Below are 144,179 nucleotides of genomic sequence, written 5' to 3'. Positions count from 1 at the left end.
TTTTTTTTATTATGTGTTGCAAGAATCAAAACTGATGTGTTTATTTTGAAAAAAAGAATAAAATTCAGGCGGCACGGTGGTGTAGTGGTTAGCTCTGTCGCCTCACAGCAAGAAGGTCCGGGTTCGAGCCCCGTGGCCAGCGAGGGCCTTTCTGTGTGGAGTTTGCATGTTCTCCCCGTGTCCGCGTGGGTTTCCTCCGGGTGCCCCGGTTTCCCCCACAGTCCAAAGACATGCAGGTTAGGTTAACTGGTGACTCTAAATTGACCGTAGGTGTGAATGTGAGTGTGAATGGTTGTCTGTGTCTATGTGTCAGCCCTGTGATGACCTGGCGACTTGTCCAGGGTGTACCCCGCCTTTCGCCCGTAGTCAGCTGGGATAGGCTCCAGCTTGCCTGCGACCCTGTAGAAGGATAAAGCGGCTAGAGATAATGAGATGAGATGAGAATAAAATTCATGAGGCAAAACATCAAATAATGTGCTGGTGTATTGTTTTGAATGCAATACAGGTAAAAGATTATTTATAAATCATTGTTTTTAGTTTGAATTTTAATTTCAATATACCGTCCCAACTTTTCTGATTTGGTATTGTATTTGTTCAGTCTAACAGTACTCTGTCTTGACTTTCTAAATTTGTCCAGGTGTTAAGTGGGGAGGGAACTTGAAATCCTGAACTCAAGGTCTAGAAAATAACTTATCAAGCTAATTTCATTAAGGTACTCAAACTTGAATTTCATTTTAAATCAATTAACAGAGCCATTTTAAACTGATGCAATTACTAACATTATTATGTCAACACAACTCATCAAAATAATGTTTGCAACTTAAAAATTTCTACATAAATCGATAAAATATCATTTTTTCTATCTTGCAACTGTGCATGTAAGTAAGTGTTGATAACTGGTGCTCTGAATTACTTTTTAGAGTGATAGGACTTGCGTGACCTTTGAAGCCTGGTGGTCAACTGCCTTTTAGTGGCCTTTCCAATCCAGAAAATTGGCTTTCATACGTTATTCATATGAACTTGTATCAATATTAACACCTTTCTTATTACTGTATTAAGTGTTGACTTGTTATTATGTCATTCATGTCAAAGCATATTATTAATTGGTTATGTATAGCTACGATTACTAATAGGAGGGGTATTTAATTATAAGACTGTTGAATGTAAGTCCTATGAGTAGAAAGAGTTCAAACTATCCTGAAATGGATTGTGGACTCTAACCCAAGGATCATAATATCAGTAGATGATCTATTTCAGTTCCACATAAGTGACGAGTCATGGAATCCACGGACACATGTCGGCCGAAACGAATCCGAGAACATCGCAAAAGAAGCATTAATTAATTAATTAATTAATTAATTAATTAATTAATTAATTAATGCTTCTTTTGCGATGTTCTCGGATTCGTTTCGGCCGACATGTGTCCGTGGATTCCATGACTCGTCACATAATATTAGTGTAATGTGAACTGAAATCTCAGTGTTGCTTTGACTGAACTTCGAAAGTGAAAGGAGAACTGAAGGCAAATTTTTTTATTATCAAAATTCTATTTATCTCATTTTATCAATGCATTTTTGATAGCTATTTCATCACTGCTATAGCAAGTTATGAGTGTTTGAAATATGCCATGTAATATATCAGTCCATGTGTCAAAGCAATGGCCGTAAACGAGATTCGTTGAGACCTGTGCGAGACATCATAGGATGGAAGTAAAACGTACAGCGGAAATCAAAGTGACCAACATCTGCCAACGTTGTCAAAAGACGCCCGCGCCCTCTTTCGAACACTGATGTAATCAAGCCGGAAGTTTTGTTTGTTTTGATAGCAATCAGGAAAGTTTGAAAAAAGTATGCAGTAATTGTCATTTAAACTCGTTTTTGTGCAATATTTCATTTGGAAAACAGTTTTCAAAATGGCGGCACTGACACCTGGCTGACACTTCACGTTTCGAAGTCTCGCACAAGTCTCGTGATGATCGCACGGATAAGCGACGCCTGCCGTGGACCAAACGAACTAAACATGGCTAAAAACCAAATAGGCCGATAAGTATAATATTTAACTGCAACTAGTTGCCAATACAAGTCACGATATAAGGTTACTAAAACCCAAAACATAATTGAATAACATGTTAATTAAGAAATAAAGCAAGTTTAAAACTGACTTCAGTTCTCTTTTAATGATTTAGCAAGGTGACCAAGGGTAAAAAGATGCTTGTGTCATAAGGGTGCTTGACACGAGTAGTTTATCAGTTATCAGTAGCTTTCTCTCCGTTAGAACAACAAGAGATGGCTGCGCTGATCTTCGAGGAAGAGTGTACTGTTTCATGACACTCAAGTGTAGACCTGAGCTGACAGGAGTTTATGATCTGCAAAGCTGTCAAAATCATGGAACAAGCCCCCACAAGCCTCCAGTGAAAGCAGAACACGTTGCCCCAAGGCTGTCCTGCCGACGCTCGCATAACTTTACGCATGCTCTCATACACACCGCTTAAATGTCAATCTTATGCAAATAAAGGTCAACCAGTAGTTTGTCTCAGTTCAACACCAAATATTACATTTACGTAGTCAACTGTCAGAACTGTTTCTTGTCTTCCCACACAACATCCTTATCATGATTTACAAACCTCACTCTGCCCTCAGCTCTAATCAGCGGCGCAGAAGCTGTTCAGAAATCGTTCCACTGGCTGGAGGATATGCGGCCCTGCATCTATCCATCACGTCCCATAGAAGTGAATGAGTCTTTGCTGGTAGTCAGAAGACACTCTTTCAGAAGATGATTAACATCAATAAATCTCTTTATACACCTGCTTCATCTCCTGCACCTGGCTGCGACATGCACTGCACCAGATAAGCAGGAAGAGAAACTGAATTGTGCACCATAACCATAAGAATGTGAATGGGGGATTTAACACCATATACCATGATTCATTCATGGGTTTGAGAGAAATGGAATAACTGACTGTTTTGTTGCATGACCTGCATAAAACTACTGCAGCATTGCTCTTTAGGATGTATAATGAGTTCCTGTTGAGCAGAGCAGCTTTCACTTGATAAATCCAGTGGACTACTGTTGACATAATGGGTGCAAATTTGGAGCCAAAGTCAGGGAGTGGTAGGGGATGAAGGTGTCATGATGGGCGTGTGCTAATGCCAACAAGACAAGGACAGGCAGCAGGTGCTCTGTTGACACAATAAACACTCACAAGGACAGTGCCAAACTCCAAATAATACCCAAGTTCCAAGAAGTGCTGTAGCCAGGTCTGGGTACAGAAGAGGAAGTGTATTTACAAACGCACAACATCAACTGCATGATTCAAGTGCTTTGCCTGCATCCTCCGTTCGTTTCCATCTTACACAACCAGCCTGGTACGTTAAGCAGGTCAAAAGAGCAATGGAAAAAAAGAGAAGGAAAATATGAAGAAATATGAAGCAGATATTTTTAAAAAAAGTGACAGCTTGGGGTTGTGAAAGGATATCATGCTTTGTATTCCAAGCTGGTTATCTTTTGATTTACAACACCTTTATCACTGGGGTTTGTCACACATGAGCAACCATGTGAAAGTTTATTATTTACGCTATGACAGAGAGGACAGTTCGAGCATCTGCACAGAGGATTAAAAAAAGGATAGGAGAAAGGCACAATGAAAAGCAGATGGACACATTTATTTTCGAATTTAGTTTTCATCCAAATCGACTTATATAAGACTTAAAGCATGTTAAACTGAAGGTAAAGACACTTGCTCAAAGGTGCAAAAGTTACTCCTTGGCAGTTCTGGGGCATGAACCCACAATCTTCAGCTTAGAGACCACTTCCATTTAAAGGAGAATTGAAGGCAATTTTTTTTAATTATCAAAATTCTATTTAGCTCATTTTATTAAATATAGGAATGCATTTCTCATCTCATCTCATTATCTCTAGCCACTTTATCCTGTTCTACAGGGTCGCAGGCAAGCTGGAGCCTATCCCAGCTGACTACGGGTGAAAGGTGGGGTACACCCTGGACAAGTCGCCAGGTCATCACAGGGCTGACACATAGACACAGACAACCATTCACACTCACATTCACACCTACGGTCAATTTAGAGTCACCAGTTAACCTAACCTGTATGTCTTTGGACTGTGGGGGAAACCGGAGCACCCGGAGGAAACCCACGCGGACACAGGGAGAACATGCAAACTCCACACAGAAAGGCCCTCGCCGGCCACGGGGCTCGAACCCGGACCTTCTTGCTGTGAGGCGACAGCGCTAACCACTACACCACCGTGCCGCCCAGGAATGCATTTTTGAGAGCTATTTTGTAACTGCTATAGCAAATTATGAGTGTTTGAAATATGCTCTGTAATATATCAGTCCATATGTCAAAGCAATGGCCATAAACGAGATTCGTTGCGACCTGTGTGAGACATTGTAGGACAGAAGTAAAACATACAGCAGAAATCAAAGTGACTGACATCTGCCAACGTTGTCAAAAGACGCGCACGCCCTCTTTCGAATGCTGACGTAATCAAGCCGGAAGTTTTGTTTGTTTCGATAGCAATCAGGAAAGTTTGAAAAAAGTAGGCAGTAATCGTCATTTAAACTCGTTTATGTGCAATATTTCATTTGGAAAACAGTTCATTTGGCGGAATAAATGTATGTAAATAATTTTCAAAATGGCGGCACTGACACCTGGCTGACACTTCACGTTTCAAAGTCTCGCACAAGTCTCGTGAAGATCGCACGGATAAGTGACGCCTGCCATGGACCATCTCATCTCATCTCATTATCTCTAGCCGCTTTATCCTGTTCTACAGGGTCACAGGCAAGCTGGAGCCTATCTCAGCTGACTACGGGCGAAAGGCGGGGTACACCCTGGACAAGTCGCCAGGTCATCACAGGGCTGACACATAGACACAGACAACCATTCACACTCACATTCACACCTACGGTCAATTTAGAGTCACCAGTTAACCTAACCTGCATGTCTTTGGACTGTGGGGGAAACCGGAGCACCTGGAGGAAACCCACGCGGACACGGGGAGAATATGCAAACTCCGCACAGAAAGGCCCTCGCCAGCCACGGGGCTCGAACCCAGGACCTTCTTGCTGTGAGGTGACAGCGCTAACCACTACATCACCATGCCGCCCTCCTGTGGACCAAACAAAGTAAATTCAACATGGCTAAAATCCGAATAGGTCAATAAGTATAATATTTAACTGCAATTAGTTACCAATACGAGTCACGATATAAGGTTACTAAAACCGAAAACGTAATTGAATAACATGTTAATTAAGAAATAAAGCAAGTTTAAAAATGACTTCAGTTCTCCTTTAATGCTGAGCTGCAGAAAAGTGGACTAAACTCTACCGTAGCTGTTAATGAAATGAAATATCTATTCTTCCAGTGTGGCGGCACGATGGTGTCAGGGGCGCAGATACGTTTTTTGAACTGGGGGGGACAAAGCTGCCAGCAAACCAACCCCAACCCCACCCCCACGTAGCCTACGTATGTGTGTGTAAAGTGTAAACCAGTGCATCCTGACTTTCTAACTATGCCTGTGTGTTGCGTGAGCGGCAGTCAGTCAACAACTCTTCGCAAAGTTTCCTTATGAAACAATATGCTCGCTGAAATTATGGCAGGGAACGCCAGATTAAACATTAAAACTGCCTTCTGAGCACTGTATCTACAGGCTACCACTGAAAGAAGGAGGCTACCAGAAAGGCATCTCTACTCCGTACGATTTTACTTTCACTACGACATTACTTTGAACAGACTATCAAAAAATTGCAAGGTGATATGATAAAGTAAGGCACAGTTTACTTACAGTCATTGTTTTTTGAAAAAACAATGCAATCGTTTTCTGCCTTTTTGGTTTGGCACCCTTCATCATGCCGTGTTGGGGTCCTGAACTAGGAGCTGTCCCCGATATGCCTGTCAAACTTGTTGTGGGTAACCATAGCAACCAAGCTCGAGCTCGCAACCTGTGCAGTCTGCGCAGCTCAACCAACCGAATATCAGTCTTTGTTTTGTTTTATGTAAGTTGTTGCAACTATGTATACACTGCTGTGCACCTCAATAAACCGAATGGTAATTAGTCTTTTGATTTTTCCGTGAGGTTTGCCTTATGCAAAGAAAGACAGCATAGATGTTTTTTCCTCCCTATAAGTGGGGGGGACCGAACGAGGTGAATTTAAATCTGGGTGGGACGAATCCCCCCCGTCCCCCCCTCTATCTGCGCCCGTGAATGGTGTAGTAGTTAGCACTGTCGCCTCACAGCAAGAAGGTTCTGGGTTCAAGCCCAGTGGCTGATGGGGGCCTTTCTGTGTGGAGTTTTCATGCTCTCCTCATGTCTGCGTGGGTTTCCCCCACAGTCCAAAGACATGCAGGTTAGGTTAATTGGTGGCTTTAAATTGACCGTAGGTGTGAATGTGAGCGTGAATGGTTGTCTGTGTCTATGTGTCAGCCCTGTGATGACCTGGCGACTTGTCCAGGGTGTACCCCGCCTCTCGCCCGTAGTCTGCTGGGATAGGCTCCAGCTTGCCTGCGACCCTGCACAGGATAAGTGATTACAGATAATGGATGGATAGATGTTCTACCATTGTTGTGTGTTTTTCACAGGGCTAAACTAACTGCAAAAAAATAAGTTTGAGAATACATCCGCTGGAGGATCCCTTTAAAGTCTCTCACTTGTGTGTTTTACTGACTCCCTGAGAGCTCATTAAAATGTATGTGAATGTTTCATCACCGCCTGAGTCATTTAGTTTGTTAGTTAAAGTAACTTTGCTTATTTCATGTTGTAGATAATGTTATTTGATTACTGTAGCCTCATCAATCCAGACAAGTTCAATATCCAGTACAATCCATTATTAAAAAAAAAAAACATGCCGAATAATTATTTCTTCCCTCTTTGGAAGTCTGTTTCATTTCAGTGGAAGTATTTTTACAATAATATTATTGAGAATAATTCACAAGATGTATACATTTCAAAATCATTTGTAAGTTTTGAGTCTTGTTTATAATTGAGCAGGTGAAGTCTAAAATTTAATCACGCGGTACTTTGTGTGATGTCAGAATACTTACAAAATACAAACATTAGCTCCTGCTGCATATAGGAACATACAAGTACGAATGCAGAATGTATTTTTGTAAACTTGTATAAGTGTTAAAAGTTTCACTGATGCGTTAAAACACCAATGATTACATTTAAAGGGATCCTCCAGCAGATTTATTTTCAAACTTATTCTAAGTAAAAGTAGTCATAGGTTTCAAAAATCAAACTTTCATTTTCAGAGACCAAATATTGTTCGAAAAAATGAATTTTCTTTAAAATGCCAGATGGGCTTCCTGCAGTGGTGACGTATGTGATGACGTCAGGAAGTGGTCGCTTGGAACAACTCAGCTGTTTATATTGTAGTTTTGTAGTGTAGCTTTAATGAACCTCCAAGGTATAGCCAAAATAAGTTATCGTAAACAAGTTTTAAACATACACTACAGTGACTAAAGCTACAAGAGAGATATCCTTAAGGATACCACTTCAGTGACAGGAGACATGTCAGACGCACGCTGGCCGTGCTGTAAAAATTGTGCTTGCAGACGCTCATCTGAGTTTCCAAATGTGTCATTGCTTAACTCTAGAATATTTTCTATCGTGAATACTATCATTAAAAACCTTATAATCTCTGCTTTCCAAAGAAATGTATCTTGTTAAGATCTGTTCAGTACTTTGGGAGTAATGGCAGGTTGAAGTTGATACAACAGAGTTCACTCTCTGCTCGTGGGATGCCGGGAAACTGCCGGTGCTTTTCTTTTTGAGTCATGGGAAAGCGATCAGTCTCTCTCTCTCTCTCTCTCCTGATCAGTTTCCAACTGGATTACTCGTAAATATCAATCAGATAACTTTTATATGGATGTTCTCTCATTCTCACTGTTTCTGATGAAGGATTCAGCAAAATTTCCATCCATTAGTTTTGATGTTATGATTCACAGGAGACTTTGAAGTGAGTTTTCGTAGCTTTACCTACTTATTTTCTCAAATCAAACTGATTCGTGTAAATAAATAACTATTTTAGAATATAACTGGAGTTGTTTTGACAAAAAATATTGAAATCTTAGTGGTCAGAATGATATTTTAAAAAACCTGAAGTCAGAAACGCAAGTGTCAATTTCAATTCAATTAATGTGAATTGTTTACTGGATGTGGATCACACAGTTTTTTTTCGAGGTTACAGTTGAAAGCTGTGACTATTAATCGAAATAATAATTTTAATTTTTTTTGCAGTCCGGTTTCCATCAAATCCTGCGCTCTGATTGGCTGGTGAGCGGGTCTGTATCCTACAATACGGACCCCGGTTACGTACCTCTGGCGACTCGCTCGTTCACAACAACAACAAACATAGCAGCATTTTTTGTCAACGTTTATCTTTTTTTTATAAGATTTATTTATAAGATTATCAAAAATCTTAAATTTTTGCCAGCATTTCTCAGGAGAATAGCATTAATTTTACAGCATGGACAGCGATAATGACAGTCTTCACAGTGAAAGCGAGTTTTACTACCCTGAGGAAGAAGAAATAAAAAGAAAACATTTCAGGAGAAAGCTAAAAACCTCTAACTGTTGCTAACGCCAAGCAAAAACATGGCTGATTCCTGAATAACTCAATTTTGTATAAACAGGGGACTACATAGGCAGCAAAATGTAGTTTTTTTTCCTGCCATGGAAGTGCACTTGTATACCGAGGAGGAAGCAATTTGCATTACAGCCGTGAATGAGGATTCAAAATGGTGGCTCGGCTCGGTTGTCCCTTTCGGGCGCTCTCATTTTCTGTTAGAATTTGGTAAAGGAAAAAATATTATTTACCAGCTTAAGGTCGGTCCGTATGGTGAAATACCGTGACCTCGGCCTTGAATACTGACCTCGGCCCAGAGAGTACTTTCAAGACCTCAGTCACGGTATTTCACGATACGGACCTCCCAGCTGGTAAATAACATATATATGAGTGATTCCACGCTTATGGGTACTGAAATGGGGACATGAACTTATTTTTAAAAATTCACCTAAAACCATTTATTTTTTTTACCATCAGGTCACAAAACATGTAATCTTTAATGAATGATATGTTAAAAGATAACTTTAATTTTCTGAGATGTAATAAAAACATATTTATATGCCAAAGTCAGAACGTAACAGAAGTGTTGTGGACATATATATTCTCAATTTTAACAATGTAGAATTACTTTTTGAAACATAGGAAGGTGATGTTTTAGCAAATATAATTAATAAACATGTGTAGTAGAATAAACATACACATTCTTTCAATAAGATGAACATGGTATATAGCTAGATTGTAATTAATTTGTAACAGACGCGAGATGGACAATCGTAACAGAAGTAATGTAACAGACATCATTTTGGAACTCACAGGCTTGACTTTGGCATATAAATATGTTTTTATTACATCTCAGAAAATTAAAGTTATCTTTTAACATATCATTCATTAAAGATTACATGTTTTGTGACCTGATGGTAAAAAAAGAAATGGTTTTAGGTGAATAAGTTCATGTCCCCATTTCAGTACCCATAAGCGTGGAATCACTCATATATTCTTTAAAATAAACACTAGTAGGCCCTACTTTTGAGAAATACAAAGGCCTACAGAGCACAAAGAGGGTATTAGAAATAATCTTTTATTGCTTTTTTATTGAGTATACCTATTTAACATTTCTACCTAATTAGCATAATTAATACTAATTAAATATTAATTTGCGTAATTGTTTTTTTACTAATTTTTCAAACTTTGCATTCAGTACCCAACCATCTATTTTCCTGCCAATTTCCATGTAAATATCTTGAAAAATAAAAAAGCTATTAAGAAAAAAAATCATTTGATCTCATTGGTTAATGAGGCCCATTTTGGACCATGTGATCCTCATACAGAATATTACAGCAGCTTTCAAAAAATTAAGCCTTTTTTTCAGTCTTTGATTTGTAATAGCTCAAGAACGGATAAATATATTTTAATTCTGTAAAAAGTACTGTATATTGTTCTGCATTCAATTATGAATTCAGTGAGAGTATTTTCAAGCAATGTGGATTGAATTTGAATTTTCACCTGCCTAGTGACAGCAATAGTAAGGTTTAATATCTTTTTTTAGAGTGAATTTTTTTTTTTTTTTTTTTTTTTGGGGGGGGGGGGGGGGGGGGGAATGACAGGACAAAAAATAAAATAAAATAAAATAAAATCACCTCTTGTGATCTAGAAACCTTTCTGTGCCCGCATTCAACAGTGATGACGCGTAACAGTGTGTTCACCAAAATACCATCAAAGATGTTTAGTAAACTGCTGAAGCTATGGGTGTCATCGTGAGCATTGGGCAAAACTAACCTCAGGTTGTTTAACTCAGAAGTGTGTGTAATATTGAGAGTAAACAGTGCAGCACAAGCCTATCCACGTGCCTGATACATCCTTTTAACTTGGATTGTTATCTCCATTCCTCATAAAAGTGCCCTCTGTGTCCTTGATGGTCTACAGGTTCCAGTGTCCAGTGTGAAAAGCATATACGGTAAATCCATAAAGTTTAGTTTCATAAAAGAAACTGACACTCAGTTGAGGCTCCATTAACTTTGTTAATTGTGTATTATGACTAGAGGGAACTGCTTCTTGATCCAGGATTCCACATGCAATCATCTCAATCTACTAAATATTGAAAGTAATGAAAGTCAATAAGCAACATATTCCTCAGCTGTAATCCACTGTGATCTTAGAGAACAATTTAAAACAAGAGCCAAAGTCACTCATGTGGCTGCGATCCAGTGTCAGCCGTGTCATCTCCTGGGCATATTTGTATAATTCCATATAAAAAAAATACTCAAAAGAGAAAATCCTCATGATGAGCAGTGCTGCTCCCAGGATTTGACGTGTCTGACAGACTGAAAACTCCTGAACTCTTGTGCTTTTATACATGATTTGGGTAAAATAAATGCTAAAACACAACAAACATCATGAGACCGAGCCCATTAATGACTATTTAAGCCCAAGCTATTTAAGATGTCAACAGAGAAAAACAAAGCAGCAGGGTTGAGTGAAATGAAAGTGAATCGAAGTGGGGTCTGTTTATCAGTTTCAACAGCTAACACGCAGTGTGTTTCTGCACTAAACACAGTGATTCTGTACCGATCACACTCACTGAGGCCATGATTGTGTGTGCAAGAGGACATCAGAGCAGAAGACAGTGCAAGAGTGGATCATTTACGAGCTCAAATTTCTTACTTTTAAACAATCTTAAAAGTGCATGAACAAAAATGAACAAAAGAGAGAAAGTGCAGTGATGGCTGAGGAGTTTTTGCAAACTGACATCATGCTGCCATCATGTGGACTAAAGAACCAACAGGTCAATACACTTCATTGAAGGGTGTTCGTTTCACACTGAGCAAAAGCTGTGACCATTCAAACACACTAACACACATGCTTATTACAACGCCGATTCCAAAAAAGTTGGGACAAAGTACAAATTGTAAATAAAAATGGAATGCAATATGGGACAGGAGCAATAAGAGGCTGGAAAAGTTAAAGGTACAAAAAAGGAACAGCTGGAGGACCAAATTGCAACTCATTAGGTCAATTGGCAATCGGTCATTAACATGACTGGGTATAAAAAGAGCATCTTGGAGTGGCAGCGGCTCTCAGAAGTAAAGATGGGAAGAGGATCACCAATCCCCCTAATTCTGCGCCGACAAATAGTGGAGCAATATCAGAAAGGAGTTCGACAGTGTAAAATTGCAAAGAGTTTGAACATATCATCATCTACAGTGCATAATATCATCAAAAGATTCAGAGAATCTGGAAGAATCTCTGTGTGTAAGGGTCAAGGCCGGAAAACCATACTGGGTGCCCGTGATCTTCGGGCCCTTAGACGGCACTGCATCACATACAGGCATGCTTCTCTATTGGAAATCAAAAAATGGGCTCAGGAATATTTCCAGAGAACATTATCTGTGAACACAATTCACCGTGCCATCCGCCGTTGCCAGCTAAAACTCTATAGTTCAAAGAAGAAGCCGTATCTAAACATGATCCAGAAGCGCAGACGTCTTCTCTGGGCCAAGGCTCATTTAAAATGGACTGTGGCAAAGTGGAAAACTGTTCTGTGGTCAGACGAATCAAAATTTGAAGTTCTTTATGGAAATCAGGGACGCCGTGTCATTCGGACTAAAGAGGAGAAGGACGACCCAAGTTGTTATCAGCGCTCAGTTCAGAAGCCTGCATCTCTGATGGTATGGGGTTGCATTAGCGCGTGTGGCATGGGCAGCTTACACATCTGGAAAGACACCAACAATGCTGAAAGGTATATCCATAGAAAACATTTGGCGCATCATAAAACGGAAGATACGACAAAAAAGACCTAAGACAGTTGAGCAACTAGAATCCTACATTAGACAAGAATGGGTTAACATTCCTATCCCTAAACTTGAGCAACTTGTCTCCTCAGTCCCCAGACGTTTACAGACTGTTGTAAAGAGAAAAGGGGATGTCTCACAGTGCTAAACATGGCCTTGTCCCAACTTTTTTGAGATGTGTTGTTGTCGTGAAATTTAAAATCACCTAATTTTTCTCTTTAAATGATACATTTTCTCAGTTTAAACATTTGATATGTCATCTATGTTCTATTCTGAATAAAATATGGAATTTTGAAACTTCCACATCATTGCATTCCATTTTTATTTACAATTTGTACTTTGTCCCAACTTTTTTGGAATCGGGGTTGTATACCAAATAATTTCACTATAATAAAATTGTAGGGTGGCATGTTTGTGCAGGGAGAAGCACTGTCGCCTCACAGCTGGTTCTGGTTTCAAATCTGCACTCAAAGAGTAGGGAGGACTGAGAATCGAGCAGCTGTGGTTTGTTTACACCCGATACTAAAACTTGTAGCGTCCTAGCAACTATCACAAAGGCACGTACAAAGAGCCCAGAAATTCCTACTTACCCAGGCAAAAACGATGCAGGATTTATCTTGTAGTGTCCAGATCCCCAGATCTTTAACTCAGCCATATATCAAAAGTCATACGCCTTCATGCTCTTCCAGCTTTTCATCTGTTTGTCCGTGTAGAACGATGTCTGCAGCACCAGGTAGTTTGAAATGTCGGGGAACTCAACGGATAGATAGTTTTCCAAATCATCAGAAAAATCCTTCTTTGATAACATGTAAGGATCTATCCTATTGCAAAGACCAACTTTCTGAAGGGGTCTTGACCACGCATTGGCCTCTAAACTGCAAAAATAGTTGGAGACGGTTTCAATAGCTCTCTGCATAACGGCAGCCAAACTGGTTTGCCTGACCACCAGAAGTAAACTGGCAAGCAAAAGTCACGTACCACAAAGAAACATACAGCCATCCACACTCACATTTATACCTATGGGCAGTTTAGAGTAGCTAGTTGACCTAATCCACGTCTTTGGATTGTGGGAAGAAACCAGAGCACTCAGAGGAAACCCAACACAGACACGACAAGAACACAAACTCCACACAGTAAGACCCCAGTTGACTGGCAGGTTCAAACCTTCCTGCCGTGAAGCCATAGTGCTAACCACTGCACCACCATGCCACCTGGACACCTGATCATTACACTCATATGTGTGTTATGAACATCGCATTCCAGATTTAGTCTCCCTTTGCTGTTATAATAACGTCTGATCTTCTCGGATGGCTTTCCACGAGATTTTGGAGCACAGCTGTGGGGACTACAAGAGCATTGGTGAACTTGAGCACTGTCAGGTGAGAAGGTCTGGGGTGCAGTCAGTGTTCTAGTTCATCCCAAAAGTGTTTAGTAGTGTTGAGGTCAGATCTCTGTGCAGGCCACTGGAGTTCTTCTACTCCAATCTTGGCAAACCATGTCTTCATGGAGCTTGTTTTGTGAAGGAAAATTGTAATGCTACAGCATACAAAAACATTCTAGACAATTGTGTGCTTCATACTTTGTGGCAACAATTTGGGGAACACATGGATGTGATAGCCAGGCATCCACCTACTTTTGGCCATAAAGTGTAAAAAATATACACTCACCGGCCACTTTAATAGGAACTTGTTCTTGATTCTAAGATTCCTGTTCTTGGCTGCAGGAGTGGAACCCAATATGGTCTTCTGCTGTTGCATGCTGAGATCCTTTTCTGCTCACCATGGTTGTAAAGAGTTGCTATGAGTTACTGTATCCTTCTTGGCAGCTCGAACCAATCTATGCTGAGTTTCACAAAAGCATCATAGCACAAAGATCATCATTAAATGGTTGAGCAGCACAATTAACACTCTCTCCTAGTTAAGATGCTCTTAGCATTAAGAAGCTTTTGGAAACCCCACCACTAGCCATTTTCCTCTGTGCTCTCTTATCAACAAGGCATTGATAAGAGAATTAATGGAATTAATGGGCTAGAAGGGCTAAGTCTTCCCTCTCTTTCAAGGAAAAAAATCTAATAAAAAATGGTTCAGGCTTTGCTACTATTTCCCATTAACATACAGCATAAAGTGGACTTTAGTGGAACCAATATCTGTAATGGGGCAGCACGGTGGTGTAGTGGTTAGCGCTGTCGCCTCACAGCAAGAAGGTCCGGGTTCGAGCCCCGTGGCCGGCGAGGGCCTTTCTGTGTGGAGTTTGCATGTTCTCCCCGTGTCCGCGTGGGTTTCCTCCGGGTGCTCCGGTTTCCCCCACAGTCCAAAAACATGCAGGTTAGGTTAACTGGTGACTCTAAATTGACCGTAGGTGTGAATGTGAGTGTGAATGGTTGTCTGTGTCTATGTGTCAGCCCTGTGATGACCTGGCGACTTGTCCAGGGTGTACCCCGCCTTTCGCCCGTAGTCAGCTGGGATAGGCTCCAGCTTGCCTGCGACCCTGTAGAAGGATAAAGCGGCTAGAGATAATGTGATGTGTGTGTGAAAAAATGGTTCAGGCTTTGCTACTATTTCCCATTAACATACAGTGGTGCTTGAAAGTTTGTGAACCCTATACAGTTTTCTATACTTCTGCATAAATATGACCTAAAACATCATCAGATTTTCACACAAGTCCTAAAAGTAGATAAAGAGAACCCAGTTAAACAAATGAGACAAAAATATTATACTTGGTCATTTATTTATTGAGGAAAATTATCCAATGTTACATATCTGTGAGTGGCAAAAGTATGTGAACCTTTGCTTTCAGTATCTGGTGTGAGCCCCTTGTGCAGCAATAACTGCACCTAAACGTTTCCAGTAACTGTTGATCAGTCCTGCACACTGGCTTGGAGGAATTTTAGCCCATTCCTCCATACAGAACAGCTTCAGCTCTGGGATGTTGGTGGGTTTCCTCACATGAACTGCTCGCTTCAGGTCCTTCCACATTTTGATTGGATTAAGGTCAGGACTTTGACTTGGCCATTCCAAAACATTAACTTTATTCTTCTTTAACCATTCTTTGGTGGAATGACTTGTGTGCTTAGGGTCATTGTCTTGCTGCATGGCCCACCTTCTCTTGAGATTCAGTTCGTGGACAGATGTCCTGACATTTTGCTTGAGAATTCGCTGGTAAAATTCAGAATTCATTGTTCCATCAATGATGACAAGCCGTCCTGGCCCAGATGCAGCAAAACAGGCCCAAACCATGATACTACCACCACCATGTTTCGCAGATGGGATAAGGTTTTTATGCTGGAATGCAGTGTTTTCCTTTCTCCAAACATAAGACTTCTCATTTAAACCAAACAGTTCTATTTTGGTCTCATCCGTACACAAAACATTTTTCCAATAGCCTTCTGGCTTGTCCACGTGATCTTTAGCAAACTGCAGACGAGTAGCGATGTTCTTTTTGGAGAGCAGTGGCTTTCTCCTTGCAACCCTGCCATGCACACCATTGTTGTTCAGTGTTCTCCTGATGGTAGACTCATGAACATTAACATTAGCCAATGTGAGAGAGGCCTTCAGTTGCTTAGAAGTTACCCTGGGGTCCTTTGTGACCTCGCCAACTATTACACGCCTTGCTCTTGGAGTGATCTTTGTTGGTCGACCATTCCTGGGGAGGGTAACAACAGTCTTGAATTTCCTCCCTTTGTACACAATCTGTCTGACTGTGGATTGGTGGAGTCCAAACACTTTAGAGATGGTTTTGTAACCTTTTCCAGCCTGATGAGCATCAACAATGCTTTTTCTGAGGTCCTCAGTTCATGTGAGAAAACCCACCAACATCTCAGAGTTGAAGCTGTTCTGTACAGAGGAATGGGCTAAAATTCCTCCAAGCCAGTGTGCAGGACTGATCAATAGTTACTGGAAATGTTTAGTTGCAGTTATTGCTGCACAAGGGGCTCACACCAGATACTGAAAGCAAAGGTTCACATACTTTTGCCACTCACAGATATGTAATATTGGATCATTTTCCTCAATAAATAAATGACCAAGTGTAATATTTTTGTCTCAATTGTTTAACTGGGTTCTCTATGTCTACTTTTAGGACTTGTGTGAAAATCTGATGATGTTTTAGGTCATATTTATGCAGAAATATAGAAAATTCTAAAGGGTTCACAAACTTTCAAGCACCACTGTACAGCATAAAGTGGACTTTAGTGGAACCAATATCTGTAATGGGGCAGCACGGTGGTGTAGTGGTTAGCGCTGTCGCCTCACAGCAAGAAGGTCCGGGTTCGAGCCCCGTGGCCGGCGAGGGCCTTTCTGTGCGGAGTTTGCATGTTCTCCCCGTGTCCGCGTGGGTTTCCTCCGGGTGCTCCGGTTTCCCCCACAGTCCAAAGACATGCAGGTTAGGTTAACTGGTGACTCTAAATTGAGCGTAGGTGTGAATGTGAGTGTGAATGGTTGTCTGTGTCTATGTGTCAGCCCTGTGATGACCTGGCGACTTGTCCAGGGTGTACCCTGCCTTTCGCCCGTAGTCAGCTGGGATAGGCTCCAGCTTGCCTGCGACCCTGTAGAACAGGATAAAGCGGCTAGAGAATGAATGATGAATATCTGTAATGGTTCTAAGTACAGTATATATAGACACACACACACACACGCTGGCCACATTAATAAGAACTTGTTCTTGATTCTAAAATTCCTGTTCTTGGCTGCAGAAGTGGAACCCAATGTGGTCTTCTGCTGTTGCATGCCGATGCTGTTGCTCACTCGGTGGGTTTTGTTTTTTACACCATTCTGTGTAAACCCTAGAGACTGTTGTGTGTGAAAACCCCAGGAGATCAGCAGTTTCTGAAATACTCAAACCAGTCCATCTGGCTCAAACCAACACCCGTACCACAGTGAAAGTCACATTTTGAGATCACAAGTTCTCCCATTCTGATGTTTGAAGTGAATATTAACTGAAGCTCTTGATTTCTATCTGCATGATTTTATGCATTGTGCTGCCGTCAAGGGATCGGCTGATTAGAGAACTGCATCAAACAGCAGGTGGATGGGTGGTCCTAATAAAGTCGCCAGTGAGTGTATGATGGTAAGAAACAGTTTTAAGAAGAACTTGTGCAGGCTTTCCTGTGCTAAGAAACAACATGCCTTTATCTCGCATCTCTCCTCTTTTCATGCTCAATGAACATAATCGTAGGTGTTTCCACTGCGTTATACATTTTGGGATTTGGAATGAATCACTGAACCACACTGAAGGCTCATCTCATCTCATTATCTGTAGCCGCTTTATCCTGTTCTACAGGGTCGCAGGCAAGCTGGAGCCTATCCCAGCTGACTACGGGCGAAAGGCGGGGTACACCCTGGACAAGTCGCCAGGTCATCACAGGGCTGACACATAGACACAGACAACCATTCACACTCACATTCACACCTACGGTCAATTTAGAGTCACCAGTTAACCTAACCTGCGTGTCTTTGGACTGTGGGGGAAACCGGAGCACCCGGAGGAAACCCACGCGGACACGGGGAGAACATGCAAACTCCACACAGAAAGGCCCTCGCCAGCCACGGGGCTCGAACCCGGACCTTCTTGCTGTGAGGCAAGAAGGTCCGTCCCACACTGAAGGCTACCACCTGATATTTCTGGATCAGATGCAGGTGTCACTTGTATCAAACACAGCAGATAGATGTAGATTTAAACCAGACTTGTCTCATGTACAGTAAATGTCTAATGTCCTGAGTAGTATGTAGTTACAGCAGTGTATTATAGCATGCTTTGCAAATTTGTGTTGGCTGAATACAAAACAGCAGGACATGGGTTTGACACAGTTGGTGTGGGAAATGTTTATATCATGCTCCGACATCGAGAGAAGCTGGTTGAGTGGAGGTCACATGATTTCCAGCCACAATGTGGTGGTTAACGACTGCAATACTACCAAGAGTCTCTGCCGCGCAGAAAATAATCGACTCTTCTGTTGTCAAGAAGGATAATGTTCAAATCCATGGCATTTCACTGAGATAGCTACAGTGGTGCTTGAAAGTTTTTGAACCCTTTCACAAGAGGGTCTGACTTCTGTCTTTTAAATACCATATTGAGTGTCTTACAAAGAAACTCAGGGTTAAACTGGGTTTCTACTATAGAAACAAAAGTTGTTTATCGTTTAGTGCGAGAAAAAGACTGATACAGGCAACTTTTTTATTGATACTTGACTACGGTGACATACATGCATGCAAATCTCTCCTCTCTGAAAATGCTGGATTCAGTGCATCATGCAGCATTAAGGTTTGTAATGGATTCGGGTTTTCGAACTCATCACTGCAGCCTACACTTGTGTTCAAAATAATAGCAGTCCAACACGACTAACCAGATCAATCACTGTTTTTGGTGGAAATTATATTACTACATGGCAAATAATTTACCAGTAGGCGTAGTAGAGTCATAGAAAACCAACAGACCCAACATTCATGATATGCATGCTCCTGAGTCTGTGTAATCGAATAATTAAGTGAAAGGGACGTGTTCAAAATAATAGCAGTGTGGAGTTTAATTAGTGAGATCATTCATTCTGTGAAAAAACAGATGTCAGTCAGGTGGCCCTAATTTAAGGATGAAGCCAGCACATGTTGTACATCCATTTCTCTCTGAAAACATGAGAAACATGGGTCGTTCCAGACATTGTTCAGAACGATGATTAAAACGTTGATTGGAGAGGTAAAACGTATACTGTAAAGAAGTGCAGAAAATGATGGGCTGCTCGGCTAAAATGATCTCCAGTGCTTTAAAATGGACAGCAAAGCCAGAGAGACGTGGAAGAAAACAGAAGACTACCATTCTAATGGATCGAAGAATAGCCAGAATGGCAAAGACTCAGCCAATGATCAGCTCCAGGGTGATCAAAGACGGTCTGAAGTTACCTGTGAGTACTGTGACAATTAGAAGATGCCTGTGTGAAGCTAATCTATCGGCAAGAAGCTCCCACAAAGTTCCACTGTTAAAAAAAAGACGTGCTGAAGAGGATACAATTTGCCAAAGAACACATCGACTGGCCTAAAGAGAAATGGAAAAACATTTTGTGGACTGATGAAAGTAAAATTGTTCTTTTTGGGTCCAAGAGCCGCAGACAGCTTTTCAGACGACCCCCAAACACTGAATTCAAGCCACAGTACACTCTGAAGACAGTGAAGCATGGTGGTGCAAGCATCATGATATGGGAATGTTTCTCTTACTGTGGTGTTGGGCCCATTTATCGCATACCAGGGATCATGGATCAGTTTGCATATATCAAAATACTTGAGGAGGTCATGTTGCCTTATGCTGAAGAGGAAATGCCCTTGAAATGGGTGTTTCAACAAGACAACGACCCCAAACACACCAGTAAGCGAGCAGCATCAGGGTTCAAGACCAACAAAATGAAAGTTATGGAGTGGCCATCCCAATCCCCGGACCTTAATCCGATAGAAAACTTGTGGGGTGACATCAAAAATGCTGTTTCTGAGGCAAAACCAAGAAATGCAGAGGAATTGTGAAATGTTGTCAAATCATCCTGGGCTAATACCTGTTCACAGGTGCCAGAAGATCTCAGAAACCGTGGTTATACAACTAAATATTAGTTTAGTGATTCACAGGAACACTAAATCCTTAAGATTTTTTCAGTTTATACAGTAAATATTTGGAGTTTGTAATGAAAAATGCAGACACTGCTATTTTTTTGAACAGCCCAATGTTCATTTTTCTTCATTTTCTGTAAAGTAATTAAAATATTGATCAATTTTTCTTCATGTTTTGATGTAGAATATAATGTGCAGTGTTCCCAATGCATGGAAATAAAAACTATTATAAGGATTTTGAGCTTTACTCATGTTTTTAAACACACTGATATTATTTTGAACACAACTGTATATGAGAGTGTTGGTTGGCCTTCTCTGCACAATCGTAGATGGGAACACTGGTACAGTTTTCTTTACAAGGCCATCATGTGTGACTTGCCTCCTTATTTATGTTCTCTTTTGACTCTTAAAGTCACCACTAAAAGCTGTAGTCTCCGGCTCGATAGATTGATAAAGTACACCATTCCTCGTACGCGGACTGTCTTTGGTGAAAGTGCCTTTAAAGCATTCGCACCCTCGTACTGGTATAAATTACGGAGTCATCTTAAATTGGATTACCTCCCAAGTATGGAAGATTTTAAAGCTAGGATCAAGGACTATTTGACTACTGAATGCACATGTCCTCTTACTGAACGCAGCTGGTGATTATAATGTAATGAAGTGATTTGCCAATTTGTTTTGTTGTTTTTTTCAATTGTGTACTTTATGTGGACCTACTGTGCTGCTCTCTTGGCCAGGATCCCCTTCCAAAAGAGATTCTGAATCTCAATGGGATTATTCCTGGTTAAATAAAGGTAAAGAAGAAGAAGAGCACATGGCCCAGTGATGGGTTGGTTTTGTTTTTTTGAAGACACTGTCTCATGGTCATTAAAGGCAGAGGACACAAACTTAATTGTGTGTGAAAGTTCATAGTAAAAGTATTTGTTATAGCAGGGTTGCGGCATACAACCCCGATTCCAAAAAAGTTGGGACAAAGTACAAATTGTAAATAAAAACGGAATGCGATGATGTGGAAGTTTCAAAATTCCATATTTTATTCAGAATAGAACATAAATGACATATCAAATGTTTAAACTGAGAAAATGTATCATTTAAAGAGAAAAATTAGGTGATTTTAAATTTCATGACAACAACACATCTCAAAAAAGTTGGGACAAGGCCATGTTTACCACTGTGAGACATCCCCTTTTCTCTTTACAACAGTCTGTAAACGTCTGGGGACTGAGGAGACAAGTTGCTCAAGTTTAGGGAGAGGAATGTTAACCCATTCTTGTCTAATGTAGGATTCTAGGACCTAAGAAGAACCGTCTTAGGTCTTTTTTGTCGTATCTTCCGTTTTATGATGCGCCAAATGTTTTCTATGGGTGAAAGATCTGGACTGCAGGCTGGCCAGTTCAGTACCCGGACCCTTCTTCTACGCAGCCATGATGCTGTAATTGATGCAGTATGTGGTTTGGCATTGTCATGTTGGAAAATGCAAGGTCTTCCCTGAAAGAGACGTCGTCTGGATGGGAGCATATGTTGCTCTAGAACCTGGATATACCTTTCAGCATTGACGGTGTCTTTCCAGATGTGTAAGCTGCCCATACCACACGCACTAATGCAACCCCATACCATCAGAGATGCAGGCTTCTGAACTGAGTGCTGATAACAACTTGGGTCGTCCTTCTCCTCTTTAGTCCGAATGACACGGCGTCCCTGATTTCCATAAAGAACTTCACATTTTGATTCGTCTGACCACAGAACAGTTTTCCACTTTGCCACAGTCCATTTTAAATGAGCCTTGGCCCAGAGAAGACGTCTGCACTTCTGGATCATGTTTAGATACGGCTTCTTCTTTGAACTATAGAGTTTTAGCTGGCAACGGCGGATGGCACGGTGAATTGTGTTCACAGATAATGTTCTCTGGAAATATTCCTGAGCCCATTTTGTGATTTCCAATACAGAAGCATGCCTGTATGTGATGCAGTGCCGTCTAAGGGCCCGAAGATCACGGGCACCCAGTATGGTTTTCCGGCCTTGACCCTTACGCACAGAGATTCTTCCAGATTCTCTGAATCTTTTGATGATATTATGCATTGTAGATGATATGTTCAAACTCTTTGCAATTTTACACTGTCGAACTCCTTTCTGATATTGCTCCACTATTTGTCGGTGCAGAATTAGGGGGATTGGTGATCCTCTTCCCATCTTTACTTCTGAGAGCCGCTGCCACTCCAAGATGCTCTTTTTATACCCAGTCATGTTAATGACCTATTTCCAATTGACCTAATGAGTTGCAATTTGGTCCTCCAGCTGTTCCTTTTTTGTACCTTTAACTTTTCCAGCCTCTTATTGCCCCTGTCCCAACTTTTTTGAGATGTGTTGCTGTCATGAAATTTCAAATGAGCCAATATTTGGCATGAAATTTCAAAATGTCTCACTTTTGACATTTGATATGTTGTCTATGTTCTATTGTGAATACAATATCAGTTTTTGAGATTTGTAAATTATTGCATTCCGTTTTTGTTTACAATTTGTACTTTGTCCCAACTTTTTTGGAATCAGGGTTGTAATTAAAAGGTTAAAACACAAAAACGGAAGCAACATGAAACATAAAAGTTAATACTTTTAATAGTTAATAGCTTTTCTTTGAGATTTTAACAAATAATGAATGAACTCTTTTTGCAAATGGATATAGCAGTGCCGTCACAATCAGTTGTAATATCCTTACACAGATGAGGTGCTGTGTTAAAAGAAGCTCCGTTACATGTAGTGATATGAAATGGGCCTGAACTTAGAATGATCTGCAACACTTCTGTGGCATTACCGTGGGCCATTTTTGCCCCAGCGTTTAAGTTTATTCATGCACATTAGGAAAAATACACAGGTAAAAGACATCAGGCTCAACAGTCATGACATCTGATCCAAATACTAATATAATCTTACAACTAAAAAGCAACAACACAAAATAAAATGAACGTTCTCTTAATACGAGAGCAGAACAGAAATACAGTCAATGTTTCAACCAAAAATATAAAATTAACCGGCTTCTACTTCTACTGTTTATATCAGAATTCCTGATGTTGCAGTCCAAAATCAACAACCATTGATAGTCCATGAAGCACCGAGGAAGTGAATTAGATGGTCCAACTTCTACACAACCCACAAACTCAATAAGGACTTCACTTCTAAGCCACGTATTGCGAGTAGGTTCACACACCACATGCACAACGGTGCCGAAAGCACTCATAAAGGCTTGGGCAGGGCAGAAACTTCTTCCAGACACTCATCATAAGCATTCTTGTATTCTTCGTGTGGTTTTATCATGATCACGCAAGTGGGCCTTTTCGAACCAGCTGAGGATCCCAGGTCCTGGATAGAAATTAAACATACAGAGATGTTAAGACCTGCTGCAAAGCACAATGTATGAAAAGAGAGAAATGTTAAACACAAACGTTATCCAAAACGCAAATGCAACATTCCATCACTCACCACCTTCGATGGAATGTAAGCGTAGGGCAGATTTTTGTCCTCGCACATGACTGGTAAGTGGCAGTACACGTCAATTGGAAGTGTATCTCCGGCAAGTACCACAATCCTGAAAAAGGCAAGAATACTTAGTGATGAAATTAATATTAGATCATCGACTGCGGACCAGACGCAGCCACAGCAAAGTACTTCAACTCAAACAAGTAAAAATGATAAACGTACAGAAATAAATAAAAATAAATATATGGTAGTGAGTGGTGTCTGCTTTAGTACTTTAAAGTTTGTTTATATTTTAGTCAACAGAGCAAGGCTGCAAATAATTTCTAGCAATTAATCGATCCATTTTTTTTTATTAGCCAATTAATCTAAATCATACAGTGGTGCTTGAAAGTTTGTGAACCCTTTAGAATTTTCTATATTTCTGCATAAATATGACCTAAAACAACATCAGGTTTTCACACAAGTCCTAAAAGTAGATAAAGAGAACCCAGTTAAACAAATGAGACAAAAATATTATACTTGGTCATTTATTTATTGAGGAAAATGATCCAATATTACATATCTGTGAGTGGCAAAAGTATGTGAACCTCTAGGATTAGCACTTGATTTGAAGGTGAAATTAGAGTCAGGTGTTTTCAATCAATAGGATGACAATCAGGTGTGAGTGGGCACCCTGTTTTATTTAAAGAACAGGGATCTATCAAAGTCTGATCTTCACAACACACGTTTGTGGAAGTGCATCATGGCATGAACAAAGGAGATTTCTGAGGACCTCAGAAAAAGCGTCTTTGATGCTCATCAGGCTGGAAAAGGTTACAAACCCATCTCGAAAGAGTTTGGACTCCACCAATCCACAGTCAGACAGATTGTGTACAAATGGAGGAAATTCAAGACCATTGTTACCCTCCCCAGGAGTGGTCGACCAACAAAGATCACTCCAAGAGCAAGGGATGTAATAGTTGGCAAGGTCACAAAGGACCTCAGGGTAAACTTCTAAGCAACTGAAGGCCTCTCTCACATTGGCTAATGTTAATGTTCATGAGTCCACCATCAGAAGAACACTGAACAGCAACGGTGTGCATGGCAGGGTTGCAAGGAGAAAGCCACTACTCTCCAAAAAGAACATTATTGCTCATCTCCAGTTTGCTAAAGATCACGTGGGCAAGCTAGAAGGCTTTTGGAAAAATGTTCTGTGGACAGATGAGACCAAAATAGAACTTTTTGGTTTAAATGAGAAGTGTTATGTTTGGCGAAAGGAAAACACTGCATTCCAGCATAAGAACCTTATCCCATCTGTGAAACATGGTGGTGGTAGTATCATGGTTTGGTCGTTCTACCAAAGAATGGTTAAAGAAGAATAAAGTTAATGCTTTGGAATGGCCAAGTCAAAGTCCTGACCTTAATCCAACCGAAATGTTGTGGAAGGACCTGAAGCAAGCAGTTCATGTGAGGAAACCCACCAACATCCCAGAGTTGAAGCTGTTCTGTATGGAGGAATGGGCTAAAATTCCTCCAAGCCAGTGTGCAGGACTGATCAACAGTTACCGGAAATGTTTAGTTGCAGTTATTGCTGCACAAGGGGGTCACAGCAGATACTGAAAGCAAAGGTTCACATACTTTTGCCACTCATGGATATAATATTGGATCATTTTTCTCAATAAATAAATGACCAAGTATAATATTTTTGTCTTATTTGTTTAACTGGGTTCTCTTTATCTACTTTTAGGACTTGTATGAAAATCTGATGTTGTTTTAAAGTCATTTATGCAGAAATATAGAAAATTCTAAAGGGTTCACAAACTTTCAAGCACCACTGTAACTTCCATTTAAATATCTTTCTATTTTGAATGAAAGTACTGTATACATCCCAAAGCAAAACCTAGTTAATGCTAAAAAAGAAGGCAATTCTGCATTTAACCAGTAAAATCTAAGTGTAATAATTAAAGTAGAATTAAATTAAATGACCACAAGATCGAATCTGAGCCCGCATCTGATGCTTACAAACATAAGTTATATGAGACATTACTGCTGTAGGTGTGTCCCTGTAAAATAGTCCAGGATTATATTACACGCGCGCGCATATGCACTGGACCTAGTTGGTGTTATTCAGAAAAACGACGGTGATTGTGGAACAGCCCTCACATGCCCCTTTCCCACCAAAGCAGTTCCAGGGCTGGTTCGGGGCCAGTGCTTAGTTTGGAACCGGGTTTTCTGTTTCCACTGACAAAGAACTGGCTCTGGGGCCAGAAAAACCGGTTCCAGGCTAGCACCAACTCTCTGCTGGGCCTGAGGAAAGAACTGCTTATGTCAGCGGGGGGGGCGGAGTTGTTAAGACCAACAACAATAACAAGACCGCGAAAGATCGCCAATTTTAAGCGACGAGAAGCAGCAGCTGTACAAACGCGAAGTCATCCATTATTATTATTGTTGTTGCCGTTGCTGCTTCTTCCATGTTGTTTTTGCTTTGATAGTGAAATGTAACTGAATTGTCTTGGCCAGGCCTAAGGGTCCCCTCTGCATCTCATCATTGCTGAGGAGTGTGCTCCCATCACCCAATCAAGCATCCAGCCAGAGCAGGTCATGATATATTTTTTACCATATTAACATGCCATTGTGTGTTATGCCTGATGTAAAGACTCTCGTCTCTGCGAGCCTACCACACAGATTTAATACTTGTCATTTTTAGGGCATACCTAACAATGTGTTTTCTTTCTCTCTCTCTCCCCCCCCATCCGTCCCTCTGAGTTACATGTTGATCCTGGGATTGAGATGCTGGCCTCTTCTGCCCCTCGGACCTGCTTGATCCATCCTGGTGCCCTGTGTCTGGTCGGAGTTTTATCGCCCCACTCCTGTGAAGGACGGCCCCATGAGGACAGTTGAGGGTTATACCTGTTAAAACTGTTAATATTATAGTCAGGCTGTCTGTTGTTGCCCAAATGAGGATGGGTTCCCTTTTGAGTCTGGTTCCTCTCGAGGTTTCTTCCTCATGTCGTCTGAGGGAGTTTTTCCTTGCCACCGTCGCCACAGGCTTGCTCATTGGGGATAGATTAGGGATAAAATTAGCTCATGTTTTAAGTCGTTCAAATTCTGTAAAGCTGCTTTGCGACAATGTTTATTGTTAAAAGCGCTCTACAAATAAACTTGATTTGATATTCGCGCCAAGGTTTATGTAAACGTAGCGCCGTAACTTCCGTATACAGTGACGTAACTGACGTATACAGTGACGTAATGACGTATACAGCGACGTAATGGCGTGGCTCCGCTTAGCACCGCGAGCGATGGAAAAGCAAACTGGTTCTCAGCTGGCTCGCAAGTTGAACGAGTTGTGAACCAGCACCAGCACTGGCCCCGAACCAGCCCTGGAACTGATTTGGTGGAAAAGGGGTAACAGTGGAACTCCTGTGGGTTTGTAGGTGAAAAATATTAAGGAATTAAAAATGTTAAGATGCGCGTTCGCCAGAATGTGTTTAATATTTGGAACATCTGAATTATCTTCATAAAATAAACCTGTGCTGCAGTCACATGGTGCTCCCCCCCCCCCCCCCCCCCCAGAAATCCTGGGTTGCAAAAGTTTGTGCACCCCACTACAAAAACATTTATCCTTACCCCTTTTCTCCTTTATTGATGAACTTTTGTACTTCTTTGACTCCTCGGCGAATCTGTTTGTGCTTGGCCGCTGCAGAATAACAGAAATGACATTTAAAAAAAAAGACTTTATATAATAACTATCTTGCATTTTATTAAACAGGAAGATTGGCAGCTACAATTATCGACAGTCTATAATTATCGACACCTTTTCAGATTTACCAATTTTTTTATTTACAAAGGTGAGTTTCAGTTACAACAGTTATTACTGGTTAATTCATCAACCGGAAGACCCGCCTCGCCCTTTGATCTTGTCGTCTGATGACAGCTCGTTACCTGAGATGGAATTTTTTTTCAGCACGATCAGCAATCTGAGGAAAACCCGGACGTTATCATCGCAGGTAAGCATGGTGGAAAGATCATGGACATGTTTGGACTGATCAAATTGACCGATATTTCATGATCTCCTTGTTGAAACCTACTTTGTTTCTTACTCTTTCATTTGACGGTCGCCATTTTGTATCTAAACGCACGTTTGAGAAGTCATGTGAGGTGTCGATAATAGTGATCACTTTCACCGGTGTCCACCATTATCGACACCCTGTGGAATTAAGTGACATTTATAAACGTTAGGCTATGGATCGAGCTTTGTGCAACATTGTTGAAGTACAACCCCGATTCCAAAAAAGTTGGGACAAAGTACAAATTGTAAATAAAAACGGAATGCAATGATGCAGAAGTTTCAAAATTCCATATTTTATTCAGAATAGAACATAGATGACATATCAAATGTTTAAACTGAGAAAATGTATCATTTAAAGAGAAAAATTAGGTGATTTTAAATTTCATGACAACAACACATCTCAAAAAAGTTGGGACAAGGCCATGTTTACCACTGGGAGACATCCCCTTTTCTCTTTACAACAGTCTGTAAACGTCTGGGGACTGAGGAGACAAGTTGCTCAAGTTTAGGGATAGGAATGTTAACCCATTCTTGTCTAATGTAGGATTCTAGTTGCTCAACTGTCTTAGGTCTTTTTTGTCGTATCTTCCGTTTTATGATGCGCCAAATGTTTTCTATGGGTGAAAGATCTGGACTGCAGGCTGGCCAGTTCAGTACCTGGACCCTTCTTCTACGCAGCCATGATGCTGTAATTGATGCAGTATGTGGTTTGGCATTGTCATGTTGGAAAATGCAAGGTCTTCCCTGAAAGAGACGTCGTCTGGATGGGAGCATATGTTGCTCTAGAACCTGGATATACCTTTCAGCATTGATGGTGTCTTGCAAGATGTGTAAGCTGCCCATGCCACATGCACTAATGCAACCCCATACCATCAGAGATGCAGGCTTCTGAACTGAGCACTGATAACAACTTGGGTCGTCCTTCTCCTCTTTAGTCCGAATGACACAGCGTTCCTGATTTCCATAAAGAACTTCAAATTTTGATTCGTCTGACCACAGAACAGTTTTCCACTTTGCCACAGTCCATTTTAAATGAGCCTTGGCCCAGAGAAGACGTCTGCGCTTCTGGATCATGTGTAGATACGGCTTCTTCTTTGAACTATAGAGTTTTAGCTGGCAACGGCGGATGGCACGGTGAATTGTGTTCACAAATAATGTTCTCTGGAAATATTCCTGAGCCCATTTTGTGATTTCCAATACACATGCCTGTATCTGATGCAGTGCCGTCTAAGGGCCCGAAGATCACGGGCACCCAGTATGGTTTTCCGGCCTTGACCCTTACGCACAGAGATTCTTCCAGATTCTCTGAATCTTTTGATGATATTATGCACTGTAGATGATGATATGTTCAAACTCTTTGCAATTTTACACTGTCGAACTCCTTTCTGATATTGCTCCACTATTTGTCGGTGCAGAATTAGGGGGATTGGTGATCCTCTTCCCATCTTTACTTCTGAGAGCCGCTGCCACTCCAAGATGCTCTTTTTATACCCAGTCATGTTAATGACCTATTGCCAATTGACCTAATGAGTTGCAATTTGGTCCTCCAACTGTTCCTTTTTTGTACCTTTAACTTTTCCAGCCTCTTATTGCCCCTGTCCCAACTTTTTTGAGATGTGTTGCTGTCATGAAATTTCAAATGAGCCAATATTTGGCATGAAATTTCAAAATGTCTCACTTTCGACATTTGATATGTTGTCTATGTTCTATTGTGAATACAATATCAGTTTTTGAGATTTGTAAATTATTGCATTCCGTTTTTATTTATAATTTGTACTTTGTCCCAACTTTTCTGGAATCAGGGTTGTTGATGAAGTATTTAAAAAAAATAAAGTGCTGTGATTTATATTTTTTTCTGATTCATAACAATGTTTATAGAGTATCTGGAATCTGGTTGCAATAAATAGAATTAGACCAGAATTAAATTCCTAGCATATAAAAAAAATTAAATGCTTGAAATATGCAGATTTTTCTATTCCATTCAGAAAACATAGATTTTTTGCAGTTTGTTGTAAATATCTACCACATATTACAATATCAGGAGACATTTTATATTTCAGTTCGAGGAATGACATGCGACCTTTGACCTGGATTTTCATGCGGTTACAATATCAATTGCCTGTTGACATTTATTGGTAAACTACAAAACTAGACATTAATACAAAACAATGAATGATTAACAGAATGTGATCTATGAAAATACATAGAAAATGGAATAAAAAGATTTTCTGACACCGGTTCAACATTATCAGTTCATTTGTTTACAAATATTAGAATTACTTCATATTTTACAGAAGCACCAACATTAATAAATTTGTATAAAAATATATTTTGTACTAAATATAAAAGTCTATGTAAAACAAATTTTAAACAAAAACTAAGTTTTGTTAATTTAATACCACATCCCGATTATTTTTAAATAAATAAATCATGTGGATGTCGATAATTGTGGACAAAGGTGTTGATAATTGTGGAACAGTGTCACATGATCTGATACGCCAAGTAATCAGGAATCAACTCATTTTTTCCAGTGGAAGTTTGAGTAATTATTCAAACACAATTTACATATTGAATGTCTTTTCTACTTCTGTAATGGCCAAAAGATCATTAAAGCATATACGCAGAACCATAGCCTCACTTTCGTTTATAAATGCCCTGAGACCTCAAAAATGGCACAGGAATAGTTTTAAGCACTAACAATAAATCCAATAAAGTAATTTCTCATCTCATTATCTCTAGCCGCTTTATCCTGTTCTACAGGGTTGCAGGCAAGCTGAAGCCCATCCCAGCTGACTATGGGCGAAAGGCGGGGTACACCCTGGACAAGTCGCCAGGTCATCACAGCGCTGATACATAGACACAGACAACCATTCACACTCACATTCACACCTACGGTCAATTTAGAGCCATCAGTTAACCCAACCTGCATGTCTTTGGACTGTGGGGGAAACCGGGGCACCCGGAGGAAACCCACGCGGACACGGGGAGAACATGCAAACTCCGCACAGAAAGGCCCTTGCTGGCCACGGGGCTCGAACCCAGGACCTTCTTGCTGTGAGGCAACAGCGCTAACCACTACACCACTATGCCGCCATAAAGTAATTTTTACGATTAAAATGATTCATACAGGTAGCAGTCTGAGTGAATAACCTTGACATCCGTAACGTCACAACAGGAAGTCTATCGGTCTCATCGCCATTTCCGTTATACTAAAACACAGAGCTGACTGCAACTCCGATCCTCCATTTTGAGCTAATTTATCACCATGCCACATAGATGTGTTGCTGGCGGGTGCAGCAACAGGACAGAAGGTGGATTTACGTTGCATTCATGGCCCAAGAATGTTCAAACTGCAAAGATTTGGACGCGTTTTGCGAGTTGTTCATGGGCACATTGGGCGCCTACGAAGTGGTCTTTCCTCTGCTCTGCACATTTTACTGAAGACTCGTCCGAGACCTCTGATCTGTTGAGCAGCGTTGGCTATAAGCCCGTATTGAAAGAGGGTGCAGTACCAACAATTAAAGGAAAAGAAAACTACAAGAAAAGGAAAGCAAGTTCAGTTGCACCAGTTCTCCCAGAGTGTGAGCTGAGGGTTGTTGCTAAAACCCGGGATGGAGCGGGACGGGACATATTATCGCTCGGGCAGTGACCTCCCTACGGTTGTTGCTAAAACCGGTGACATCCCGTCCCAGGTTTTAGTAATTGCCTGAGCAGAGCAGTAATGGCGGAGTACTCAGTATGGAGAAAATGGAGAATGAGTGGACCAGCCATCTGATTTCTCCGCTGGATATGCTTGCCTCAGCAGCAATATCTCGCCCGTACGTGGAAGAAGCGAATGAACTGAAAGTCAGATTGTTTCAAAACAATCAGCCACAAGGTCGGCCTTCAAGAATCAAGAACAGACGGGTAAGATGCGATCTGGATACAAAACAACACTCGTTGTTTACCTACATTTAGATTAATACATGTAACTTGTATTGTGTATTTACGTTACCGGTATACGATTATTTAATTTGCTTCAGAATGTGATTGTCTCAGTTCATCTGATTATTTAATTAGCCTTTTATCAGTGAAAATGCATGAATGTACATGTATGCTGCATAAGTTATAACACCCATCCTGTTTTAATGAGAGTCAACCCACAATCAGTGAAGTCAAATCAGTCTTAGTTGAGCAAGTCGGTAACGGTATTTCTTACTTTCACCATAAATTTTTATTTATATGACTTTGGTCTATAGCTGTCAAAGGGCTGGCCTTAAAACCGGTTATCGAAGTGACGTCATGCAATCAGGGCTGGCTGGCTCAGCTCGAATGCCAACTTTGCGGTCGATTTTAACTCTCAAAAATATATATTTTTTATTCCTATTTATGCAGCATACAATAGTCAAGGATGGAGATACTATCCACTCAGAAATTTATTTAAAAATAAAGGCTCTGTGTATGTCCTGTGTCGATAATTGTCGCCACCTCTATACCTTGCATTTTATTTAGCAGGTAATAAACTCACACATGATTTTTCACATCGAGGAAACGATTCCGGTTAATGTTCCTCACTTTGTTTAGTTAAATTTTACCTTTTTTGACGCACTTGTACAGTTTCTTGCTTAACTTGCGTGAAGCCAGAGGATTAGCGATGGGGTTGATATTAACCAGTAATTCCTGGTAGGATTTCTCCGTCCCTCCGGTTTCCTCCTCAGAAACACTCTTCTCTTTCTTTATCTTAGTCATATTTACAACCGAAAAAGACAGAAACTTCAATACTTCTCCCACCAACAACTCTGCTGTTTCTCTGTACAACACACACGTGCGACACCAGCCGGCAAACTTCCGGCTCTTGCTCGCAACTTCCGGTGAGCACACTGCCCCTAGCGGCCCGGAGTTGTCTTACTCAGTTTACCTCAAGCTAGTTTATTAACTATTCAGAAAACTTACATCATACAATATGATTTTCAGTATGGCTCTGGAAAATTAAAAAAAAATTATATTGCACAATTTTATTTATATATAAATAAAATTAAAAATTGCACTTAAAGAAGATACACAGAACCTTTATTTCTGAATATATTTCTGAGTGGATAGTATCTCCATCCTTGACTCTTGTATGCTGCATAAATGGGAATAATATATATCTCATTCTCATTATCTCTAGCCGCTTTATCCTTCTACAGGGTCGCAGGCAAGCTGGAGCCTATCCCAGCTGACTACGGGCGAAAGGCGGGGTACACCCTGGACAAGTCGCCAGGTCATCACAGGGCTGACACATAGACACAGACAACCATTCACACTCACATTCACACCTACGGTCAATTTAGAGTCACCAGTTAACCTAACCTGCATGTCTTTGGACTGTGGGGGAAACCGGAGCACCCGGAGGAAACCCACGCGGACACGGGGAGAACATGCAAACTCCACACAGAAAGGCCCTCGCCGGCCACGGGGCTCGAACCCAGGACCTTCTTGCTGTGAGGCGACAGCGCTAACCACTACACCACCGTGCCGCCATATATATATATTTGAGAGTTAAAATCGACTGCAAAGTTGGCATTCGAGCTGAGCCAGCCAGCCCTGAGTGCGTGACGTCACAGCAGGAACCGGTTTTAAAGTGCATATTCTGAACCAATTTCGGGCTTTTTTTAGCCTAGTAAACTAGACCCACCCGCCTAGCGGCCAAAAATATTTTTGCCTAGCAAATGGGTCTAGCCTCGCACCATATCAACAAAAACACCCCGGGCATCAAATCATGCCCGCCAATCACAACGCAAGGTTTTTGTTTGGATTCTTTGGGCAGGCTTTTGCAGGAGTGACGACAAAGCTGCGCAACGCTGGAGAAAGCACAGCAGGAAAGATGGCTACGGCTAGTGAACAGCGCGCGTTTGACTCCGCTTTGGAATCAGTTTTAGAAGAATTAGACTTGGAGTTTTCGTTGAAACATGAGCAGGAAGAGGCTCTCCGCTCATTCCTTTTCGAGAAGGACGTTTTCGCTGTTTTGCCGACCGGCTATGGCAAAAGTCTGATCTACCAGCTGGCTCCGCTGGTAGCCAAAAGGATGGGGCTAGTTTGTGCAGTACGAAGAATTAATAAACAGCTTTGAAACATTACTTTTTGATTGTTTCTTATTTTCCTGTTATTTTAAATTTAAGGGAAATTATTTCACCAAACACCACTAAATAAAAACTCTCAAAAACAGTTTAAGCAAACCCTTGAAAAACACTTGGGAAAAAAAATGAGTGTATGTGGTACAGACTCCAAACTTGTGGTCATTATCTCCAAACTTCTTAATATCTAGAACCTGTTTATTAATTAATACGCATTTTGAAAAATTATTTATTTCAAGGTCTCCCCCATTGCTTTCTGTCGCTCTGACTACGTCACAGTTACTGTTGCGCTGATTGGTCAGAGCGTTGGCCTATACGCACAGAGACAGTTTGAAAGACAGCAGTTTGTTCCTCCTTCCCCCGTCGGAAATGTCTACGGATCGAGGCCAGACTAAATATTCACATTTAGTCTGGCTTGCCAGGCTAGGCTTTTTTATATGAAAGTATGTCCCTTTACACACTCATCCAGAAGGGTAATTTTGCACAAGGCCATCTGTCTACAGCAGAAAAAATAAAATAACAAAACGCATCTGGAAAAATCCCAAGGGAGTCTGGAGCCAGATTCGCGACGTCACCTGCGGAAGCGCCAACAGGCTGCGAGAGCTTTGCACGGTTTCAGTGCACAGCCTGTGTACACCAAGCGCTCCCATTTCTCTCTCATTGTCCGGGCTTTTGGGAAACAATGAGTACTAATCCCATCAAGATTGGTGTTGCTACGCCCTCCTATGATAGATCTGTTAACCTTTTTAATAATTACGTGATAACATTGAAGAAATTTGCAGAAAACCACCAGGTCGTTTTCTCATAAACAAACCAGCGCTGACGTAGGATTCAGAGGGAGGCGTCCCGCATACGACGTCACGAAAATCAGTGTTTGCCAGGAAATCCAAATGCCAGGTTTTTCAGAGGCGGACCAATTCGCCTCAAATGGCTTGATTTCAACAGAATTTTTCTGGTATTGCGCAAGGTAAAAAAATTGCAGAGAATGCAGAATGTTACAGATATTTGACTAAAGTTTAATATAAAATAGAATTACATTGATCTTGCTCAGAGGCAATTCTAGAGTCTGTTGTGGCCCCAAGCAAAAATTTCCAGGGGGCCCTTCTGACCAGTGTTCATCACCAATATGTTATAAATAATCTGACACCAACGAAAAATGTATGAAACCAAAGTTTTTTAAATTCCAAATGTGAAAATACAATGGTAAAGTACAATAAAAAACAAAATAAATAAGCCCTCAGGCCCCAACTCTTGGGGGGGCCCCAAGCAGTTGCTGCCTTGCCTGTTCACAAGCTGCACGTCTGATCTTGCTCCTGAATTTACCCATGATGTGCACTTTAAGGCCGAGGCCTTTGACAGTTATAGACCAAAGTCATATAAATAAAAATTTATGGTGAAAGTAAGAAATACCGTTACCAGCTTGCTCAACTAAGACTGATTTGACTTCACTGATTGTGGGTTGGCTCTCATTAAAACAGGATAGGTGTTATAACTTATGCAGCATACATGTACATGCATGCATTTTCACTGATAAAAGGCTAATTAAATAATCTGATGAACTGAGAATCATATTCTGAAGCAAATTAAATAATCTTATATCGGTAACTTAAACACACAATACAAGTTACATGTATTAATCTAAATGCAGGTAAACCATGTGGTGGTGGTGTTTTTTTTTATCCAAATGAGAGTCAGAGTTTACCCGTCTGTGTTGTTGTTTGTTGAAGGCTGATCTTGTGGCCAATTGTTTCAAAACAATCTGACTTTCAGTTCTCCATTCATTCACTTCTTCCACGTAAGGGCGAGATGGCAGCAATATCCAGTTTAGAAATCAGACGGTCAGTCCATTCATTCACTATTTTCTCCATACTGAGTACTCCGCCATTACTGCTCGGCTCAGGCAATTACTGTAAAACCCAGGACAGAACGGGATGTCACTGGTTTTAGCAACAACCACCGGGAGGTCCCATCCCGTTCCTGGGTTTTAGCAACAACCCTCAGCTCACGCTCTGGGAAAACTGGTGCAACTGAACTTACTTTCCTTTAATTGTTGGTACTGCACCCTCTTTCAATATGGGCTTATAGCCAACGCTCCTCAACAGATCAGAGGTCTCATACGAGTCTTCAGTAAAATGTGCAGAGCAGAGGAAAGACCACTTCATAGGTGCCCAATGTGCCCGTGAACTTCTCGCAAAACGTGTCCAAATCTTTGCAGTTTGAACATTCTTGGGCCATGAATGCAACGCAAATCCACCTTCTGTCATGTTGCTGCACCTGCCAGCAACACATCTACATGGCATGGTGATAAATTAGCTCAGAATGGAAGATCGGAATTGCAGTCAGCTCTGCGTTTTAGTATAGCAGAAATGGCGATGAGACCAACAGACTTCCTGCTGTGACGTCACAAATCACTCAGACCGCTACCTATATAAATCACTAATTGTAGAAAAATTGCTATATTAGATTTATTGTGGCGGCACGGTGGTGTAGTGGTTAGCGCTGTCGCCTCACAACAAGAAGGTCCTGGGTTCGAGCCCCGGGGCCGGCAAGGGCCTTTCTGTGTGGAGTTTGCATGTTCTCCCCGTGTCCGCGTGGGTTTCCTCCGGGTGCTCCGGTTTCCCCCACAGTCCAAAGACATGCAGGTTAGGTTAACTGGTGACTCTAAATTGACCGTAGGTGTGAATGTGAATGGTTGTCTGTGTCTCTGTGTCAGCCCTGTGATGACCTGGCGACTTGTCCAGGGTGTACCCCGCCTTTCGCCCGTAGTCAGCTGGGATAGGCTCCAGCTTGCCTGTGACCCTGTAGAAGGATAAAGCGGCTAGAGATAATGAGATGAGATTTATTGTTAGTGCTTAAAACTATTCCTGTGCCATTCTCGAGGTCTCAAGGTATTTATAAACGAAAGTGAGGCCATGGTTCTGCGTATATGCTTTAAACAGTTAGTAAGCCATTCTAATAAATATAATAAAAAAACATGTCTGAAGGTTCTCAGTCATCCAGGTCAGAGTAAAACCATAGGTGCTGAAGAAGGCAACTGGACTTGCTCGAAATTCCTGAAGACGTTTCACCACTCATCCGAAAGGCTTCTTCAGTTCTGTCTGACTAGTGGAGAGTTCCAGGTATTTATCGTCTAGTCTAGTGGACCAAAAGCAACACTAAGGAGTGTCATTGCCATCATCCTGTAAGTGTAGGTCACTGGGGGCCAGGCATGAACGGCGTTAGCAGCCTAGAGTGTCATTAGGGTGATCTGTGGGTGTCTCTCTGGCATCATGTGAGTCACTAGTTAGACACAACCGAAGAACCTTTTTGGATGAGAGGTGAAACATCTTCAAGAATTTCAAGCAAGTCCAGTTGCCTTCTTTAGCACCTACGGTATGACAAAAAAAAAAAAAAAAGTCAATTTTTTGTTTTTTAAAAGAAAGCTTAATTATTTACTCTGAAGGAACTTTTCACCGCTCTTTTAAATCTCTTAATAGTTGACAGTGATTAAATGTCATCCGGTAAAGAGTTTCAGCGGTGTCGACCCAAGATTCGAGATCTTAACAGACCCCAGTTGTTGTAATGTAAATGTTTTATAAATCAGGACAATACTGAAGGAATACAAACCAAACATAATACATCTTACATTTTAATATTACTTTCACAAAAATAATGAGTGACAAACATGCTGTACAACACGGACATCATGCACACAAAATCCATATTTCCCAAATGCACCTTCAAGCAAAGGTCTAATTCACACTGGATTGTGAACTACACACAAAAAAAAATAATCACAAAACTTAAAAAGACTGCAAAACTTAAAATATAAATATCAAAACAGGTTCCTCCCTACCTCGTATGAACTTCATAATCAATCTAAGGTGCACCATATTTTTAAAGCTAGACAGTTACTAAAAGAGGAAATGCTCAAGTTTGCTATTGTGACACTACTGATTTATCATTAAGGCACAAAATCAAACTTTTCCAAAAAGAGTCCGTTTATACAAAAGCTGTTGAAAAACACGTTGAGTAAACCAACAGACTCAATTTCGTCCCTCTATCATATAGAGAAATATAATCGCCGTAATACAAATATCATAGTGCAAAACCTTAGCATCAATACAAACAAGGGGATGTTTACAATTTTGTCATTCAAGGGGAGGGGAAAAAAAAAAAAAGGAAGGAAATGAAATTGCAGCCAAAAACAAGGTCCAGTGAGTGATATTAGTTTACATTTAAACTACAAATAAATAAGCTAGTTTTCAGTATGGTTGGCCTCATGTCCTCATATACACACAAATACTGTCATTTTCAGTACTGATTTCTGTAAATAAAATGAACAAAAACTACATTCTATAAAACTGGGATAATATAAAATCAAACAAAACAGATTCAAGAATTGAAACTGTGGACTGCAATAAATAAAAACTTATTTTAAACTGCAGAGCTGATCAATTATCATAGGCCTTATTGAAACTTGGCACCAAGGTGCTAATATGAGACAATATAATGACATTGTCATTGTTAAAAAAAAAAAAAACCCGCAGTGTGAATGTGTAGACCGATCCACTGACGCACTTAATGAATGGAGCGTATGCTGAGAATGGTAAGATGATACATGCATATAAGAGCAGCCTTTGCATGGCTGGTATGAACATTTAAAATATTAGTTTTTAAGTAAAAATAACGTAAGCAACACGCACAGGCCGGGGTGGGTGGGGTGGGAATCAGCCTGTTACATGCATTAACCTTTTCAAACTATCCAAATTCAGTGTGAAAATGGTGAACCTGGCAACATTAGGCAGTGTTTTGGTGGTGTCAGGGACGGATCAGGCCACGCTGGCATTCATATTACATCTGTAATGCAGCCACGTGCATCTCGGACCACCTCCGCAAGACGCACTCGACCCCATTCACACTTACTTCGTGTACATCCATTTGTGCGCCGATCATCCGAGGCAAATGTTACTACAAACGTGTGCACATATACAAACTCCCAGATTTCCCCTCGGGGATTAATAATGTACATGAAAAAGCAGAAAAAGGACAAGAGTAAGGCCAATACAAAATTGTAATCAAGAGTCCTGTGTTTTCACAGTGATCCCCACACGTGCATGGCGAATAGTGCGCCCACGCAGCATGTAACCTTCCTGCTTCACAGTGGCTATGGTACCAGGCTCGAACCCCTCAGCTGGGGTATGGCACACTATCTCATGTTGGTAGGGGTCGTATGTACCACCCACAGGTCTCATCTTCTCCAGCCCATGCTTTGCAAACACCTGCTGCAGTTTGCTCTTTATTTCAGTCAGGTTGGGAGATTCTTTGTCCAGCAGGTCTGCCACCTCCACTAGGTCACGGCAGAAACTTTGAATTCCTGTACAAGGGACAGAACCATTTAAATCTTGACACACAATATTCTGGACATAATTAACACAAAACAATAAAAATTATCCTTACATTAGCTATTTTTTCACTGAGAAACCTTAAAGGAGATACACAGAACCATGGCCTCACTTTTTGTTTATAAATGCCTTGAGACCTCGAGAATGGCACAGGAATAGTTTTAAGCGTTAACAATAAATCTAATATAGTAATTTTTACGATTAAAATATGATTCATATAGGTAGCGGTCTGAGTGAATGACCTTGACATCTGTGACATCACAGCAGGAAGGCTATCGGTCTCATCGCCATTTCTGCTATACTAAAACACAGAGCTGACTGCAACTCCGATCCTCCATTTTGAGCTAATTTATTGCCATGTCACATAGATGTGTTACTGGCAGGTGCAGCATCATGACAGAAGGTGGATTTACGTTGCATTCATGGCCCAAGAACGTTCAAACTGCAAAGATTTGGACGCGTTTTGCAAGAAATTCATGGATTGGGTGTCTATAAAGTGGTCTCTCCTTTGCTCTGCACATTTTACTGAAGACTCGTACGAGACCTCTGATCTGTTGAGGAGCGTTGGCTATAAGCCTGTATTGAGAAAGGGTGCAGTACCAACAATTAAAGGAAAAGAAAACTACAAGAAAAGTTCAGTTGCACCAGTTCTCCCGAAGCGTGAGCCGAGGGTTGCTGCTAAAACCTGGAACAGAACGGGACAGGACATATTATCGCTTGGGCAGTGACCTCCCCGCGGTTGTTGCTACGTCCCGTCCTGGGTTTTAGTAATTGCCTGAGCTGAGCAGTAATGGCGGAGTACTCAGTATGGAGAAAATGGAGAATGAGTGGATCATCAATCAGATTTCTCTGCTGGATATGCTTGCTTCAACAGCAATATCTCGCCCTTACGTGGAAGAAGCGAATGAACGGAGAACTGAACGAACAACTGAAAGTCAGATTGTTTCAAAACAATCGGCCACAAGATCAGCCTTCAAGAAGCAGGAACAGACGGGTAAGATGCGACTCTCATTTGGATACAAAACACCATGTTGTTTACCTGCATTTAGATTAATACATGAACTTGTGTGTTTAAGTTACCGGTATAAGATTATTTAATTTGCTTCAGAATGTGATTGACTCAGTTCATCTGATTATTTAATTAGCCTTTTATCAGTGAAAATGCATGCATGTACATGTATGTTGCATAAGTTATAACACCTATCCTGTTTTAATGAGAGTCAACCCACAATCAATGAAGTCAAATCAGTCTTAGTTGCGCAAGTTGGTAACGGTATTTCTTACTTTCGCCATAAATTTTTATGACTTTGGTCTATAGCTGTAAAAGGCCTCGGCCTTAAAACCGGTTACCACAGTGACGTCACGCACTCAGGGCTGGCTGGCTCAGCGGGGCAGCTCGAATGCCAACTTTGCGGTCGATTTTAACTCTCAAGTGTGTGTGTGTGTGTGTGTGTGTATATATATATATATATATTTTTTTTTTTATTCCCATTTATGCAGCACACAAGAGTCAATACTATCCACTCAGAAATTTATTTAAAAATAAAGGTTCTGTGTATCTCCTTTAAGAGCAGAGTGCAGTTCCTGGTGCCAAACTCACACCAACAAGCACAGAAAGATGTGCCTGGTTTTTAAGCCTTATTTCAAAAGCTGTGTTTACTAATACCATTCCTGCCTGCATACACTCATCATCCATTTTCATAGGAACGCCTGCACACCCTACAAATATATATTTGTTAATGCCAGCTGGCACCTGACTTTTGTTAACCTTAGTTATTTCAGGTGCCAATACCTCTTGAATATTTGTAGAGTTATTTATTTATTGTATCGTACATATAGCTGATGCGGTAAATAAAGGCTGTTGGTGCAGTTATTCAGTTCTCCATTAAGCCAGTCATGTGGCAGCAACACAATGCACAAAATCATGCAGATACACATCAAGAGCTCCAGTTAATGTTCACATCAAACAATAAAACGGGGGAAAAGCGTGATCTCTGACTAACCGTGATATGGTTATTGGTGCCAAATGGGCTGATGTGAATATTTCATAAGCTGTTGATCTTCTGGGATTTTCACACAAACCCTGTGTCCAAAAATCGCTCCTTACTCACTATACACTACCGTTCAAAAGTTTGGGGTCACCCAGACAATTTTGTGTTTTCCATGAAAAGTCACACTTTTATTTACCACCATAAGTTGTAAAATGAATAGAAAATATAGTCAAGACATTTTTCTGGCCATTTTGAGCATTTAATCGACCCCACAAATGTGATGCTCCAGAAACTCAATCTGCTCAAAGGAAGGTCAGTTTTATAGCTTCTCTAAAGAGCTCAACTGTTTTCAGCTGTGCTAACATGATTGTACAAGGGTTTTCTAATCATCCATTAGCCTTCTGAGGCAATGAGCAAACACATTGTACCATTAGAACACTGGAGTGAGAGTTGCTGGAAATGGGCCTCTATACACCTATGGAGATATTGCACCAAAAACCAGACATTTGCAGCTAGAATAGTCATTTAGCACATTAGCAATGTATAGAGTGGATTTCTGATTAGTTTAAAGTGATCTTCATTGAAAAGAACAGTGCTTTTCTTTCAAAAATAAGGACATTTCAAAGTGACCCCAAACTTTTGAACGGTAGTGTATAAGGCACTATATAGTGAGGACGCCATTTTGTAGTGCTGTCCGAAACCTTAGTGAGGATTACTTACACCCTATTAGGGATGGCGAAAACTTAAAAAAAACAAAAACCTTGACCGACCACCGAGCCTCATTAGCCGGTTAAAGTCGGTTAACCTATGAGTTTAAACAGGGATGCAAACGGCGCGCCTTTTTCACGGCTCATGCAGATCCGATTTTTTTTTTTTTGGGGGGGGGGGCGTTGGAGTGTCTGAATAATTTCATCAGAGTAAATTCTGTATTAAAATTACTACATAAGCAAATGCCGTTACAGTCCATGAAAAAGCCGTGAAAAAGTCGGCATCTGCGCCTTTAGTTTGTGTGGAGAGATATGATCTGCAATAACATGCATTGTTGGCTACAGACCGAAACATACTTTCAGAACATACTTTTTTTTTAGTCCTGCCTTGGCACTGGCCAAGGCAGGACTAAACTCAATGTGCCTTCTAATAATAAAAAAAAAAAAAATAGTAATTTGTAAGCTAAAAAGCCTGTGTCTACACTTTTTTTCTTTCACCGAGTGGCAGCGGGAGGGCGGGACATGACTGAATGGGTGTTTCTGATTTGTCAGCTGTCGTCCTTACACCGCATGGCATGCCCAAGCGTTTACAAACGCAGAATTCCAGGTTCTCCGCTCCAAAATCGGCAGCTTCAAAACGATTGATTTTTTTTTTTTCACCGACAACCAAAAAAAAAAATTAACCGGTTGACGTTGATTCGGTCAACCACCGGTCAAACGGTCATCGGTTAACATCCCTACACCCTATATATAGTGCACACCAAGTATCCCACAATGCATCACGAAAAGTAGTATACTACTAACTACAATGGTCACGAACCAAAGCAATATATCCCATCATGCATTGCTGTCACGCTAAAAGACATCAAAAGTCTCAAATTTGATTTCATAAAAGGCAGCAGCAAGAAAAAGTACTCAGCCTTGATTTAAAAAGAACTGAAAGATGCAGGTACTTTGTATTGATTAATGTAGGAAATATGCTCAGTATAATATGCATTTATCACAAAAATACATGCACGTATTTATTATTTTGAAAACCCACCAGGCGACTGATCTGGCACGGTTTAAGTGTGCGACAGTAATGATGTAAATACCAGTGCGACGGGACTAGTGTCCGAAAGCGGTTTTTCATTTTACCAATGAGCTCACTATACAGTACTTAGGGAGTAGGGAGCGATTTCAGACACAGTCTCTAGATTTACACAGAATGGTGGAGGAAAAAAAAAAAAAAAGCATGTGTGGAAACACCTTGGAAAATGGCCAGATGGTTCAAACTGCCAAGAAAGACATAGTAACTCAAACACTCTTTACAACTGTGGTGTGCAGAAAAGCATCTCAGCATGCATTAAACCTCAAACCTTGAAGTGAATGAAGCTCTTGATTTGTGTATCCGTATGATTTAACGCACTGTGCTGCTTCTACATGACTGGATAACTGCATAAACAAGCAGGTGTTCCTATGAAAGTGGAAGGCAAGCGTTGCTAGTAACATTTTGTGTTGGTCATATTTCACAAATTATTTTTGTAGGGTAAATTATTTACACAGTAACCCTAAGAAACGTCTTGTGGAATTTCTTGCACTGGAGTGCACATATTCACACATCTACAAAATAGCAAGGCTCCCAAAAAAAGTGTTCTGTGTAATAAACAGGACACGTTTGCAGATAAACCCTTGCTATTTTGAGACATGGCAGGAAATGGATGAAAAGTTCAACGTATTGCTTATTCACTAGAAGTAAACAAATTGTCACTGTATAACTATATGACTCTGCTTGTACCAGGATTATAAATTGTTAAAGCTTGCTTTGGGTTTTGAGATCCTGGTTAAACCAAGCCTAGAAGAAAGGGACCAGGAACACTGGAGTTGATTTTAAAGGAACAGTCCACCGTACTTCCATAATGAAATATGTTCTTCTCTGAATTGAGACGAGCTGATCCGTACCTCTCCGAGCTTTGCGCGACCTCCCAGTCAGTCAGACGGGCTGTCACTCCTGTTAGCAATGTAGCTAGGCTCAGCATGGCCAATGGTATTTTTTGGGGCTGTAGTTAGATGCGACCAAACTCTTCCACGTTTTTCCTGTTTACATAGGTTTATATGACCAGTGACATGAAACAAGTTCAGTTACACAAATTGAAATGTGGTGATTTTCTATGCTATGGAAAGTCCGCACTATAATGACAGGCGTACTAACACCTTCTGCGCGCTTCGACAGCGCATTGATACCTTCACTCCTCTTCGGGCACGGCCAGGCGGGCGAATGCCCTGGTCCGTCCACCCTGTCTTTAAAAAAAAAAAAAAAAAAAAAAAAAAAAGGTACAACTCGAGCCCCATGGTAAAATTGGGACTTTTGGCCCTTTTCCACTACCCCTTTTCAGCTCACTTCAGCCCGACACGGCTCGCATTTCGACTACCTCAGAACAGCATGACTCCGCTCGCTTCAGCCCTGCTTAGCACCCAAAACTCGCACAGTTTTGGAGTAGGGCTGAACTGAGCCAAACCGAGCTGAGTGAGGCTGGGGGTGTGAGCAGACACTCCCCTGTGCACTGATTGGTGAGGAGGAGTGTCCTCACATGCCCACACACGTCCCGCGAGCATGCTGGGATCTGTAAACACTGTAAACCCGGAAGAAGGAGAATTACGAATTACGAAGCCTTATGCGCCTCGCCTCATCTATACGCTCTTGCCAGTATCTGTTGGCGTTGTCGGTGACAACAAGCCACAGCACCAAGACCAGCAACACTAACGACTCCATGTCCTCCATGTTTATTGTTTACTATCCGGGTCGTGAGACTACTGCTTAAAAGGTCACTGATGTCACTGTTTGCGCCGCTTAACGACATCACGTGACGTCCACCCACTTTCACTAACTCCACCCAATGTGTCCACCCACTTCCAGCCAGCACGGTTCAGTGCGGTTGTAGTCGAAATGCAACTCCAACAGCCCCGCTCAGCTCGACTCGGCACGGCACGGCTCAGCCCAACTCAGCCGCGTTGGTAGTGGAAAAGCGGCATTTGTCATTTTTCCGCATGAGGCCCATGGTAAAACCACACTTCCAGGAGGGGCTGCCGTCTGCCTCCCAAGCCGGCCGAGAGCGCTCCTCGTCGGGCACGGCCAGGCGGGTGAATGCCCTGGTCCGTCCGCCCTGTCTTAAAAAAAAAAAAAAAAAAAAGGTACAACTCCGAGTGAAGGTTTCAATGCGCTGTCGAAGCGCGCAGAAGGTGTTAGTACGCCTGTCATTATAGTGCGGACTTTCCATAGCATAGAAAATCGCAACGTTTCAATTTGTGTAACTGAACTTGTTTCATATCACTGGTCATATAAACCTATGTAAACAGGAAAAACGTGGAAGAGTTTGGTCGCATCTAACTACAGCCCCAAAAAATACCATTGGCCATACTGAGCCTAGCTACATTGCTAACAGGAGTGACAGCGCGTCTGACTGACTGGGAGGTCGCGCAAAGCTCGGAGAGGTACGGAGCAGCTCGTCTCAATTCAGAGAAGAACACATTTCATTATGGAAGTACGGTGGACTGTTCCTTTAAGAACCATTTGCGCCACAGTGGAACAGTAACTACAGTCTGTTCAAAGCACATAGCTTTACCAAAGATCTTTGCGTCCTCCACAAACTTCTGAGTTCTTCTCCGAACAGTATCCGAGTCAACCAAGGCCCTTTTGTATCGTTGCTGTTGAATACACAGAGACTTCTCATTAATTCACATAATCAATAAAAGGCCTTAGGTTTACTCACAGCTTGTACAGGGAATATTATCATCATGTTACTTAATGGAAATGAAAAAGCACTTTTCCTGTTTGGGATTTGCCACATGATTGAGACCCCAGGTCAGCAAAAAAATTTTTGAAGCCAACAGCAATGTTTTTATAGAGTTAATTTATTAGCTGAAGAAGATTCAAAACTAAAGAGAGTCTTTTGGAATGACTGCTCGAACAGATACACGTGACTCACCGTGAGATCCCGGACTTGCTCCTCCAATTTGTTGGTTTTCATCTCCAGCATCCTGATGTGTGTTACAGAGAGACTTTGCTCATCGTCACCGTCGTCATTGTGGCAGTCGTCTCCCGTAGTGCGCCTCTCCGCAGCAGTGCTGGAGAAGCCAATACGGGTCCTAGCGTGCAAGAAGGAGCAAAGAGCAAATATTTACTCAAGTAAAAATAGAAGTGCTGACTGAGGTTACTGTGGATAAAATGATAAGGACACTGAGATAAACGACATTGGTTGGCTATTAACAGGACTGTATAACCCTGTACATGTCGACATGCAGCCAGGTCCATAAATATATGAACACAAACTTATCGTTGCTTTAGTTGTCTACCACACTGTATAGGAACTGAAATAATAATAGATCTAAACATGACTTTAATATGAGGGTATTTCACATCCAAATGGGATGGTGTAGGAATTACAGCACTTTATATATGGACCACATATAGAGTCCAAAAGTAATGAGACAAAACACTAGCCTAGTAAACTAGACCCACCCGCCTAGCAGCCAAAAATATTTTTGCCTACGAGTGGGTCTAGCCTCGCACCATATCAACAAAAAACACCCCGGGCATCAAATCGTGCCCGCCAATCACAACGCAGGGTTTTTGTTTGGATTCTTTGGGCGGGCTTTTGCAGGAGTGACGACAAGGCTGCGCGACGCTGGAGAAAGCACAACAGGAAAGATGGCTACGGCTAGTGAACAGCACGCGTTTGACTCCGCTTTGGAATCAGTTTTAGAAGAATTAGACTTGGAGTTTTCGTTGAAACATGAGCAGGAAGAGGCTCTCCGCTCATTCCTTTTCAAGAAGGATGTTTCACTGTTTTGCTGACCGGCTATGGCAAAAGTCTGATCTACCAGCTGGCTCCGCTCGTAGCCAAAAGGATGGGGCTAGTTTGTGCAGTACGAAGAATTAATAAACAGCTTTGAAACATTACTTTTTGATTGTTTCTTATTTTCCCGTTATTTTAAATTTAAGGGAAATTATTTCACCAAACACCACTAAATAAAAACTCTCAAAAACAGTTTAAGCAAACCCTTGAAAAACACTTGAAAAAAATAAGAGTGTATGTTAAGTATGTAGTACAGACTCCAAACTTGTGGTCATTATCTCCAAACTTCTTAATATCTAGAACCTGTTTATTAATTAATACGCATTTTGAAAAATTATTTATTTCAAGGCCTCCCCCACTGCTTTCTGTCGCTCTGACTACGTCACAGTCACTGTTGCGCTGATTGGTCAGAGCGTTGGCCTATACGCACAGAGACAGTTTGAAAGACAGCGGGTTGTCCCTACCCACCCCCGTCGGAAATGTCTACGAGCAAGGCCAGACTAAATATTCACATTTAGGCCAAGTTTACATTAGACCGTATCCGTCTCGTTTTCTTCGCGGATGCACTGTCCGTTTACATTAAAACGCCTGGAAACGCCGGGAAACGGGAATCCGCCAGCGTCCACGTATTCAATCCAGATCGTGTCTGGTCCGGTGCTGTGTAAACATTGAGAATACGCGGATACGCTGTGCTGAGCTCTAGCTGGCGTCGTCATTGGACAACGTCACTGTGACATCCACCTTCCTGATTCGCTGGCGTTGGTCATGTGACGCGACTGCTGAAAAACGGCGCAGACTTCCGCCTTGTATCACCTTTCATTAAAAAGAGTATAAAAGTATGAAAATACTGCAAATACTGATGCAAATACTGCCCATTGTGTAGTTATGATTGTCTTTAGGCTTGCCATCCTTCCACTTGCAAGTGGTAAGTGACGCGCATACCCGATATGCACTGAGAGCGCACACACAGCGGCTCAGTCCCGAATTACTGCTCGTGCACTTCACTCGCGCGCTGTGTGAGCTGCGCAGGGCTGGAGTGCGCACCCTCCAGAGGGCACTCGCTGTTCAGGGCGGAGTGATTTGGAGCGCAGGATGCCTGCGGAGCCGAGCGTATCCGTGTATTGGCGTTACTATGTGCCGGCGAATCGTGTATTGGTGTTGCTGTGTGCATGTTAATCGTTTTAAAAACGTTAATCTGATGATCCGCTGATATGGTCTAATGTAAACCCCACCTTAGTCTGGCTTGCCAGGCTAACAAAACACATTAAACTGCCATTTTTAATTCCTGGCAAATCATTTGTACTTAATGCCTCCCTGATATCTGGAACCCACAGATATCATGTTTCTTCTTTGGTGATGCTCCGTCATCCTTTATTGCATTTGTCTTCAGTTTCCGCTTGTTCTTGGGGTATTTTGACTTCAAGTGAAATGCAGCTCAGTTGGATTCAGGTAAGGTGGCCATTGCATAACATTCCACTTCTTCAGCTTAAAAAAATCTTGCGTTACTTTCGAAGTAATCCACCATCATTGATTACCTGCAGTATGAAGCACTGGCCAATGGGTTTCTAAGTATTTAGCTGAATCTGAGCAGATACTATAACATGGTTTTCCCCAAAGCGTTTTAGTGTATCGGGCCCGATACGCTTGCTCTGCCTGCCAATACGCTTAGTCGCTTTAGCTAAAATCCGATACACTTAGATTTATACCGATACGTTAAATTTCCTACCCACAAGTAACTAGATACATAGGAGAGCAAATAACAGATCCATTTACATATTGATTGATATTTGTGTTAAACAAGCGCTCTTTTTTTCCAATGTTTGCGTTGATTCTGTCAAAGTAATATGTCCGCGTGGTATGATGTAAACAAACTAATCTGTTGGCTATGTCAAGATCACGTGCTCAAACCGTCCAATAAAAATATTGAAAGAAAACGGTCAGGACATCCCGGAATTTTCCGATTCATTATAAGCAATCTCATTGGCTGCCTATGTCGTCCCCCACCAGACGGACAAAGCCGACTGATTTGAGAGACTATTCTGTTTAGATTGTGAACGAGGCTTCTCCTACCTAAAGAGAATAAAGACTCCAGCGAGGAATAAGCTAGGAGAAGACTCGCTGGACAATTTGATCCACATCAGCATGGATGACAGCGAGATGGAATATGAGAGGGTTGCCCAACATTGGGCCAAGCAAACGCCAAGGAGAATTAATCTGCTTTAAAAGGAGGAGAAAACTTAATTCATTAGTTTGGGTTTGCAAAAAGATTACGTACTTATAAACACACTAAGTGAAGTTGTCCAAATCTGTCAAATACAGCATAATTTCAAATAATAATCATAAGCATTTTTGGCGGTGTGATGTCACTGGGATCCATTTAACAAAAGAAGGCTCCGGATTATTCTTTGGTTAAAAGGGTCACAGTGACATCACACTGCCAAATATGCTTATCGTTAATATTCGAAATTATGCTACATTGAATGTGAATACAATGAATGTGTTTATAAGTACATAATCTTTCTGCAAACTTAAATGTATGAATTAAGTTTTCTTTACCTTTAAGTATGTTTTAATCTTAATCTAGTCCATTTAATAAAGTGCCAAAATTTAAACTTTATAATATGCAGCTGCCTTACTTTTCTTTTCAGTGTATCCTAGTTATACATATATTATGGCAATTGCATCAGAAACATTCTAAATCATTACAGTTATAGTAATACAGCAACTTATTTTAAGGTGGCAGTTCTTAGGTTCAGATCCCTTTGTGATCAACAGGAGGTCATGATGATCGATTCTCTTCAATGGATTGCATAAGATGGAGCAAACCACTGGTCATATTTTCATGCACATTTTTGTTACAACACTACTTTATCACAGATAATTAAGGAATCCCTGTAGATTTTCAATCATATACCCAAGTAATCTATAACAAAACAGTTTAACTTGCATGTTGAACTTTAAGGTGAAATTTCAAATGTGTATACATTAATACTATTTAGGTCAGAAATCATTAAAACACTGGTAAAATAGATCCTATAATCATGTATCGAAAACCTCTCAGAGACCCTGAAAATGCACCTGAGAGCATCTATTTTCAAAAATGTTTCCGGGGGGACCATGCTCCCGCACCCCACTAGTTTCACTTTGCACCTTCAGCGCTCAATTGTCTGTGTATTATCATGCCAGAATTTAGGGCTTTAATTTTTTTCTGGGGAAAAACACTGCTATAACCCTCGACACTTCAGAATTCATCCTGCTGCTCATCAGCAGACACATCAATAAATATAAGACAACCAGTTCCATTGGTAGGCCTACTAGGGCTGTAACGATACACCCAACTCACGATTAGATTCGTATCGCGATTTTTGACCCACGATTCGATACGCCCACGATTTTTTTTTTGTTTTTTTAAGTAGTAAATTTGACTTATTAACATTTACTTACATTAACTATTTAATAACAAATAATTCAGACCACTGCAGAGAATGAGTAATATGTATGCAAAAATGAACAAATGTATATCCAAAGATTGTTTTATTTCTCAAAATAATACTGTTGAGCCGGAAGCTCTGTTTTTTTCGGTTCTGAAAAAGTCATTTTTCCAAATCGTGTAAATCCGTTAAGATTTTTTTTGGGGGGGGTGGGGGGGGTGGCTCTCTCACTGTCTCACTCTCATAGGGCCAATGATTTTCTGTGATCGCGGAAAACAGATGGAAATTACGGAATTTTTATGGTGAAACATTGCTCACGTGTCAAAATGTAACTGCCGCAGAAGGCTTCCGCCCAAGCAGACATGCCTTCAGTGTTGCCAGATATTGCTAATGTTTTCCACCCCAAAATATGTTCAAAACCAGCCAAAAAGCACCTAAACCTGCCCAATCTGGCAACTCTGCATGCCTTTCCGGTCAAGTGATTGGCTTGTGGCACACCTAGCCAGCCAATGAGCTGCTTGTTTACAGATTCGCTCCCCACGTCGCAACCAGAATGGCGACCGCTTAAAAGAAATGAATGCTCTGCCAGTGGCAAGTGTGGACGTTGCGTGACTCGCAGAAGATTGTCGCAGGTCGGCGAAAAAACGACTTACTAATAGATATAAAAAAATAAAAGTAAAGTAATTTAAGTAAGTTTAAAATGTAATTTAAATAAAAAAGTATTCATAAATTGAAGTTTGGAAGCGCCTCTGTTTTTGGGCTGAGGAGAAGTTTGAAAGGGTGTACCGCGATTCTGCCTTCTTGTATCGCGATACGGATCGTGGCTCTGCGTATCGCGATTTCGATACGCATATTGTTACAGCCCTAAGCCCTACATGCCCACACTATATCACCACCACCATGCTTCAGATCATGAGCAGGTCCTTCCCTTCTCCACACTCTTCTCTCCCTATGATCCTGAAGAGTTGATTTTTGTCTCAACTGTCCATAAGATGTTGCTCCAGAACTGTACAGATTTTTTTTTTCTTCCCTAAATCTAATCTTCCTATTTTTAGGCCTTCCAATAGTTTAGATCTTATGATAAACCCTCTGCATTTACTCTGGTGAAGGCCTTATTGATCGTTCATTTTGACACAAATACGCCTCCCTCCTGGAGAATGTTCCTCATCTGGCCAACTTTTGTGAAGTGGGTTTACTTCACCAGAGAAAGAATTCCTCTGTCTACCACAGCTGTTTTCTGTAATCCTCCAAGTCTTTTGGTGTACTTGAGCTCACCAGTGTATTCTTCCTTTTTAGGAATATACCAAATAGTTAATTAATCTCACTGGAGCGCTGTGTGAGACGGCTGCCTCTCCAGTAGCTCTGTAGTTTTTAGCTCTTTAAACCTCTTTTTTTTCCCCCCCCACCTTTTTTACTTTTCTGCTCTTCTTACGAAGACAGTGTGTTTCACGTATATCACATGGATATTTCTTAATTTCCCTGAGGGAACCCTCCCAAAGGGACCAATAAAGTTCTATCTAATCTAATGGATTTGACCACATCTAATCTTTTTGCTCCCTCTCTGCTTGGTTTGTTTGGATTTCTCAACTGATTGATCGCTTGCTTTATTGGCAGCGACAGCTCTTTGCACTTAACTCTCCATGTAAACAGCAACAAATTCCAGATTCAAATGCAACATGTGAAAGAAATCAACTCTCGATCTTTTCAACTCAAATATACAGTGATGGACAGCCAAGATAAAAATAGCTTTACCAATGTCCAAATGTTTATGGTCCTGACTAATATACACGTCCCCTCTGAAAATATTGGAATGGCAAGGCCAAATCTATTCTTTCTGCTGTACACTGAAGACAATTGGGTTTAATAACAAAAGAAGAATAAGAGAATCAGAATTTAAGTTCTCATTTCTAGATTAAAAAAAAAAATCAAGATGTGTGAAACAACTTCAATCATGGCACCTTTTGTTTGAACCCACCCATTTTTCAAGTGATCAAAAATACTGGAACATGTGATTGACAGGTGTGTCTTTTTGCCGAGGTATCCCTTGTTTGTCTGACTAAACAATTAAAGCTCTAAAATTCTACTCTTGGTTTGAACCTTGTGTTTCAGCAGTAGAGACTGCATCGTTCAAAAGAATAAAAATCAACAAAGACCAGAAAGCTGTCTATGGGAGAAAAGCAAGTCATTTTGAATTTGATAAAAGAACGTAAAATCAATCAAAAGCTATTACAAACATTAAGCATAGCCAATACAACAATTTGGAACATCCACAAAAGAAAAAGAAACCAACAACTGGTTGTTTCGACTAACACCCACACATCAAATAGGTCACCTAAGGAAAACAGACATTGATCATAGAAACTTTATGAATGCTGTGGAGAAAAACCCAAAACGGTCCATGACAGCACTAACCACCTCCACCAGCCAGGGGTGAAGGCATCACAGGCCACCATTCAAAGAAGACTTTGAGAGCAGAAATAGAGGCCATTCCACAAAATGAAAACCACTCATCAGCACTAAGAATCAAAAGGCCAAATTAGAATTTACCAAAAAAAAAAAGCTCTGGAACCAAGATTAACCTCTACCAAAGTGATGGAAAGGGCAAAGTTTGGAGGAAGAAAGGACCCGCTCATGATCCAAAACATACAAGTTCATCAGTCAAGCACAGTGGAGGTCGTGTCATGGCTTGGGTTTGCATGGCTGCTTCCGGAACAAGCTCACTAATCTTTACTGATGTAACTCAGGATGGTAGCAGCAGAATGAATTCACAAGTCTACAGAAACATTCCGTCTGCCAATTTATAGATCCACGCATCCAGTCTAATCAGGAGGAACTTCATCATGCAGCAAGACAACGACCCAAGACACACTGCCAGCCAAACAAAGGAATAAAAGTGGAAGGTTTTAGAATAGCCAAGTCATTCACCAGACCTTAACCTGATCAAGCACATGCACTGTACCTCCTGAAGAGGAGACAGAAGAGAGAAACCCCCAAAACAAACAACTGAAAGAAGCTGTGCTACAAGCCCTGAAAAGCATCAACAGAAGAATGCAGTAGTCCTGTGGGTCACCAGCTTGATACAGTTACTGCAAGGAAGGGACATGCAACTAAATATTTAATGTCGTTTATTTTAAGACCGGTGGCATGGTGGTGCAGTGGTTAGCACTGTCACCTCACAGCAAGAAGGTTCTGAGTTCCAACCCAGCGGCCAACAGGGGCCTTTCTGTGTGGAGCTTGCGCGTTCTCCCCATGTCTGTATGGGTTTCCTCTGGGTGCTCCAGTTTCCCCCACAGTCCAAAGACATGTGGTTAGGTTAACGGACTACTCTCAATTGCCCATAGGTGTGAACGTCAACCAAAAGTCGCCTCAAGCCCGGATCAGGTTTGGCAGTGACAACGACTACTAAGACCAGTTGTTCCAATACTTTTGCTCAACTAAAGAGAAAAAATTCTGGATTGTCTGCCACTAAAAGTGTCATGTTCTAAACTGTAACATGTCAATGTAAATATCAGGAAAGGAAAGCTGAAATTCTAATCTCAAACGAGTCTTCAGTGTATCCCAAGAACAAAAGAATTGGTCTTGGTGTTCCAGTACTTTCAGAGGGGACGGTATATGTGACTACTGCACAAAAGGTATTCATTAAAACACACACACCCCCATACGCTAGTGGGCCTCAAACATATTGCTGAATGTAATAGTCATTCCATGTTTGGGGGACTTAAACATTCATAAACCTCAAAAAACTATTCTGTTATCAAACTGGTCTGAGACACAATCAATCAACAACCAACAATTAAGTAATAATGGTTTTATTAGTCTCACATGGACACCCTAAAGATGACCAACTCTGACCTTTGCTTCACCTTACAAGGAAATGATCAATTTGTACTTTCTAAGAACTGCTGCTGTAATCAAAGATTGTCCTGTGTTTAACCCAGGACTTTGATTCACTATACACTTGGATTAGAATTCCTTGGTTTTACACTTCTACAGGTCTGTATTGTAATGGTTTATCACCACACTGTTGAATTATCGCCCATTAAGGGGATGATCGATCTTTCTGAGGGGTTTTTCCTCACCACTGTTGTCTCTGGCTTAAATCCAATGCATCTGTAAAGCTGCATTGTGACGATGTCTATTGTTAAAAGTGTTACAGGAATAAAACTGAATTATCAGGTAAACTCACCAAATGGGTCATTCTGTCATTAGGAACAATCTGTCACCCCCCCTCTACCCTGTCCATAAAGTGAAAAGGACCTCCTATGGTGCTCCATTCTCAGCACAGCAGTGACACGGACATGTTAGTGTGTGTGTGTGGTCCTGGTATGAATTGAGTATCGGGCCCAGCAGTGTTGCTGGTAGTTTTAAAGGAGAACTGAAGTCATTTTTAAACTTGCTATATTTCTTAATTAACGTGTTATTCAATTACGTTTTCGGTTTTATTAACCTTATATCGTGACTCGTATTGGCATATTATATTACACTTATCAGCCTTTTCAATTTTTAGCCATGTTAAACGTAGTTTGCATGGCCCACGGCGGGCATCGCTTATCCGTACAATCTTCACGAGACTTGTGCAAGACTGCAAATGTAAAGTGCCAGCGCCGCCATTTTGAAAACTGTTTACACAGCAGCCAGATCACAATATCATTCCAATTTAGATTAATTTCAAGATTTGCCAGCTTCATCAGTGATGAAGTGTCAGTCCTGCGCACTGTGACACGTGCACCGTGAACAAGGCACACCTGAGCTCAATTAAGGAACTGTGTTTACCTATTTAAGGACTGTGTTGACACATTTCCATCGCAAAGTATTACAGTGCACGTATACACATTACCGAGCCTTTCCACCCGTTGTCTTGATTTCCTGTTTCATGATCCTTGTGCCCGTTTCTCGTTCTCGCTTAGCTTTTGATGTACTGTTTGCGCCTCGACCGACCCTTTTGCCTGTATTCTCGTTTTTGATCTCGCCTGCCGTTTTGGATTATTTGCCTGTGTATATATCATCTCACTGTATATATATTCTGCACTTTATTAAACTGTATACTTCTGCACATATATCCGCCTCCGTCGCGTTCGTGACGTGGAGATTATTCCATACAACTTTGAACCAACATGGAGTAGAGAAGACTTGGAAAGACCACATGATAAGGACTAGTCGGTCACGCTGGTATTTACGTCATGACTGTCGCACAATTAAAACGTGCCAGATCAGGCGGCTGGTATGTCTCATCTCATTATCTCTAGTTCCTGGTCACAGGCAAGCTGGAGCCTATCCCAGCAGACTACGGGCGAAAGGCAGGGTACACCCTGGACAAGTCGCCAGGTCATCACAGGGCTGACACAGACACACAACTGTTCACACTCACATTCACACCTACGGTCAATTTAGAGTCACCAGTTAACCTAACCTGCATGTCTTTGGACTGTGGGGGAAACCGGAGCACCTGAAGGAAACCCACGCGGACACGGGGAGAGCATGCAAACCCCGCACAGAAAGGCCCTCGCCGGCCACAGGGCTCGAACCCGGACCTTCTTGCTGTGAGGCGACAGCGCTAACCACTATACCACCATGCCACCCCTATACTGGGCACATTTCCCACATAATCCTCACTAAGATTTCAGACAGCACTACAAAATGCCAATAGTGAGTAGTGAGCAATTTTGGACATGGAAAACTTCCGGCTTGATTACATCAGCATTTGAAAGAGCAGTGTTTCCCACAGACCAGGTAGCAATTTGTGGTGCTCCACTGTGCCAATGAGGGAATCGTGTGCGGTGGTGTCGTGGCGGTCGGTGGAGTCGGTCATTGGGGTGTATGCAAAGTGTTTACAGCGGGCGGTGTTCAAACACACAGTATTTTTCTTCAGAGTCACCTGCTGGGGCTATTTTAAAGCTACAAGAAGCATTTGAGATTATTCAGTTCAGTCTAAATTAAGTTCTTTAAGAGAAGACAGCTAAAACAATTTTTACCAGAACCCTGCCTGGTTTCATTCCTCGACCCAACTTTACATTACAGGGCAGGCCATTAATTTGCTGGGCTTTTTCAAAATCGCGAGTCTGATTGTGTGGCGATAGGAATCCATTGTGTGGCGCTGTGCCACACAATGGTCTATGTATGGGAAACCCTGAAGAGGGCACGCGCCTTTTGACAACGTTCGCAGCAGTGGCGGCTGGTAGTCTTTCAAACAGGGGAGGCTGGTCGGTTACGATATTTCCAGATTTTAAAAGAAAAAACACATCAATTTTGCCCATACTCTTGCCTCTGATCTGGCTGATTGTTGGCAGGGTCACAAACTGTGAAATAACAGGTTCTTTTGGCCAATTAGCCTACTGTCCAATATACATGATGGTGGTGTGTGTGTGTGTGTGTGTGTGGGGGGGGGGGGGGGTTATATTTTAACATTTTATATTTTAAAATTGTGGCATGTTGTTTAAAAATTGACCTCGGCTGTGTTTTTGTTTAAAAATATGTTTTCCAAATTGTAGCTGTTTCATATCCAGAAAAACATATATTCCAATATAATATACTCAGCATAAACATTTTAAATAGATTCTATATTTTTGGTCCATCCATGACATATTACTAAAGTAGCCTATTTACTGTTGTTGATGTGGGTCACTTGCTGTTAGCCAATTCACTTTCTCGTACCAGGAGAGCTGAAAGGAATGAGTATTATTCCCTACCTTTTTCACCAAGTCAATTTGAGGCGTTGGTCTACCCTGCTCTTTAATTTTATTTTTTTTCCTTGAAAGGAAGACTGGCAAATGGCTTCGCCAAAATTAAATCAGCAACGCTTGGCATCCGTGCGCAGCTTTCCTGCTAGCTGACTAGCCCCCTCAAGTTCAGTCACTCAAATAAACGAAATTTCTGGAACCAAGACAGCAAACTTGACAACACTATATTTACAATGAAAATATATACAAACTAAAAAAGCTGGTAGAAACCGTATGTAATGAACGAAATCGAAATGTAAGCCGATATCTTACAATACAGCACTTGCGAATCCGCATGGGACTGAACTGATGTTGCCAGATACTGCTGACGTTATCCAGCCCAAAATATGTTCAAAACCCGCCAAAATGCACTTAAAACCGCCCAATCTGGCAACACTGTACCGCTGCCTGTCTATAGTTGAAACGAGCTGTCAATCAAAGAAAATATCTGGCCGCTTTCACCAATCACCAGTCTCCTCGCGGAAACTGCCATGTCCCTCCCATGTGAGGCTCGGAGTCCGTAGGCGGGCATTTTCGCAGTATTTGTCCAATAACCGTCTTGCATTTTGTGATTGAAAAGCGCATAGCTCCCAAATGCCGTTGAAGTCCACTGAGGCTGGGAGTCCATGAGACTCCGTGGGCGGGCATTTTCGCAGTATTTGTCCAATAATCGTCTTGCATTTTGAGATTGACAAGCACATAGCTCCCAATCCACTGAGGCTGGGCTGCATCGCGCTGTCATGAGGGGGAAAAACTCACGCACACATTAGGCGAACTGGGGAAAGTTATAATGGAATGATTTCGCACTGTAGTTGGGTTGAGCACATGTATTTCTATGATTCTGGATCTGAAATAGCAATGTTATAAGGTCGGCTATAACATAAGCCTAGCGCAATTCATCCTACACGACGTTCGTCATTTTTAGAGGAGGCTGAGCCTCCCTCGTTGTCTTAGAGCAATCGCCCGTGGTTGGCAGATGTCGGTCACTTTGATTTCCGCTGTACATTTTACTTCCGTCCTACGATGTCTCGCACAGGTCTCAGCGAATCTCGTTTACAGCCATTGCTTTGACATATGGACTGATATTACATAGCATATTTCAAAACACTCATAACTTGCTATAGCAGTGACAAAACAGCTGTCAGAAATGCATTCCTATATTTAATAAAATGAGATAAATAGAATTTTTATGAGGAAAAACTTGCCTTCAGTTCTCCTTTAAACACTACACTTAATGCCACTTTATTAAAACACACAAATCTTATGTCGTCTTGTCGGTGTAGTTAGATATTATAGCTCATCTTTTCTTTCTTTCTCACACACACACTTATTGTCAGATTCTGCACTGATGTTGACTGGATATTTTTAGCAGATGGATACTAACATTTAAAAACAGTGTACTGTATTTTTGCTTTAACACTGCATCATTGCCATTGCTCCAACTGTTTCTAAATCCCCATTAAATCTAATCTCATGATGACTTTATATCTTTAGCCTTTTATATTTAAATATACAAGCTTCGTAGGTCTTTAATATCTAGAACTTTCTGGATAACAAAAGGTGGCAGATTGGAAGAAACCAAATCAAATTAGTGTCTGAAACACGTTTACAAAACTGAAACCCATCAATTTGTGGTAAATTACAGGAGCTAATGTCACATTATTCCTCCTTAAACCTGTGACAAATAACTATTTTAAGTCTAAAGGCTCAGCTAATGAGCACCGTCATAAATTTTTTATTAGCACTGATTTGGAAAGAAACATGTTTGGACAGGAGGAGGAACAGCCTTAGGCCTGAATTAAGTTAGGGAAATATGTATACAAACTATTTTACAGATAGTTAGACATTTTGTATTTCTACGGTTCTATTTAGCCAGCCAGCCAGCTAAAATTAATCAGTCAGCCAGCCAGCTAGCTAATTAGTCAGCCAAAATTAGTCAGTCAGCCAGCCAATTAGTTAGCCAGCCAGCCAGCTAAAATTAATCAATCAGCCAGCCAATTAGTTAGTTAGTCAGCTAATTAGTTAGTTAGCCAGTCAGCTAATTAGTCAGCCAGCTAGCTAGTAGCTAATTAGTTAGTTAGCTCGCCAGCCAGCCAGCTAGCTAATTAGTTAGCTCAAGTTTTCCACGTCCTCAGCCGTTAGCGTCATACGGAAAATATTCATTAATGTTTATTTAATCGTCATTTTACTCACTTATCGATAACGCTGTGTTTTACAAAACGTTTAACTCTATTTCTGTATAAACCCCGACTCCATTAACTACATTATCAACGTTCCTGAAGGTCACACAGCCAACAGTGCCTTAAATCCGGATTATTAAAACAGCTCGCCTAAACATGGATGTAAAATTAAAATTTGGACATTATATCTGTCTACAAACAGCTAAAATCTTTTTCTTACCTGATTCTGACCAGTTTTGTCGTCAAAGTATCCAAACGGATTGTTTTTCTTCCACACAAGGATAGAAAACAGACGGCCATTTGTCGAGCTCGGTTCGCTTATGCTACATCAGGCCTGAGGTGGCGCGGCTGTGTCTCATTCACACCCTGAGAAGTGCACACTTCACCAAGACACAAGGCGCGGCCACTGACCGCTAACCTCACTACAGGAGTCTGATAGACAGGCGCGTGGGAATACAGAACTGAATGTAAAAGTATGACGCAATTCTCATGTATAAGTTAACATGAGGGCTCTGTGTCACGTGACTGCAGTCAAGTTAGTTTCACATTCGAGCATTTCCGGTCAGTAGTGCACGAGCGGCACGTCACACTAATATATCTCAGCCTTTTCTGCTTTAACCTCCTAGGGCTGAGCGGTCACATGCGTGGACAGCACTTTTTAGAAATTCGGAACAAGAATCCACATATGTGGACATACTTTTTCTCTAAAAGTACATCTTATCAAAAGATGATGCTTAGTTTTTATTCTAATCAGGTTCTAATAAGTCCAAATAGCAAAGAGAAATAAAAAATGCATGTAAAAAAACAGCTTGGGCCTTAGGAGGTTAAAGGTCATAGGCAAGGGTCGGAGGTGAAATGTAGAATATCAATTTTATTGTCAAGAAGAACGACCCAAAAAGCGAATTCAATCTTCCTGGTGTCTAATTTGCACCCTAAAATTGAATAAAACAGTTGAAATATACTGATTTGCCCAATTTCCGGTTTGTTCACATCTCACTTATGCGCACTTTCACCGCCAGGGGGCGTCGTTGTGACGTCATTCAAGCCAAACAGACTGGGAGCAGTTCTGTGTTTACTTGGTGTAAGTAACCTCTAGTCTGTTCATGTTCAATATGTGTTTGTATGTCTTTGTTCACTTGTTGTATGTGCAGATTTAAGGCCAATTTATGCTGACAACGCAGTCCTCGCAGATGGCGTCTGCGTAGCCCCCCCACATTCGCAGACGCTCTGCGCGCACCTCCCAAAAATTGTGACCACCGCAGAAGCCTTGCAGACAGCGCCGCAGACAAGAGGGCTCTGATTGGTCCACTCTACATCCGCTGTACACGCACTTCCGCTTTCCTGGTTTTTGTTTTCACGACCGCCATTTTTAAAAACATGAGCGAAGATGGAGCAGCACGAAGAGCGGTTGATTGAGGAAGTGAGGAAGTACGTACATCTATACGACTCCAGTTCTAGTCATTATTAAGTAACCTGAGGATAAACACTCCACTAACCACACCCACCAACTACTCCTCTTCGCGCCCCCTTGCGTTGTGGCGGTGAATAACATCACGCACGCCTATTACTCCCCGCTCAACGATAAATTACAACTGTCTGCGAAAAGCTATCTGCGAAAGCCTTGTCGCAAAAGCATGCAGAGGCCCTTACACTGCATATTTCGTGCTGTATGTTTGGATTTTTTCTTTAATAAAAAGGGAAAGAAAAAAGGGGAAAAAAAGACATGCATCATCAAAATGGCAAACTGGTTCAACATTAAAATTCTTTTGATTAAAAAAAAAAAGTTGTTTACTTTTCACTCCCCATAGGTTCTTTATCTGGAACAATAGATATATCTTGTATAAAAACAAATCTATTTTCTTTCAACAATGGTTTGATAATATTATTCTACTGAGCCAGTTGTTTGACCATCATGGGCGTCTTTATGGTTATGGTGAATTTATGCAACATTATGGAATTCCTGTTACTCCCAAGGATTTTTCTATTGTTTTTGATGCTGTGCCTTCGGGCATCATCTCACTTTTTAAAAATCCTAATATACACAATTTGCCCATATCACTAACAGTAACTGACACCGCCATTGGGAAAGCTTGTCTCACATGTAATAAAAATAAGAACAAATTTATTCGTCGACTATTTCAACAGGACATTGTGAGTACACCTTCTGCCATATCCTATTGGTCTACCTTTTGTCGGAGATATTAACTGGGAAAAAGTCTGGGTATTACTTCAAGTTTTTGTTAACTAACAAGGTCAAAGAGATATAGATAGCAAAAGGGCGTTGATTCGACGGGGAATCATCGGCATGTTCTTCGACCATACGCCGTCGAATCATCGTGGATCACCAACGTTGATTCAACACCGCTTTGCTCATACGAGTTTGCGTTGAAACGACGTTGAAAAGTGGATGGTGGCCGACAGAGAATAGACCCCCTTTCACCCTTTATTCAACTACGGATTTCGGTCGATTTATAGTTTAATTTTCGGCGATGATTCATCCAACTTTACTTCCTGTTTTATGTACAACAGGAAGGCTACAAATTAAGCAAAACAGGCTAAATTAAACTAGCTAACAATAAAGCATCGGGGCTCTTGCCTAGGATGAACACACACGCATACTTCAACCATGAAAGTGAAACTTAATTTATATCAATGTGCGTAGGCTACGTCCTGTTTAATGTAAAACAGGATATAAAAATGCATGCAACAATGCACCTCTCCTAATGTTTGTCAAGCTATCTAATGAGGCATAACTTTTAACATTTATAAGGAACAGAACACACTTGAACAAGTTCTTAGAAACATTTTATGATTTATTTATAATTGTGGCCTATATTCCTCCTGCGGCGCAGACACCTGTACATGGAAACAGAAAAACATAACCAAAATTAATTTGATGCAGCATTGATAAAGAAAGTCAGCAGTAGGCTATGGGTTTCTAAATGCCACCCTACCTCATTATTTGGACATGGGGAAAAACTATATTTAAAATCCAAAGAGGGATGGAGGGAGGAAAATTAAAACAAAAGAAAGAAATGAAATATAGAGTAGAGAATGTCTGATAAAATTAAGGATGTTTTTATTCAGTAAACATTAAAAAAATGTTCTACAACACTGTAGCCTAGTGACTTACCAGTAACAAAATAGACTTGAAGTATTTAGATCCGCTCTGCATAAAGCAGCTAAATCCTCTCTCTGTCTCCCGGCAGAAAGCTCCTTGGTTTGCTTGTGTCTCAATCACAGCTGGTATTCTGTAGAAAGACTTATTATCAGCTTTGTTAGAACCCTAACACAGCACAAAAGTTTACCATTGTAGGTTTATGATGAACCAAGTGCCTCGTGGGTTCACATACCGCGCGCTGCCTTTATTTCCCCCAATCACGAGTTTGTTGGTCTTCCAATGTGGCGCAGGGTTTGTTTACTTCCGGTTTCGGGTGACGTCAGTGAAAGGGGTCTAATGCATCAATTGCTCAAGCATTACCGCCACCCACTGGATTGGGGTGTAAAGCAGTCTGAACAAAACGTGTAAACATAAACATAGGAGAAATGAACCCGTTTTTCTAACTCGTCCTCACTTAGTCTACTTTTCTTTTTTGATTAGTCTGGATTTGATATTGTAAATTTAAATGTGAAATCAATGTATATTCATCGGACATGAACAAATGAATAAATCTTGAGTAATCTTGAGGGGCGTGTATGTGTCCGGGGCGCGGTGTCGCGGGGGGGGATCGAACGAACCCTCCGATCCCCCCTGGCTACGGGCCAGAATTAGTTGCTCATCCTACCAATGTTGAAAACTGGCCGGCAAAAGTGACGATGGTTCAACATCGTATATTCGACCTTCTCTGACGGTCGACAGATCAACCTTTACCCACGGTGATTTCAACAGTGATAAATCGACCCTCTCAGACGGCGGAGAAATCGACGTTTCACGGCGCCGTTTCAACGTTGATTTTCTGACTTACGACGGAAACCGACCATTCTGACCAAGAATCGGCGCCGTTTCAACGTCCCTCTGCTATCTGGATGCGCAGGTTTTACCCAACTAATCAGTATATACAGAGGCTCAAGAAAGACATTGATGTGAACTGTACCCACTGTGACTCTGTTAACGAAACCTTGGTCCATTTATTTTGGTCTTGCCCACACACCAGACAACTTTGGGGCAAACTGACACGCTTTATCAGTGATCATATTTACCCTCAGTTTAATTTATGCTGGAAAAATGTCTTGTTTGGCTAATCTGTGGTTGGTAGAAGAGAGCAACTGGACTTGCTTGAAAAGTCTTGAATGAGGATCGTTCATTTTTGTCAGCCTGGAACGACCATCACTGAACAGAGGTGGGTGTCTATGACATCTATCAGCCACCTTCAATGCAGCCATCAGCATTCTGATTTGGATTCTATGATGATCCATGAGAGGATAAATACTTGATACTCCCTATTAAGACAGACAGAACTGATGATGCCTTTCGGACGAGAGGCGAAACGTCTTCAAGACTTTTCAAGCAAGTCCAGTTGCTCTCTTCTACCAACCACAGATTACTATGTACCTGGACGACTGAGTATCTTCACAGATATGTTTCTACACACTTTGGGATGAGTTCCCTTCGACTAGTGCGGGAGTATGAGAGGACTTCCAGAAAACTGGCAGACATCTTAGCCAGAGAGGATCGTTCAATTTTGTCAGCCTGGAACGACCATCACTGAACAGAGTTGGGTGTCTATGACATCTATCAGCCACCTACAATGCAGCCATCAGCATTCTGATTTGGATTCTATTATGATCCATGAGAGGATAAATACTTGATACTCCCTATCAGACAGACAGAACTGATGATGCCTTTCGGACGAGAGGCGAAACGTCTTCAAGACTTTTCAAGCAAGTCCAGTTGCTCTCTTCTACCAACCACAGATTACTATGTACCTGGACGACTGAGTATCTTCACAGATCTTGTTTGGCTACACTGAATTTGATAAGAAATTAAATTCACAGTTTTATCTGATTAATTTGCTTATTATTTTGTCTAAGTTTTACATACACAAATCTAAATTCTCAGGCAAGAAACCAAATTTTCTGGAACTGTCTGCATATGTGAAACAATATGTCTCCTCAATATCTGATTGTGAAAATAAAAAAGCTGTTAAAACATACGATCTTTGTAAGCTTTACAAAATATTCATTGAATAAATGTTTTTCTTTTTTTTCCCCCCCTTTTTGTTTTGCTGTGACTCCTGGCGTGTTTATGTTTATGCTGAATGTATGTTTCTGTATTAATGTTGTATACACTTATATTATGTACTTACTGTACTCATTTGTGTGTATACTCCATGTTACTAATAAAGATTGTTAAAAAAAAAAAGTTCTGTGTTTACTTGTGAACCGAGTACACGTGTCAGGGGCGGAGCTCGGGTATTGTGGGGGGGGGCGGGAGATGTTTGGGCCCCTCCCCCTCACTGATATGTTGCAGTAGCCCAAACAGTCTATTATACTAGCCAATTCTAAACGTTGGCTTACACTAGCGTAATTTCAGCAACCTTTCCATTCACACATGTAGCATGCAGTACAAACCAAAATATTTAATATGTTTATTTCAGAAAAAAAAAACTTTGATCATAGTGATACAGACTTTCAGATCTGAAAGTCCAACTTGGAGGCTCCAACTTGGGAAATTGCAAAGAGGGAGATTCTCCTTGGGTGGCACGGTGGTGTAGTGGTTAGCGCTGTTGCCTCACAACAAGAAGGTCTGGGTTCGAGCCCCGTGGCCGGCAAGGGCCTTTCTGTGCGGAGTTTGCATGTTCTCCCCGTGTCTGATTGGGTTTCCTCCGGGTGCTCCGGTTTCCCCCACAGTCCAAAGACATGCAGGTTAGGTTAACTGGTGACTCTAAATTGACCGTAGGTGTGAATGTGAGTGTGAATGGTTGTCTGTGTCTATGTGTCAGCCCTGTGATGACCTGGCGACTTGTCCAGGGTGTACCCCGCCTTTCGCCCGTAGTCAGCTGGGATAGGCTCCAGCTTGCCTGCGACCCTGTAGAACAGGATAAAGCGGCTAGAGATAACGAGATATATATGAATGATTCACCACATTTTGTGTCCATTACTGTAAATCTTATTAATAGTAACAGATCTAGATAAATCCAGTGACTATAGACCAAACTTTAATATGCCTAAAGTCAATGTTAATGTCAATAATGACTTTTATAAATTGCCAATGGTAGACCCTCTGATGATAATGTTCTAATAATATTCTATTTCTAAGTCTAAGTTAGTAAAAGTCAGACAAAAAAAGTAAGACAAGTTCTTTAGAATCTAACGTCTGGTCTGGTGAACTAACCTTGTCAGATATAGGGTCGCCTTGCTGCCGTCCAAAATAGTCCGCCATTCGTCCCTGGCGACCATTGCGACGGGCGATCCGAACTTTATCTTGGTGATTTTCTGATATTTTTCTTTGTAATTTGGCTTTCACCATTTCCACCAACGGAACTTCGTTTCATTATCTCATTCAAGAGAACATAAAGTTAAAGATGAGCAGGCGATAAATGCAGATGAAATGCAGACGCAAAAAAAAAAATAAAATGGTTGAGTGTCACAGGTTTTCTCATTGTCTCGTGCGTATCATTAATAGCGCCATCTGTATGGTTTATCGGTAACTGCTAAGACATTGCATGGGTTCAAGTGTGTACCCCGTGGCGTACCGAATTCCGCTTGATTCATATGCGCGCTTGATCTGCGCGTGCATGCCTCTGGAATTCACTCCAATCCCCCTGTTACACAGATCGGTGTACCAACCGGGGAATCGGCATATACCGCAGGGTACACACTTGAGTCCACCCATACAATGTAAGACACACGAAAAGCGGAAAGTCAGCTATTAATTTTTGTCAACATAAACGTATCAAGTTATATATTTTTTTAACTAATCATGTGTAGTAAAGGAGGTCGGGAAGATTTTCTAAATGTTCCCTAAAGCGGAAGATCTCCCGCCCATGGCGGGAGAGTTGGAGCCTCTGGACTTTGGTCATAAGAGGTTGTGTAAAATGTCTGAAAGCGATAACGATTTTGAAGTAGGAACTCTCCAAATTGAATATCGAGAGGTGAAACCATATATATAATGAACCTATGGCCGTTGCAAAGCAATCGGTGAATGTGGCTCACTGGTTTGACCGTGTGGCCTCGGAATCGGACAGCGACTCAGCCGACTCTGATCGCAGTGACCCCAGACCTCAACAAGACTCGCACCCAAACGATTTATCCTGGTAGTTATGATAAACTCCTACTTTTGTCATAATACTAAATAACCGCCCTCCCTAGTGGATATAGATAACGATTACTTGACAGTGTGCAGGTAGGCCATATTAGCCTGCCATCCGCGACATTATACTATTTATAGCCGACTCTAAGCAAGGAAATATCCCTTTGTCTCATTTCCACAATGATTGTACAGGATCCCTCAGGATTCTTGACTTGTCAATTGCAAGCAAAGGTAAAAATGTTTACCTCCAATCTTCTCCTTTTTGCTTGAGCGTTGATGGTCCGTTTCCTCTTTGACTGTTTGATTTTGTTTCACGCACACAATCCACTCTCTCCGCCTCGTCTCCTCTTCCAGAAAAAGCCAACCCTCTGGCTTCATGCACACAATCCACTTTCTCCGCCTCGTCTCCTCTTCCGGAAAAAGCCAACCCTCTGGCTTCACGCGCACAATCCACTCTCTCCGCCTCGCCTCCTCTTTGGAAAAAGCCAACCCTCTGGCTTCACGCACACAAGCCACTCTCTCTGCCTCTTCTCCTCTCTCGGAAAAAGGTAAAAACTTCTTCCTGTACCAGTCCCATTGTTACAGTTCACTGCACAACAATAAGGCATAGGCTTTTCTTTGGAAATTCCTGAACGCACATCTGCACTCAAACCGAACGGTGATGCAAGTAAACGGAAGTGGACTCAACTCAAGCAGTTTGTCTTAAATGACGTCACATGCCGAGTGGTCATGAAAATCGCTGAACAGAAATTCGCCGCGATCCGCACTAACTTGTTTTATTACTTATTAACAATACTTCTTTGGACCTGAAGAAAATTACAGAGGATTTTTTAACATATAAAGTTTCAAATGTGCATAAATTGAAAACCGTTGCCTATGACCTTTAAGGCCCACCTATTCATACGGGCCCATTAAAAAAAGAGCCCCAATTATTTTGGCTCATCTACAGTGGTGCTTGAAAGTTTGTGAACCCTTTTTTAGCATTTTCTATATTTGTGCATAAATGACCTAAAACCAGAGGCATACAGTAACAAAGTACATTTACTTGAGTACTGTACTTAAGTACACTTTTTGAGTATTTGTACTTTACTTGAGTATTTTTTTTTTTTGGAAACTTATGATTTTAACTTCACTACATTTGAAAGACAAATATTGTACTTTTCATTTCACTACATTTCTATCAAGGTCCTCATTACTATGAAGCAACTTTGAAAGTGGATGTTTTTTCTTTTCTTTTCTAAAATGTGATGGTTTTTTCGCAGGTGACACTGAGACAGCCGATCAGTAATCACTAGGGTCACGTCACATCCATAGACTGTATAAAATCAAGTTCAATGATTTCAGCAGTATTATTTAACACAATTAATTGATGGCAGAACGGAAGGAGGCGGTTCTTTTGGAGAATACGTGCACCCATGGCTATACCTAGAACCCATGTTTCAGTTTTCTGAAAGGATTAAAGATATGTTTTGTTTTAAATGTTTGCTTTGTTTGCCAAAAACGAACCACATCATGGCCTACAAAAACTTGCCGTCCAACCTGCAGAAGCATATTGAGGTATTTAAACATTTTATTCCAAGAGAAAGCTTGCAACAAAGTTGTTTGTGCTTTTAGAGCTAGCGATAACGTTGCAATAGCTATGCAGTCTGGTTAGTCAAATGACTTTCTATGGATTTGCCCACCAAGTTGCCATCGCCTTGTCCACAGCTAACGTTAACACATAGCTAGTCAACTTGGACACTGTTAATTAGCATGTAAAAACGGAGTTACGCTAACATGAATAACGTTAACTTATCTGAAGTCCTTTCAGAAATATGTTTTAGCGTAATCTTGCCAAATAAACAATGTACAAATCTTGCTTTTCTAGTAGAGTTAGCTACCCAATATGATTTTGAGTTTGAAAAGAGTTTGCTAGCATGTCAGGTGGAGTTTCACTGACTAGCTAGCTTAACGTTAAACCACCATGATGGCACAGCATGCGCTCATTTTGTGAATTGACATTTCTGTCTTTGGTAACGGCATTAGGTTTTGTAAGCGTTGTGGCAATAATACAACGATGCATAGACAGAAAATGTACTTTTAATACTTAAGTATTTTTAAAAGCAAGTACTTCAGTACTTTAACTTAAGTAAAAATTTGACTGGACAACTTTCACTTGTATTGGAGTAACATTTGACCAGTGGGATCTGTACTCTGACTTAAGTAATGAAGTTGGGTACTTTGTCCACCTCTGCCTAAAACATCATCAGATTTTCACACAAGTCCTAAAAGTAGATGAAGAGAACCAAGTTAATCAAATGAAGCAAAAATATTATACTTGGTCATTTATTTATTTATTTATTTATTTATTTATTTCTCTCTCTCTCATTATCTCTAGCCGCTTTATCCTTCTACAGGGTCGCAGGCAAGCTGGAGCCTATCCCAGCTGACTACGGGCGAAAGGCGGGGTACACCCTGGACAAGTCGCCAGGTCATCACAGGGCTGACACATAGACACAGACAACCATTCACACTCACATTCACACCTACGGTCAATTTAGAGTCACCAGTTAACCTAACCTGCATGTCTTTGGACTGTGGGGGAAACCGGAGCACCTGGAGGAAACCCACGCGGACACGGGGAGAACATGCAAACTCCACACAGAAAGGCCCTCGCCGGCCCCGGGGCTCGAACCCGGACCTTCTTGCTGTGAGGCGACAGCACAAACCACTGCACCACCGTGCCGCCTATTTATTAAGGAAAATGATCCAATGTTACATATCTGTGAGTGGCAAAAGTATGTGAACCTTTGCTTTCAGTATCTGGTGTGACCCCCTTGTGCAGCAATAACTGCAACTAAACGTTTGCGGTAACTGTTGATCAGTCCTGCACACCGGCTTGGAGGAATTTTAGCCCATTCCTCCGTACAGAACAGCTTCAACTCTGGGATGTTGGTGGGTTTCCTCACATGAACTGCTCGCTTCAGGTCTTTCCACAACATTTCGATTGGATTAAGGTCAGGACTTTGACTTGGCCATTCCAAAACATTAACTTTATTCTTCTTGAACCATTCTTTGGTAGAACGACTTGTGTGCTTAGGGACACATCCAATTCTGGCAGTCTCATGTGACTCTCATTAAAACAGGATAGGCATTATAACTTTTATAAATTTTCACTGATAAAACGTAAAAGGCTAATTAAATAAATCAGATGAACTGAGATGATCACATTATCTCATCTCATTATCTCTAGCCGCTTTATCCTGTTCTACAGGGTCACGGGCAAGCTGGAGCCTATCCCAGCTGACTACGGGCGAAAGGCGGGGTACACCCTGGACAAGTCGCCAGGTCATCACAGGGCTGGCACATAGACACAGACAACCATTCACACTCACATTCACACCTACGGTCAATTTAGAGTCACCAGTTAACCTAACCTGCATGTCTTTGGACTGTGGGGGAAACCGGAGCACCCGGAGGAAACCCACGCGGACACGGGGAGAACATGCAAACTCCACACAGAAAGGCCCTCGCCGGCCACGGGGCTCGAACCCAGGACCTTCTTGCTGTGAGGCGACAGCGCTGACCACTACACCATCGTGCCGCCCATGATCACATTATGAAGCAAATTAAATAATCTTATCCCGGTAACTTAAACACACAATACAATTTACCTGTATTAATCTAAATGCAGGTAAACAACGAGTGTTGTTATGATGTAACCAAACGAGAGTTGCATCTTACCCGTCTGCCTTCTCGTTTCTTGAAGACTGATCTTGTGGCCGATTGTTTTGAAACAATCTGACTTTCAGTTCTTTGTTCATTTGCTTCTTCCATGTAAGGGCGAGATATTGCTGCTGAGGCAAGCATATCCAGCGGAGAAATCAGACAGCTGGTCCACTCATTCTCCATTTTCTCCATACTGAGTACTCGGCCATTACTGCTCGGCTCACACTCCGGGAGAACTGGTGCAACTGAACTGACTTTCCTTTTCTTGTAGTTTTCTTTTCCTTTAATTGTTGATACTGTGCCCTCTTTCAATACGGGCTTATAGCCAACGCTCCTCAACAGATCAGAGGTTTCGTATGAGTCATCAGTAAAATGTGCCCACGAATTTCTCGCAAAACGTGTCCAAATCTTTGCAGTTTGAACATTCTTGGGCCATGAATGCAACATTAAATCCACTTTCTGTCATATTGCTGCACCCACCAGCAACACATCTACATGGAATGGCAATAAATTAGCTCAAAATAGAGGATCGGAGTTGCAGTCAGCTCTGTGTTTTAGTATAACGGAAATGGCGATGAGACCGATAGCCTTCCTGCGGTGACGTCACAGATGTCAAGGTCATTCACTCAAACCGCTACCTATATGAATCATTTTAATCATAAAAATTACTATATTAGAGGGCGGCACAGTGGTGTAGTGGTTAGCGCTGTCACCTCACAGCAAGAAGGTCCGGGTTCGAGCCCTGTGGCTGGCGAGAGCCTTTCTGTGCGGAGTTTGCATGTTCTCCCCGTGTCCGTGTGGGTTTCCTCCGGGTGTTCCGGTTTCCCCCACAGTCCAAAGACATGCAGGTTAGGTTAACTGGTGACTCTAGATTGACCGTAGGTGTGAATGTGAGTGTGAATGGTTGTCTGTGTCTATGTGTCGGCCCTGTGATGACCTGGCGACTTGTCCAGGGTGTACCCCGCCTTTCGCCCGTAGTCAGCTGGGATAGGCTCCAGCTTGCCTGCGACCCTGTAGAAGGATAAAGCGGCTAGAGATAATGAGATGAGATTACTATATTAGATTTATTGTTAACGCTTAAAACTATTCCTTTGCCATTCTTGAGGTCTCAAGGCATTTATCAACAAAAAGTGAGGCCATGGTTCTGCATATCTCCTTTAAGCTCATTAGTATTTTCCTTTCTTTTTAATTATTTACTGGTTTTGCTGGATGGCACAGTGAAGATGAATGAATGAATTCATTCATTCTTTTTCTTTCATCTTAACTTATATTTATTGTCACTTTGTATTGTTACCTTTACATATTTATTTATTTATTTTATTGTCTTGGGGTGGTTTTTTTTTTTGCACCCCCCCCCCCCCCCCCCAAAAAAAAAGAAAGTGGGACACCAAACAGTTCACTGTAAACCATTATAATTCATCTTTATTTGTTCAAAAAAAAGAAACATTTATACATATTTGCTTGGAGACACAGACCCATATTTCAACATTGAGATTATGAATATGGTTTTATGTACAATGCAAAAATAAATAAATAAACAGTCCATTAAGTGCCATAGTGTAAAGAAAACAGACGTCGCAAAATTACTCACGAGATACAGAGTTTGTGTATAATAGAAAGACATGCCATGACACTCTGTTCCAGTCCTAGTGGAGAGATTTAGTAAATTCAGTGCTGTACATACAGACAAGACATACTGCTGGTTTTATAAAATCTCTTTCCCTTTTTAACCTTCTTAATTTCTTCATAAAAATCAAACATCTGTCTGAAATTTTTTTTTGCTTTATCCCCACAAGACACTTTGAAAATACAATCTCTTTTTTCTTTTCTTTTCAAAAGACATTTCAGCATCTTTGATTTGTTTTCTCCAAAAGGGTTTGTTAGTTTCTAGTCCTCTTGTGCAATTTATATGTCCATATAACTAATGAACATAACGACAAGCAAATGTGCTTTCTGTCTTTGCAACATGTGTATGAATACAGTACAGTATGTTTTTAGGCGCTGGTTGGAAGAGATTTTTATCACTATCTACTATCTCAGATGATGTTTTTATAAGATCATGACCAGTGACAAATGCTTAAGTGCCATCTTGAGGCATCAGATAATGGATAAGACAATAAGCTCACCATGGAGATGGCTCTATTTGTAGAGGAATTGGTATAGTAATTAGGTGGCCATTATGGCTAATGAGTAGTTATCCAAAATGTTCTCTTTGAAATGTAACTGAGACACGGTTGATATTTATTCACTGGGCTGAAAAGTCCTAAAGGCTGGAGAGATAGGAGAAACGGTGACACAGAAGAGCACAAGAAAACCATCTGGCCACAGATGGATCAGTAGTTTTTTGGGCATATATGTGTCATGCTACGGGATTTTTATACCAGATGCTCTGTTTACAGAATGCATAGAAACGGCGTTGAAAAGCATGTAATATTTTGCACCGTTTTCTCTGACTGATCAACGAATAATCACCTCAATGGCACCCCTGTGGGATACGTTTACCACTTTTAACATCATCCATGACTGTGTTGGACTGAGGCTGGTTCTAGAGGACTTGAGACAGGGACTTGTTTTAAATTACTCCTGTGTAGTAACTGTACAGAACCGGAAATGAGTCAAGACTCGACAGCGTCCATTCATTGTCTGTGTATTGACCGATTCAGAGTCCTGGTCTTCATGTTTTCAGCACTGCATGCTCAGAGGTTAGCAAGGATAGTAGTAGGCACCCGTCAGTCTCGAAAGACTATGGGTTTCACGCAGTAGGAGTCTTGCAGCATTTGGAGTGGCTGCAGAGGCCAATGCGGGAATGGCAATCCTTTCCGCACCACTGGCAGATGTACGTGGAGGCTTCTAAAATTTGACTCCTGGCCTTTCTTTTCTGCCTTTTTGTCACATTAAGTAAAACCCGCCCCTCTTCAAACTTGGAGATGCCTTCCTGTAGAGTGCGCTTCCAGGTAGAGCTCTCGGAGGCCAGAGTTTCCCATGAGTCAATGTCAACCCCCATGGCCTTGAAGTCTCTCTTACAGGTGTCTTTAAAACGCAAGAGGGGTCTGCCTAAAGGTCGTTTTCCCTGGATGAGCTCTCCATACAGCAGATCTTTGGAGATTCGCCCCTCGTCCATCCTCACAACATGGCCCAGCCAGCGCAGGCGCCTCTGCTTCAGCAACACAAACATCTCATCTCATTATCTGTAGCCGCTTTATCCTGTTCTACAGGGTCGCAGGCAAGCTGGAGCCTATCCCAGCTGACTACGGGCGAAAGGCGGGGTACACCCTGGACAAGTCGCCAGGTCATCACAGGGCTGACACATAGACACAGACAACCATTCACACTCACACCTACGGTCAATTTAGAGTCACCAGTTAACCTAACCTGCATGTCTTTGGACTGTGAGGGAAACCGGAGCACCCGGAGGAAACCCATGCGGACACGGGGAGAACATGCAAACTCCGCACAGAAAGGCCCTCGCTGGCCACGGGGCTCGAACCCGGACCTTCTTGCTGTGAGGCGACAGCGCTAACCACTACACCACCATGCCGCCCAACACAAACATGCTTGGGATTTTAGCTCTCTTTAGGACATCGTTATTCGGTATCTTGTCCTGCCAAGTGACGTTTAGTATCCGTCTGAGGCAACGCATATGGAAGGCATCCAATATTCGTTCCTGTAGAGTCCAGGACTCACTACCGTACAGGAGGGTGCTCAGGACGCACGTACTGTAGACTTTGACCTTGGTGTGCTCCGTAAGTTTCTTGTTAGCAAGGATAAAAACACATTTTATGACTATCTTGTATCAGCAACAGTTCTAGCTTTGTTGGTAACATTTTGTCCAGGTTAAACTTGGTCCCATGTTAGAAACAAAGTGATGACTGATGACTAATATTCTGATTTAACTGGCACAGTGCCAAAAAATGAATTTAGCATGGTGTTAATCAATCAATGGGGCATCAAATTAAATTATCTTTAGCTGTTTTGCAAATCCATAGTAAAAGTAGTGTCATTCTGGTCCAAAAATACACTTTAGACCTCGCTGAAACATCATGGACATTTTGAAGGCTTTCTAAAGATATTTTTTTGGGCTTTTTTCACCCCTATTATTGGATAAGACAGTGCAGAGACAGGAAATGAGCAGGAGAGGGATTGGGAAATGACCTCAGGCCGGAATCGAACCCAGGTCCCCGGACCCATGGCATGGCGCCCTATCCACCCGAGCCATGACACCCCCAACATCTTGAAGGCTTTCTGCCTGGAAAATGGACCATTTCGGGTAGCGTGCACATGATTTCATGTCAGATTTACGGTAACTTCCTTTGGTCCAATTTCACTTTGGTTTGTATTTCCTGCATACGGAGGCTTGGTAGTGTAATGCAGCAGGTAGAACTCAAAATCCATCATCTGAGCATCTGGTATGAAAATCTGGTGGACTGACACATATAATGTTAAAATGAATACAATCAGCTGCTGAATCCCTAGTCCACTGACTCATCTCAGTCCGCTTTACTGAAGTCTCTTCAAACAAACAAACAAACAAACAAACCTTACAGACTTTACATCCAGTCAATATTAAGTCCCCTTCTTTGATTCCCATTCCTAAAGTTAGATAGAGAACAAAATAGAATAAATAAAGTATTTGTGGTATTGCATGTCTCCATTTGTTTGCTTAATCTTTAGTTTTTCTAACAGTACCTTGGCTTTCTGCATGACGTTTCCTCGAGTGGACGCACAGATGGAAGGAGGACGCTTACGTATCTCAGAAGCACAGTTCACAGGTATGGAGGCCTCACTATAAGTGGTTTCAACTTTTCTGATATGAACCTGTGATAAGGGGATAGAAACACGCATCAAATCACAATGCATAAGGCAAAATCTTAACAATACAACATGAGATGCAATTTTATTTTATATACAGAATTGTACACTCTTCAAAAAAGTCCAATAAATGATTTATTTTTCAAGTGTTCATTTTAATTCCCTAAAGAGACATTTTTGTTTTACAATTTTGATTTTAGTTCACTGTTATACAAAAAAAATTGCTAAAGATCCATCATATCTTTAGTAATAATGGATATGGTGTAACGTGGCACGGTGGTGTAGTGGTTAGCACTGTCGCCTCACGGCAAGAAAGTTCTGGGTTTGAACCCAGCAGCCGGTGGGGGCCTTTCTGTGTGGAGTTTGCATGTTCTCCCCGTGTCTGTGTGGGTTTCCTCCGGGTGCTCCGGTTTCCCCCACCGTCCAAAGACATGCGGTTAGGTTAATATGGGATGGCCTTGGGCTGAAGTGCCCTTGAGTGAGACACCTAACTCCCATCTGCTCCCTGGGTGCTGTTAGCATGGCTGCCCACTGCTCTTGGTATGTGTGTGTGTTCACTGCTTCAGATGGGTTAAATGCAGAGAGGAAATTTCACAAGTGTGTGATGAATAAAGTTGTGCTTTCTTTCTTTACTAATAATATTTACATCATGTAAATACGCCACCCCCAAGTGAAATTGAGTCAGTCCCTGCAGTCCCTAGAGTTGGATGAGTGAGCCAAAGCGTTTTGTAGCTGACCCAGCCATTGTCCTGATCTGGAAACGTCCCGGTTAGCTTTAGCTTAGCGTAGTCGCTGTAATCCGGCGTGTCCAGCTAGCATTGTCGTTGCAAAAGTGAATCAAATAACTCAAGATTTTTTATAATTATTTCTCATGACTTGTACATTCACATTGAGTACACATATCAATGCAAATTAACACGAAGGGATTTACTAGACCAATTTATATCTGGAACTATTTTTGGCCACAGCACAGGCAAAGCACCGCTGCGGGCGCAAAGACACCACGCAGCACCTGAAAACCCTGGTTTCCCTGGTAACACTGGTGTATTGACGGAAGTTGTGGTGCTGCGTGGTGTCTTTGCGCCTGCAGCGGTGCTTTGCCTGTGCTGTGGCCGAAAATAGTTCCAGATATAAATTGGTCTAGTAAATCCCTTCGTGTTAATTTGCATTGATATGTGTACTTGACATGAATGTACAGGTCATGAGAAATTATAAAAAATCTTGAGTTATTTGATTCACTTTTGCAACGACAATGCTAGCTGGACACACCGGATTACAGCGACTACGCTAAGCTAAAGCTAACCGGGACGTTTCCAGATCAGGACAATGGCTGGGTTGGCTACAAAACGCTTTGGCTCACTCATCCAACTCTAGGGACTGCAGGGACTGACTCAATTTCACTTGGGGGTGGCGTATTCCTTTAAGGGACATTCCAACGAATGGGTGCCATTTGCTTGTTGTACCACTCCCAAATTAAACTTAATTTGTTATAGCTTTTCAACACTGATTATAACAACACACATATTTAACTATTCAAAATATGTATTGGTCAACCTCAGGCTACATTATTTATTTTTTTACAAGGTTTGGAAGTCAAAGATGGCTGCATTTTTTTTCAGTCCTGTTACCAAAACTCTGAAAGTAGCAGGACTGAGTTTTTAGCCTAGGATTAGCTAATACATGGAATTAAGCCACATGGCGTCATCGCTAATAGCATGAACACACTTAGCACATTCTAGTGATTTACCAAAAATCTGTATTTTTAAAATAAACAAATATCATCTAAGAAATAATTTAAGTAACAGGACAGTATGTTAGTAAATATGTTCCCCTCCTAGAACTGCCACCTTATTGTGGTGGAGGGGTTTGTGTGCTTGAATGATCCTAGGAGCTATTTTGTCGGGGGCATTATGCCCCTGTCAGGGTTTCCCAAGGCAGACAGGTCCTAGGTGACAGGCCAGACCAAGAGCAGTTCAGCAAAACCCTTATGGAGAAACAACCAAGGACTGTGACGTCGCCCGGTATGGCGCAGCCGGGGCCCCACCCTGGAGCCAAGCCCGGGGTTGGGGCTCGTATGTGAGCGCTTGGTGGCCGGGCCTTTGCCCATGGGGCCCGGCCGGGCTCAGCCTGAAGAGGTGATGTGGGCCCGACCTCCTGTGGGTTCACCACCCACAGAGGTAGCAGTAGGGGACTGGTGCAGTGTGGATTGGGTGGCAGTCGAAGGCAGGGGCCTCGACGACCTGATCCCCAGACACAGCGGCTAGCTGTTGGGACATGGAATGTCACTTCGTTGGGGGGGAAAGAGCCTGAGCTTGTGCGGGAGGTTGAGAGGTACCGGCTAGAGATAGCTGGGCTCACCTCCACGCACAGCTTGGGCTCTGGAACCCAGCTCCTCGAGAGGGGCTGGACTCTCCACTTCTCTGGAGTCGCCCATGGTGAGCGGCGGCAGGCTGGTGTGGGCTTGCTTATAGCTCCCCAGCTCAGCCGCCATGTGTTGGAGTTTACCCCAGTGAACGAGAGGGTCGCCTCTCTGCGCCTTCGGATTGGGGAGAGGGCTCTTGCTGTTGTTTGTGCCTATGGGCCGAATAGCAGTATAGAGTATCCGGCCTTCTTGGAGTCCCTGGGAGAGGTACTGAGGGGTGCTCAGACTGGGGACTCCATTGTGCTACTGGGGGACTTCAATGCTCACGTGGGTGACGACAGTGACACCTGGAGGGGCGTGGTTGGGAGGAACGGCCTCCCCGATCTGAACCCGAGTGGTGTTTCGTTATTGGACTTCTGTGCTAGTCACAGTTTGTCCATAACGAACACCATGTTCGAGCATAGGGGTGTCCATAAGTGCACGTGGCACCAGGACACCTTAGGTCGGAGGTCGATGATAGACTTTGTTATCGTTTCATCTGATCTCCGGCCCTATGTCTTGGACACTCGGGTGAAGAGAGGGGCTGAGCTGTCAACTGATCACCACCTGGTGGTGAGTTGGATCCGCTGGCGGAGGAGGAAGCTGGACAGACCTGGCAGGCCCAAACGTATGGTGAGGGTCTGCTGGGAACGTCTGGCCGAGCACTCTGTTGGGGAGGTCTTTAACTCCCACCTCCGGGAGAGCTTTTCCCAGCTTCCGAGGGAGGCGGGGGACATTGAGTCTGAGTGGACCATGTTCTCTACCTCCATTGTGGACGCAGCTGTTCGGAGCTGTGGCCGCAAGGTCTCGGGCGCCTGTCGTGGCAGCAATCCCCGAACCCGGTGGTGGACACCAGAAGTAAGGGATGCCGTCAAGCTGAAGAAGGAGTCCTATCGGGCCATGTTAACCTCCGGGACTCCTGAGGCAGTTGACGGGTATCGGCAGGCCAGGCGTGCTGCAGCTCGGGCAGTTGCGGAGGCAAAAACTTGGAACTGGGAGGAGTTTGGGGAGGCCATGGAGAAGGACTATCGGTCGGCCTCGAAGAAATTCTGGCAAACCGTCCGGCGCCTCAGGAGGGGGAAGCAGTACTCTGCCAACACTGTTTACAGTGCGGGTGGGGAGCTGTTGACCTCGACTGGGGACATTGTCGGGCGGTGGAAGGAATGCTTTGAGGATCTCCTCAATCCCACCGTCATGTCTTCCATTGAGGCGACTGAGGCTGATGACTCAGAGGTGGACTCGTCCATTACCCAAGCCGAAGTCACTGAGGTGGTTTGCAAGCTCCTTGGTGGCAAGGCACCGGGGGTGGATGAGATCCGCCCTGAGCATCTCAAGTCTCTGGATGTTGTGGGGCTGTCTTGGTTGACATGCCTCTGCAACATCGCATGGCGGTCAGGGACAGTGCCTCTGGAGTAGCAGACTGGGGTGGTGGTCCCTCTTTTTAAGAAAGGGGACTGGAGAGTGTGCTCCAATTATAGGGGAATCACACTTCTCAGCCTCCCAGGGAAGGTTTACTCCAGGGTACTGGAGAGGAGAATTCGACCGATAGTCGAACCTCGGATCCAGGAGGAACAATGCGGTTTTCGTCCTGGTCGCGGAACACTGGACCAGCTCTATACCCTTCATAGGGTGCTCGAGGGTTCATGGGAGTTTGTGCAACCAGTCCACATGTGCTTTGTGGATCTGGAGAAGGCATTCGACCGTGTCCCCCGTGGTATTCTGTGGGGGGTGCTTCGGGAGTATGGGGTTCAGGGCTCTTTGCTAAGGGCTGTCAGGTCCCTGTACGAACGGAGCAAGAGTCTGGTTCACATTGCCGGCAGTAAGTCAGACCTGTTCCCAGTGCATGTTGGACTCCGGCAGGGCTGCCCTTTGTCACCGGTTCTGTTCATAATTTTTATGGACAGAATTTCTAGGCGCAGCCAGGGGCCGGAAGGAATCCTGTTTGGGAACCACAGGATTTCATCTCTGCTTTTTGCGGATGATGTTGTCCTGTTGGCTTCTTCAAACCAGGACCTTCAGCATGCACTGGGGCGGTTTGCAGTCGAGTGTGAAGCGGCTGGGATGAGAATCAGCACCTCCAAGTCCGAGGCCATGGTTCTCGACCGGAAAAGGGTGGCTTGCCCTCTTCAGGTTGGTGGAGAAGTCCTGCCTCAAGTGGAGGAGTTTAAGTATCTCGGGATCTTGTTCACGAGTGAGGGAAGGATGGAGCATGAGATTGACAGGCAGATCGGTGCAGCCTCCGCAGTGATGCGGTCGCTTTACCGGTCCGTCGTGATGAAGAAGGAGCTGAGCCAAAAAGCGAAGCTCTCAATTTACCGGTTGATCTATGTTCCGACTCTCACCTATGGTCATGAGCTTTGGGTAATGACCGAAAGAACAAGATCACGGATACAAGCGGCCGAAATGAGTTTCCTTCACAGGGTGGCTGGGCGCTCCCTTAGAGATAGGGTGAGAAGCACAGTCACTCGGGAGGAGCTCAGAGTAGAGCCGCTGCTCCTCCACATCGAGAGGAATCAGCTGAGGTGGCTCGGGCATCTTTTTCGGATGCCTCCTGGACGCCTCCCTGGGGAGGTGTTCCAGGCATGTCCCCCCGGGAGGAGGCCCTGGGGAAGACCCAGGACACGCTGGAGGGACTATGTCTCTCGGCTGGCCTGGGAACGCCTCGGTGTTCTTCCCGAGGAGCTGGCCGAGGTGTCTGGGGAAAGGGAAGTTTGGGCTTCCATGCTTAGACTGCTGCCTCCGCGACCCGGTCCCGGATAAAGCGGAAGAAGACGAGACGAGACGAGAACAGGACAGTATGTTGACGTTGCCCTTATCAGTCAAAGTTAAAAAAATCATCAAATATACAGAAAAGTAAATGAGAGAACTAACTTTTGGTCTTCCCATGGCCTTCACAAGACACAACTGATGTAACTTCCTGTTGAGCATGTGATTTATGGAATGTTCCAAATTTGTCAGATGGGGTAATATGTTTGGGTAACAGGACTGAGTGAAAACCCAGGGACACGACTAAAATGTGTATTTTAACTAAGATATTGTGGATTTCTTATGAAAAAAATATATTTAAACCATAGATAGGATATGGAGTCACACAACAGTGCAAAAGAAATACTGTTTCTGAAGGATTTTAATCATAATATTTCATAGTTAAGTATAAAGTTAGAGTGCGGGGACAGGTAACACATGCTATTTTTCAGGGTTTTAGGTAGCTTTTATTAATCCTTACAATTATATATCTTAAATTTGAAATCAGATCGATGTGCAGGACATTCTGCGTAATAAGGAAATGTATTTTAAAGTACATTTTTATGTGTATTTATACATATAATTTTCTAGGGACGGAAATGGCACCGATTCGGTGGAATGGCTCTTAATTTAATTTAATTTAATTTAATTTAATTTAATTTATCTAGAAGTTTTCTCTATTTTCTATTCTCTGTTTATCCTGTAATGATGCTGCTGGAATTTTAATTTCCCTGAGGGAACCCTCCCAAAGGGATCAATAAAGTTCAATCTAATCTAATCTAATCAATCAAAATGGGAAAGGTTCTCAAACGTTTTGGCAGCAGGGACCCTTGTGTGTATATGAAACAAATTTCACAGACTTTTCAACACAAATTTACTTTATGAAAATAAACGAGCCCATATGTATGTACGTGTGTGTGTATATATATATGGACAGGAGTGATTTACTGGAAAATATGCAACTCGTACCTTTCATACCTCTGGGACATGGAGAACCAAAACCATGACATAAGAAGAAGAAACCTTTATTTGTCACATGCACACTCAAGCACAGTGAGATTCATCCTCTGCATTTAACCCATCTGAAGCAGTGAACACACGCACCCAGAGCAGTGGGCAGCCATACTACAGCGCCCAGGGATACTACAGTCAGGGGTTCGGTACCTTGCTCAAGGACACTTCAGCCCAAGGCCACCCCATGTTAGCCTAACTGCATGTCTTTGGACTGTGGAGGAAACCCACGCAGACACGGGGAGAACATGCAAACTCCACACAGAAAGGCCCTCGCCAGCTGCTGGGCTCGAACCCAGAACCTTCTTGGTGTGAGATGACGGTGCTAACCACTACACCACCTAAATCTCTACGTGTCACTCGTGAAGAAATCGATGAATTTTTTTGATGAATTTGGAGACTTTTTGTTTGTGAATGTGTCTATATAATAAAAAGAAAATCACACACTGTCTTGAAGATATGAAGTTTATCTCCTCGTCTTGAAAAACTCGCATTTTTCATACAAAATAGTCTACATCGCAGATCTGAGTGACATATTTCCCAGTATTTCACTCCAATCACGTCAGTCCCAGTGTTTTCCCGCACATCATCAAAATGGCAAACTGGTTCAAAATTAAAACTTGTGTATTTTTTTTGTAGACGTGTCTGTATAATATAAAGAACATTACACGGAGGCACGAAGATATGAAGTTTATCTTCTCGTGTTGAAAAATATTTTCACTCGTTTGCATCACTCACTCGTGAATGTGTTCACCACTCAAAGATAAACTTCGCACCACTATGTAATATCTTGTATATTACAGGACCAGGCAAAAGTTTGGGCACCCTTTCTAATTCAATGGTTTTTCTTTATTTTTATTAATTAAAAGACACTTCTTCATGTCTTAAAGTAATGATGGATGTCGTTTCTCTTTATTTCATTGAGCGGTTCTTGGCATGGATTATTACAGTTGTGGAATAGGGCTATTTACTGTATTTTTATTATTTACTGTTTGATCTGAAATGCATTAAGAAGGCAAGAAATTGCGCTAATTAACTTTTGACGAGGCACACTTGTTAACTGAAAAGCATTCCAGGTGACTCCCTGATGAAGCTGGTTAAGATAATGCTAATAGTGTGTAAAGCGTCATCAAGGTAAACGGTGGCTACTTTGAAGAATCTAAAATATGAAACATATTTTGTTTGACGTCTTTTAGTGACTGGATGCTGGATGGAGAGTGATGCTCAACTTGTCTCTTCAGAATTCCCCATAGGTGTTCAATTGGGTTCAGATCAGGAGACATACTTAGCCACTGAATCACTTTCACCGTGTTCTTCTTCAGAAATCCAACAGTGGCCTTAGATGTGTGTTTAGGATCATTATCATGTTGGAAAACTGCATGACGATCAAGGGCACGGAGTGATGGTAGCATCTTCTCTTTCAGTATAAAGCAATACATCTGTGAATTCATGATGCCATCAATGAAATGCAGCTCCCAGACACCACCAGCACTCATGCAGCCCCACATAAAGACACTGCCACCACCATGTTTCACTATAGGCACCATGCATTTTTCTTTGTATTCCTCACTTTTGCGACACCATACAGTTTTGAAGCCATCAGTTCCAAAAACATTTATCTTGGTCTCATCACTCCAGAGTATAGAGTCCCAGTAGTCTTCATCTTTGTCAGCATGGGCCCTGGCAAACTCTAGGCAGGCTTTTTTGTGCCTGGGCTTTAGGAGAAGCTTCTTTTGTGGACGGCATCCATGCATGCCATTCCTCTGCAGTGTACGCCGTATTGTGTCACAGGAAATAGTCACCCCAGTTTGGCTTTCTACTTCTTTAGATAACTGCAGTGAACTTGCATACCGATTTTCTTCAACCCTTCTCATCAGAAGACGCTTCTGTCGAGGTGTTAACTTCCGTGGACGACCTGGACGTCTCTGTGAGATGGTTGCAATTCTATCTTTCTTAAATTTTTGTACCACTTTTGCTACAGTATTCTGACTGATAAGTAAAGCTTTGATGATCATCTTGTAGCCTTCACCTTTGTGGTGTAAAGAAATTATTTTCTTTGGGGAATTCTGAAGAGACAAGTTGAGCATCACTCTCCATCCAGCATCCAGTCACTAAAAGAGGTCATTGTTGAAGAATGGAAAAAGATTGATGTTGCAAAATGTCGCCAACTTGTTCATTCCATGCCTAGAAGACTTGGTGCTGTCATTAAAAATCATGGAGGCCATACAAAGTACTAGATGTAGTAGTTTTTGTTGTGGGGTGTACTCATTTTTGCACCACCCTAATTTGAGTAAAACTGAAAAATGTGTAATCTAAGTTTATATTATTAACCTTACTTTCACGTTATAAGTTAAACAGATATTATATTAAACTTTGTCTTTTCAACATTTTGGAAATTATTTGTGTTCATTGAGATATTGTTTAAAATGTTACTTTTCAAAGGGGGTGGACTCATTTATGCTGAGCACTAAGTTTACTGCGACTGTTTTCTCAGCCATTCAGAGTGAGCTCCTTCTAGATGCTGTACATACTCTAGACCAGACAAGTGCCTTCAAAAAGGCTATGAATGAGTGGAGGGCATTTTAGTGAGGTCTTTTTGGAATGCTGTGAGTTAAGTTCAGTGTTTTGTTTGTTTGTTTGTTTGGTTGGTTGGTTGGTTGGGTTTTTTTGTGCCTGATCTTGTAAACCCCTCGTACACATGAATAGTCAGTGCCCCCAAAATGCACTGTTGCTTTGGCGTTGTGTAAGCACTGTAAGTCAAAATGCGTAGACTTTTTTTTATTATTATTTTTTTTTTTTGGTGCCTGAGGTCCTGGGGAAGTGGAATCTTAAGAGATGTTTTAATGTTTGAATGTTGAAATGGGAAAAAAAATAAACTTGTTGCAATGCTACACGTGTCGTCAATTTGATTCAAGATAGTCTCTGGTCTCATATCTAGAGTATTTTACTAATTACAGGTCACAAAAGGAGAATCTTTTAAGCTAGCAATGCTTAGTTGTAGAATTTAACAATCCTAATATTAGTATATTTATCTTAAATTCAGTTTTTACTGCTAAGACTTTGTCATGAATTTAAGTGAAATACCCTTAAAATGAAATAAATAAAAATGACTTGAATGGCTAAATGTAAGAAGTACGATCTTGTTATAAGAACTATTTTGATTATTTTGAGTTAATCAGATCTCGCATAATAAGTTCCCCAACCTTATTTTGGAATTATTTCATCTAAAAACAGGTTAGATTTTTCATCTTGCTTTAAGAAATCTTACCAAGTCAAATTTGACTAGTTCCATTGGCAGATTTTTTTCACCTGATTCAAGCAAATATGCTGTTTTAATCTTTTATTTCTTATTTTTGAAAGGCCATTTTTTGCAGCGCATTTAGTTGTTTTGATGTCTTCAGTATTGTTCTACAATGTAGAAAATAGTTCAAATACAGAAAAAAAAACCACAATGAAGGAGTGTGTGTGTCCAAACTTTTGATTGGTACTGTATCCAGTATATATACATACGCAGAGCTCAAAGCTGGAAGCACACACCTTGTTTGCAGGTTTACTCTCAGCAGAGGCCCCCAGCTCACCACTTGCTACAGACTTCTTCAGATTCTCCTTCACCTCGGTGAGCCGAAGCTCCAGATCCACTCGCTCAGCCTCCTTCCCTCTGCAGCTTTCTTCAAGCTGAGCCAGACGCCTTTCCAAATCTTTCTGTTGTTTCCCTGTTCACATTGCACACAAAGATTTATTATCATAATCCATTTTTATGCCAGTAGGTGGCACCAGCACATAGCATCCTTTCTGAGTGGCTGCTCACCATTGACTACTAATTTCACAGTATTTCTACTCTTTATACACAGTATTAATTAGTGAGATTGTGTAATTACACAAAGCATCAGTCTCACCTGTGGCGTCCTTGAGCTGCTCTTTCACCTCTTTTTTCTCCTTGCGTAGCAACACGAGCTTTTTTCTGATCTCTTCCTTCTCTTTTTCAAGCAGCTCTTTCTCGTTCAGATATCGCCGCGCATCCTCTTCTGCTCTCGTCTTCCCATATTTACCGTACTGATTCACAGCTAAGAGGGAAACAGATAACATAACATAACTGGTGTTCATTCAGAAGCCTGCATTATCCAACGACACTGAATGAATAAGTGAAGACTCACAAGAGCCGTGTCTTTTCACCATGACTTCAGGGTTGCTCTTTACTCTATCAGTGCTGGAGAAAGAAGAGCCTCGCTTCATTTGAGTTCCTGATTTAGGCTGAGTCTCCTCTACCTGAAAAAGTCATTATGGCAGAGAGGAAGATGGAGTTGTCAAGAGAACAGAAAGACAAGAGAGCAGAAGAAGTAAAAGGTTTCGAAATAGGATTGATCAAGAAGGCAGTTGTATGTGGAGTAAAGATGAATAGGCACAGGAAAGAATATTGCAAAAAAAAAACTAACATGCTGCCAAATGTTACACTTATTAGTAATCATTATTTCACAATATATGTGTGCCAGGCTGGGAAAACACTTTGCACACACTTCTCCCTCATTTGGTTTGTGGGTTTTCTTATCTTTCCCGGATGACTACAGGAATTTGGCAAACAATTTGGAAATTGTTTGTGTTCACTGAGAGATTGTTTAAAATGTTACTTTTCAAAGGGGGTGTACTAATTTACGCTCAGCACTGTATGTATAACTTTATATCTCTGATAAGTAAATAAAAAGTAAACTGAAAGCATACTCTCTTATTTTTAGTTTAAAAGAAGTATACTAGAAGCACACTTGAATAAACTTCTTTTCTGTACATGGAGTACCAGTAATTATGGAGGGCACTGTGTATATATATATATATATATATATATATATATATATATATATATATATATGAGTGATTCCACGCTTATGGGTACTGAAATGGGGACATGAACTTATTTTTAAAAATTCACCTAAAACCATTTCTTTTTTTACCATCAGGTCACAAAACATGTAATCTTTAATGAATGATATGTTAAAAGATAACTTTAATTTTCTGAGATGTAATAAAAACATATTTATATGCCAAAGTCAGAACGTAACAGAAGTGTTGTGGACATATAGATTCTCAATTTTAACAATGTAGAATTACTTTTTGAAACATAGGAAGGTGATGTTTTAGCAAATATAATTAATAAACATGTGTAGTAGAATAAACATACACATTCTTTCAATAAGATTAACATGGTATATAGCTAGATTGTAATTAATTTGTAACAGACGCGAGATGGACAATCGTAACAGAAGTAATGTAACAGACATCATTTTGGAACTCATAGGCTTGACTTTGGCATATAAATTCATTAATTTATTACATCTCAGAAAATTAAAGTTATCTTTTAACATGTCATTCATTAAAGATTACATGTTTTGTGACCTGATGGTAAAAAAAGAAATGGTTTTAGGTGAATTTTTAAAAATAAGTTCATGTCCCCATTTCAGTACCCATAAGCGTGGAATCACTCATATATATATATATATATATATATATATATATATATATATATATATATATTAGTGCTGTCAAAAATGTCGCGTTATTAACGCGTTAACTTGACTCAATTTTAATGGCGATAATTTTTCTATCGCGAGATTAACGCTCTGTGACATGATGTAGGTTTTTCATAAGCTTTTGAAACTGCCAGGAACTTGGAACAGAGACTTTGCTTAGAAAACCAATAGCAGCTAGACTGTAATGCCACGCCCCACACAGCCAGAGTCCTCTGCCCTCCTTCCCCCCCCCCCCCAAAAGAACCAGCGCGGGCAGGGCGCGCTAGTAGAGATGGGATTTATGGCTCTTTGATGGGATCCGCATCTTTGTGATCCGTTCTTTGAAAAGAGCCGTTCAAAAGACTGGCTCATTTGGCTCTTTTTAAATATTTATTCAGTTTTAAGAAGACAGCGTCTAAAGAAGCCAGATCCCTCTGAACTGTAAACTCAATGCTATCCCAGAAATCCTTCCTGTAATATGCAAATTTGGCCGCCTCTGATTGGACAGCGCGACGCATCAACAGGCAGAAAGTATAAAAGTACAAAATGTGTTAAGTGAGCTGAAACAGTAAAGATCAGATTCAATGCAATATTTATCAACAAACAACTTAAAGTTAATATAATAGTGTACTTTATATTATAATCAAGCATGTCAAGCCTACCGTCACTGTGTAACCTGTCTCTCTGATTAGAGTTGTAGACTAACTCAAGGAATAGATCACTTCACTCTTGGTTCTCTTGCTAGCCCCGCGCCGGTGCTCGATTTAGGTTTCACTTTGCAGTGGCTGTGTCAAGACGTGTTATGCTTTGCAATAAAATAAAAAAAACATTGGTACAAAGCAAGCCTATTCTTTTTTTTATGCTGATAAGAGAATTGCAATGGTTTTTTATGTGACAAAAATGTGCGATTAAATTGCGATTAATCGCGAGTTAACTATGACAGTCGCGACATTAATTGCGATTAAATATTTTAATCGCTTGACAGCACTAATATATATATATATATATATATATATATATATATATATATATATACACACACACATGGGCACCGCCGGGGGGGAAGGGTTAGAACAATTCTAGGGGTCCAGCACTGCCATGGGGCCCTTTAAGGGGCTGATAATATGCTTTTAATGATTTTAATAAGACTTTTGAAATAACAACAATGCGATATTCCATCTGGTAAAATGAGCTAATTGAACAAGGTTGTCTATTTCTTGAGTTCTTCAACATATTGTCATTTAACCCTCCCCCTTTAGCGAAATGGTATGGTCCAGTTCTGGTAGAAGCACGATGCGTTAAATCTGTGTGCTGATCAGTACAACGCTACTTGCTGCTGTGTCGTGGTGCAGCAGCCAGCCAGCCAGCAGTGGAGTGCGTACAGTCTATGATCGCTAAATATGAAGAGTGGCTGTCAAAAACGTAAAGAAAGGCAGCTGAAAGCTGAGAGGGACCGGAGAGGCAGGCAACTGGTCACTCAGTTTTTCCCAAAGAAAGGTAGCTATCGCTCACATGTGTGTTCAAAATATTAGCGAATGGTAAATGAACAGTATGAACGTGGTTGGATTAGCCTATCAAGAGAACACTTTTACAGTTTGTACAGTGACATTTTTTCCATTTTAATAACTGAACTGACTTCTGTGATAAACAAGATGAAATATTACGTTATGCTGGTGCTAATAACTAGTGCTAATAACCAGTTTCATAACTAATGGGGTGCCCTAAATATTCACAGATTCAGCCTCAGGGGGACCTCCGCCCTACCAAACCACTGAACCCCCCTTTGGAGAAGGAGGTAAGCAGCAATACAACCCATAAATGCTTTAGGATTGAAGTTTTTAATGAGCGAGCGCCATATACAGTTTGCTAGATTAAAGTGTTGCTAATAACGGACACCAGTCAAGTGTTTGACATGGTTACGTGTGTGGAATGTTCGCACGTTCTAAACCATTGGTTTCAAATTGAGGAGCTGGAGAAAGCGCAGCACACATAAAAGAGGGATAGAGGTTACAGCATATGAAGAAATACGTACGGAATTGATCAAATTGAAATGTCACTCCGTGTCACTTTGAAATAAATTTATAATAAGATGTTTCCTGTCTTTTATGGGTAACATTTGTAAGGCTACTGAGTATGGAGTTCATTTAAATGCATCAAACTTGAATGCATCAAACTTTTTCATGCATTAACTAACTTGCATGCATTGCTGATAACAGAGCCAGGCCCCTCATCAGGCCATGATGCAGCAGCCAGGGAGGACACCAGAACAGTACACACAGCTTTCTACCTAACACATAACAATCCATGGGATTTCCATAGGTATTTTGATGCTGGGTAGAAAACTTTTTCTATGATTTATTAGCAGTCACATCACACATTTCACTACCAATTGTCCTAGCACAGGGGTTTTCAAAGTGTGGGAGAGTCAGCCCCCCCTCAGAGAGCAAATAAACAACAGCGCCCCCCCCCCCCCCCCCTCACAATTTTTGTTGTTGCTATACTTAATGTTCCATTCGTACTGTATTTTAAAAAATGGTCGTTGTACACATTTTTATTTTTTTCTTTTACACATTTTAAACATCTGTGCTTTTTAAAACATCCTTTTTTACACATTTTAAACATCTGTGCTTTTTTTAAACATCTTGTTTTACACATTTTAAACATCTCATAGCATCGTTAGCTAGCACCTCTTGGCAGACAACACACTGTGGCAGTGGAGCATCTTCAGATCCAGTCCATGAAAATCCAAACTTTAAATAATCGTGGTCATACTTCCCTCTTTTTTCAGTCCCCCCAGGATTCCGCGGGCCTTTTTTGTGATTGTTGCGGGCTAAAATGTCTGATGTTGCGGGGGGTTTCCAAAAAATTGCGATGAAAGTTGCGGTGTTTTTAAGGTTTTTGTTGCGATTACATTGCGGGAGGAAGTGAAAGTTGCGAGAAATTGTTGCGATTTTCTCTTTTTGTGATTAAAATTGAGTGATATGTTAAATATTAAAGTTATTACCGAAAAACTATTGATTAAAAAAACAAAGACACTGAGAAATGGTCCTATAAACAACTTTACCAATATAAAAGATTACCAGGACTACAAAAATGCAGAAAAATAGGCTTTACTTATCCAAATGCACCTGTTGGTTCAAAAGCTAAAGTGCAGAGAACCTCACAGCACAACATGAAGTTCCCTTAAAATATAATATAAATGCCTCAGATTTCATGTAAGAAAAAAAACTATTAATACTAGTACTGTGTGCAGGCAGTCTCTCCTGAAGACTAATTTAAACAATAATTATAAACTAATAAAATAAATGGCTCAGGTTTCATAGAAAAAAAAACAATTTGAGCAGAATCTCACAGTATGATGCTGAAGCTGCCTAAACAATGGAAAATAAAATACCATTTTGGCAAAAATGTTGGCATCCATTAATTTCTTGTATTAAGTAAAAAATAATGTAAAGTGCACACAGTGCTTCACTGTAAACATAACACACTTTCAGTAACAGAATTTAAGCCTGTATAAACACTGACTCGCACATGCAGTGTTGCCAGATACTGCTGACGTTTTCCAGTCCAAAATATGTTCAAACCCGCCAAAATGCACTTAAAACCGCCCAATCTGGCAACACTGCGCACATGCTGCTTCTCTTGAACGTATACACGGAAGTAAGGCGGAAGGTAGTTTGTCGACGTCACCTCAAGACGACGCCAACGATTGGTCAAATTTGCAGGAAGGTTGCGGTGACTGGATATAATTGCAACACCACCCTGAATTCGCGGGGATTGGTTGAATCGCAACATCGCGAAATCCTGGAGGGTCTGTTTTTTTTGCTTGGCCCAGACTCTGTCTCCTCACTCACTGTAGCTTTAAGTACTAAAAATCAGGGCTTTGAACCAGAATTTTTTTCCTATTGGTTCGTTCCGAACAGAAACGGAATTTTAACGTTTCCGGTTTTGGGTTCCACCATTAAATAGACGTTCCCGAACCGGTTAGAACAAAAAAATTTTGTTCCCGGAACGGTTAATTACGTTCCCTGTCAGCTGTTTAACAAATGGCTATAAAATTATGTCTCTGTCTCATCCAGCTTAAGCCAAATGTAGGCTAATTCTATTACAACCTTCATTAAATAAGACAAGAAATAATTCAAAACAATTATTATTTCAAATGTTGGCGATTTGGATTCTCAGTATGTCTTCCCATCTACACAAACAGAAAAAGTGCCAAAAATGAAAGATAATTCGTTTAGTGTGTTACCAAAGGCTAGTCAGGCCCTATAGAGGGCTACCACATGACGTCACCGCGCCGCGAGGTTTTGTTAGGCGCCATATTGGAAGACCAAGTACACATCTATGCAAGTACATACATTCATAAAACAAACTACACCTGAAATGTAGTCAGGGCCGGTTCTGCCCTAATCTGGACCCGGGTGCAACATCGCGCACCCCCCCCCCCCACCCCCCACCCCCCCCCCAAAAAAACAGTCTAAATCAGGACAACCATCACATAACTATAACTATAAACATTTTATATCAACTATTTTAACTAAATGGGCTATAATAAATAAGCCTGCAGGCAGCCACGGCGGGCTGCCTCAGAAAAGTAACCATTCAATGACACAACTGAAAGCCTGCAGCCACGGCGGGCTGCCTTAAAAAGTAACCATTTGTCCTACCTTAAAACTCGTTTTGCATTTTCTGCCTCCTTTTTTGTATTTTCGACCCTCTGTTTATTTTCTTTCCTTTTCTGAAAACCCGATTTGTGTCCAGACATTTTGTTCTGCTACCAACGAACTAACTCGTCAGGTCTTGTCTCTCGAGCCCGCGATGATTCCCGTGGGAAGGGCAACAATTGATACATTTTTACAAACAGCCAATAGGGAGGTTACAACGTTCAGGCTCTTCTTTGCTCAGACACTCAGTAATGCACTTACTTATTATCACGTGGAGACATGATAGTAGTCCACCTTCCCGCTCTCTCCATTCAATCAGCGAACGTCACACAGGAAGTGAACCCCAGCGGGTCATAGAAACTTGCGCAGGAGAAGAATGACTTTATTTGTAGGCTACAGAAACTTTGAGGAACGAAATAAAAACCGGTATTAACCGGTTACCATTATTTTTAATAAGCGTTTCTGTTCTGGAACATAAAAAATAATAAAGTTTCTGGTTTCGTTTCTGTTCCATGTGAAATAGAAAAAGTTCCCGGTTTTTGTTTTCGTTCCTTGAACCGGTTCAAAGCCCTGCTAAAAATCGATCCATTTTGTCTCTGGTAAAGGCTAGCTGAAGTTCGCTAAATGTCTGCAATAGTAACTTATTCTGGTTTATGTTTCCTCACGTTGCGCCCCCCCCTGAAGAACTCTGGCGCCCCCCAGGGGAGGCGCACCCCACACTTTGAAAAGCCCTGTCCTAGCACAAGAAGGCATGTGGCAAAATCTTGAATTTTCATTTGTGATTGTAAATGCACCAGAATTAGTCACTGACCAGTTTTCATCTAGTCCCTGGTAGGTTAATACATAAAATATAATAAAGTCACAAAGTCAAAGTCCATGGGCTATCAAAAGTCAAATAATGACAATAGTGCAATTGTGACGAGGGTGGGCCAAGTTGGGGGGCCCAAAATTCTAATCTATCATGGGGCCCAAAATTTCTGGCAGCGCCCCTGTATATATATATATATATATATATATATATATATATATATATATATATATAAATAAAACACAATAGGCTTTGCAGCTGAAAAAGACGAAGGGTGAATCAATTCTGCACTTCATGCTTGATAATTCAGTGATAAACATTTATGCAGTTTGGTTGGCTGCCTGTCCCCTTCATAAAGATAACTGATGTTTGCGACCTAAAGAGCTAAAACCATTACACTCCTCCAAACGCCATCCCTCACCCCTCTACACAGTGGGACCACTTTGATAACAATATCTTTAGTTCTAGCAGAGCACTAGATCATGACGGAGTTTAAGCACCCATGCTATTTGGGCACAGTTCCACTCCAGAGGGATGGCTGGTAGGCATTCTCTAATGCCCCTTCTAATGGCATGGCTCTAATGAGAGGCTAAGCGCTTTGGAATGAAGTCACAGCAGAAAGAGAGAGAGAGAAAGAGGAAAAAGAGTGAATGGAAAGCGATAATACACTCAGCAGTCGTACTCCGAGCCGGAGGAGCAGCACTAGTTGTCTTGGTGACATGGACTGCAGAAATAAAAATAACTGCCTCCATAACAACCTTATTTGGTTGGTGATATTTATGATCTGCTGCTGATATGGCTTTTTTTTTCCCTTAAAATGTTTCACTTTTTCTGACTCACTATGTGCACTTGCACTGAAAGTGAATCACTAATAGACGTGCAAAATGGATAAGAAATATCAGCCTCTGAAGTCACAAATCTGATTGGTCACAAGGTGGTGATTTAATTTTCTATAACAGCAGCCCTCATTCTAATATGTTGTCATTTCTATTTATTTTGAGGTATTTTGCTCTGCTACAATTTTAATTGCCTCCATTACAGAATTAAAAAAAAATCTCCATGAACTATGCACCATGTACGGTTTCTTAAAGCTAGACGGCCTTTCAATTTCATAAAATCGGTGAAGTTTAGTTCCCTCTGAAATTTGGTGTTTACATGTTACGTTTATTTCTGTAATATTTAAAAAAAAACAGGCCATTCTGTGGCTGGGAAGTTATTTAATTTGAGGGGATTAAAGCAAATAATGTGCATTAAATCGCTCTCTCCATGCAGTCAAGCAGACAGAAGATGTCCGTGTGCGCATGCGCAGGTTTACCTTCTTCTTCTTCTTTTGGGTTTTACGGCAGCTGGCGTCCACAGTGTTGCATTACTGCCATCTACAGGTTTACCTTGACCGTGCACTGACAGTTACATCATTCTGTTGCTAATGCCCAGGTCAGACGGCAGGCTGCAACTAGTTTTCAACTACTTGCGTCTACCTGCGATGACAAAATCGCAGGTAGACGCAAGACTGGTCTTGCGTCGACGCATGATGATGCAGATAACGGCAGAATGTTGCAGAGGGTCTTTAGTAGAAGCAGGTTGATGCAAGTGGATCACGATCTGTTTGCATTTCAGCTGCGATTTGCTTCCAATTGGTGCAAATAGCAGGCTGATGCACGTAGAAGGCAGGTCATAATCTGGATGGCGGAGGAGTGGAGGGGAGGAGCCGATGGGAAAAATACAAGAACAGGTAATTAGGGAAAAAATAGAGATCAGAGATCAGCTGCCAAACGAGCGCGAAAGGAAAAAAGCATGATAGAGTCCAGAAACGCGGCCCTGCAACGGGAAAGAGCTCTCAATTCAAAGAACACAGTTCAGAAGTTCAAAAGTTCAAAGCGTTTCCGTGTCGGGAAAACAACGCACTCACAGTCCCAATAAAAGATATCCACAGAAGAGCAAAATACTCCACAGCACGCAGCAAAGTAAAAACATAATAATAGAATACAAAAACCAGGGGGAAAAAAATTTTGACAAACCATATCCTGAGGTGAAGACAATCCCACACCAAATGAATATCCGAGTGGTATAATATAGAGTCGTGGATGAGCTGATGAGAGACAGGTGTGCTGACCGCAGCACGGGGAAAGCTCGGGGAAAACCAGGGAAAGGGGTGAAAGATCAGATAAGGACCTAGATGTTCCCGGTTGGCTCGTGACAAAATTCAGCTTAAAAACTGTACGTCTTGCAATATGTCTGACCACACCAAAGGATTTGACGCAAAACACCTGCGTCCACCTGCAGTCGCAGCATGCGTCTTTCTGCCATCTGACCTGGGCATAAACGCACAGCTGATCACACTGAGGTGCTCGCTGACTGCCAATATTTATTAGTTTGGTCCTGCGTTTCCTTTCCTTCGCAACATAACATCTTTTCTTCTCGCGTTCCGTTACTGTAGTCAGTATTTCATGTTTCCTTCGCACACTCACGTCCTCCATTTTCCTCTCCTGTTTCAAATTTGTATCTCACAATGCCTTGTGCGAACAGGGAAAGCCCACCATGTGATGCATGACGGAGTATCTTGAACTGGGTCATGGTGAAGCAGGAAAAAATAGCGGAGAATTTAGGGCCACGTGGCTCTAAATGAATTAATTGTTCTGTTAAAAAAAAACTAATAAAATTGGAAGTCTGTGATTCAAATTCAGTAGCTTTCAGTCCACTAAACAAAAATAATTGGGTGTCGGGAAAATTATTTTTATGACCTACACTTGAAAAATCTGAAAGGTGGTCTACTTTTAAAGTTGAGATGTCAATGTAGGTGATAAGAAGAAAAATTTCATCTTGGGTCAAACACAATTTTTTTGCCACAATGGCATCCAACTGGTTTTTCTAGACTGCCTCACATACAGTATTTCAAGGTAAGATCTTTTTGAAAAGTCGATGAGTTGTAAACATAAGAATTTACCCCAAACTGCTTTTAACAACCACAGAGGTGCAAAAATGTCTCCTACAGAATTGTACCAGGATATTGTTGGCTTTCAGATGCTTTCACAGCTTTTCTTGAACACTCAATGTTCTTAGATAAGACAACCAAAAAATGACCTTTAGAGGCATGTGTGGTAAAATATGAAAACAAACAAAACAAGAATGCTCTGAGAGCACAATATCCTCCGCTGGCAACTCTGCCATAACTCTGGTAAAATACGACTGAATTGAACGAAATTGCAATATGTGTATTACCGACAAATAACAAAGAATCCTACCAAGTTTCATGAAATTCCTCCAAAAATTGTGAGGGGAGTTGATTTCAGAAGGTGAGTACCATTCCTGGGACAGATGGACAGACATAATCCTCCTTCGGGCCTTCCGGCCAGTGGGGGATAAAAATTGTGAGGGAAGTTGATTTCAGAAAGCAAGCACACCTTGATGAAATTGCCAAAGTACAAGTTTGTTAATAATCAAGGGCATAACTCTGGTAAAATCTGCCCAAATTAAACGAAATTTCAATATGCGTATAACTGTCATATAACAAAGCCTTTTGCCAAGTTTGGTGAAATTCCTCCACAAATTGTGAGAGGAGTTGATTTCAGAAGAACGTACACCCTCATGAAATTGTCAAAGTATAAGTTATTTAATCAAGGGTCAAAGCTCTGGGAAAATTTTCACAAATGAAATTAAATCACAATATGCGTATTACCGCCGTATAACGAGGCCTTTGGCCAAGCTTCGAGAAATTCATCCAAAAATTGTGAGATGAGTTGATGTCAGAAGGCGAGCACACCTTCATGAAATTGTCAAAGTACAAGGTTGTTAATCGAGGGCTGTAACTCTGGTAAAATGCAACCGAATTGAACAAAATAACAATATGCGTATTACCGACATATAACAAAGGATCCTGCCAAGTTTCGTGAAATTCCTACAAAAATTATGAGAGGAGTGGATTTCAGAAAGTGAGCACCCTTTCCAGGATGGATGAACAGAATAAGCAAGGAAGGAAGGAAGGAAATCGCCATGACATAATCCCCCTTCAGGCCTTTCGGCCGGTGGGGGATAAAAAGGCTTTGAAAGACACAAAAATGTTGGCATTGCACAGTATCCGATTTCAATAAATCACAACAATGTATTCAAAAGTTGAATCTGTTGCTGTTCTTCTAAAAACCTGGATCATGGTGATGAGTTTGTTAAGACAGAGGTGACATTCCTGGAATGAAGAACTACACCAGGCTTACATTGCATTTGACATATTTGACATACCAGTACACTCTCATAAGGAACTTCATCGTAGGTGCGAGAGTCTGTGGAAGCGCTGCTGGAGGAAGTGGCCCAGCTAGAAAAATCAGAGCACATAACTGTGTAACTAATATTGTTTTTGCACACAGGTAACTTCATGAGCATTACTGATACAGTCAAATGTAGAAACGTTCAGTGGGCAGGCTTAACTTTTGCCCATTGCCTGTTTGAAATGCTCTCTGTTTAAATGTGGCTGTAAAATTCTATCGTAAACCAACTAAACTGAATTAAATTGACCGTCCTGTATCATGTCAGCACATCACTGCATTACTCATAGAGCAAACACAACAGAAGCTCGACTAACAGGAAAGAATGTCGAGCTGCTGATTTGATGCTGCTGATTGTGTCCACGTCTACGTAGTCGTAGTGCAAAGCCTCTGGGGTTGTAACACAACCAGCTTCTGCCAAAAGCACACCAAGCCAGCGGCCCATCTCTTCCGAGCAGCTCGCCTGAGACACACGGATTTATGTTCAAAGTAATAAGCAAATGGAAAATGTGTTCTATGTACTAGACAAATCTATCACAAATGCCAGTGTATTGTTATTGCTGTACCTCCAGAGCTGCCACTTCACTGCCGTCTCTCATGATACGGAAAGCAAAAGGGTGCTTGGGCCCCAAACCAGGTAAGACCTCGACCCCATGAAGGACCAGAGCTTTAACGTGAGTGTGCATGTCCGATCTGTCTTTATGGAAATACAGAGTGCCGCTCCTCACACAACACCAACGCTCCTTCCAGCACTGGTTTACCAGGACGTTCAGATAACCTGCAAGGACAGAAATACTTTCATATCAATAGCTGATACATTTCAACCATTAAGGTGACATCAAACCCAATACAGTACTATTTAACCCCAAACTCTTGTGTAACAAAAATATTTTGCTACCTACTGTAAAAATTGTCCATATACTGTATTTACACATAGAAGCCATATTCTTAATGAAATACTGTCTGTGAAACTAGACATCATTATGATCCCATGATAATCTCCCATGTATAAAAGTGTTATTAAATGTTATACTTGTACAACAAAATATAGTTTCATGTATTTTTTTCGCAATAATGAACAATTCAACGTCCTTTTTTCCTAACATTTGAGCGATTAACTATAACATAAAAGAGAAAATTTTAGATAGATAGATAGATAGATAGATAGATAGATAGATAGATAGATAGATAGATAGATGGATGAAACTTTATTGATCCCTTTGGGAGGGTTCCCTCAGGGAAATTAAAATTCCAGCAGCATCATTACAGAATAAACAGAGAAAGAAAATAGAGAAAACTTCTAGATAAATTAATTATTAACATATACAAATATAAAAAATAAAATATGGAAAAAATAAAATAAATCTAGCCGGAGAGGTATTGCACATTATATTGCACATTAATATTGCACATTGTCCAGTATTGCTTTTTTAAGCTAATTTTTTAATCACAATTTGTTATTGATTAATACAAAATGTATTTTCATGTATTTGTTTTGCAATAATGAACGCCCAAGATTTGCAGATGTTCAGTACAATTCATCATGTCCTTTTTTCCTAAAAGTTGAGCAACTAACTATAAAGTAATAGAGAAATTTTTAGCTCATTTTTATCACAGTTGTTTCGCTCAATTACACAAGTATTCAAACATAATTCTAAAAAATCTAGCCATATTTAATACAGCTTACTCAGTCGCATCTTGTTCCTTTATTATTATTATTATTATTCAGAGCTTACCTGAGCTTAATAACAAAATACGCACTAAATTTCACTTGTGTTAGGTAATGAGAGCCAAGACTATTTTAATGCAAGAGAAAGTTTTTTTCTCTTGAATACTGTATATTATTCTATCCACATTCACTGGATATGAGCAATCATGTGCTCTGATTGGCTACTCTACTACTAGGCTATCAGCTCATATACCGTGGGTAGAGAAAAACAAAATGGCGGAGCGTGTTGCTGAACCAACCGAGGACGAAATAAAGACTCTACTCCAAAACAAAACCCAAAAAACTACAACAACAAAAAAAAGCAACAAAATATGGAATAAAAGTATTTGATGGTAAGAACGTATCTTTTTTATTTTTCAAGAATTATTATAGCATTTTTCACAAACTGCTACTTTCATTTCGCCATTTTGTTTCGAAGCGGAAATTATTTTGTCGGACGTTTTGTATAAAGTTTTTATTTATTGAATTTGCAAGAAATAAAAATAAAAGTGCTCTGTTTCTCAAAATCCAGCGAATGTGGATAGAATAAAACAGTTATTCCACTCAATCTCATCGTACATGGCTGAGAGCTATGCGCCTCGTCGGCTATCAGCTCATGTACGACTCGATTTTGTGGAATAATTGTCAAGTGTAGTTATTTTACAAAACACAGGAGACTAGAATATTCTCCACAACGTTTTAATTCCCATCCCAACTCTTGCAAAATTATACATGCTGGTACAAGAGTAATATAAGGTTCTATGCTGATGATCGCATGTTGACTGTGCTGAATGAACAGTATTTCTTATGAAAGTTCCTCACCACAGCGTGGGTTGTCATCAGTGTGAGACAGGTTACTGGTATCTCCAGGCAGAGGAGGTTTCTTCTTTGAAAAACTGATTATACGGTTGATTTTCCGGCCAGCAGCACGACTCATGGAACCGGTCAGCTCAGAGAAAGCCCCCCTTTTCCCCTTCCCTTCAGGAGCAAAAAGCAGTGAAGTCAGAAATGGGAAAACTTGCTTATGGTTTTAGGAAACAGAACTGCATATTTGTCTATTAAGCATTTTAATTATGTGGAGGTAAAAATATATATATATACATATATCTGTAAAACAGCCTGTAAAAAAAGTCTCTAAAACACATACAACAAAGTTAAGGATCCTTTAAACTGCACATAACAGAAAGACAAAAAAGTACGTAGCCAAACAGTTACATCCTTCCTCTGTCCCTCCTGCCATTGTTTCAGACTGAGGTCACACACACACACAACTCAGGGGAAGCAGGTTGACTCTGGAACACACACTTTACACTTTGACCTTGGAAGTGTGTGTGTGTGGAGGAGGGGGGGGTGCTAAGACCCTATCCTCTGAAGTGTCAATAAATGGCGTATCTGGTTTGTGTCTATCTTATCATTTAAAAAAATCCTTTTCTGTAATTCATTTCCAATATCATTTCAATGCTACTTTTTGTTCTCAATAAAAAAGAAAAAGTAAAACCCCAAAGAGCAAAAATAGCTACGTAATAATATTATATTTTTTCAAGAATGGAAAAATGGTGTCCTACAAGGGTCTGTATCATGCCCGATGTTATTTTCCTTTATATCCTTGCATATAGGGCGGCACGGTGGTGTAGTGGTTAGCGCTGTCGCCTCATAGCAAGAAGGTCCGGGTTCGAGCCCCGTGGCCGGCAAGGGCCTTTCTGTACGGAGTTTGCATGTTCTCCCCGTGTCCGCGTTGGTTTCCTCCGAGTGCTCCGGTTTCCCCCACAGTCCAAAGACATGCAGGTTAGGTTAACTGGCGACTCTAAATTGACCGTAGGTGTGAATGTGAGTGTGAATGGTTGTCTGTGTCTATGTGTCAGCCCTGTGATGACCTGGCGACTTGTCCAGGGTGTACCCCGCCTTTCGCCCGTAGTCAGCTGGGATAGGCTCCAGCTTGCCTGCGACCCTGTAGAACAGGATAAAGCGGCTAGAGATAATGAGATGAGATGAGATGAGATGAGATACAGTACTGTGCAAACAGTCTTAGGCCCCCTATTTTTTTCATACAAATTTTGTTACAGATTTCTATTTTATGACTTCTACAAAAACATTTTCGAGTTCCAAACGTTCGTTTTCCAGCACAAAATTAAATGCTACAGAAAAAAAAAGTTTGTATCTGAGCAGCATATTCCATAAGAGAGCACTTTTCAGGTTAAAAAAGAAAACATAATGAAGGCTGCTGGGTTTTGGTGCAAAATTAAGAAGCGAGTGTGACAGTCAACATGTCCAGAAGAACTGTGGCTGGTTCTGTAAGATGCTCAGTAAAACTTACAGCTCATTTCCTTATCAAACTGCACTCATTGTACCTCAGACTACTTTTTTTTTAAAAACAAAGGGTCGTCTCACACCAAATACTGACTTTGTTTCATTTATTATGGCTTACTGATTACTGTTTATAGTATTTTTGAATGTTGAAACATTCCATTTCATTATTTTTAAGCCATTTTTGGTCGACAGCATTTCTTTACATGTGCCTAAGACTTGTGTACAGTATTGTACTTGTTATGGCCGTAACCTACACCAAGGAAGTGTTTTCAAAACACCATGAGTGCTTACCATTTTCACCACTCTCCCGTGAACAGTCTCCATTGGCAACACTGTCAGAATCTGAGGTATGTTTATCAGTAAGCATCATCTGCATTCAGAGGCAGAAAATAGCACTCAGGGACTTGTCGGGAAAACATTTAGGCTGTATTGCATGAGTACGTGACTTACCTTGTCCAGTTCTGTCTTGCGCTGAGTCATAGGGGACGAGGAAATCTCCAGTCCAGTGATGCCATTTGCCGCAGTATTAACTTCCTGAATGGCCTAAACAGGTTTAGTCAAAAAGAAGAAAACTTCATAGCCAATGTTTGTCATGGATCCTACAACGAGCAAACAGTTATGTCTACAATAGTCTGTACATTTTAACCAGTAGAAACTCTGTGAAGTTTTTGACAATTTGATACATGGTGGATTTAATCGATGGCCATTGAGTACACATGTCCAGTATTTAATACAGGAAAGCTGAGTCTGCGACGTGCAACCCTTATTTGACAATATATTAAAGGTTCTGACTGCAAAGTCATCTGAAATTTTCAATTGTTTTTTATCATGCATGGCATTCTCCTATGTCCCGCAAGAACAATATCATGCGAACAAGATATGATCATTTTGATGTGCTGAGGGTCGATTTTCTCCACTGGACCATTTTCCAACCTCTCGAGGTAAACAGTACAGCCCTACAGAAACAGCCAAACACAAGGAGCTTTGACTAATTAGCATAATTATGGAACTGCGTCACACCAAGATGGCCGCGCGCAGAAAACATTGTGACTCTGCATCGATCTTGGGGAGTTTTGAGTCATAGGGATGTGATTTGTGGTTAACATTCGCGAATAGATCTGTGAAACAAAAGACGAATATATCTTTCCTCTGTTACTGCTTTTGTGTTATCGTTTCTTTCTCTGTAAGATCAAAACATTAGGTGTATAACTCCATACCCGTACTCGCGACCATGGACTCGAGCCCATGCATTCTAATGCTAAGAAAGCTAAGCGCTAGCTAGAATGATTTAGTTATCTGTCCAGAAAAATGATGTCATCTAACCTTGCTCTATCTTGCAGTTGCACTCACTAGGCAGGCTTTCCTTTTCTTTTCCGCTGGCTTTTAGCTGGTGGAAGAGCCGAGGCCGCCATCTTTGCCCATGACGACTTGTTTTGGTTAAAAGTAGGTCAAACTCGCCCCACGGTGGTCACGTGATATTGTTGCTCACTTGCTTCGGCGATCTCCGGAATTGTAAAACGTGGGATGCGTTTTATCTCGGCAAAGCATTTACACACTGGAGACAGTGTGTGCAGCAGTGAAACATCTCGAAACTCCAACAGCAATAGAAATAGAACATTTTGCCCAGAATTCAACCTTGCAGTCAGAACCTTTAAATAAAATAGATAAAGAAGCAACTCTAACATACGGTCACAGCTTTTTCACCCCAATTTGGTCTCTTGCCAATTCTCACCCACCAGCCAGCTCACCTCAATCCTAAAACAGCTAAGGACTAGGGAGGGTGATGGTTAACACGTGCTTCCTCGAAGGAAAGACATGCTTAAGTTATATTCTTGAAGCTGCACTTTCTACGTTATTAATTTAAATGAGGATTTTTAGTAGTATGCATTCACAACTACCATATCCTGCAAAGCTAGATAGGCCAGGGTCTAGCTTAGATAATATTGCCTATGCGAACGATGAACAGAGTACTCAGTTGAGGTTAAATGATCAGCTACAGCTCAGAGTGTTTGATGGTTCGATCGCTGCTGAAATTCTGTTTCATTTTCATCTCATCTCATCTCATTATCTCTAGCTGCTTTATCCTTCTACAGGGTCACAGGCAAGCTGGAGCCTATCCCAGCTGACTACGGGCGAAAGGCGGGGTACACCCTGGACAAGTCGCCAGGTCATCACAGGGCTGACACATAGACACAGACAACCATTCACACTCACATTCACACCTACGGTCAATTTAGAGTCACCAGTTAACCTAACCTGCATGTCTTTGGACTGTGGGGGAAACCGGAGCACCCGGAGGAAACCCACGCGGACACGGGGAGAACATGCAAACTCCGCACAGAAAGGCCCTCGCCGGCCACAGGGCTCGAACCCGGACCTTCTTGCTGTGAGGCGACAGCGCTAACCACTACACCACCGTGCCGCCTCTGTTTCATTTTATGAATAGAAATTGAGTACACAGCAACGACATCTCTGCTGTCTGGAACCATTTCAGGAGTCAAATTTTAGGTCAAGGATCCAGAAAATAGTCCTCCTGACCAATGTCAAGAGCTCATAAATTTGCTCTGGAATCATTTTTGAAATTGTGCATGTTTTGTCCGTGATCTTTTTGGCACGAATGGCAAGCTGAGGTGAAGTGAGGACCCAAGAGCAGACTCAGAAAACAGGCAGGCAGTGTAAAGAGAAAACTTCTTTAATGAAGTAGATGGCAGAAAGGCAAAGGTACAGTAGGGCTCAGGCAAAATCGGTCGTCAAAAAACAGGCCAGGGGGTCAAAAACACAGAGGAGCAGGCAGACATGATCAGGGACAAAAACAGGACAGAAAAATCTTCGCAAAAACTGATGAACTGTTGAACAGGTGCAAGGGAAATCCAGGCAGAGGTAGCAAAAGACACAATTCAAAAGAACAGGCAGGCAAAAACAGGGACAAAAAAACTGGACAGAAAAACTTGACAAAAACAAGGAAAAATTCAGGCAGGGGGAATCAAGAAGACACGATACCAATGAGCTGTAGCGAGGCAAGGAAAGTCTACAAGAGACAGTCTGGCAAATGGAGTAGCTCCAAACAGCTCTTAAAAAGCCCTGGCTGATGGGAGAGGAGTGGTAGCAGGTGTGGGAGTGCCACTTCAGGAAATGGCCTTCGGCAAAGCAGGACTGAATTCCTGTCCTGGAGCCGGCATGGAAGTCCCACAATCTAAGGCATGGATGGACTGGACTGGGCTGTGACACTTTTATTGTATAGAAACTGGATATTACAGTTTATTCTGTCCACATTCACTGGATATGAGCAATCGTATGCTCCGATTGGCTACCCTACTACTAGACTATCAGCTCATATACCACAGGCGATTGCTCTAAGACAACGAGGGAGGCTCAGCCTCCTCTAAAAATGACGAACATCGAATCATAGAAATATATGTGCTCAACCCAACTACAGTGCGAAATCATTACGTTATAACTTTCCCCAGTTCGCCTAATGTGTGCGTGAGTTTTTCCTCCTCGTGACAGCGCGATGCAGCCCAGCCTCAGTGGACTTCAATGGCATTTGGAGCTATGCGCTTTTCAATCTCAAAATGCAAGATGATTATTGGACAAATACTGCGAAAACGCCCGCCCACGGAGTCTCACGGACTCCCAGCCTCAGTGGACTTCAATGGCATTTGGGAGCTATGCGCTTTTCAATCTCAAAATGCAAGACGGTTATTGGACAAATACTGCGAAAACGCCCGCCCACCGGACTCCCAGCCTCACAGTGGGAGGGACATGGCAGTTTCCGCGAGGAGACTGGTGATTGGTGAAAGTGGCCGGATATTTTCTTTGATTGACAGCTCATTTCAAATATAGACAGGCAGCGGTGAATTTCAGTTCAGTCCCATGCGGATTCGCAAGTGCTGTGGTGTATTGTAAGAGATCAGCTTACATTTCGATTTCATTCATTACATACGGTTTCTACCAGCTTTTTTAGTTTGTATATATTTTCATTGTAAATAAAGTGTAAATATAGTGTTGTCAAGTTTGCTTTCTTAGTTCCAGAAATGTCGTTTATTTGAGTGACTGAACTTGAACTTGAGGGGGCTAGTCAGCTAGCAAGAAAGCTGCGCACGGATGCCGAGCATTGCTGATTTAATTTTGGCGAAGCCATTTGTCAGTCTTCCTTTCGAGGAAAAAATTAAAATTAAAGAGCAGGGTAGACCAACGCCTCAAATTGACTTGGTGAAAAAGGTAGGGAATAATACTCGTTCCTTTCAGCTCTCCTGGTACGAGAAAGTGAATTGGCTAACAGCAAGTGACCCACATCAACAACAGTAAATAGGCTACTTTAGTAATATATCATGGATGGACCAAAAATATAGAATCTATTTAAAATGTTTATGCTGAGTATATTATATTGGAATATATATTTTTCTGGATATGAATTAAACACAGCTACAATTTGGAAAACATTTTTAAACAAAAACACAGCCGAGAACATTTCACACTACAGACATGGATTAAAAGTGAAGGCTTATCAAAATTGTCAATAAAACATTTCTCAGTCAAAATAAGTAAAATATAGGGAAAGTGTCATTGAATGCTGAGGTTCCTGACAAAGAGCTGCTTTCAATAATGATGAATTTTTAAAAAACGTGCCACAATTTTAAAATATAAAATGTTAAAATATCCCCCCCCAACACCACCATCATGTATATTGGACAGTAGGCTAATGGGCCAAAAGAACCTGTTATTTCACAGTTTGTGACCCTGCCAACAATCAGCCAGATCAGAGGCAAGAGTATGGCCAAAATTGATGGTTTTTTTCTTTTTTCTTTTAAAATCTGGAAATATCATAACCGACCAGCCTCCCCTGTTTGAAAGACTACCAGCCGCCACTGTCATATACCATGAGTAGAGAAAAACAAAACGGCGGCGCGTGTTGCTGAACCAACCGAGGACGAAATAAAAACTCTACTCAAAAACAAAACCCAAAAAAATACAACAAAAAAGCAACAAAATATGGAGTGAAAGTATTTGATGGTAAGAACGTATCTTTTTTTATTTTTCAAGAATTATTATTATAGCATTTTTTTTTACAAATTGCTACTGTCATTTCGCCGGTTTGTTTACATTCTCAGCGGAAATCATTTTGTCAGACGTTTTGTGTAAAGTTTTTATTTATCAAATTTGCAAAAAATAAAATTAAAAACACTCTGTTTCTCAAAATCCAGTGAATGTGCATAGAATAAAGCAGTTAATCCACTCAATCTCATCATACATTGCTTATAGCCAACTAGGCGCTCCGTGTCTCGTCGGCTATCAGTGAATGTATGACTCAATTTTGTGGAATAACTCTTAAATATTTGCTAATTTAGAGTGTGTGGAAAAAAAAGCCGTATTTGTTTGTTTGTATCGTTTGACCAGGTCTTGTTCAGGTCCCTCATGGAAAAGATTTTTTAATCTTAATGAGATTTTACCTGCTTAAATAAATTAGTAAGGGGCGGCACGGTAGTGTAGTGGTTAGCGCTGTCGCCTCACAGCAAGAAGGTCCGGGTTCGAGCCCCGTGGCTGGCGAGGGCCTTTCTGTGTGGAGTTTGCATGTTCTCCTCGTGTCTGCGTGGGTTTCCTCCGGGTGCTCCGGTTTCCCCCACAGTCCAAAGACATGCAGGTTAGGTTAACTGGTGACTCTAAATTGACCGTAGGTGTGAATGTGAGTGTGAATGGTTGTCTGTGTCTATGTGTCAGCCCTGTGATGACCTGGTGACTTGTCCAGGGTGTACCCCGCCTTTCGCCCGTAGTCAGCTGGGATAGGCTCCAGCTTGCCTGCGACCCTGTAGAACAGGATAAAGTGGCTAGAGATAATGAGATGAGATGAGATGAGATAAATTAGTAGAGAAGAATAAGTGGGGTGGCACGGTGGTGTAGTGGTTAGCACTGTCGCCTCACAGCAAGAAGGTCCTGGGTTCGATCCCCGTGGCCGGTGAGGGCCTTTCTGTGTGGAGTTTGCATGTTCTCCCCGTGTCCGCGTGGGTTTCCTCCGGGTGCTCCGGTTTCCCCCACAGTCCAAAGACATGCAGGTTAGGTTAACTGGTGACTCTAAATTGACCGTGAGTGTGAATGGTTGTCTGTGTCTATGTGTCAGCCCTGTGATGACCTGGCGACTTGTCCAGGGTGTACCCCGCCTTTCGCCCGTAGTCAGCTGGGATAGGCTCCAGCTTGCCTGCGACCCTGTAGAACAGGATAAAGCGGCTACAGATAATGAGATGAGATGAGAATAAGTTGTGCACACTGATGATCAGGTGCCAGGGGCTGGTTAAAATGTTCAAATGAACATTGTTTCAAGAACAATAAAAGGGTGTTGATCCCAGAACATTTTACACAATGTATGCATATATTCAGCGTAGAGATTAATGTATGTAGCCTGAGAGACTTGTTTCTCAGCACACTTGATTTATTAAAAAAAAAAAAAAAGAAGTTGTTAACAAATGTTGTAATTCAGGGCTTTTCAAAGTGTGGGGCACGCCCCCCCTGGGGGGGCGCCAGAGTTCTTCAGGGGGGGCGCAACGTGAGAGACAAAATGGATCGATTTTTAGTACCTAAAGCTACAGTGAGTGAGGAGACAAAGTCTCGGCCAAGCAAAGAAACAGAGCCTCCAGGATGTTGCGATTTGCAACTTCAGCACAAATTCAACCAATCCCTGCGAATTCAGGGCGGTGTTGCAATTATATCCAATCACCGCAACTTTCCCGCAAATTTGACCAATCATTGGCGTCGTCTTGAGGTGACGTCGACAAACTACCTTCCGCCTTACTTTCGTGTGTTCAAGAGAAGCAGCATGCGTGCAGTGTTGCCAGATTGGGAGGTTTCAAGTGCATTTTGGCGGGTTTTGAACATATTTTGGACTGGAAAATGTCAGCAGTATCTGGCAACACTGAAAGTGTGTTATGTTTACAGTGAAGGACTGTGTGCACTTTATTTTTTTTTTACTTAATACAAGAAGTTAATGGATGCCAACATTTTTGCCAAAATGGTATTTTATTTTCCATTGTTTAGGCAGCTTCAGCATCATACTGTGAGATTCTGTTCAAATTGTTTTTTTTTCTTCTATGAAGCCTGAGCCATTTATTTTATTAGTTTATAATTATTGTTTAATTTAGTCTTCAGGAGAGACTGCCTGCACACAGTACTAGTATTAATAGTTTTTTTCTTATATGAAAGCTGAGGCATTTATATTATATTTTAAGGTAACTTCATGTTGTGCTGTGAGGTTCTCTGCACTTTAACTTTTGAACCAACAGGTGCATTTGGATAAGTAAAGCCTATTTTTCTGCATTTTTGTAGTCCTGGTAATCTTTTATATTGGTAAAGTTGTTTATAGGACCATTTCTCAGTGTCTTTGTTTTTTTAATCAATAGTTTTTCAGTAATAACTTAATATTTAACATATCACTCAATTTTAATCACAAAAAGAGAAAATCGCAACAATTTCTCGCAACTTTCACTTCCTCCTGCAATGTAATTGCAACAAAAACCTAAAAAACACCGCAACTTTCATCGCAATTTTTTTGGGAAAACCCCCCGCAACATCAGATATTTTAGCCCGCAACAATCACAAAAAAGGCCCGCGGAATCCTGGGGGGACTGGAAAAAGAAGGAAGTATGACCACGATTATTTAAAGTTTGGATTTTCATGGACTGGATCTGAAGATGCTCCACTGCCACAGTGTGTTGTCTGCCAAGAGGTGCTAGCTAACGATGCTATGAGATGTTTAAAATGTGTAAAACAAGATGTTTTAAAAAGCACAGATGTTTAAAATGTGAAAAAGAAAAAAATAATGTGTACAACAACCATTTTTTAAAAACACGAATGGAACATTAAGTATAGCAACAACAAAAATTGTAAGGGGGGGGGGGGGTGCAGTTGTTTATTTGCTCTCTGAGGGGGGGCTGACTCTCCCACACTTTGAAAACCCCTGTTGTAATTCATTTAGAACTGAAAACAAACTGTTATTTGAATCACCTTAAGCCAGCTCTCAGCTTGCTCCTTGCTCTGTACAGCTAACACCAAAGATTCTCCTCCAGGAACAGAGAATTTAAGCTCATGTCTCTTGCGTCTCCCGTCCTTACACACATAGACAACGCTGCACAGATTCAGAGGCAGGTCAGTGTGTGGTGTTCGGTCCTTCGGGTTCTTGAAACACTACAGAGGAAACGATTGTTAGAATATTCTCCAACACAGGCCCATTAATATGTGGACTGTTAAACTTGCTGTGATTTGCGTGAGTGTGTATCCAGGTCAGATCACCTGTAGTCTGTTCTCACGGATGACGGTTAACTGTTTGGTCCATTGGCCAAAGCGTTTCTTACGCAGCAGGAAGGCAAATTTGCGGCAGTCTTTTACCGGGCCCACAGGACTTGTCCTTTCTCTCATTTTTGTCTCATCATCCTCTTCATCATACGACTCATAAGAGCTACTCAAGGCATCCGAATCATTGTCTGGAAGGACAAATAATTAAATGAAAAATGTAATGTTTTACTTTTATATAAACGCCAACAATTCTTGAGAACACTTTATATTTTTGTGTTAAAAAGACAGAATATTTGTGGCACTAAGATTTGGATTTTAATTTCGTCAATAAAATTCATACACTGGTGCTTGAAAGTTTATGAACCCTTTAGAATTTTCTATATTTCTGCATAAATATGACCCAAAACATCATCAGATTTTCACACAAGTCCTAAACATAGATAAAGAGAACCCAGTTAAACAAATGAGACAAAAATATTATACTTGGTCATTTATTTATTGAGGAAAATGATCCAATATTACATATCCGTGAGTGGCAAAAGTATGTGAACCTTTGCTTTCAGTATCTGGTGTGACCCCCTTGTGCAGCAATAACTGCAACTAAACATTTCCGGTAACTGTTGATCAGTCCTGCACACCGGCTTGGAGGAATTTTAGCCCATTCCTCCATACAGAACAGCTTCAACTCTGGGATGTTGGTGGGTTTCCTCACATGAACTGCTCGCTTCAGGTCCTTCCACAACATTTCGATTGGATTAAGGTCAGGACTTTGACTTGGCCATTCCAAAACATTCACTTTATTCTTCTTTAACCATTCTTTGGTAGAACGACTTGTGTGCTTAGGCTCACTGTCTTGCTGCATGGCCCACCTTCTCTTCAGATTCAGTTCATGGACAGATGTCCTGACATTTTCCTTTAGAATTCGCTGGTATAATTCAGAATTCATTGTTCCATCAATGATGGCAAGCTATCCTGGCCCAGATGCAGCAAAACAGGCCCAAACCATGATACTACCACCACCATGTTTCACAGATGGGATAAGGTTCTTATGCTGGAATGCAGTGTTTTCCTTTCTCCAAACATAACACTTCTCATTTAAACCAAAAAGTTCTATTTTGGTCTCATCCATCCACAAAAATTTTTCCAATAGCCTTCTGGCTTGTCCATGTGATCTTTAGCAAACTGCAGATGAGCAGCAATGTTCTTTTTGGAGAGCAGTGGCTTTCTCCTTGCAACCCTGCCATGCACACCATTTGTTGTTCAGTGTTCTCCTGATGGTGGACTCATGAACATTAGCCAATGTGAAAGAGGCCTTCAGTTGCTTAGAAGTTACTGGGGTTCTTTTTGACCTCGCTGACTATTACACACCTTGCTCTTGGAGTGATCTTTGTTGGTTGGCCGCTCCTGGGGAGGGTAACAATGGTCTTGAATTTCCTCCATTTGTGCACAATCTGTCTGACTGTGGATTGGTGGAGTCCAAACTCTTTAGAGATGGTTTTGTAACCTTTTCCAGCCTGATGAGCATCAACAACGCTTTTTCTGAGGTCCTCAGAAATCTCCTTTGTTCGTGCCATGATACACTTCCACAAACGTGTTGTGAAGATCAGACTTTGATAGATCCCTGTTCTTTAAATAAAACAGGGTGCCCACTCACACCTGATTGTCGTCCCATTGATTGAATACACCTGACTCTAATTTCACCTTCAAATTAACTGCTAATCCTAGAAGTTCACATACTTTTGCCACTCACAGATATGTAATATTGGATCATTTTGCTCAATAAATAAATGACCAAGTATAATATTTTTGTCTCATTTGTTTAACTGGGTTCTCTTTATCTACTTTTAGGACTTGTGTGAAAATCGGATGATGTTTTAGGTCATATTTAGGCAGAAATATAGAAAATTCTAAAGGGTTCACAAACTTTCAAGCACCACTGTAAATGAAGTTTTTGAAATGGAATTTCGTTATCTATAATACAGTATGCTCATGTTCAGAATTTGAATTAATTTAAAGTGATGCAGGTCGATGTACTGGTTCAGGAATCAATTAATCCACTCCCCTTTCTGAATTGTTTGAACTGATACCCATCCCCAAAGCTGGTATGCATCATCTTGTTTCAATACATTTTATTTCCTAATGCGGGGCGTCCTAACCACGTGTTAGTCTGTTTACAAACCGCTCGGCAGCCAGTTCGGAAAAGTCATGTGAGGTTATGTGTGGGTCAGAGGTCACAACTGCGGAGCCACAGCAAACATGGCAGGATCGCCCAGATCGAACAAAGACTCCGAAATCGAGACCAAAAAAAAGACGATTTTAAGGAAATATCTGACACTGTCAGAGACAAAACACACCAGAAAAGAGAGGGAAAAAACATGACAGACAAGCCGAGTAAATATTGCTGGCCAGCTTTCCTGGTGGAGGGCTGAAAAGACAAAAACAAATGCGGCATCTGATGCCAACTTTGCCAAGATGCTGCTGGACAGGTGAGTGACAGGCAATGACAGCTTACAAAATAACACTAATTGGTATCTTTACTTATTACATCAATTTTTATACAGGTTAGAATTGGAATATTCCAAACCTAAATGCCCCTGTGAACTTGAATGCTCTTGAGCGCTCGCGTCTGTGTTGGAGGCCGCCGGTTCCACCATGTTTGTTGCGACCTCGCTCATTATAATATTATAATGAAGATAAACTTCGGCTGTTTCTGTACCCAAGTGTAAACATTAGCGTGCGGTGTTTTTCCAGCTCATTCTCCTTCACAGGCATGAGACAGCAGGCAATACAATGTATGAGTCAAGTACCTAAGGGTTATTCTAGCTCCACAGGGTACTATTCATCTTTTTAATACATCGACCTGTGTCACTTTCATTTAAACCAATTTTGTTTTTAAATAGTCAGAGGTTGGGCGGCACGGTGGTGTAGTGGTTAGCACTGTCACCTCACAGCAAGAAGGATCTGGGTTGGAGCCCAGCGGCCAATGATGGCCTTTCTGTGCGGAGTTTGCATGTTCTCCCCGTGTCCGCGTGGGTTTCCTCCAGGTGCTCCGGTTTCCCCCACAGTCCAAAGACATGCAGGTTAGGTTAACTGGTGACTCTAAATTGACCGTAGGTGTGAATGTGAGTGTGAATGGTTGTCTGTGTCTATGTGTCAGCCCTGTGATGACCTGGCGACTTGTCCAGGGTGTACCCCGCCTTTCGCCCGTAGTCAGCTGGGATAGGCTCCAGCTTGCCTGCGACCCTGTAGAACAGGATAAAGCGGCTACAGATAATGGATGGATGGATGGATGGATAGTCAGCTGTCGAATTTAAAACATTTCAAATTCAGTTAATGGAATTAATGTTCATCACAATTTCTTGACTGCTGATTGGGTGAAATGGCGACAACTGAATCTGAATGTGTTTTGTTTGTCAGAAGTAGTGGTGTATAAATCAAACTGAATCCAAACTCAATTTCAGATGTGTAAGGTGCTTACAGTTTACATTTGTCTTGTATATCTGAGCATTTTTACATTTAATTACAAATCAGTCTTGGATACAATTTCAATTTGGCTTAATAAGAAGTACATCTTCAAAACGTAACAATTCCGTTTGCTAAAATTCTAATTCGAATCTTAACACTGCAAATATCTTTCCATAGTAAGATTTGTGCCATGAACAGACACACAAAAATTCAAGAGACAAAGACTTCTTGTTTCTTACAGGAAGGCCCATTTATGCGAGTTAATGGATAGTTCTTATCAGCATCTTCATAATATGCATCCTCGTCCTCAACTGGGCTTGGATTTCCTGTAGTAGAAGTCAACGTCAGAGAGTTAGCTAATGTTGAGTTAATATTGATATCAAGCTTATTGTCTTCATTCTTGCAACGTGATTTATGTCAGTAGATAATATGAAAGCACTGACTGTGGGTGGTGATGTATTGAGGTGTGGTGTCTGGATCAAGCGGAACAGCTTCCTCATAGTAATCCTCAGGAGGCGGTGTGGTGGGCAGTGGAGGGGGTGTGTCAGTGGGGCTCTAAGGAATAAATTACATCCACATTCAGCATGTTAGAAGACTACATTATGTCAAAAAATATATTGTATACCAGCAACGACTTGTGAACATAGATTTGATGGGGCAAGAAGACATTAAGAATGACACAAATACATCTAAAAAACACATGCAAAAGACCTGAAACTAGCTCATATGGGAGACTTTTTTTTTTCTCAGTCTTTGCGTGGGATACAAGGTCACTGTGGTGCACATGCATTTCTCATGTACACACATTATCCACTCCCTTATTATATATAGCTCTTACAAACATTATTCCATCCCCAGTCTTTGCAATATATCTTACAAGGAAAGCCATGGCCTAAAGGTGAGAGCAGCAACTTTGGGACCAAAAGGTCAAGGTTCGACTCCATGGACTAGCAGGGAGTGAATGAAAATCATTTTCCCCTCCCTCTACATCCATGCCTGAAGTGTCCTTGAGCAAGGCACCTAACCCCTGAACTGTTCCCTGGGTGCTGCAGCACAGCTGCCCACTGCTCTGGATATGTGCTCACATCCCCAGGTCATTACATACACACTACCTGCACTTATACTTTGCCTTTATTTGTGGCAATCTCGTCAAATAATTCTGATTATCATTCAAATTATTTTTTACACTGTTTTGACTGGCTGAGCGAACTGCCTACAAATAATAGTCTGCTCCTGCTCAGTTACTTCGCATTTTTGTATTCTGAGTTCTATGAAATGTAAATAAAACAGTGATTGCATTTGATTTCTTTGTTATAGACCTCCTTGGACTCGAGATCACTGGATCCAAAATGGGTAAACATAAATCCAAAATGGCGGTCGCTAATAGCTCTACTAGTGCGGCTAGTGATACAATCTGGACAAAAAAACTCGATAAAATTCAAGTCAAGTCAGGTCAACTTTATTGTCAAATATGCTACACATGCTCGACATACAGCACAGATGAAATTTCAGTCCTCTCTGACCCACGGTGCAAACTGGCAATGCAATAAATAAAAATAGAATAATTGAAAAAAACAAACAACAATATAAACAGTATAAACACTCTAGATAGGAACTAGACATAGACTAAACGCTCAGACAAACAATATAAACAGTATAAATAAAGAGTATAAACACTAGATAAGAACAAGACATAGACTAAACGCTCAGACAATATAAACAGTGTAAACACTAGATAAGAACTACACACAGACTAAACACTCAAACAGACAATATAAACAGTATAAACACTCTAGATATGAACTAGACGTAGACTAAATACTCATACAGTGGCGCTTGAAAGTTTGTGAACCCTTTCTAATTTTCTATATTTCTGCATAAATATGACCTAAAACATCATCAGATTTTCACACAAGTCCTAAACAGAGATAAAAAGAACCCCGTTAAAGAAATGAGACAAAAATATTATACTTGGTCATTTATTTATTGAGGAAAATGATCCAATATTACATATCTGTGAGTGGCAAAAGTATATGAACCTTTGCTTTCAGTATCTGGTGTGACCCCCTTGTGCAGCAATAACTGCAAATAAACGTTTCTGGTAACTGTTGATCAGTCCTGCACACCGGCTTGGAGGAATTTTAGCCCATTCCTCCGTACAGAACAGCTTCAACTCTGGAATGTTGGTGGGTTTCCTCACATGAACTGCCCGCTTCAGGTCCTTCCACAGCATTTCGATTGGATTAAGGTCAGGACTTTGACTTGGCCATTCCAAAACATTAACTTTATTCTTCTTTAACCATTCTTTGGTAGAATGACTTGTGTGCTTAGGGTCGTTGTCTTGCTGCATGACCCACCTTCTCTTGAGATTCAGTTCATGGACAGATGTCCTGACATTTCCCTTTAGAATTTGCTGGTATAATTCAGAATTCATTGTTCCATCAATGATGGCAAGCCGTCCTGGCCCAGATGCAGCAAAACAGGCCCAAATCATGATACTACCACCACCATGTTTCACAGATGGGATAAGGTTCTTATGCTGGAATGCAGTGTTTTCCTTTCTCCAAACATAACGCTTCTCATTTAAACCAAAAAGTTCTATTTTGGTCTCATCCATCCACAAAACATTTTTCCAATAGCCTTCTGGCTTGTCCACGTGATCTTTAGCAAACTGCAGATGAGCAGCAATGTTCTTTTTGGAGAGCAGTGGCTTTCTCCTTGCAACCCTGCCATGCACACCATTGTTGTCCAGTGTTCTCCTGATAGTGGACTCATGAACATTAATATTAGCCAATGTGAGAGAGGCCTTCAGTTGCTTAGAAGTTACCCTGGGGTCTTTTGTGACCTCGCCGACTATTACACGCCTTGCTCTTGGAGTGATCTTTGTTGGTCGACCACTCCTGGGGAGGGTAACAATGGTCTTGAATTTCCTCCATTTGTACACAATCTGTCTGACTGTGGATTGGTGGAGTCCAAACTCTTTAGAGATGGTTTTGTAACCTTTTCCAGCCTGATGAGCATCAACAACGCTTTTTCTGAGGTCCTCAGAAATCTCCTTTGTTCGTGCCATGATACACTTCCACAAACATGTGTTGTGAAGATCAGACTTTGATAGATCCCTGTTCTTTAAATAAAACAGGGTGCCCACTCACACCTGACTGTCATCCCATTGATTGAAAACACCTGACTCTAATTTCACCTTCAAATTAACTGCTAATCCTAGAGGCTCACATACTTTTGCCACTCACAGATATGTAATATTGGATCATTTTGCTCAATAAATAAATGACCAAGTATAATATTTTTGGCTCATTTGTTTAACTGGGTTCTCTTTATCTACTTTTAGGACTTGTGTGAAAATCTGATGATGTTTTAGGTCATATTTAGGCAGAAATATAGAAAATTCTAAAGGGTTCACAAACTTTCAAGCACCACTGTATACACACACACACACACACACACACACACACACACACACACACACACATATAAATTGGTTCAAATAACCAAACAGTCAAGGGCACTTGAGGTATAGCAGGTAAACATGAAACATGAACAAACTAGCAGCTGTTAAGATGAGGAAGTGCGGAATAGTGCAAATGAGCGAGGTAAAGTGACACATGTCTACGATTACTGTCACAAATCATCTTTCAAAGTGTGGTAAACGAAGGTTTCAATGCTACAGCGCACACAACTACCAAACAATGCAAATTCGTTTGTAAATGTAATAATTTCTTCCCTCCTGAAGTCTTTTATCACTTGGAAAAGAATGGAACGATAGACTACTATCAGTTGAATTGTTATTGCAGCCATAAGCTGCACAATAATGTACTATTTTGAGCTATATCTCAGACTTTGCAGCTCACGAATACAAATAATCCATACAAATACATGAGGCGTGTAGGCGTTTGTTTACCCATTTCAAACCACATGACCACAGCACGCCAATCGAGCCAAGAAGGTCTATTCAATGATACTGATCAACAAAGTGATATTTTATTCAGCCTCGTCCAATAATTGCTTCTTATTTGCTATAAATTAAGACTGCAAGTACGGCACTTTCAAAGATATAATGCGTATTTCTACTACCTGAATAACTACTGTGCTCGTTATAAGTTTAATGTGGCTTACTGATTTTGTGGGTAAGTGCTTCAATGTCTCTTCCTCTTCCTGTTTTTTCAGCTCCTCAGGGGAATCTCTCAGCTCCTTCAGGTCACAGTCTGAACACAGATATTAGCGTTACAATGTTAATCATTCAATTAATCCATAGAAGAAAACATTACACAACTGTAAGCTAAATAAACGTACCAAATTCTTCAAACAGTGATTCGACAAAGCTGGTACCATTTCCATAGAGGGACGTGTTCATGTAAATGAAGTCGCTTCCAGTCACTCTATCAACATACGCTTCATAAAAAAAGAATGTGACTACTATGTATTACAACTGACATGTAAATGTTATATCATCTTCTTAAGTCAGAACCTATTGAACAATGGAAATCAGTGATATTTGCTTCTTTACCTGATGGCTTTAACTGTCCCAAAAGGTTCCTGACAACGCTCATCTTCTCAGCAGTAGCTGAACTTACATGTTCGTGCTCCAGTAGCTTCAGAAGCACATTTAGCTCCTTTACCAGGTGCTCCATGGCTGTGGAAAGAAGGATAAGTGAAGATTTGTACCCAAGTACTGCTGCTGTAATCAGAAAGACTGCCCTGTTCTTGTCCCAGGTCTCTTTTACACAAACATGCTAATACAGAACATCCTTTCAACACAGTGAGTTCTGTTTGACTTTACAGTGGTGCTTGAAAGTTTGTGAACCCTTTAGAATTTTCTATATTTCTGCCTAAATATGACCTAAAACATCATCCGATTTTCACACAAGTCCTAAAAGTAGATAAAGAGAACCCAGTTAAACAAATGAGACAAAAATATTATACTTGGTCATTTATTTATTGAGGAAAATGATCCAATATTACATATCTGTGAGTGGCAAAAGTATGTGAACCTCTAGGATTAACAGTTAATTTGAAGGTGAAATTAGAGTCAGGTGTTTTCAATCAATGGGACGACAATCAGGTGTGAGTGGGCACCCTGTTTTATTTAAAGAACAGGGATCGATCAAAGTCTGATCTTCACAACATGTTTGTGGAAGTGTATCATGGCACGAACAAAGGAGATTTCTGAGGACCTCAGAAAAAGTGTTGTTGATGCTCATTGGGCTGGAAAAGGTTACAAAACCATCTCTAAAGAGTTTGGACTCCACCAATCCACAGTCAGACAGATTGGGTACAAATGGAGGAAATTCAAGACCATTGCTACCCTCCCCAGGAGTGGTCGACCAACAAAGATCACTCCAAGGGCAAGGCCGGTAATAGTTGGCGAGGTCACTAAGGACCCCAGGGTAACTTCTAAGCAACTGAAGGCCTCTCTCACATTGGCTAATGTTAATGTTCATGAGTCCACTATCAGGAGAACACGGAACAACAGTAGTGTGCATGGCAGGGTTGCAAGGAGAAAGTCACCGCTCTCCAAAAAGAACATTGCTGCTCATCTGCAGTTTGCTAAAGATCACGTGGACAAGCCAGAAGGCTATGGGAAAAATGGTTTGTGGACGGATGAGACCAAAATAGAACTATTTGGTTGAAATGAGAAGCGTTATGTTTGGAGAAAGGAAAACACTGCATTCCAGCATAAGAACCTTATCCCATCTGTGAAGCATGGTGGTGGTAGTGTCATGGTTTGGGCCTGTTTTGCTGCATCTGGGCCAGGACGGCTTGCCATTATTGATGGAACAATGAATTCTGAATTATACCAGCGAATTCTAAAGGAAAATGTCAGGACATCTGTCCATGAACTGAATCTCAAGAGAAGGTGGGTCATGCAGCAAGACAACGACCCTAAGCACACAAGTCATTCTACCAAAGAATGGTTAAAGAAGAATAAAGTTAATGTTTTGGAATGGCCAAGTCAAAGTCCTGACCTTAATCCAATCGAAATGTTGTGGAAGGACCTGAAGCGAGCAGTTCATGTGACGAAACCCACCAACATTCCAGAGTTGAAGCTGTTCTGTACGGAGGAATGGGCTAAGATTCCTCCAAGCCGGTGTGCAGGACTGATCAACAGTTACCGCAAATGTTTAGTTGCAGTTATTGCTGCACAAGGGGGTCACACCAGATACTGAAAGCAAAGGTTCATATACTTTTGCCACTCACAGATATGTAATATTGGATCATTTTCCTCAATAAATAAATGACCAAGTATAATATTTTTGTCTCATTTCTTTAACTGGGTTCTCTTTATCTATGTTTAGGACTTGTGTGAAAATCTGATATTGTTTTAGGTCATATTTATGAAGAAATATAGAAAATTATAAAGGGTTCACAAACTTTCAAACACCACTGTATAGTATGTGGTTGTAAATGTGTAACAATTACTAATCATACTATCCAGTGTCACTGAGAAGAGGTTTCTTCCTCATGTTGTTTCAGGAAGTTTTATTTTTCCCCCCTCACCATTATCGCATCTGGCTTGTACATTATAGATCTAAATCTACAGTACTGTGCAAAAGTCTTAGGCACCCTATTTTTTTTCATACAATCTTTGTTATAGATTTCTATTTTATGATTTCTACATTATCGAGTCAGTACAAAAACATTTTAGAGTCCAAACATTAGTTTTTCAGCACAAAATTAAATGTTACAAGAAAAAAATTTGTATCTGAGCAGCATATTATATAATAAGAGACCACTTTTAAATTAAAAAAGAAAACATAATGAAGGCGACTGGGTTTTGGTGCAAAATTAAGAAGAAAGTGGGACAGTCAACGTGTCCGGAAGAACTGTGGCTGGTTCTGCAAGATGCTCAGTATGGCTCATTTCCTTACTACAGCTCATTTCCTTATAAAATTGCACTCATTGTACCTGAGACTACTATTTATTTTAAAACAAAGGGTCGTCTCTCATCTCATCTCATTATCTCTAGCCGCTTTATCCTGTTCTACAGGGTCGCAGGCAAGCTGGAGCCTATCCCAGCTGACTACGGGCGAAAGGCGGGGTACACCCTGGACAAGTCGCCAGGTCATCACAGGGCCGACACATAGACACAGACAACCATTCACACTCACATTCACACCTACGGTCAATTTAGAGTCGCCAGTTAACCTAACCTGCATGTCTTTGGACTGTGGGGGAAACCAGAGCACCCGGAGGAAACCCACGCGGACACGGGGAGAACATGCAAACTCCACACAGAAAGGCCCTCGCCAGCCACAAGGCTCGAACCCGGACCTTCTTGCTGTGAGGCGACAGCGCTAACCACTACACCACCGTGCCGCCGCAAAGGGTCGTCTCGTATCAAATATTGACTATCTTTCTTTTATTATGGCTTATTTTTGAATGTTGAAACATTTCATTTCATTATTTTTAAGCCATTTTTTGGCTTTCTTTACATTTTTTTACATGTGCCTAAGACTTTTGCATAGTATTGTACATCGATACTTCTGTAAAGCTGCTTATTGACTGTCTTTTGTTAAATTGTTATGTGAATTCTACCATCAAAATACAACATACGATTTCAAAAAGCTATTTCAAGATTTAAAATTAGAATGTTCTCAAAATAGGAGTGCTGTAAAGAAAACTAGACATCTATGCATGTCTAATAATAAATGTATTCACTTTCAACGCTTGAAAGCACTAGCCAGTAGCATGGCAGTGAGGGAAAGGTCTTCAGCTGTCGAAACTGGACATCTGGATATTTTGGCTGGCTGATGGAGAAAACTAAACCAAAGCAACAAATGTGGCTTAATGCAATAAACAGGAGGTGATATGGGCATGACCTGAATTGGGTTCATATATCAGTGTTCATCCAAAACTCTGCACAGTTCACAATAGAAGCACTGTTATGAAATTCCTAACAAACACAGGAAACAACACACCAGATGGTCATTTATTTTTGGTATATGCTGTTACTTTCTTAGTAATCCAGGTTTACTGTAAACAGGGCTTGATTTGAGGGGAGATTGTGCATCTTAGCTAGCCCATTTGGATTAACGTCATTGTACTAGTTCGGATATTTAGTATTCATATGTAATCCAAAGGCCGGAACGGTGGTGTAGTGGTGAGTGCTGTCGCCTCACAGCAAGAAGGTCCTGGGTTCGATCCCCGGGGCCGGCGAGGGCCTTTCTGTGTGGAGTTTGCATGTTCTCCCCGTGTCCGCGTGGGTTTCCTCCGGGTGCACCGGTTTCCCCCACAGTCCAAAGACATGCAGGTTAGGTTAACTGGTGACTCTAAATTGACCGTAGGTGTGAATGTGAGTGTGAATGGTTGTCTGTGTCTATGTGTCAGCCCTGTGATGACCTGGCGACTTGTCCAGGGTGTACCCCGCCTTTCACCCGTAGTCAGCTGGGATAGGCTCCAGCTTGCCTGCGACCCTGTAGAAAGATAAAGCGGCTAGAGATAATGAGATGAGAATGAGATATTTAATCCAATCCAGATTTTGGGATTTATATTTTAATTATACTAAATCACAGAATTTGGGTATTACATTAGTAGGCTAGCTAATTAACTAACTGGTTCATATGGGTTTTTCCTAGTGCTATGCTAGTTTTTTTTCCCCAAAGTTAGAGATTAATTTAACCTTTTTCTCTTTCTGAAATAGTTCTAGAGAATTCCAGAACCATTCATTGGCGTGTGATGAGAAAAAAATAAATATGTTGAATAAAACTAAACAGGAAAAATAATATTAAAAAGCGACACTGCTAGATGCAGTGTTTCAAAAAAAAAAAAAAAGAAAACAGGATTGCTAGCTAAGCTAGCGTACCACAGCAGGATCTTGCTGACAGAAGTGTTGCTAGCGCTAGTTCTATGGTAAAGTTGTTAATGCTGAAATTTATCTGGCTAATCATAATCAACATCTCACCGCCACGTGCTTATGAATCCACCAAATTATTTATACAGTTTGTCCACTGACTGCAAATCTTTACTTTTATTATTCATTTAACATTATTTATTTATTGTGCTGCTAAGAATTTAGCACAGCTATTAGTATTGTGGCTTTTGTTGTTGTTGTTAATGATGATGATGTTTTTTGACAGATTTTCACCACAAACTTTAATGAGTCTCAAAATATTACACTTCTTTTTCAGTTTTAAAGGAACAGTCCACCGTACTTCCATAATGAAATATGTTCTTCTCTGAATTGAGACGAGCTGATCCGTACCTCTCCGAGCTTTGTGCGACCTCCCAGTCAGTCAGACACGCTGTTACTCCTGTTAGCAATGTAGCTAGGCTCAGCATGGCCAATGGTATTTTTTGGGGCTGTAGTTAGATGCGACCAAACTCTTCCACGTTTTTCCTGTTTACATAGGTTTATATGACCAGTGACATAAAACAAAGTTCAGTTACACAAATTGAAACGTAGCGATTTTCTATGCTATGGAAAGTCCGCACTATAATGACAGGCGTACTAACACCTTCTGCGCGCTTCGACAGCGCATTGATACCTTCACGCCTGTTTTTTTTCTCTCCCCCGTCCCCCCTAACTTCCGTCAATACAACCAACGTGACCACCAAGACAAGTAGCCTGCACTCCTTGGAACACAGTCTAGTCAGGGGGGCGGGGGAGAGGGGGGAGAGGGGGAAAACAGGAGTGAAGGTATCAATGCGCTGTTGAAGCGCGCAGAAGGTGTTAGTACGCCTGTCATTATAGTGCGGACTTTCCATAGCATAGAAAATCGCCACGTTTCAATTTGTGTAACTGAACTTTGTTTCATGTCACTGGTCATATAAACCTATGTAAACAGGAAAAACGTGGAAGAGTTTGGTCGCATCTAACTACAGCCCCAAAAAATACCATTGGCCATGCTGAGCCTAGCTACATTGCTAACAGGAGTAACAGCGTGTCTGAATGACTGGGAGGTTGCACAAAGCTCGGAGAGGTACGGATCAGCTCGTCTCAATTCAGAGAACAAGATATTTCATTACTTTCTGTGTGGAGTTTGCATGTTCTCCCCGTGTCCGCGTGGGTTTCCTCCGGGCGCTCCGGTGTCCCCCACAGTCCAAAGACATGCAGGTTAGGTTAACTGGTGACTCTAAATTGACCGTAGGTGTGAATGTGAGTGTGAATGGTTGTCTGTGTCTATGTGTCAGCCCTGTGATGACCTGGCGACTTGTCCAGGGTGTACCCCACCTTTCGCCCGTAGTCAGCTGGGATAGGCTCCAGCTTGCCTGCGACCCTGTAGAAGGATAAAGCGGCTAGAGATAATCAGATGAGATGAGATGAGATATTTCATTATGGAAGTACGATGGACTGTTCCTTTAATATTATCCTTTGGTTTCCGTTGCCTCCCCCCTGTAGACTGTCTATGATAAATTGCCATGATTGTGAATGTGAACGAGTGTGAGTGTGAAGATGCCAAGCTTAATGAAGATGAATGATGAATTAATAATTCTTAATAATTAAACATGGAATGACTGCTTGATGGACGGGACATCTATATAGCCTGTCAGTTTGTAGGCTATGAATAAAGGTTGGTATGATATGATGACCCTAGACATAGTTTTCATGGTCATACTTATAAACAGTACTCATATTTATCAAATCCAGTATTAAATGATCATTCAAAGCTGTGTGTGAAATGAAATCTTTTCTCCCTTTTTGGGGGGGGGGGGTCACCAGATGTTAAAATACTAGAACTTTACTTGTGATTGAGATATATTCAAAAGTTCAGTTTAGGAATGTAAAGGGTTTTCGTACACAAAGTTTTTTATAGCTATTCTAGAAGTTAGTTCTCTCACACAGTTTAAATCTACTGAGGTTTTCATTGTTGGTTGGGGAACAGATTTAAATCCCAGCCACACAGAGTATAACCCACATAAGAGAAATCAGCACTGTTTACATCAGAATCATATGAAATGTACTTTCCAAGATTTCCAAGCTATCTAATTCTTAGATAAGGGTAACAAAGGGTAACAAATTCTTCCTTTGGATTTCCACTACCACTTCTTCTTTCTTTCGTATTGTTGCCACACCAGAAAAAAAGCAAAAAAAAAAAAATCATTATCACGTAATAACGTGAAAAGTTTATTGTTGTAACAATATATTTTCACGTTATTACCCCCAACGGGTTGGGCTCATTCTTCCTTCTATACAGCCCCATCCATCCATCTGTCCATTATCGGTAACCATAATGCATTCCTGGGCTGTCCAGGAATGCATTCCCATTGGGTAACTTGAGTTTGACTTACAGCTATGCTCAGCCATTCCCTGGAGGCTGTTGCAGCCATTTCCTACTCGGATTCTGGCAGACTGTTTGACGAGTGACCGATCCATTGACGGTAAACAAGGATCGAGTGGACTTCAGTGGCGACTATGATATTGAATTAATTCAACAAAGTGTAAATTCAATATCATAGTCGCCACTGAAGTCCACTCGATCCTTGTTTACCGTCAATGGATCGGTCACTCGTCAAACAGTCCGCCAAAATCCAAGTAGGGAATGGCTGAGCGTAGCTGTCAGTCAAACACAAGTTACCCAATGGGAATGCATTCCTGGACAGCCCACTCACACGTGAAGTTTGTGCCAAAACTGCAAGCAAAAAGTCAGGGAGCGCAAACGAGAAAGCTGGAATCGCAACCAAAATAAATTACGTCAAACAAAACTGAGAAAGACGCGGAACAAAAATAAAAGGTTTCTGAAGAGTAACAGACTGATATTTTGCACGATTACACGAATAATTTGTTTGCCAGTCTAAAAAAATTGACTTTTTTTTCTTTTTTTTGTATTTTGATTTGTCGTTTTTGTTTGATATTTGAAAAGTATTGTATGAACATTTTGGCACAAAATTGATTCCATACAACCCAAGCATGAAACAGAACTTGATTAAATCATGTAAATGAGCTATATTACCCAGTTTATTCTCCACACACTTCATTCAAACCATAGATTCAAACGTGAGTTTAAAGTTATAACATTATAATGTGAAAAGTTTCATGTTTTAACAAAATAAATTATAGTGCTATAAGGTGAAACCAAATTATCATATATTATAATGTGATACTAAATTATCACATTATAACGTGAAAATATATTGTCTCATCTCATTATCTCTAGCTGCTTTATCCTTCTACAGGGTCGCAGGCAAGCTGGAGCCTATCCCAGCTGACTACGGGCGAAAGGCGGGGTACACCCTGGACAAGTCGCCAGGTCATCACAGGGCTGACACATAGACACAGACAACCATTCACACTCACATTCACACCTACGGTCAAGTTAGAGTCACCAGTTAACCTAACCTGCATGTCTTTGGACTGTGGGGGAAACCGGAGCACCCGGAGGAAACCCACGCGGACACGGGGAGAACATGCAAACTCCGCACAGAAAGACCCTCGCCGGCCATGGGTCTCGAACCCAGGACCTTCTTGCTGTGAGGCGACAGCGCTAACCACTACACCACCGTGCCGCCCCAAAATATATTGTTATAACAATAAACTTTTCATGTTATTGCGTGATACTGATTCTTATTTCGTTTTTTTCTGGTGTGCCAGAAATACGCTTCCATAGTCTCCTGCTTAAAAATGGTGCTAAACTTAAAAATACATGTCAGATACACAACCCCTTCTAGGCAAATCACAGAATCCCATAAAACTGCTGTGATTTTGGGAAAACAGTGAAGCCAATCGATAATGGATCTTTATCTCCATGATCAATCAAAAGGTCACTGAAGGGCACAGCAATCCAGACCCAGGACAAACCAGTTCACAGTTTCGACACTTCAGAGAGGCGTTTCAAATCCATGATTAGTCTTTTCACTGAGAAAGCGCAAAGCTGCCAAGAAATGAAAGCATGCTATCTATTTAGTGCTTACCAGATTCAACAGCTGACAGGGAAGAAGAGCTCACCATCGTCCAAAAACTTTGTGCAGTCAGACATACTATTATAAACCTGAAACTTTCCAGTGAAATGTACAGTAGTCCTACTGTAATGCACAGCACTGGTGTAGGACTGGATTCTCTCCCTGTATTCCATCAAGCTATCTTTCAATACCTCTTCACTATGGCATTATCGGAAGGGTGCTGCTCACTATTTTAACCACCCCTTCCTTCCTACTATATCTGTCCTCTTCCTTTGGCAAAATTTGAGAGAGAAATTGAAGAATAGGGATGATTTTAGGTTTTTAAATGAACAATTCATTGAAAACTCATTTAATTTTCTTCACTCAAAGTGGACACACAGAATCTCACAGGTTTGTGTATGTCTTAAATCAGCAGCCTCAACTGTCATGACTTGTAACTTGACTTGGGCTCGGGCTTATAAGTCTCAGACTGGTAAATAAGCTCAAGATAACCCATAAATCAAAATATATTATTGCAGCTTATACACTCTCAGAAATAGAAGTACAGTCCATTTCTGTCCCCCAAGGTACAATCTACACTAACGTACCCCCTAGGGCTCGTTATTGAACCTCAAGGTAACTATGCGTAACTTTTCAGGGCCAAAAAGGTACATATATATTCCCAAGCGTTATATAAAGGGTACAGATAAGTAACTTAGAGGGTACTGCCCCAATGACAAGCCATTGTACCCCTAAAGGTACAGTAATGTACTTCTGAGAGTGTACCGCTGTTGTTGAATATGTGAATCTGAATTTTCTCTAATAACGATCTATAATGTAATATAAGCCTCATAATAATCATCACTGATATGTTTTCTGTGAGGAGACTTTTATTTAGCCTTTATGGAAAGAGTCTCCAGTGCTTTGTAATGTTCAGAGGTAAAGCAGTTCCTTTGAGTTTTCCTCAGTGAAAAAGCGTAAGGACAGGATGTTATGCTTTGTGGTTTCTCAGGAACAAGCTGAATTTTATTATTCTTATGAATGTAAGTGATAAGAAGAACTAACTTGATTTTTAAGGATGATGTCATTATTTAATGAATAAAAAATGGTAAATGTTGGCAGATTGCTGTGTTAGAAGAGAAATAAGGCATTCGGGCACAGTCTGTTACAGGAAAGCAACCAACTTGCGGGTGGTACCAGTAAATCTGCCTCTCTTCAGGACATATCACACCACCCTGTCGTTGATTAATTTCCAGTAAAATGACACACCTGAAAGTGATTTATTCCTTACAGAATGTAATTTAATTAAGGCAAATGAACCACCCACCCACCCCTGGTTCCCATTCATGACTTGAGCTTAGTTGCATCTAATGAGTTTTAGACTTGATTTGGATGAGAGGGTGAAATGACTAAAGACTCAAATTAGACCTGAGGCTAAGTAACTTAACTCCACTGATGGTTATATGCTATATAATATAAGCAATCCCCAGATTTCTTACAACCCCAATTCCAAAAAAGTTGGGACAAAGTACAAATTGTAAATAAAAACGGAATGCAATGATGTGGAAGTTTCAAAATTCCATATTTTATTCAGAATAGAACATAGATGACATATCAAATGTTTAAACTGAGAAAATGTATCATTTAAAGAGAAAAATTAGGTGATTTTAAATTTCATGACAACAACACATCTCAAAAAAGTTGGGACAAGGCCATGTTTACCACTGTGAGACATCCCCTTTTCTCTTTACAACAGTCTGTAAACGTCTGGGGACTGAGGAGACAAGTTGCTCAAGTTTAGGGATAGGAATGTTAACCCATTCTTGTCTAATGTAGGATTCTAGTTGCTCAACTGTCTTAGGTCTTTTTTGTCGTATCTTCCGTTTTATGATGCGCCAAATGTTTTCTATGGGTGAAAGATCTGGACTGCAGGCTGGCCAGTTCAGTACCCGGACCCTTCTTCTACACAGCCATGATGCTGTAATTGATGCAGTATGCGGTTTGGCATTGTCATGTTGGAAAATGCAAGGTCTTCCCTGAAAGAGATGTCATCTGGATGGGAGCATATGTTGCTCTAGAACCTGGATATACCTTTCAGCACTGATGGTGTCTTTCCAGATGTGTAAGCTGCCCATGCCACACGCACTAATGCAACCCCATACCATCAGAGATGCAGGCTTCTGAACTGAGCGCTGATAACAACTTGGGTCGTCCTTCTCCTCTTTAGTCCGAATGACACGGCGTCCCTGATTTCCATAAAGAACTTCAAATTTTGATTCGTCTGACCACAGAACAGTTTTCCACTTTGCCACAGTCCATTTTAAATGAGCCTTGGCCCAGAGAAGACGTCTGCGCTTCTGGATCATGTTTAGATATGGCTTCTTCTTTGAACTATAGAGTTTTAGCTGGCAATGGCGGATGGCACGGTGAATTGTGTTCACAGATAATGTTCTCTGGAAATATTCCTGAGCCCATTTTGTGATTTCCAATACAGAAGCATGCCTGTATGTGATGCAGTGCCATCTAAGGGCCCGAAGATCACGGGCACCCAGTATGGTTTTCCGGCCTTGACCCTTACACACAGAGATTCTTCTAGATTCTCTGAATCTTTTGATGATATTATGCACTGTAGATGATATGTTCAAACTCTTTGCAATTTTACACTGTCGAACTCCTTTCTGATATTGCTCCACTATTTGTCGGTGCAGAATTAGGGGGATTGGTGATCCTCTTCCCATCTTTACTTCTGAGAGCCGCTGCCACTCCAAGATGCTCTTTTTATACCCAGTCATGTTAATGACCTATTGCCAATTGACCTAATGAGTTGCAATTTGGTCCTCCAGCTGTTCCTTTTTTGTACCTTTAACTTTTCCAGCCTCTTATTGCCCCGTCCCAACTTTTTTGAGATGTGTTGCTGTCATGAAATTTCAAATGAGCCAATATTTGGCATGAAATTTCAAAATGTCTCACTTTCAACATTTGATATGTTGTCTAAGTTCTATTGTGAATACAATATCAGTTTTTGAGATTTGTAAATTATTCTGTTTTTTATTTACAATTTGTACTTTGTCCCAACTTTTTTGGAATCGGGGTTGTATATATATGTTCTACTTCAATATAGAATACTCATGGACTCTTGAAGACTCCCCCTTTAAAATCAGATGTCTATAGCAAACAGATGCTGACTGCTCTCGCAGAAAGTCCTTATTTGAAATCAGAGTGAAGACTCTTTCCCATTGTTTGGCACTGAGCCAGCTTAATGGACAACAGGTTGTTTCCTCAGGATTCGGTTTTCCTCTCTCCTTGAAAGGCGGAAATGGAAGTGTGCACACGTGGGTGGAAGCCCAAAGGAGATAGGATGAAGGTGAATAGTGGGCGGAAGCTCAGAGAGCGGAGAGTGGGATATATCCCTTGTTGAACATGGCACAATCACAACTCCACGGCTACAATTCTCCAGACGGCCATTGTCTCGGAGTGCACTTTTTGGCTTGGACGAGGGAGTGACCGTCCTGTTTGCGAGGGACAATCATTCCCACACAATACCCTCCACCCCCTGGCCATCATCTGGCCCCACTGAGCCAGTCCAGAAACTTGGTCGAATTTGCAGAAGTCAGCAAAGCTAAAGTTCATTCATTTGTATGCGATTATACACTATACCGCTGGTTCTACTCTAGATATCTTCATTTCAGCCAAAAGAAACTGTAACGTGCAATTAACTCATACTCGTAACCCACCTTTAAACAACACAAACTTTGTAAAACTTTTGGACAGCCTTGAACAAACACAGAAAGTCTGTCTACATAAATCCCAAAGTAAAATTATAAGGTGCCGGTTTAATCATGACGAATGGTTTAACCAAAATCCTAGCCTGAGGTCTCTTTCAACAATGTGCTATTATGAAGCCCAAAAATAGGCAGTTGAGATCACTCTTGAGGAAAAAAAAGACAATGCAATAAGGAGAACTCAAAAATGCAGCACTAACAATCACTCACTCAATCACACAAAACGCATTCAAGAAGCGAGGCAGTCAAGAGCAGCTGTGACATCCAGAACTACTGGCATTGTGGGTCAGAGGATATGTCCTGCAGCTGTGGTTTCCTGTCTGAGCTGACGAAAGCACTTTCTATCAATGCCAACCTTCTGCTTCCTATTCCTCTGCTCTTCAAATGACTTAAAATGACAGGCACGATAGAGGTTTTCCCTCAACCACCAGTGCCATCCATCTGAGCCCTGTTAAAGGTTAAAAGTGATTACACACTTTAAAACATCTACAATGCTTCATTCCTGGTGTTGTCCATTGATCATTTTGGGGACTCTCCAGAACCCGGGGGATTTGTGACACAGGGCCAGGTAGGAGGATTGAGATGTGTCAAAATTAATAAGCACTAGATACAGAATGTCATTCACTCCCTAAGGAGGCTGAGCAGCTGTTCAAGTTATATTCTGCGAGTGGACGTCACGTGCACTAAGCTCCTGAACACACACATGTGAGTGTGGTGCATAGTAGGGGCTTTTGTACACACCACTCAAGGTCATATGGCAGCCTGAGCAAACGGTTGGCATAATTTAATGCTGACTCTTTTGGAGTTAGTGAATGACAACTTACTAGGTGGAGTCAATTACAGGCAAGCAACAGGCCACATAACTGAAAAGGGAGGGGATGGAAGCTTTGGGGATTATAGTGTAGGCATTATTGGCTCAGCAATCCTGGGAAAAAGAATGAGCTGAACTGTGGAATGAGTGGAATATCTGAAAGCAGAGAATGTGAATGTTAATGGCAGCCTGATAAATATCTCTAGAAATTTATAGAGATATCATAGTGCATAGAAATAATGCCAACAATATCCGAAGGGCCACTTCACACTAATTATATTTTCAAGAGATTCATGTGAGAGTAATACAGTGGTGCTTGAAAGTTTGTGAACCCTTTAGAATTTTCTATATTTCTGCATAAATATGACCTAAAACATCATCGGATTTTCACACAAGTCCTAAAAGTAGATAAAAAGAACACAGTTAAACAAATGAGACAAAAATATTATACTTGGTCATTTATTTATTGAGGAAAATGATCCAATATTACATATCTGTGAGTGGCAAAAGTATGTGAACCTTTGCTTTCAGTATCTGGTGTGACCCCCTTGTGCAGCAATAACTTCAACTAAACATTTCCGGTAACTGTTGATCAGTCCGGCACACAGGCTTGGAGGAATTTTAGCCCATTCCTCCGTACAGAACAGCTTCAACTCTGGGATGTTGGTGGGTTTCCTCACATGAACTGCTTGCTTCAGGTCCTTCCACAACATTTCGATTGGATTAAGGTCAGGACTTTGACTTGGCCATTCCAAAACGTTAACTTTATTCTTCTTTAACCATTCTTTGGTAGGACGACTTGTGTGCTTAGGGTCGTTGTCTTGCTGCATGACCCACCTTCTCTTGAGATTCAGTTCATGGACAGATGTCCTGACATTTTCCTTTAGAATTTTCTGGTATAATTCAGAATTCATTGTTCCATCAATGATGGCAAGCCATCCTGGCCCAGATGCAGCAAAACAGGCCCAAACCATGACACTACCACCACCATGTTTCACAGATGGGATAAGGTTCTTATGCTGGAATGCAGTGTTTTCCTTTCTCCAAACATAACGCTTCTCATTTCAACCAAATAGTTCTATTTTGGTCTCATCCGTCCACAAACCATTTTTCCAATAGCCTTCTGGCTTGTCCACGTGATCTTTAGCAAACTGCAGATGAGCAGCAATGTTCTTTTTGGAGAGCAGCAGTTTTCTTCTTGCAACCCTGCCATGCACACCATTGTTGTTCAGTGTTCTCCTGATGGTGGACTCATGAACATTAACATTAGCCAATGTGAGAGAGGCCTTCAGTTGCTAAGAAGTTACCCTGGGGTCCTTTGAGACCTTGCTGACTATGTGTCTTGTACGCCTTGTTCTTGGAGTGATCTTTGTTGGTTGATCACTCCCGGGGAGGGTAACAATGGTCTTGAATTTCCTCCATTTGTACACGATCTGTCTGACTGTGGATTGGTGGAGTCCAAACTCTTTAGAGATGGTTTTGTAACCTTTTCCAGCCTGATGACCATCAACAACGCTTTTTCTGAGGTCCTCAGAAATCTCCTTTGTTCGTGCCATGTGTTGTGAAGATCAGATTTTGATAGATCCCTGTTCTTTAAATAAAACAGGGTGCCCACTCACACCTGATTGTCATCCCATTGATTGAAAACACCTGACTCTAATTTCACCTTCAAATTAACTGCTAATCCTAAAGGTTCACATACTTTTGCCTCTCACAGATATGTAATATTGGATCATTTTCCTCAATAAATAAATGACCAAGTATAATATTTTTGTCTCATTTGTTTAACTGGGTTCTCTTTATCTACTTTTAGGACTTGTGTGAAAATCTGATGATGTTTTAGGCCATATTTATGCAGAAATATAGAAAATTCTAAAGGGTTCACAAACTTTCAAGCACCACTGTATATCATGTCAGATCAGTATGCTTCGTGAAGAAGACTGAGCAACTGCTGTGCTTGTCCGTGCTTGATTCGGTGCTGCAGTCATGGGAGTCACATTTATACAATTACAGTCACAGCCTCAACCAAAACAGACCCTTTCCCCTGACTGCCCCGGGGGAGTGGCCACACGAGTGGCACAGGGTGGCAGCTGCTACCCTTGAAATGTGCCATTTAAATTATACCCCAACCCCAACATCATTTTTTTTTTTATACTTGGGACTCTCTGACAGGAAAACACTCTGCTATCGGGTTTTACGTAAGACTCGTAAGGGTTTCTCCAGAAAGACAAGCTTTAACAAGCTTTGAATATTTAACATTTTTTAGTGCAGTTGGGAACTATTTAACAGTTATTCCACTAAATCGAGTCATACATGAGCTGACAGCTGATGAGGCACATAGCACCAAGTTGGCTATAAGCCATGTATGACAAGGTTGAGCGGAATAACTGTTTTATTCTATCCACATTCACTGGATTTTGAATAACAGAGCATTTTTATTTTTAGCAAATTCAATAAATAAAAACTTTATACTGTCAGGTACGAGGTAGGTGGATGTATGTGCAGAAGTATATATTTAATAACAACAGTGAAGATACGGTATATACATGAGTGAAAACAGACACACAGGCAAACAGTCCAAATTGGCAGGCTAAATCCAAAACGTTAAACATGCAAAGGATTGGGCGAGGCGCAAACAGGATATCAGAGACAAAGCGAGAACGAGAATGAGGAACAGGTACAAGGAAACCAGGAAATCAGAAACATGGGTAGTAAGGCTCGGTGATGCATACTGATGTAGCGTAATACTTCGCACAGATCGTGCATCAGCACAGTCCTTAAATAGGTGCACGTATAGCTCCTTAATTGAGTTCAGGTGCGCGTCGTTAACGGCACGCGTCCTGGAGTCCGCTCGACGCGCGCAGCATGGGGCGCGCCTTCAGGCGCACGCGCCACAGCGCGCAGGATTGACATATACAAAACATCCGATAAAATCATTTACGCTTAGAATGTAAACAAACTGGCGAAATGACTAGCAATTTGTGAAAAATGCGATAATAATAATAATTATTGAAAAATAAACAAAGATACGTTCTTACCATCATATACTTTTATTCCATATTTTGTGGCTTTTTTTTGGGGGGGGGGTTGTTTTTGAGTAGAGTTTTTATTTCATCCTCGGTTGGTTCAGCAACACACTCCGCCATTTTGTTTTTCTCTACTCACAGTATATGAGCTGATAGCCTAGTAGCAGAGTAGCCAATCAGAGCGCACGACTGCTCATATCCAGTGAATGTGGATAGAACAAAAGGAACTATAAATCAGTTATAAAGCTGATACCCTTTCCACAATTCACAGTTCACAAGTGAAAGTTGCACCTGTGGTTTATAGATGTAGGCTATTGCCTGTGGGTTTTTTACGTGATTTTTTTTTTCCACAATTTTTTCCCACGTGTTCATTTTTGTGTTGTTGTTGTTGTTGTTTACTTTTTAAACATGATTTGTTAATTTTTCACAGTGAAGGGCATATGACTTTATTTTCCATGTGTGATCATATTCACGTGATTTCAATTGAATTTTAAGGCATGACATGCTGAAATGTACTTTCACATCATTTTACACATGATCACGTGAAATCATCTCATCTCATCTCATTATCTCTAGCCGCTTTATCCTGTTCTACAGGGTCACAGGCAAGCCGGAGCCTATCCCAGCTGACTATGGGCGAAAGGCAGGGTACACCCTGGACAAGTCGCCAGGTCATCACAGGGCTGACACATAGACACAGACAACCATTCACACTCACATTCACACCTACGGTCAATTTAGAGTCACCAGTTAACCTAACCTGCATGTCTTTGGACTGTGGGGGAAACCAGAGCACCCGGAGGAAACCCACGCGGACACGGGGAGAACATGCAAACTCTACACAGAAAGGCCCTCGCCGGCCACGGGGCTTGAACCCGGACCTTCTTGCTGTGAGGCGACAGCGCTCACCACTACACCACCGTGCCGCCACGTGAAATCATGTATGACATTTTTGACAGTAATGTCGTTATGTGGCCAGTCATTTTGCACCAAGAACCATTTTGCCACCTGGACATAACCATGACACACCGCTGTACCCTCCTGTGAATGACTCCCTGTACTTGAGGATGCCAAGTGCATGCAAAAAGTTTCCACACACAGAATAGTTCCAGTTTAATTCCATTTGACCTCTCACTGGCAGAACATCACGAAAAATCAAGGTCCTGACAACATCTGATGCTGTTTTTCTTAAAGCACTGACACACTGGCGAGTAATCTGCAGTCGATCCCTGTGATGTTCTGCTTTGAGTTCCACTCTTTGAAGACATGAGTCAAAGAGGGGCTACCAGTGAGAACACAAAGACCATTTCAGCCAGAGCTTGACTCGTCATGTCCTCCACTAACCCTTAAAGCATTATATAGAAGAGCTTCTCTTGACAGCCGACGTCCTTTCCTTCATGAGCTGAGGAATGCCAGTGGAAGAGACACTGTACGGCCTGTGTGGACCCATCAGGGTTTGCAGGCAGCAAATGAGTGGAGCCTTTGTCTCTCTCAACTGTGGGTATTTATAGATACGTGCAATGTCGAGAAGACATGAGTGCCAATATCCAACCAGGCCTCCACTATCAGCAAAAAGGTCTTACAGACATGCCTTTGCAATGCCTATAAATACTAAAGAATGTCACTGAATCTGATGTGTGTTTAATTTTTTTTTCTTTTTTCAACACACATACATATGCTGTTCAGACAAATAGCCACTATACAGAGGTTAAAAAACAGTGTATGTGGATGTTTGTGAATTTTTGAGAACTTTGAGATTTATGCAAAAATATACTAAGTTGGTAAGGTATTCTCTCGCAATAGTATACGTTATTTATATATGCATAGGACTGTTTATCTACAACCCCGATTCCAAAAAAGTTGGGACAAAGTACAAATTGTAAATAAAAATGGAATGCAATGATGTGGAAGTTTCAAAATTCCATATTTTATTCAGAATAGAACATAGATGACATATCAAATGTTTAAACTGAGAAAATGTATCATTTAAAGAGAAAAATTAGGTGATTTTAAATTTCATGACAACAACACATCTCAAAAAAGTTGGGACAAGGCCATGTTTACCACTGTGAGACATCCCCTTTTCTCTTTACAACAGTCTGTAAACGTCTGGGGACTGAGGAGACAAGTTGCTCAAGTTTAGGGATAGGAATGTTAACCCATTCTTGTCTAATGTAGGATTCTAGTTGCTCAACTGTCTTAGGTCTTTTTTGTCGTATCTTCCGTTTTATGATGCGCCAAATGTTTTCTATGGGTGAAAGATCTGGACTGCAGGCTGGTCAGATCAGTACCCGGACCCTTCTTCTACGCAGCCATGATGCTGTAATTGATGCAGTATGTGGTTTGGCATTGTCATGTTGGAAAATGCAAGGTCTTCCCTGAAAGAGACGTCGTCTGGATGGAAGCATATGTTGCTCTAGAACCTGGATATACCTTTCAGCATTGATGGTGTCTTTCCAGATGTGTAAGCTGCCCATGCCACACGCACTAATGCAACCCCATACCATCAGAGATGCAGGCTTCTGAACTGAGCGCTGATAACAACTTGGGTCGTCCTTCTCCTCTTTAGTCCGAATGACACGGCGTCCCTGATTTCTATAAAGAACTTCAAATTTTGATTCGTCTGACCACAGAACAGTTTTCTGCTTTGCCACAGTCCATTTTAAATGAGCCTTGGCCCAGAGAAGACTTCTGCACTTCTGGATCATGTTTAGATACGGCTTCTTCTTTGAACTATAGAGTTTTAGCTGGCAACGGTGGATGGCACGGTGAATTGTGTTCACAGATAATGTTCTCTGGAAATATTCCTGAGCCCATTTTGTGATTTCCAATACAGAAGCATGCCTGTATGTGATGCAGTGCCGTCTAAGGGCCCGAAGATCACGGGCACCCAGTATGGTTTTCCGGCCTTCACCTTTACGCACAGAGATTCTTCCAGATTCTCTGAATCTTTTGATGATATTATGCACTGTAGATGATGATATGTTCAAACTCTTTGCAATTTTACACTGTCGAACTCCTTTCTTATATTGCTCCACTATTTGATCCTCTTCCCATCTTTACTTCTGAGAGCCGCTGCCACTCCAAGATGCTCTTTTTATACCCAGTCATGTTAATGACCTATTGCCAATTGACCTAATGAGTTGCAATTTGGTCCTCCAGCTGTTCCTTTTTTGTACCTTTAACTTTTCCAGCCTCTTATTGCCCCTGCCCCAACTTTTTTGAGATGTGTTGCTGTCATGAAATTTCAAATGAGCCAATATTTGGCATGAAATTTCAAAATGTCTCACTTTCAACATTTGATATGTTGTCTATGGTCTATTGTGAATACAATATCAGTTTTTGAGATTTGTAAATTATTGCATTCCGTTTTTATTTACAATTTGTACTTTGTCCCAACTTTTTTGGAATCGGGGTTGTATATACTGTATCCAGTAACGGTAAATGTACTGAAACGCAAGTACATATACTGTAAATATAGAAACATATTATATGGGCATGAGTGTTTTACTGGGAAATACACCACTCGTATTTTTCATACAAGCTACATCCGGGACGTGCTGATTCAAAACCATGATATAAATCTCTGTATGTCACTTGTGAGGAAATCAATAAATTGTTTTGATAAATTTGGGTACTTTTTGTTTGTGAATGTGTCTATATTATAAAAAGAAAATCACACATTGGCTTGAAGATATGAAGTTTATATTCTCGTGCTAAAAAACTCGCATTTTTCATACAAAATACATCACAGATCTGAGTGACATATTTAAATAATATTGGCTGGCTTTTTTTCGTGGTATATCAGATATATTCCATTCAGCTAGCATGAAGTTGAACGAGTCAAAGACGAGTTCAATATCATGCTAGCTGAATGGAATATATCTGATATACCATGAAAAAAAGCCAGCTCGTATTATTATTATTATTATACATTCCTTTCAGGTGTTCAATGCGTCTTTTTCTTTCAAAATTCTCTCAGAATCTTCCGTATTTAACAAAGTAAACCTGGCGGCCATGTTTGTTTACAAACTGTCACAGTCGCTCACTAGCACGGAAGTTTTACATCTCCGACATGTACTGTAACGTCGTGTTGTCTTGACAACCATGCCATATCGTAAACCATATTCAACGTTCATTCTCCATTGGGTAGAGTGACGTAATACACATAGGATAAGCGATATGCTAACAATATTGCATGCTATTGAACCAAATGAATGAAACCCGCTAGAAGAACACGTTTTATTCCATCGAAAAAGTTTCCTGTATATATAATAATTCCCGATACTTCGCTCTGATGATGTCACTCCCAGTGTTTTCCCACTGACGAGACGTGCATTATGAAAATGTCAAACCGGTTCAAAATTAAAATTCTATTGATTAACTTGTGTATTTTTTTGTGAATGTGTCTATATAATATAAAAAACATTACACAGTGCCATGAAGATATGAAGTTTATCTTCTCACGTTGAAAATATTTCCACTCATTCACTTCGCTCACTTGTGAATATGTTCACCACTCGAAGATAAACTTCATATCATTGTGAAACCATGTAATATCCTCTCTATATATTACAATACTATTTTTGTATTAGTACGGTATAAGGCGTGATATAAAGGTACATAACAGTGGCTGAAACTGATAAACATGAGTTCACTATCAATGAGACAACCCTCCATAACGTTGATAAGTTCACCTACCTGAGGTCGACCATGACATCCAACTTATCGCTTGACCTGGAACTCTCCACACTTCTTGGCAAAGCAGCCACTGCTTTTGGCAAGCTGACAAAACGTGTATGGACAAATAAACACCTCACCATCAGGACCAAAATATGAGTTTATGAGGCTTGTGTACTTAGCATTCTGATGTATGGATCTGAATGTTGGCCAACCTATCACTGGCAGGAGAATAAACTCAGTGCATTTCATACCAGATCCCTCAGATCAATTATTGGAGTGACATGGAAGGATAAAGTGACCAGTGAAACCCTGTTTAACATCAATTCCAGACCATTGTCATCCAGGCTCAAATATACTCGCCTCTGGGGGCAGGTCATGTTGAGAGGATGTCAAAGACCAGGATCCCCCATGGTGTACTACACAGTGTACTGGAGGAGGGTACCCGTCCTATAGGGAGCCCACGTCTTCACTATAAGGATGTGCTGAAGTGCGAGCTGAAGGACTTCAAGATAGAACCCACTAGCTGGACCAGTACTGCTCATGACAGGCATAGATGGCGTGCTTGCCTCCATCAAGGGATCAGGTATGACCATCAGAAAAACTTGGACAAACTCAAGAGACAACGCTCCTGCCTCTCACCCACAAATGAATGACGATCTTCACTTGGCATAGTCGGAAATGACTGAAGCTGGCCCGAACCGACCGAACCGAAACCGAATAAGACATGATATTAAGATACATAACAGTGGCTGAAACATGACACATTTTAGTACAATGTGTTGTTTGAAATGTAATGTGTTTACTTTGGCACTTGCTAACTATTAAAAATATTGGTGGTGGTGGCTCATCCATATATCAGCTGTTCAACAAAGGTTAACTGTCACTACATCCTCATTCACAACTCCAGATATTTTTAAATTCACCTGAAATACTAATCATCTCTACTGAGTGACCAATCGTGGTAGTGCAGTGGTTAGCACTATCACCTCACAGCAAGCACGTTCTGGGTTCAAACTTGCTGGTCAACTGTGTGTGTGTGTGGAGTATGTATGTTCTCCCCGTGCTGGTGTGGGTTTCTTCTTGGTGCTCTGGTTTCCTCCCAAAGTCCAAAGACATGCATGTGGATTTGGTCAAGTACCTACATTAAACTGCTCATATGTGTGAATGGTAATGGCTGTTTGTCACTGTTTTAGCCCCACAATAGATTGGCGACCTGTCCAGGGTGTACCCTGCCTCTTGCCTGATGTGAGCTGGGATTGGCTCCAGATCACCTGTGATCTTCAGTGGATAAGTGGTATAGATGACAGATAGATGGACCAATGATTTTTTCAATTCACTTTTTGTCAGGTATGTTCCATTGATTTGCTGAGTATTGTAGATGTTGCACTATGATATGGCAGTATACTCAGTGCTTCATTTAGCTCCATAGAGAGTATTAAGAATGATCAAAAATGGGAACTGAACATTTTCAGTGGAGGATCATCGGACAGGAGAGTTAATGACAGGGTTTGTACTGCAAACTGGGCTACTTTGGAAATACTCTGCCAATGCAAACATTTTGTTTCATAGGCAAGCCATCAGACTTTTATAAAACATTTTAACATGTGAAGCCTCATCCCATGATTTAACTGGCAGTGGTAGATCAAGGATTTATGTTTTGTGCTCGCAAGTGGAAGGCTCTGAGTCACAATTGCACCATTGACCAAAAGCCTTTGAGTCCTAGCCACTATTGGGCCCTTGAGCAAAAGCCCTAATCCCGTAATTGCTTAGGGATATGATTGGCTTGTCCACTTATAAGTGTGCAAAAGTGACTAGAAAATAAATGGAAATAAATGTACTTGCATTGAAAGGCACTTGAATCAACGTCATGGGATGAGCCTAGGTGATGGTGATGCTAAATTCAGCATGAACATCACATGATGTCCACTGTTATAAGTTATAATATGGATTAGTCCATTGTAGAAAAAAAATAAATACAAACTTGAACCTTATTTTAGTGTAACTGGGGTAAGCCATTCATCACTGTGCTGGAAACCCAAACAAAACCCAACAAGTGCTGAAATGTATAAATGAGCAGATTGATCACCACAGCTGCACAGATTCACCTATTCATCAATGATGGATAGCCAAGAGGAAGTTTTTGAATGAATCAGTAACTAAAACAAGTAACCAGCATTTAGTTGATGGTCTGTTTTTTCCTGGCTTCCACACAACCAGCCACTTGCACGTGCACTCCTCAGCAGATTTCCCACATGAGAAGGAAGGATGTTTTCACTCAGGTCGTAAATAGCCATCACTCTTCCTTGACCCTTAAACAGACTGGGAACTGATAGCTAGGTCAAAGTTAAGACCAGGGTTAGGGGGATTACAATCCAAAAGGATTATAACAAAGGATTACAGAAAAAAAAGTGTTACTCATACTGTGCATGACCATATAGGTGTAGGAACAGTGATGGGACTTTTTCATTTCTTTGATCAACACGCCATGTTGACTGCATCCAAATTAGATGACAAACAGTGGCCTTCATATCTATAACCCAACGTTGTAAAACCATCATGGTCGAGCCTTATAGTATGGGGTCTTATTACAACACACATACACACAAACACACTCGGTGAAAAGAGATAGACAACACCATTCATGATGGTTATTCTTTTAAGTCAAGTGTTTCAAGTCCATAATCATAGTAAAGTAAACAGAAAGTACATTAGCATTAGGAGCGCTGTAGTTCAAACCACAAAAAATGTCCAGCTGTCATCTGTTCATCTAATTTGTACTTTGACAGACAATGTTTTCTTCGTCTATATACTTCTGATTATGTGTTATGGATATATCAGGGAAGTGGGCTTAAATAAATAAATAAATAAATATGGGGGAAGGGTGGCACAGTGGTGTAGTGGGTAGCACTGTCGCCTCACAGCAAGAAGGTCCGGGTTCGAGCCCTGTGGCCGGCAAGGGCCTTTCTGTGTGGAGTTTGCATGTTCTCCCCGTGTCCGCGTGGGTTTCCTCCGGGTGCTCTGGTTTCCCCCACAGTCCAAAGACATGCAGGTTAGGTTAACTGGTGACTCTAAATTGACCGTAGGTGTGAATGTGAGTGTGAATGGTTGTCTGTGTCTATGTGTCAGCCCTGTGATGACCTGGCAACTTGTCCAGGGTGTACCCCGCCTCTCGCGCATAGTCAGCTGGGATAGGCTCCAGCTTGCCTGCGACCCTGTAGGACAGGATAAAGCGGCTACAGATAATGGATGGATGGAAGCCATGGCATAATGGTTAGAGAAGCAGCTGGACCAAAAGGTTGCTGGTTCGATTCCCTGGACCAGCAGGAATGGCTGAAGTGCCCTCGAGCAAGGCACCTAACCCCCAACTGCTCTGGATATGTTGTACGTCGCTCTGGATAACAGCGTCTGCTAAATTCCTGTATGTTTCAGTCTGTGTAAACTTCACACAGCAGTGAACAATAGGTTGTATGAGTCTACAATCTGGGATAGAAAGAAATCAGCTCCTATTTCATACCTTTCTGCATACTTTTACTTACACCTGTTGGTGGTGGTGGTGTTTTTGGTTCTACAAAAGTTAAAAAAAATAGTCCACTTGTTTTAATAATACATTGTTAATGGCAAGAAGACAATGTGGAAGCCAAAAATCTAGCCATATTATTATGTCGTGTTTTTGCTTGAAAAAAAGGAAGGGCATTTAAAACAGCCAGCCATGAAATGGACTGCAATCTCATCTCATACGACTGGATTTGTGTTTCTTTTAAATATCATTTCTGCTTGGTTCATCTAGCCAAGCATGTTATTAATCACTGCACGGTAAATGAATTTAACATAAAGAATTAAAAATAAATTATATACAAATCCCATTGATTACATGTAAGCTATTCATACACTCTCAAAAAAAAGTATTAAAATGTATCGTTCCTTGTCACTGGGGTGGTTCTTTTATCATTTGTACCTTTAATGCATTTTACACCTGGAAAAGTGGATACCTTTAAAAATGATTTAAGGCAGTGGTTCTCAAAGTGGGGTCCGGGGATCCCCAGGGGTCCATGAAGCACAGCCAGAAGCTCCATGAATTCTCATCTCATCTCATTTTCTTCCGCTTATCCGGGACCGGGTCGCGGAGGCAGCAGTCTGAGCATGGAAGCCCAAACTTCCCTCTCCCCAGACACCTCGGCCAGCTCCTTGGGAAGAACACCGAGGCGTTCCCAGGCCAGCCGAGAGACAGTCCCTCCAGCGTGTCCTGGGTCTTCCCCGGGGCCTCCTCCCAGGGGGACATGCCTGGAACACCTCCCCAGGGAGGCGTCCAGGAGGCATCCGAAAGAGATGCCCAAGCCACCTCAGCTGATTCCTCTCGATGTGGAGGAGCAGCGGCTCTACTCCGAGCTCCTCCCGAGTGCCTGTGCTTCTCACCCTATCTCTAAGGGAGCGCCCAGCCACCCTGCGAAGGAAACTCATTTCGGCCGCTTGTATCCGCGATCTTGTTCTTTCGGTCATTACCCAAAGCTCATGGCCATAGGTGAGAGTCGGAACATAGATTGACCGGTAAATAGAGAACTTCGCCTTTTGGCTCAGCTCCTTCTTCACCACGATGGACCGGTAAAGCGACCGCATCACTGTGGAGGCTGCACCGATCCGCCTGTCGATCTCACGCTCCAGCCTTCCCTCACTCGTGAAAAAGATCCCGAGATACTTAAACTCCTCCACTTGAGGCAGGACTTCTCCACCAACCTGAAGAGGGCAAGCCACCCTTTTCGGTCGAAAACCATGGCCTCGGACTTGGAGGTGCTGATTCTCATACCAGCCGCTTCACACTCGACTGCAAACCACCCCAGTGCATGCTGAAGGTCCTGGTTTGAAGGAGCCAACAGGACAACATCATCCGCAAAAAGCAGAGATGAAATCCTGTGGTTCTCAAACAGGATTCCCTCTGTCCCCTGGCTGCACCTAGAAATTCTGTCCATAAAAATTATGAACAGAACCGGTGACAAAGGGCAGCCCTGCCGGAGTCCAACATGCACTGGGAACAGGTCTGACTTACTGCCGGCAATGCGAACCAGACTCTTGCTCCGTTTGTACAGGGACCGGACAGCCCTTAGCAAATAGCCCCGAACCCCATACTCCCGAAGCACCCCCCACAGGATACCACGAGGGACACGGTCAAATGCCTTCTCCAGATCCACAAAGCACATGTGGACTGGTTGGGCAAACTCCAATGAACCCTCAAGCACCCTATGAAGGGTATAGAGCTGGTCCAGTGTTCCACGACCAGGATGAAAACCGCATTGTTCCTCCTGGATCCGAGGTTCAACTATTGGCCAAATTCTCCTCTCCAGTATTTTTAAAAAATTATTATTTATTTATTTAAATTTTTTTACAATGGTGGAAATCACAATGTCATATTATCAAAATTATTATACAGTATTGAGGTATCCGAACACCAAAGTCAACTAAGATCTAACATGTTCTCTCAGTGGAAATTTCAGGAATAGAAAGTTCTACGAGGCAGCACGGTGGTGTAGTGGTTAGCGCTGTTGCCTCACAGCAAGAAGGTCCGGGTTCGAGCCCCGTGGCTGGCGAGGGCCTTTCTGTGCAGAGTTTTCATGTTCTCCCTGTGTCCGCGTGGGTTTCCTCCGGGTGCTCCGGTTTCCCCCACAGTCCAAAGACATGCAGGTTAGGTTAACTGGTGACTCTAAATTGACCGTAGGTGTGAATGTGAGCGTGAATGGTTGTCTGTGTCTATGTGTCAGCCCTGTGATGACCTGGCGACTTGTCCAGGGTGTACCCCGCCTTTCGCCCGTAGTCAGCTGGGATAGGCTCCAGCTTGCCTGCGACCCTGTAGAACAGGATAAAGTAGCTAGAGATAATGAGATGAGAAGTTTTACAGTTTTCTAGGCACCTTTCCATGAAAAAAAAAAGATACACAGTAAAGATACAAAGAGGGAACACTACAACCACCACCACCCTGTCTTTTTTCTGAGAGTGCACAGTGATGACATCATCCCATCAGGCAGGTCTGTCTGTCCAGGTGTTGCTCATATTACAACATCATTACAACATCATCACATATCATTACAGAGAAACTCTGGGGGCTCTGCCGAATCACACACATCTTACTTATTGGAGAAAAGTATAATATAGACAACTAATCTTATTTTCACCTGGACATCATTTAACCTCTATTAAGGAAAACAAATAAAACAGTATATTTAAAAATATAAGAAGAAGAAATAAAGAAAAAAGACAGAAATGAAGAAGAAGGGACTTACAGTTGGATTCTGAAAGCTCCATCATGAAGAATAAAATCACAAGGTTGTTTATTTATTTCTTTTTATTTCACTACTCATAGAACCACTGTTAATATAATTCCCTCCTCACGTGACCGTCACTGGCAGCCGCCAACACAACACTGTGGGGATGAGAGGAAGCGCGCACTGAGAGAGAGAGAGAGAGAGAGAGAGAAAGAGAGAGAGAGAGAGCGCAGGGTCCTAGAACACACCAAGTTTGTCTATTCACTTTTCATCATTGATAAGTCAGTTTGTGGTGCAGGCTAGTCATGTGCAAAGTCTCATCTCATCTCATTATCTGTAGCTGCTTTATCCTGTTCTACAGGGTCGCAGGCAAGCTGGAGCCTATCCCAGCTGACTACGGGCGAAAGGCGGGGTACACCCTGGACAAGTCGCCAGGTCATCACAGGGCCGACACATAGACACAGACAACCATTCACACATTCACACCTACGCTCAATTTAGAGTCACCAGTTAACCTAACCTGCATGTCTTTGGACTGTGGGGGAAACCGGAGCACCCGGAGGAAACCCACGCGGACACGGGGAGAACATGCAAACTCCGCACAGAAAGGCCCTCGCCGGCCATGGGGCTCGAACCCGGACCTTCTTGCTGTGAGGCGACAGCGCTAACCACGACACCACCGTGCCACTCTGATTGCTTGGTATCAAAAATAATTAGTTACATTCAGTGTGCGAAATTGATTTTGGTTGGGGTGGGGGGGGTCAGTGTCAGTGACCCTGGTCACCCAAAACTTAGATAATAAACTTTATAGGAATCAGTTGTTGTTATACCATAATAATATCTCATCTCTCTCTCTCATTATCTGTAGCCGCTTTATCCTGTTCTACAGGGTCGCAGGCAAGCTGGAGCCTATCCCAGCTGACTACGGGCGAAAGGCGAGGTACACCCTGGACAAGTCGCCAGGTCATCACAGGGCTGACACATAGACAACCATTCACACCTACGGTCAATTTAGAGTCACCAGTTAACCTAACCTGCATGTCTTTGGACTGTGGGGGAAACCGGAG

At 41.4% G+C, this 144,179-nt stretch overlaps 3 protein-coding genes and 1 long non-coding RNA gene across 5 annotated transcripts; all 4 read right to left on the bottom strand.

Moving 5' to 3' along the window:
• Positions 1–22,753: 22,753 nt before the first annotated feature.
• Positions 22,754–32,314, bottom strand: nhp2 (NHP2 ribonucleoprotein homolog (yeast)). The gene is made up of 4 exons (XM_060935178.1): positions 32,052–32,314; positions 27,036–27,105; positions 23,433–23,538; positions 22,754–23,312 (listed from the first exon to the last, which is right to left on the bottom strand). Exons 1-4 carry the CDS (start codon positions 32,203–32,205, stop codon positions 23,187–23,189), a joined length of 456 nt encoding a protein of 151 aa, XP_060791161.1. The 5' UTR covers positions 32,206–32,314; the 3' UTR covers positions 22,754–23,186.
• Positions 32,315–37,187: 4,873 nt separating this feature from the next.
• On the bottom strand, positions 37,188–59,293 carry grpel2 (GrpE-like 2, mitochondrial). The gene is made up of 4 exons (XM_060935177.1): positions 59,037–59,293; positions 45,620–45,779; positions 45,257–45,338; positions 37,188–38,928 (listed from the first exon to the last, which is right to left on the bottom strand). Exons 1-4 carry the CDS (start codon positions 59,114–59,116, stop codon positions 38,630–38,632), a joined length of 621 nt encoding a protein of 206 aa, XP_060791160.1. The 5' UTR covers positions 59,117–59,293; the 3' UTR covers positions 37,188–38,629.
• A 2,315-nt stretch (positions 59,294–61,608) lies between these two features.
• LOC132895014 (uncharacterized) lies at positions 61,609–62,868 on the bottom strand. Its single transcript, XR_009655699.1, has 3 exons — positions 62,170–62,868; positions 61,950–62,067; positions 61,609–61,672 (listed from the first exon to the last, which is right to left on the bottom strand). It is a non-coding gene; the product is annotated as an uncharacterized LOC132895014 (long non-coding RNA).
• Positions 62,869–71,171: 8,303 nt separating this feature from the next.
• Positions 71,172–143,259, bottom strand: afap1l1b (actin filament associated protein 1-like 1b). Of its 2 annotated transcripts, none has more exons than XM_060936257.1 (19): positions 143,131–143,259; positions 116,251–116,376; positions 116,037–116,135; positions 115,860–115,948; positions 112,172–112,283; positions 111,968–112,054; positions 108,261–108,451; positions 107,976–108,155; positions 100,434–100,526; positions 100,275–100,353; positions 98,499–98,654; positions 96,535–96,746; positions 96,286–96,431; positions 95,946–96,018; positions 84,897–85,008; positions 84,639–84,806; positions 84,280–84,455; positions 74,463–74,591; positions 71,172–74,366 (listed from the first exon to the last, which is right to left on the bottom strand). In XM_060936257.1, exons 1-19 carry the CDS (start codon positions 143,153–143,155, stop codon positions 74,340–74,342), a joined length of 2,280 nt encoding a protein of 759 aa, XP_060792240.1. In that variant the 5' UTR covers positions 143,156–143,259; the 3' UTR covers positions 71,172–74,339. The 2 variants fall into 2 exon arrangements, with proteins under 2 accessions (XP_060792240.1, XP_060792239.1); XM_060936256.1 differs by lacking the exon at positions 143,131–143,259 and adding an exon at positions 124,593–124,721.
• Between the last annotated feature and the right edge of the window lie 920 nt (positions 143,260–144,179).

This window comes from Neoarius graeffei, chromosome 12 (genome assembly GCF_027579695.1).
Source record: "Neoarius graeffei isolate fNeoGra1 chromosome 12, fNeoGra1.pri, whole genome shotgun sequence".
Classification (NCBI taxonomy): Eukaryota; Metazoa; Chordata; class Actinopteri; order Siluriformes; family Ariidae; genus Neoarius; species Neoarius graeffei.
The sequence above is the reverse complement of the archived record's forward strand: the minus strand, read 5'-3'. Positions and strand labels throughout refer to the sequence as shown.

Coding starts and splice junctions, on each gene's coding strand:
- grpel2 (XM_060935177.1), bottom strand. CDS start 59,116: ATGGCCGTCTGTTTTCTATCCTTGTGTGGAAGAAAAACAATCCGTTTG. Junction 45,780..59,036: donor ACAAAACTGGTCAGAATCAG/GTAAGAAAAAGA, acceptor CTTGCACGCTAG/GACCCGTATTGGCTTCTCCA. Junction 38,929..45,256: donor GGAGGACGCAAAGATCTTTG/GTAAAGCTATGT, acceptor TCCCTTGTACAG/GAATTCAAAGTTTCTGCCGT.
- nhp2 (XM_060935178.1), bottom strand. CDS start 32,205: ATGACTAAGATAAAGAAAGAGAAGAGTGTTTCTGAGGAGGAAACCGGA. Junction 27,106..32,051: donor GTACAAGTGCGTCAAAAAAG/GTAAAATTTAAC, acceptor GTTATTCTGCAG/CGGCCAAGCACAAACAGATT. Junction 23,313..23,432: donor CTTACATTCCATCGAAGGTG/GTGAGTGATGGA, acceptor ATTTCTATCCAG/GACCTGGGATCCTCAGCTGG.
- afap1l1b (XM_060936256.1), bottom strand. CDS start 124,629: ATGGTGAGCTCTTCTTCCCTGTCAGCTGTTGAATCTG. Junction 100,354..100,433: donor GCAAGACAGAACTGGACAAG/GTAAGTCACGTA, acceptor CTCTGAATGCAG/ATGATGCTTACTGATAAACA. Junction 98,655..100,274: donor ACGGGAGAGTGGTGAAAATG/GTAAGCACTCAT, acceptor TTGCTCCTGAAG/GGAAGGGGAAAAGGGGGGCT.